Below are 144,179 nucleotides of genomic sequence, written 5' to 3' on the forward strand. Positions count from 1 at the left end.
ACATTTGAGATTCAACAGATAAACACACACACACACACAAAGCCCTCTGGGAGCTTCCCTTATTTGACTAAAAGCAGTAACTTCTGGGAAATAAGGCTGCCATAAATTCCTCTGCAGGGTGGATCTACCCCCAGAAGAAAGAACACAAATAAAACCTAACCCAATTCCCTTCTCCAGGGGATTGTTATGACCCTGAAGAAGATGGAAAGACTACCCATACCTGTATAGACAAACGTTATCACGAACTTTCTCCTCTCCCATCTATTTTCCTAAAACCCATTTGCCTTTCTTAAAGAAACCTATTTGTTCTTCCCATAAGGAGACTTTTCTCTCCCCTCCCCCTCTTCTACTAAATTAGGTATATAATTCTTTAACGCCAACCAGTTAAGGAGGCATCTACTTCCTTTGATGGTTCCCGTGTGCATATGAAATAAACATTTTCTCCGGCTCATCTGTTGCTTACCAGTGTAATTCACAGGACCCAGGTACTGAACATAAGAGGGTAGAGGAAAAGGTTTTTTTTTCCCTCCCCTACAGCAAAAAAGCAAATTTGTTGGCTCAGCCAACTGCAGTGAAGGAAAGGTGAAAAGTGAGCTGGGCCTCGGGGGCAACCACAGCCAGGGACGGAACACTACTTTCTCCACCTCTCATTTCTGCTTCTCTCAGGGTACCGGTCACTTTCTCCCCCTATGGGAAAAGTCCACACAGCCGGTGGGGACATGACCACCAGCCAGCTCAGGCTCATACCTCACAGGTTTGCCCCCTGAGATAGCCTGAGACCCTCTTCATCAAGGTGAAGGTCAGAAATCCCCAGGACTGGCCAAGCTTGGGCAACGCGCCTACCTCCAGCCAATCACTGGGTTGAGGAAGCAGACTGGTAAGAAACTGGGGGCTCCCAATGAACCACGCATTGAAAAGCAATACTTCTGAGAAAAGAGTGCCACTCTAGGCAGACAGAACAGTCCTTCCAAACAGCATTGTGAAGACCTCAGAAACACAGGCCACCTACATGGCTCCCTCGGCATCCTGAACCCCCGTCTCTTGGGTACCCTGAATCCCTGGATTTCTCCCCTAACACTGGTTTGGCAGGAGTGGGTGGGGAGGAGCAGAATCCTGCCCTGGATCCCAGCCAGTCATCTGGAGCCTTTCTTAGCTTGTCTGTGCTCAGCTCCCAGAGGGCTAGACCCTTCTCCATTCTACGTTGCTTTATTCAGACAACTTGTGGAACAATGTTGGCCAGCGTCTGAGACACCCATGTCTCTACCACATCGCTCCTAAGTTTCACCCCAACTCTGCACTCCCTCGGCTCCGTGTTGTTTGTCTTAAAAACCCAGACCCCAAATGAAACTGTGCCGTGCCCCTCTTTGGAATGGATCTCAGATTAGGAAATTATCGATCAATGGTAATAGGAAGGGGCAAAGACCAGCCCTTGTTTCCCCAGCCCCTGCCCACCGCCAGCCCTGTCTTCATCTCCCCCTTCTGCTGAGCCCCACTCTGCGCTGTTACCCGTAAAGGTGTCTCTGCACTTGTACAGACTGTGTGCCACGCCCTGCAAAGCTTTAGGGAGATAAATTTAGACATAAAACAGGAAGTAATTCTCTGTGTCGCTGGAGAAGTTATTGTCTCAAGATATTTTAAAGCTAGAGTTGGGGGGAGCAGTTCTCAAACTGCTGTGGATCGGAATCAGCTGGAGGGCTGGTTCAGCCACATCATCTTGGGCTCACGCCCCGAGTTTTTTTCAGTAGGTTTGGTGGGGGGCCTGAGAATCTGCATTTCTGAAAAGCTGATGCAGTTGGGCCAGGGCCCTCACTTTGAGAACTACTATGGTAGAGGCTTAAGAAGAGACAGAAAACCTCTCTACACCACAGAGCTCTCATCTGAAATTGAAGGTGTTGGCCTAAGTCAACTGAGGTGCTCTTTAGGGCTGACTTTCCATGAATATCGTGTTAAACAGGTGACCACATACATACTTGTTCAAGCTATTCTCATTATCATGAAATAATTATTGCTTATCTTTATTATGATACCACAAAAATTTCCAGTAGCTTCAGTGCTCTGATCTATATACAGCAAAACCTCAGTAAATTAAATTCATTAGAGTCACTCAATGAAAAGCTTAAATTAGAGAACATGTTAAATAAATGCCCTTTTACTCATAATTTCAACTAGCCTCCTACAAAAAATGCTTCAAAGAAAAGTTTTCATTGACGTAGCTTTACAGAACAAATGAATGATTAGCATGTAAGGATTAGCAAATAACTAATGCTTAAAGGCCTTAAGTATGATTTAAACTGTTGGTTGACTAAACATGCACCTTCTTCTCCCCTTTCCCTCAACCAATAAATATTATTTGCATTTTAATTTAATACGGTGTCCATTCTCCTGAAACAGCATTGTTTGTTCTCGATATCTAATTTGAGCATAACTAATATGTTACAATTTAAACCTTCAGTCATTTAAATATTCCCCCTCTGCCCCCCACAAATAATCTTATTTATATGTTAATTTGCTTAACTGGAAGTAGTCCACGATACTGGAAGAGCTGTGATCACCATCCAGAGCTAGTCTTTTGTTTTTTTTTAAAAACATGTCCAGGGGCTTCCCTGGTGGCGCAGTGGTTGAGAATCTGCCTGCCAATGCAGGGGACACGGGTTCGAGCCCTGGTCTGGGAAGATCCCACAGGCCACGGAGCAACTGGGCCCGTGAGCCACAACTGCTGAGCCTGCGCGTCTGGAGCCTGTGCTCCGCAACAAGAGAGGCCGCGATAGTGAGAGGCCCGCACACTGCGATGAAGAGTGGCCCCCGCTTGCCGCAACTAGAGGAAGCCCTCGCACGAAATGAAGACCCAACACAGCTAAAAAAAATAAATAAATAGAGTAGCTATTAATTTAAAAAAAAAAAAAAACATGTCCAGTTAGTCTTATAGTTTCTTTTTTTTTAAAAATTAATTAAATTTTTTTTTTAATATTTATTTTTGGCTGTGTTGGGTCTTCGTTTCTGTGCGAGGGCTTTCTCTAGTTGCAGCAAGTGGGGGCCACTCTTCATCGCAGTGCGCGAGCCTCTCACTATCGCGGCCTCTCTTGTTGCGGAGCACAGGCTCCAGACGCGCAGGCTCAGTAGTTGTGGCTCACGGGCCCAGTTGCTCCGCGGCATGTGGGATCTTCCCAGACCAGGGCTCGAACCCGTGTCCCCTGCATCAGCAGGCAGATTCTCAACCACTGCGCCACCAGGGAAGCCCCAGGGCTAGTCTTTGATCACATGCTCTCCTCTGAGACCTCATGCCCTTCCACTCAGAACCTTAATGTTGAAGGGGGCTTAAAAAGCATCTAGTCCATACCCTCAATCGGAGCCACCAAATATGTCCTCAGGGTACCACACCTAGGAAGTCCCAGGCTCTGATGGAGAGCCCGAGCTGTCAGGAGTTTTGAATCAATTCTTGGCACATAACACCATGTTCACAGTCAGATCCCTCCATCAGTGACCCCCAAGAAACTGAGAACATGTCACCCTTGGAAGCACGGAGCAGAGCCAGCACTAGTGTATTTTCACCTTTCCACCTGAATGTGCTCACCTACAAAGGCTAATATTGTCATTCAACTGGGAATAGTCATAGGTGTCACATTTTTTAAAAAGTAAAATTATATCAGTATTATCCAGGAAATAATCATGCCTTCACTGGTCAGACTCCTTTCACTCTCTGAGTCTACCATCCTTAATCCTAGTTTACTTCTCTTCGTTCCTGGCCCATCTCTAGGGCTTTTGATAAAAGTCTCTGGAAAACTTCTAAACTGCATACACCAGTATAGAAATCCTAAGGTCCAAAATCTTGCTTTGCCACTTTTTCATGTTTATAAAATTTCTCTCCTCAGCTAGATCATAGGCTTCTAGAAAACATGGGTTCTATTTTATATTTTGTGTCCCTTGTCTGCTATGTCTGAACGGACAGCCAGGATCTGGAACCCCAAGTCTCCTTGCCAATGTCTGCTCATTTCCCAAGGGACATATATATGGAAGAAGGACGTGTTATACAGGGGGCATTGCCTGCAATGTGTTCTCATTATAATTGGGTAAGTCATCAGCCAAAACCCTTATGGTGGGACTCCACCCTGATGGAATGGCACAGACTAATGGGGAAACACTACTTTACCTCAAGGCTTAGAGTAGAGCTGGCCTCATCTGCTCTCTCCATGCTGTCTTCCAGGGGCCACCCTGATCTCACGTTGCTTTTCAGCTGCGTGTCTAAATCCACCCCACCCGGTCCAGTTGGCCTTGCTTCCAAGGACTGAGAGCTGGAGTAGGGCGATCACAAACAAGATGGCAGGATGCAACAGGACCTAATAAGCAGACTGAGCCAGTATTTATACAGAAGAACAGAAATACAAATACCAAGGAAGATAAAAGCGACGAAAGATTGGCTGAAGGTAAGTCAGGATCAATCAAGGCATGATGTATGTCCACCATCTAGATGACCCTTTAAAGGTAAACTAGCTAATTTTTCATGCATCAGCACTATGGTTCCCCCCACCCGCCTTTTTTTTTGGCTGCATCATGCAACATGTGGGATCTTAGTTCCCCCAACCAGGGATCGAACCCGCGTCCCTTGCGTTGGAAGCACAGAGTCTTAACCACTGGACCGCCAGGGAAGTCCCAGAGCTATGGTCCCTTGATCGAGATACTCTTAACAGCCCTGGCTCTTTGGAATCCTGGCTGGACAGGTCAGCTCTGAGCCCCTCTTGGGGAAGGAAAGGAATAAGTGGGGACTAGGGATGGTGAGGGAGCAGTGCCCATGTTAGAAGCTGGGAGGAGCTGGATGCCAGAAGAATAAAGAGCCTTTCTCCCTTAGGAATGAGCCTAATAGGTAGATCTTCACTCCTTTCTCCTGGACCCTCTACTGGTCTGCTTTGCTTCTCCCACTTTTAACATTCTGACTGTGAAGGGAAAGAGAAAGAATCAAGTGGCCTTGGAGAAGTTGAGCCTCTGACTCTCATCAGAAGTTCCTTTCCCACTATGCCCTTGGTTTCATCCTTGACAGACACGGAAGTGCTTGCTCTCCAAAGGTGGAATGAAAGGCAGAGATCCTGGGCTCTCCCTGGAGCAGTGGTTCTCACCTTGCTTACATATTAGAATCAGATGGGAAACTAAGAAAAAATTCTCAGTAACCAGGCAGCATCCCCAAGCCAATTAAATAAGAATCTTGGGTGTGAGACTCAGACACCAATGTATTTTAAAACTCCCCAAATGAGTCTAATGTATAGTCAAGGCTGAGCACCACCACGCTGGAGATTAAGCGTCCCTTCTGAAACCTGGCTGTACGTTAGAATCACTTCAGGGACTTTTTTTTTTTTTTTTTTTAATTAATTAATTTATCTATTTTTGGCTGTGTTGGGTCTTCGTTTCTGTGTGAGGGCTTTCTCCAGTTGCGGCAAGCGGGGGCCACTCTCTTCATCGCAGTGCGCGGGCCTCTCATTATTGCGGCCTCTCTTGTTGCGGAGCACAGGCTACAGACGCGCAGGCTCAGCAGTTGTGGCTCACGGGCCCAGTTGCTCCGCGGCATGTGGGATCTTCCCAGACCCGGGCTCGAACCCGTGTCCCCTGCATTGGCAGGCAGATTCTCAACCACTGCGCCACCAGGGAAGCCCGGGACTTTTAAAACTACTATTAAAAAAAAAAAGAAAAAAGAAAAACTAAAGACACCCCAGACCGATTAAGATCAGATCTCTGGGGATTCTAAGCCAGGTATCAGTATGTTTTTAAGGTTTCTCGGGTTTTAAGGTTCCTTTGTGTGTATGTGGTAAACCATATACAACATAAAGTTTACCGTTTTAACCATTTTTAAGTATATAATTCAGTGGCATAAATACATTCACAATGTTGTGCAACCATCACCACTAGCCATTTCCAGAACTTTTTCATCATCCCGAACAGAAACTTTGTATCCATTAAACAATAACTCCTTATTTCCCCCAGTCCCCCAGCCCCACTCTATTCTACTTTCTGTCTCTATGAATTTGCCCATTCTAGGTACCCTATATAAACGGAATCATACAATATCTGTCCTTCTGTTTCTGGAGTATTTCACTAAGCATATGCTTTCCAGGTTGTAGCGTGCGTCAGAATTTCCTTCCTTTTTAAGGCTGCATGATATTCCATTGTATGTATGTAGCACATTTTGCCTTTCCATTCATCTGTTACTGGACATTTGGGCTGTTTCCACCTTTTGGTTACCGTGAATAATGCCGCTACAAATATTGATGTACAGGCACCTGTTTGAGTTGCTGCTTGCAACTCTTTTGGGTATATTCCAGAAGTGGGATTGCTGGATCATATGATAATTCTATGTTTAACTTTTTGAGGAACTGGGCTACCCTCATGTGATTCTTACGTGCAACCAAGGATGAGGAACACCGGCGAGGCCAGCATCCCTCTTACATCCTAAGAGAGTACAGATTGGTAGTTGGTAAATATTATTGGATTAATTTCTTCATAAATTGCATCGTAGCCCAATGCAGTTGTTAGTGTCACAAAGTCAAAAGACTGTTGGGTGGATTAACGTAGTTAGCACCCTTTTGAAAACCCCAACAAAGTGGCTCACGGCCATGAGAAATATCACGTCAACTGCGGTTCCTGCCTTCAGTTGAAATGTGTCCCCAGTGATTTGCTAGTGCTGATCATTTAAGTATCAGAGTTTCTGATTTGCTTTGTAGATAATAAATGATTGGCATTGTAGATAGTAAATTAGATCTGATTCAAGACTTTTCCTATCGTAATGTTGTATCTATCATGATACCTGGTATTATTCCTCAGATACGTTTCCTTGAATAGGAAGGAGAAAGTGGCAATGTATACAGGAGTGTGCTGTACACGGGAATGTCTTCCATCTCATAAAGCGCTGCTGAACTAGCCACTGACAGCCTCATGGGAATTCCCTTGTATGTGAGGAGTTTTTTTGTTTTTGTTTTTTCTCTTGCTGCCCCACATGGTACTTTCTCCTCCGTGTTTTCAGCCTTCCTTCTTGCTGCCAACAGAGTACTCACCACTCCCTTTCTTTGCCACAAGCAGAGATTGGATTTAGTCAACCCTGTATTCTAAGCACTGTAAGAAAGAATTAACAAAGATGTGGAACGTAATGGGTGTCCTAACTAGCTCATCTATCTGGGTTATCTATGCCTTTCTTTGCCTTTGACTAAGGCATCTTGCAACTCCGAGAGATAGAAGTTGTAGGAAACTGATAGTAATGCAAATAATTCTTGATTATAAATAGATAAATTCTGTTGGAGGAGGTTCAATGGATTTCCCTCCTCCACTGTGGAAGAAGTTGGTTTGCATCTATTAAGCTAATTCATCTCAGCTCCCTGCTGGGCTTACATATTTATCTCGCCTTTGGATTCTCCTTTGAAGTGGTCACAACACCTTTTTCGGTTCCCTCCTTCACTAACGTGTTAAATAAAATCTTTGACTTGTATTCACTGTACATTCGTTGAGAGTCATGATTTTAACTTTCTTTTTGAAAAACCAACTTATCCAAAATCTGAAACACCAAAAACACCAAGTGTTGACCAGGTTGTGGGCAACAGGAACTCTCATTCATTGCTGGTGGGAATGCAGAAGGACACAGACACTGTGGGAAACAGTTTGGGGTTCTTACAAAACTAAACATACTCTTACCCTATGATCTAGCAATCACCCTCCTTGGTATTTACTCAGAGGAGCTGAAAACGTATGTCCACACAAAACCTACACACAGATCTTTACAGCAGCTTTATTCACAGTTGCCAAAACTTAGACACAACCGAGATGTCCTTCAGTAGGTGAATGGATAAACAAACTGTGGTACATCCAGACAATAGAATATTATTTAGCACTAAAAAGAAATGAGCTATCAAGCTATGAAAAGACATGGAGGAATATTAGATGCATATTATTAAGTGAAAGAAGCCAATCTGAAAAGGCTGTATGATTCCAACTATATCACTTTCTGAAAAGGGCCAAAATATGGAGACGGTAAAAAGACCAGTGATTGAAAAGGGTTGGGAGGGAGGAGAGATGAACAGGCAGAGTACAGAGGATTTTTAGGACAGTGAAAATACTCTGTATGATACCTTAACGGTGGATACATATCATTATACATTTGTCTAAACCCACAGAATGTACAACACCAGGATGAACCCTAATGTAAATTATGGACTTCAGGTGATTATCATGTATCCATGTAGATTCATCAGTTGTGACAAATGTACCACTCTGGTGGCGGATATTGATAATGGGGGAGGCTGTAAGTAGGTGAGAGCAGAGGGTACATGAGATATCTCTGTACCTTCCCCTCAATTTTGCTGTGCACCTAAAACCGCTCTAAAAAAAATACAGGCTTAATAAAAACAAAACTAAATGAAAATCATCCCTTAACAGTATTTGGCACAGAGCCTGGCACAAGGTAGGAATCCAATTAATATTTGTGAATGAATGAGTGAATGTAGACAAGTAAATGTAATCTCTGCCATGGATGATTCATCATGAAGGAAGGGTATGGAATATTAACGCAATGCTTAGCTGCTATTCCAAAGTTGAAATTGAAATGGGAAAATCCCCCCAATCCCTTGGGAGATGGTAGCAAGAAGGTGCAGCAAGGGAAGTGGAGAACCTTGTGTCAGAAAGTGGCTTGCGTGTACTCAACACAGAGGCTGAGTCAGAGGTCACAAAGGGTGCTGGGCATGGAATAAGGTGGGAGACAAGGAATGTCATTTAAGTCACGAGACTCCTGTTTCCTTTCCCTCTGTTGTATACAGATCCCAGGACCTCTGGGTGTTCTCCTGCACTGGGCCTTTGAAAATCTGTCCAGATATAAAATAATGGCATTCTGGCATTTTCGGTTAGAGTACCAACTCTAGTCAAAACGCATAAAGGAAAAAAAGCTATGGGTCAGTTTCCAGATGTGTGAGTGTTTTAAAGATGACATCAATGGATTTCTATAGAATGAAACCACAGGCTTCCTGCAAATTGTCTGGATTCACAAAGCCCTATGTCACTTTCAACTAAGGAGGAAGAACTCCCAAGTATATTATCCGTAGACATGCATGAACTTTCAAGGGGCATTTAAAAGTCAGAGCTCCACTCTGTTTTTCTCCTATCTTTATAGAAATGTAATGGTTGATATAGAAAAGGTACCTGACTTACTGTTTATTTATTTTTTTAATATTTTAATTTTACTGGAGCATAGTTGAATTACTGTTTATTGTGTTTTTCCAAAATTAACCTGGCAACTTTGAGAGTACTAATAAACTCTGCATCTACTTCTCCCAGACACTTTCTATGTGTACATAGAGAAATTATCTCTCATTTAATTCTCATAACAATCATTTGAAACAGGTACTATCATCTTCTACTCTTTACAGATGTGGAAATTGAAGGTGAGAGGTTAACTTGCCTAAAGTCATACCATTAATGACTGGCAGCATCAAAATTCAAATTCAGGGCTAACTCTAAAGGTCATATTCTTTCTACTGTATCATTAGGCCCCATAAGAGAACCACAGGAGTGAAATTACATTGGAAAATATTAACATTTGATTGAGAGGAGAAAAAGACCAGTCATAAAATGTAATGTTAGTCCAAGGTAGAGGCTGGAGGGTGACGGGTGAGGTGAATGCATAGGATATAAAATTGCTAAGTGAAAAACAGGGCCCTGACTCAAGTGAAATGAGGGAGGCACTTGTCTTGAGGCAGAGAGGAGAAGCAGGGGAGGGGATGGGAGGGTTCTGACATCATCAGTACTCAGCTGAGCTGTACTGGATAAGATGCACCTGGTCAAATTGGGAAGGATACTCACAGGGTAATGAATGAGCAGGTGCACAAGCAAAAACTTGCATATAGTATACTTAGAAAAAAGTCCCTTGAATCTCAATTTTAAAAGACTAGAAGACTAGACTAATGAGGACCAGACCAATAAAGACCAGAAGACTTGATTTCCATACTTGGTACCTGGAGGTAATAGACTAATATTTGTTCACTGACTGAGGACAAAAGCGGAAGGCACTAGAAGTAATTGGAAAAGGTTTACCAAGGTCAAACCGAGTATGAAACAAGCATTTGCACTTCTAAGGATAATGCTGATAAGTTAGCATTTATTATCTACTACTTGCTAAGCAGAGCTAAGTGATTTACATACATCAACTCCTTTAATTCTGGTAACAACTCTATATATACTATATTTTCAGTCCCATTTTAATAGATGAGGCAGAGAATTAAGTAACTTATTCAAAGTCATAAAACTAGAACCCAGCAGATCTTCCTGGATCCAAAGTTTGTGCACTTGGCCATTATACCGCATTCTGAACTCTGAACTTACACTGGATTAAAAAAATCACTGGATAGTGATTAACTGTGCTAGAATGTGGTGGAAGCTGTGTGGAGCTACCACCCTGAAAAAAGGTAGTGAGAATTTGGGTGTCCAAATTATTGCTACAGAAAATCCTGCTGTCCCGTGTGATGAAAAAGTTAATGCCACCAGAAACTGGACCAGGAAACCTTCTGTCTGGGGGCTACCTGGCTAGTCACACTTTATAAGTTACTTGCTCGCTTTTGTCCCAAACTACCCTCTAGTTTTCAATGGGGCAATGGCCTCGAATATCGCTAAGAGTGGGAGAGTGAGCTCAGGTGCGTCTGCATTTGTTATTTCATCTATTCTGCATCCTTCCAGGGAAGGGCATCCTCTATAAAGCTGTCTGCTGTGATTTATGAAGATTCTGGATGGCAGTCTGACTCGGAGGAAACCAGGTGATTCCTGCTAAAAACAATCATTTCCAAGATCTAATTAGGTTTAAATATACTACAGCCAGTTTTGTTGTTGTTGTTGAAGTCTAGGCACAGATTTCAGGCAATTTCCATTGAGTATCTGGATCTCTAGCACCACTTCCCTTAGCAATGCCATACACATCTAATCCTAAAACGAGGAATCCTCCGCTGAGGCTGCCCAACGCGGGTGCTGGTGGCGTCGCCGGGCACACGCAAGTCACTGAGTCAGCAGAGCGCGCCTCTGGAGGAGCGGACCCGCCGGCGATGGAAAACCACGTGCTCCCCTCCTTGGCGTGAGGCAATCTTCCTCCCACAGCCTCGGGAAGCCCCGACGCCACAGGCTTCCTCGCCATAGTGGTGCCACCCGAGCGTAGTTCCTCCACCGCTTCCTCCTCCAGCTGCCACCACTCGACCCTTCCTGCTCAGCAACGACTCCACCTCCCAACCGTGTTTGAAGCGCGCGCCTCGCCGCGGCCCAGAAGAGGCGGCGCGGAGGGCGGGGGAGGTGCGCGCACGCGCGCCGTGGGCGGCCCCGCCCCCGCCCGAGGCCCCGCCCCCGGAGCCGCTAGCGCGGCCAGCCGGCCCGGCTCACCCAAGCAAACCTGGCTCTGCGGGGCGGGAAGCGGCGCTTCCTCCTCCGAGCGCGGTGCAGCGCCGTCCAATTAGTCCTTCCGCCCCTGCCTCCGCGGCGCCGCGGCGAGCGAGGGGGCGAGCGGAAAGTGCGCGATGCGGCCGGCGGGAGCAGCGGCTGTCGCGGGGTCGTCGGCGCGGGACATGTCGCTGTGCGGGGAGCTGCTGCAGGCCCCGCCGCCCCTGGCCTCGCAGCCGCCGGCGGCCGCGCCCTCGGGGCCGCCGCTCGCCGCAGCAGCCGGCGCGACCCTCAACCGCCTTCCGGAGCCGCTGCTGCGGAGGCTCAGCAGGAGCTTGGACCGAGCGCCCGAGGGCCGGGGATGGAGGAGGCTGGCCGAGGTGGCGGGGAGTCGGGGGCGCCTCCGGCTCAGGTGCGGCACCGGGGCCCGCGGTGGGGTGGGGTGGGGTGTAAGGGCGGGGCGGGGTCACGTGGGGGCGAACTTGGGCGGGGGGCGCGCGGGGAGAGTGAAGTGGGCACGGGAGAGGGAGGGCGGACGCGGCGATGGGTGAGGTTGGAAAACCTCGGGGCCACTTGAGATGGTGCAGGGGCCGCTGGGGGTAAGGAGCGCGGAGGGAAGGAGGTGGGAGAACTTCAGTAACCTTCCAGACAGAGAGCCTGAACCCAGGAAAGTCCTGGGAATGCAGAGATTCGAGGTTGGACTCCGGCGGTCCACACCCTTTTCCTACCCTCTTTCCCTTTAGCTGAAAGAGAGAAATAGAGGTTGACCAAGGAGAATATAAAGAAAGCTATCTGGAGACCATTGCGTTAGGGCGGTAATTCCAAAGGATTAAAATACACAGACCTAGAAGACTTAAGGGAGGTTAGGAAGGGGACGTGCAGGTAGAGAGATAATGAAGGTGAAGGGTTTGAGGTGCAGGAATTCATGAAGGTTTTAATGTAGATGTAGAGAGAGAAGGATAGTGGGAAAGAAAGAAACTAAACTCACCGTCTTCCTCCATCAAACCAACTTTCCAGGTTTTCTTCCTGAATCACCATGAACTTTAAACCATTTTCCTATTACCAGGCTTGGAACTGGGCTTAAGACTCTCAGGACTCCTTTACACTCTTAAGAATTATTGAGGACCCCAGAGGGTTTTGGGATTTTATTTATTTATTTATTTATTTATTTATTTATTTATTTATTTATTTATTTTTGGCTGTGTTGGGTCTTCGTTGCTGTGCACGGGCTTTCTCAAGTTGCGGCGAGCGGGGGCTACTCTTCGTTGTGGTGCGTGGGCTTCTCATTGCAGTGGCTTCTCATTGTGGAGCACGGGCTCTAGGCACGCAGGCTTCAGTAGTTGTGGCGTGAGGGCTTCAGTAGTTGTGGCGCACGGGCTTAGTTGTTCCGCAGCATCTTCCTGGACCAGGGCTCGAACCCGTGTCCCCTGCATAGGCATGCGGATTCTTAACCACTGCACCACCAGGGAACCCCCCCCCCCACCGCCCGAGAGTTTTTAATGTGGGTTCTATATGTTACATACATACAACATATACTGATATTTACCATATTAGAAATTAAAATTAAGAATTTTTTAATATTTAAAGAGAATAATTCATTACATGTTAACAGAAATGATGTGTTTTTGTGGAAAAACAAACTTTTCCAAAACAAAAAATTTAGTTAGAAAAGTGGCATTGTTTTGCATTTTGAAAATCTCCTTAATGTCTTGGCTGAATCCCAGAGAACCAGCATCTTTTGTCTCCTTCTGCACTCAGTCTGTTGCACTGTCACAGGTCAGGTAACACTGGATATTCCAATGTCCATTCTTGAGAGAATGAATGAAAAAAATAAATAACATCTTAGCATTATTATGAAAAGTCATTTTGACCTTGGGGATCCTGTGAAAAGGGCCTCAGGAACTGCAGTAGGGCTTCCCAGACCACACTTAGAACCACTGCTCTAGATCATTGTTATGATTTGGGTCTGTCTTTGAACCCCTTGGCAGTTTTTTTAACTTCTCATATAACCAACCTTTGTCTTGTTCTATAATTATTTGTACATGTCTTTATAAACTCCTCGAGAACAGGAAGATTTAAGATCCTATATGTTATGCATAGAACCTATCTTAGACACTCTATAAATAATTTTGAATTGAGAGGGGAACCATTCATTCAAAATTACATTTTTTGAGTGCCCGATTTTTGCAAATGTTTCAGAGGATAAAAAGATGTCAAATATTTAGCTCCTACTTATAAGGGCTTATGCAGTAATAGACTGTTATTCTGAGACAAATCACAAATAATATGTTAGATGCTATGTTGGGTGTGAATAATAATAACAGTGGGTTTTTATCATTTATTAAACAATATATACACCAGGCAATGTACTAAGTGTTTAACTCTCACCACAACCTTGAGTTTCAAAGAGTTTGAGGTTAAACCAGAATAATGATGATTTGGGATTATTTGGCTGTTCGGTGGAGTAATGATGTAAGGATGGAATCAAGAAGTGGTAAATTTGCAAAGTTGAGCAAATGGCATACTTTTTTCTTTCTTTCTTTCTTTCTTTTTTTTTAAAATTTTTTGCCACTCTGCACAGCACGTGGGATCTTAGTTCCCCAAGCAGGGCTCAAACCCGTGTCCCCTGCATTGGAAGCACAGAGTCTTAATCACTGGACTGCCAGGGAAGTCCCCCCCCTTTTTTTTTTTTTTTTTTTCTGTTCTAGGAAGAATACATTGTGCTTTTGGCTGTGCAAAGAAAATCCAAGATACGTATTATTATTCTAGGTCCAGAGATTTCTGAATTTCTAGACTTACAATAACATAAACAGTTGTCTTCTTCATGGGCAGGGGGCGGGGTCAGATTACCAGACCTGTGATTGGTTGATTTGTGAAATTAACTACTACTCTAGTTAGGGAAGGCTCTGGCCTTTCCAGAAGAAGGTTCTCCTGAAGTGAGCACTCCTATTTGGCCATGAAGGAGGGAGAAGAACATCAGTAAGGCCCTGCCACTGAAGAGGCATGGCTGATGGAATCTAAAAGTAGTGGATACCTGACATCAGGCGTTCAGTTTTCCTCCCTAAGCCTTCAGTTAAGTTTTGTTAAAGGCTATAGAATGGTATTAGCTTTGTTTGAGGAACTAATGGAAAAGTTTGAGACCACCTCTCTGGTGAAGGTAGTATGGAGAGAGGGCAGTTGCCCAGCAAGAGGAGACAAACAACAAAGGGCACGAAGTTGTGGAAGCTGGGGATTTCAGGGTGGGAAGTTTACTGGAGACAGATGAGTTTGGCCAGCCTTCCAGGATGGTGAAGGTTAGCTCAGAGTAGGTTAGTTGTGCTGGGGAAAGTGGCCACCCTGAAGGTTGGAGAACTGGAGAACATTAAGCCCACATACCTGTTGAGATCAGAAGAATTAAACTGACCTAACAGAAGGTTAGCCCTGGGAACTTGGAGGCTGGGGAGTGACAACTGAGGGGGCAGAGTAAGCTGGCGGTGCTTTTTCTATTTAAGACTAAAACAGTGATTTTAAAACGATTTCATACCGATGGCAAAAGAGCATCTACAATAGTAAAAAGTCCGAAAAGCATTTTTCTCTAGTGTCAAACGCAGGAATTATAGTGAATCTAGTGCAAGTGGATGACAGTTCCCACGAGGATGAGCAGTGGTTTCTGCAGAGTCACTGGGTTCACAGCCCTAAAATCCCAGAAGGTTGCCTATTCTGTTTCTTTTCACTTTTTTCCCTCCCTCTATACAACTTTCCTCAGACTAGGTAAGAATTTAATAAATAAGCCACAGGAGTTCCTTCTGAACTGTCCCGTCAGGGATAAGGAGTGTTTCCAGATGGTTATTGGTGATTCAGGATAAATCCTTGCATATAGTTTAGTTTCCCAAAGCATGAACATGTGGGAGTGCCCTAAACAAACTCAGCCCTAGTTGCATTCCAAACTGCCTCAATATTGAACGCCCTTTGCTGTCAGTGTAGGTAAGCACGGGTTCTGAGTGTCTTGCCCAAGCAATGTGAATTCTGCGGAGGCATGGAACATTCGAGCCCCAAAGATGGCAGAGCTTTCAGGAGGCTCTAATAGTGTGTAAATTCCATGAAGGAGGGAGCTTAGAGATGGGACTTTGGGACATGGACCAGGGAAGACAGTCAGCCAGTGCATACTTGCTGTGTAGAAGAGGCTCTTTTAGCTACGGAATCCTGCCCTCGAGCACTTTATGATAGGAAGGTTTCCTCCTGTCCCTCTCTCTTCAGTCTCTACCTCTTCATCTTTGGATTTTGGAATGCCTTAGGGCTTAGGTGTATCTCTTTGTCTAGACTTCTACACCTAATCCCCACCTTGGTGTTACCCTTAAGTCTTCGTGACTTTACACATATTTAGGTTGATTAGGCTCAGTTCACATCTTCAGCCCATGTCTTTGCTTTGAACTCCTGGATTCATTTGTGTAGATCTCCTCTTGAATGACTAATAGACATCTTAAATGCAACACGTCCAAAACTTAACACGTCTTCCGCCATAACCTCTTTCTCTTGCAGTCGTCTGCATCTCAGTGAAGGGCAACTACATCCGTCCAGGTGCTGAGGCCAGAAACTTCAGTCATTCCTGACTCCGCTTTTATATACCACATCCACTGCATCAGCAGATCCCTTCTGCCATACCTCCAGTATGTGTCTAGAATCCTACGTCCACTGAGACCACCCTGGTCCAGGCCACTGTTATCTCTCACCTGCATTGTTCCAATGGCCGCCTAACTTCTCCGCCTCCTGCTTTGCTCCCCATCCCAGTCTGTTCTCACTATAGCAGCAAGAATCGTTCTTTTAAAACATTAAATCAGGTCTTATCCTCCCTCTGTTCAAAACCCTCCCATTGCTTCTCCATCTCAGAGTGAAAACACCAGTTAGCTACCAGTGAGCTCTTGGACTTGATCTCCTGTTAGTGTCTCCCTCCCTCTCTCAGCTCTAGTCACACATGCTTTCTTGCCCTTCCTTGAAGACAGTAGGGCCTTTGGACTTGCTGTTTGCTCAGCCTGAGATGTTTTCCACGGATGAACCACAAGACTGGCTCCTTTACCTCTTCAGGTGTTTGCTTAAAAGTCACCTTCTCACAGAGAATGACAAATATCATATGATATTGCTTATATGTAGAATCTAAAAGAATGATACAAATGAAGTTATTTACAAAACAGAAATAGACTCACAGATGTAGAAAACAGATTTATGGTTACCAAAGGGGAAAGGAGGGAGAGATAAATTAGGAGTTTGGGATTAAAATATACACACCACTATATATAAAATAGGTAACCAACAAGGACCTACTATATAGCAGAGGGAACTATACTCAATATCTTGTAATAACCTATAATGGAGGAGAATGTAAAAAAGGAATATATTTGTATATTTATGTATAACTGAATCACTTTGCTGTACATTTGAAACTAGCACAGCATTGTAAATCAACTATATTTCAATAAAAATTTTAAAAATAAACAACATTGATTACATTTTTTTTAAAAAGGTCACCTTCTCAGTGAGGTCTTCTCTGATCACACTATTTAAAATCACCCCCTACATCTGCTCCAGCCTTACCTATCCCCCTGCTTTGCTTTGTTTTTCTCCAAAGCACTTAGGACAGTTGGATCGATGGATGCACAGATCTCTGTGTGTGTACACATATCTGTCCCTCTCCTGTGGAAAAATCTAGAAGGATGGGGGATTTTGTTTGCAGCTAGAAAAATACCTAGAAAAAATGGTTGTCCTATTTTAGGTGATTAATAAGTAGTTGTTGAATTAATGAATAATGATTCTGAAGTGTAAATGTACCAAGAGAAACAAAAGAATCTAAAAGCAGTGCCATGGTTTGTACCCTAAAAGGTGTATAATATCAATATGTTCTATTTGATTATACATTTTTAAAAGTAAAGATAAATATAGGTTTTTTTAAGCAAAGTCTGTTTGTTTCAGTAAGAAAGCAGTCTTTTTAATTAAATCAGAAATTTCAAATTAGAGCTGGTAGAAACCACTTCAAAGCACAGCCTTACAGGAATGTAACTAAAAAGGAAAGAAAGAAAAGTTGGGTATGTATAAACATCATCTTAGCTGAAAGCCGGTGCCCATGTGGAAAATCAGTAAAAGGAAAGAAGAGAGAGCACCTTGTTTTTCTCCAGTGCCTCTTGTATTGGAAGAGAAGTCGTTGTCTATTGCAATTTGATCTTTCTTCGTTTGGTGGGGGGAAAGTAAAATTGTTTTTAGTTTTCTCCATATTAATATAAAGATTAAAGCACCATTTGGTTGCATTTGACAAGATGGCATCTTAATTTCATGTATCAGATCTTGATAACCTTTCTGAATCATAAAAAAATTAGCATACAGCATCCTTGTTTTTATAAATTTCATATTATAATTATTTGAAAAATGGGTAATCCTTATATTGTGTCTAATATTGGTTCCTTGGGCATTCCAGGGACTAGTAAAAGAAAATTTTACAAAATATTGTAGCAGCACCTTCAGCTTTTGTTTTTGCTACCATTGCAATCACCATTATTTCATAAAAGAAAGGACACTTTAACACTTTTAAAAATAAGAACGATAATCTTAGAGTAAAAGACAGTCTTATTGTCCTTACCTTTATCAATTTGCCATGGACTTCAGATTGTGCTGCCAGAGTGTACAGCCCAGAATTGGGAATGGTTGATCTGTAATATGATTATTGACATTTAACAAGGATAGAGTATTGAATATACAAATTTAGCTAGAATACCTAGAAAAGAATACCTAGTGACTGGAGGCTTTGGAGGACACTATCTGGTTACCAAAACAGTAATTACTCAAAAAAAATTATTTTTTTAAAAAAATTTATTTTATTTATTTATTTTTGGCCGCATTGGGTCTTCGTTGCTGCACACGTGCTTTCTCTAGTTGCGGTGAGCGGGAGCTACTCTTCGTTGCGGTGCACGGGCTTCTCATTGCGGTGGCTTCTCTTGTTGCGGAGCATGGGCTCTAGGTGCATGGGCTTCAGTAGTTGTGGCACGCGGGCTCTAGAGCACAGGCTCAGTAGTTGTGGCGCGCGGGCTTAGTTGCTCCGTGGCATGTGGGCTCTTCCCGGACCAGGGCTCGAACCCGTGTCCCCTGCATTGGCAGGCAGAGTCTTAACCACTGCGCCACCAGGGAAGTCCCCTTAGTCTTCTTTTAATATTCCCATACTTTTATTGCATAATAAGAGCTAGCTTTTACTGAGTGCTTATTTGCCACACACTGTGCTAAGTACTTTTTACATGGATTGTCTAATTTAATTCTAACAATCCTGTGAGATAGAATATTAGTATTGAAGTTATTTTGGTTGGATCCATTTTCTTCTTCATGAAATAACCAACTTTATCACAGAATTATAAATCTTGGGTGACCATTATACAAATGCTGTGGCAGCCTTTTACTAAAACTGATCAAAATGAATGTGAACTAAGAATATCTTAAGTCATATGAAAGCTTGCTAACTAACCTTGGCTCTGCCACAGCGGTGGAACCATTATGTTTGACCCCTTCCCTCCAGGCTTCCAGGCATTTCAGTATGAATAATTCATATGGGCAAGACGAAATTTTAGGTATTGAGGGATTTTAAAAAGATATATATATATATGATAGGGTGTCTGCTTGCAGCGAGTACTGGTATCTAGTTGGGTAAAGAAGACATGCTTGTGAAAGAAAAGCTCATGATTTTAAGACAAAATTGTGTTGAAACATATAGAACAGGAGTCTGCAAACAGCAGCCTATGGCCCATATTGAGACCACTGCCTGTTTTTGTATAGCTAAGAATGCTTTTTATTTTTTTTATTTTTTATTTATTTAAATTTTTATTTATTTATTTATTTATTTATGGCTGTGTTGGGTCTTTGTTTCTGTGCGAGGGCTTTCTTCTAGTTGTGGCAAGCGGGGGCCACTGTTCATCGCGGTGCGCGGGCCTCTCACCATCGCGGCCTCTCTTGTCGCGGAGCACAGGCTCCAGACGCGCAGGCTCAGCAGTTGTGGCTCACGGGCCCAGTTGCTCCGCGGCCTGTGGGATCTTCCCAGACCGGGGCTCGAACCCGTGTCCCCTGCCCTGGCAGGCAGATTCTCAACCACTGCACCACCAGGGAAGCCCTGTTTTTCATATTTTAAAAATTGTAAAACAAAACAAAAGTCAAGAAAAGAATATGCAGGAGAGACTCTGTGGCCTGTATAAAGCCTAAAACATTTACTCTCTGGCACTTTACAGGAAAAGTTTGCCAACGTCTGCTATTCAAGATGAGCACCATTAGGAGACTGCGTCTAAAGGGACAGTAGCATTCGTAATGTAAACCGTTTTCCCCACCACTCAACAACTTGCCGTTTATTCTCTACAACACCCATGACGGGGCCAAACATATAGCAGGCAGATCATGTTGAAGAAGATCTGTTGACCTGAATTAAATTTGTTGTTTGCAGTTGTCTAGACTTGGAGCAGTGTTCTCTTAAGGTCCTGGAGCCTGAAGGCAGCCCAAGCCTGTGTTTACTGAAGCTGCTGGGTGAGAAAGGCTGTACGGTCGTGGAGCTGAGCGACTTCCTGCAGACTATGGAGCACACTGAGGTCCTTCAGCTCCTCAGCCCCCCAGGTACGTGTTTCCCGTGGGCACGTTCTCCAGGAGCTCATGGAGACAGACTCAGAGGAAAATATCTCATTTGACCAAATGAATTGTGTTAAGCATTTTTGAAACATGTAAATATATGGAGCCTCATTTCCCCCCCCCAGGTTGAGACTAAAGAACACATAAAAAGCAAATACACTGCATAAACATTTGTTGGATTGCTTTTCCAAAAAAACAGCTATAGAAGACATTTTGGGGACAGTTGGAATCACTTGAGTATAACCTGCATATTAGACATTAGGGAATTATCATGTGACGATGGTGCTGTACTTCTTTTTTTTTTTTTTTTAAAGTATAAGCTTCTTTTACTTATTTATTTATTTATTTATGACTGTGTTGGGTCTTCGTTTCTGTGCGAGGGCTTTCTCCAGTTGCGGCAAGCGGGGGCCACTCTTCATCGCGGTGCGCGGGCCTCTCACCATCGCGGCCTCTCTTGTTGCGGAGCACAGGCTCCAGACGCACAGGCTCAGTAATTGTGGCTCACGGGCCCAGTTGCTTCGCGGCATGTGGGATCTTCCCAGACCAGGGCTCGAACCCGTGTCCCCTGCATTGGCAGGCAGATTCTCAACCACCGCACCACCAGGGAAGCCCGGTGCTGTACTTCTATAGAAGAATGTCTTTATTCCAAGGAGGTGCATGTGAAAGTGTTGAGGGGAAAGGTTTCTATAACTTGTGTTGAAATAGTGCAGCCAAGAAAGTAAATACACACATTTATTTATATGTATGTATATGAATGAGAGAAAGTGTAACAAATGTTTATTGTTGAAGTTTTTTGCCAACATGGTGCTTTTGAAATGTTGAGTAACTCAACCACATGATTTTTTTTTTCTCCTGAATATACCTATATTGAGTGAGGTTGCTCACTTCCAAGGTCATATTTGAGGAATAGGAAACAGTCCCTCCTTTCCACAACTGTGGATGGAGTTGGTCAGTTACCGTGATGTCAGCAGGAGGGACCATGTCATCCAAGTCACGTGATGGCAGCGGCGCTGCAGACCTTCTTTCTCGGGGGCTTGGGGAATTAGAGACGTGTTGTGGTGTACTGACAAGTACACGTAGCAGAAACCCCAACTCAAGTTGGTGTAATAAAGGGAGCATGCTGGTTCCAACAGAAAAGTCTTGAAGCAGGTTGGGCTTCGAGAAAGGCAGGGGCCAGCTCTGTTTCCAAGGAGTTGGATTTTGTCTTTGCTCTTCCTTTCTTGTCATTGGCTTCCTCCCAGGGCTGACTTTCTACCTAGTCATAGGATGTCTACTGGCTGTTCCTTGCATTAACCTTTGTCCCAGCAAAAATCGTAGGATTCCCTAATAAGCTAACTAATTTTGGCCACGTGCCTGTCCCTGTACCTGTCACCAGCCAGGGAGTTGGAATGTGCCAGTTCCCCTGGCTTAGAGCCGGGAGCGGAGTGGGTTCAGTTAGCTTTCCAGAAACCTCATGGATCGCCAAACAAAATTGGATGCTGGGGACGTGAGGGGGAGCAACTGAAAAGTCTGCTACAAATGGAAGGGACCCTGGATTGTGAGCCAGGAAACTTGGACTCTCAGGTTATCCCTGGCTTTACCAGGCCTAGTGCAGATGATGAAATAGGTCCTCTATAAACGCCTCTCTTGTGTTACCCACTGTATCTGATGCTTGACAGATGCGTGCCTCTTCATACAAGAGGCCTGGGGTAATGCAGATCCCATCTAGATGCAATTGCTTTCTGTCACCAAACAGTACATTATTTCTTCAGGTGACATTTATTAATTTTTGTATCCCCAGTGTCTCAGAAGTACCCAGGAGTTGTGGCCATTGAAATCTGCCAGTCTAGGGCACTCAGCCGCTAAGTTCTCAGACTTTGTACACTCACCGGGGCCTCTGAAAACTTAAGAAACCTCTTTGGGAATTAACTATAACTTTAATGTCTCATGATGTTTTTCAATAATTGCACTTAATTACTCCACCGTTGTTGCCAAGTCTATAAAATGTGAGTCAGCGTTCTCTACCTCTCAGACTTGGAGGAGCTGCTGGGATGACGCTGTGTTGAGTTGCATGTAGGTGACCACGGAGGCTGCGCACACATCTCATGATCTGTGGTGTGATCACTGGCCTGCGATCAAAGGTCTCCAAGCTTTCAAAGTTTCCCATGCATGAAACTGGGCTTGACTGAAATTGAGTCACATGTTCATTTGTGTGTAATGATGTGCCTGAAATTTTTAGCAGTATTTTCTATTTTGATGTGATAGGCCAGCAGCGAATACAGAGCCATCCTAATAAACATCAGTCATCTTCTTTGGAAAAATCTGTTTCTGCTCTTGGTGTTTCTCTCCAAATAGTAGGATCAGCGCTTTACCATCAGTGTTCCCCTGTGCAGATCGTTCTGATACTGGGCCAACAGGCTTTTTCAGTTATCCCCTGGGACTCTTTCATATTTGAGGGGAGAATAGAAAAAAGACAGCAGTTTCTACATGACCACTTATGCACTATTTCTGTGAAGTTTTATGTCATATTAGCCATATAGTATTCATTAGCTATATAGTATTCATTAGAAATCAGTTGTTACTTGAATGTTAATTATTGATTTAAGAGGAAATATTCGGGGATCTAAAAAAACGCAGTAATTTACAGTTAGCTTTCTACCTGAATCTTACTTGGATAATCTAAAACTTACTGTATTTACATACATTAGAATATAGAAATGTAAGAATTTGAGAATAATTTTTATATTTCAATAAAGACATTGAGAATAAAAACTATTGTAATTATATTAAGAATGCAAGCTCTGATAGAATCAACTTAATCTGGGATTTTGCTCATTCAATCAACATTACTGTATTCTAATACTTCTGCTATTCCAGGCATTGTGCTTGGTACTATGAATTAAAACAATAGTTCCTGCATGTTCAAAATTCATCGTCTAGTAGGGGAGACAAACATGTAACTCATCACATCCAGTACAATCATAAAAACAAGTATATATTAAATCTCCAGTTTTTCCTTTTCAGTGTATTCCTGAATCTTGGTGAAAATACAAAGTAGGAATAATCTAACGTTTTATCTCTTTTTTTTTTTGGTAGTGCAGTTTCATAAGAAGACATTAGTTCTTATTCCACATAGAGCCTGATGACTTTTATCTGATTGTCGTTATAGAGAGCCCTGGTTTTGGGTGACTAAGATGCTGTGAACCTCTGAACAAGTCTTTCAGGCCTAAATACAAGGAGAAGGGGAAACTTCAGATTTATTTTAGTCTGATTTTGTCATATTCCATCCCAGCTGTTTGTGGAATGACAGCCAGAGATGGCCATAGAAGATGGCTGTGGTACCGAGTTTCTTTGCATGTCTTTGTTTTGGTGGCTCAGAAGTAGCTGGGGAGGGTTCCCCCATCTCTAACTGGAACACCTGCCTTGATTAGGAGCCAACTTCAGTGGTCCCTCACTTAGCATGAGGTCTAAGCCAAAGGTAACTCACCCCCAAATTCTTGTGCTCCATGGGCTCTGACACCTAATATATTTTTCAAAAGGTTGTGGTTTACTCTCTTCTGCTTTCCCTCCGATTGGGCTTTTCCATAGCACATGGGTTGGCCAGCTTGCCTCTCAGACTGGTCTTGCCTGCACTTTGTTGGAGAAGTGGCTTATAATTTTTATGTATGGCTGGTGTCCATCTGCATTTTCCAGCTCTGACTCATTGTTTCCCGATTTTTATTCCTTTGGTCATTTCAGTGGGAATTGAAGAGGGGCGGGGTGTTAAATGAATTTGCTGAAATTGTTTTGAACCAGAAGTCTGTAATGATTTTTTTAGACCTTTATTTATTTTTTTATTTAAGGGTCAAAGACTCTGATCTCGAAGCAGCCAAAATTGGCATCTGTAACCTTGGCAAATACAGATAAACTTAGATGTGCCATTTGAGATGTTTTTGTTTTGAGTGACACTATTTGAGTGCAGATGTATAAGCGCCATCAATTAGAGTTTTGTTTAAGAGAAACCATTTGAGTGCTGACTAGTAGCCTCTATCAACTAGAGTCCTGCACATCACGAGATTGGTTGCCAAGGAAGCCGTGCTCTGACCTGGAATCGGCTAAGCAGAGGCTAGACAGTGGGGGATGTTTAGAGAGAATTAACACGTTACACATGGGTTTCATTAGATGGATCCCAAGGTTCTTTCTGCTCCAGTGTTGTGATGCTGCCATTTTATTTCATTCTCGTATAAAAGGAGCTTTGCTGTGCAGACATTTCAGAAGTGCCGGCAGAGTCATGTGATTTCACTGACATCTTTTCCATTTTTCCCCACCCCTTTCTCATATCAATTCATTTTTCTTCTTTAATTCCTCGTACTATACTCATTGTTATGTTTCTGATACCAATTTTTTATTACTTTCATTGTCTCTAAGACAAGAGCAAAGATAGTTGAATATTATTCTTTCATTTCCAGGATACCTTTACTTCACATTTTATCTTCGCAATTCTGTGAAAGCCCAGAACAGTACTATTATGAACATTTAAATTTTATTTTATTTTATTTTTATCTTTTTAACATCTTTATTGGAGTATAATTGCTTTACAATGGTGTGTTAGTTTCTGCTTTATAACAAAGTGAATCAGCTATACATATACATATATCCCCATATCTCCCCCCTCTTGCGTCTCCCTCCTACCCTCCCTATCCCACCCCTCTAGGTGGTCACAAAGCACCGAGCTGACCTCCCTGTGCGATGCGGCTGCTTCCCACTAGCTATCTGTTTTACATTTGGTAGCGTATATATGTCCATGCCACTCTCTCACTTCGTCCCAGCTTACCCTTCCCCCTCCCTGTGTCCTCAAGTCCATTCTCTACGTCTGAGTCTTTATTCCTGTCCTGCCCCTAGGTTCTTCAGAAGCATTTTTTTGGGGTTTGTTTTTTTTTTAGCTTCCATATATATGTGTTAACATAACGGTGTTTGTTTTTCTCTTTCTGACTTACTTCGCTGTGTATGACAGACTCTAGGTCCATCCACCTCACTACAAATAACTCAATTTCGTTTCTCTTTATGGCTGAGTAATATTCCATTATATATATGTGCCACATCTTCTTTATCCATTCATCTGTCAATGGACACTTAGGTTGCTTCCATGTCCTGTACATTTAAATTTTAAATATGAGCACACATTTATGTGGAAAAAGAGATTACCAGAAGTTATCATTTGGCCAGAATCACAGTTGGTTATTTACAAAAGTGGGACTAGAACCCAGGTCTACTGACCCTGACCTGAACTCAATGTCACTTCCATAATACTAGGAAGTTTCTGGATTGTTTGGGAGGCTTAGTTATGGATTATTACGTCAATTCTCTCTTTGACCCACAGACTTCAATTTTTTTCTTCTTGCCAAAGTAAAAAGTACTAAACTACTAGATCATACTTATAAGGGACTCATCTTGTTCCATGAACAACAGAAATTCCTGAAAGCAAGATATTAAGAAGTGAAAAGAGGCAAAGATGGTATAAATGGGAATAAGATTAAAGAAGAAGAAAAGAGCTAGAAAGGGAGTGGTGGTGAGGGCTGGAAGGATGGGTTTCCACCCCAAGGTGTTAAAGGAAGTTGTCGATGATGTAGAAGGATGAGGGGTGTGATGTAGGAGACCAGGTTTAGCCACAGTAGATGCAAATGTAAATTGACCTGTAAGAGGAAAGTACACAACCAGTACAACTTCCCCCCATTACACTGGTTGTGTAATGGGGGGAAGTTGTTAGAGGAAGAGGAATGGTATTTATTCTGGGCCTCTCTGGGGTGCTTTTCAGTAGTAGTTTTGAAATGTTCAAAATAACGTTGAGGGAGAGTTTTAGCTGGAAGATGATAGAAAAAGTTTTTTGGTTCATGGCCTCTGAAAATAGATGCGCTGTAACGTACACAATAGATCTGTTCCTGGAAAAGCTGTGAATTACTTCGATAGTAACTGCATTGTAAGAGAGAACAACTCAAAGGGAACCTATGATGAATCCTTTTGTCAGGTCAAGAATCACCCTCGGGCTTCCCTGGTGGCGCAGTGGTTGAGAGTCCGCCTGCCAATGCAGGGGACACGGGTTCGAGCCCTGGTCTGGGAAGATCCCACATGCCGCAGAGCAACTGGGCCCATGAGCCACAATTACTGAGCCTGCACGTCTGGAGCCTGTGCTCCGCAACAAGAGAGGCCGCGATAGTGAGAGGCCCGCGCACCGCGATGAAGAGTGGCCCCCGCTTGCCGCAACTAGAGAAAGCCCTTGCACAGAAACGAAGACCCAACACAGCCACAAATAAATAAATAAATAAACAACCCCCTCTAAAAAAAAAAAAAAAAAAAAAAGAATCACCCTCATTTATCTGTTTAGTGATTCCAGCAGGGGTTTTAGTTTTATTGTGCAATATCTTGAGCCGGTTGCTCACACAGGTGTGCACGTGTTGAAAGCACAATCCTGATGTTCCATCAGACCCAGTCAGATTCTCTCCGGCTTACAGGAAATCAAGTAACCTCTTTGACTTCTTTGCAGATGTTATCTGAAAATAGGCTTGTTTGCCAGGAAGCTGTGCATTCACCCTTTAAAATAGAACTTTCGTCTGCCTTGGTACACCGTCCAGAGCTCTGTGCCATCTTCCTTCCTTACTTTGTTCAGCACGTTCTGACTAGTGGGCGCTGCGCGAGGGTGGTTAGAGGTGACCGTGGTTCCCTGTCGCACACGAGACAGGGTGGAAAGAAATATGTGTGGTTAAAACATGGGAGGTGTTGTGACTTCTCTCTGTGCTACTCACCAGGGCAGGTTCCAAATCACAATGTGCCTTTCAATTCTCAGTCTTTGAAGCAGTAAATAATAAAGACATGTCTTTGCTTGCTTCTTGAAGACTTAGACTACTAAAATTGTTGGTACAGGACAGATATATCAACTGTGAGTTTGAATGTCTGTTAAAAATCATTTAGTCTTGTCTCCCACAAAGGAAGCTTTTAGAACATCCTGGTCACATGGGCGCCTTCCTCTGAAGTCATTCATTTCTTTGTAAGACCCTCTAGAGAGAAAGCCTTTCACTTTCCTTCATTCTCATCTTTTGTCTCTTTGTGTAATAGCAGAGAATCTTTGCCACAGTAAATTTTTAAGGACTGCCATGGCACAAGACACTGCACTCTGCCTGACACCCTCCTTCCAGTGAGAGAGGCTCACTGTGGCAGAAGATGGGATTAGCATGGGCGATGCATTAAGAACCATCAGAAAATGATAACTATGTGACGTGATGGATGTGTTAATTAACTTGATTGTGACAAACATTTCACAAACGTATACCTATATTGAATCATCATGTTGTGCACCCGTAAATATATGCAGTTTTTATTTGTCACTTACACCTCAATAAAGGTGGAAGGAAAAAAAAAAATCACTGGGGGGCTTCCCTGGTGGCGCAGTGGTTAAGAATCTGCCTGCCAATGCAGGGGACACGGGTTCGAGCCCTGGTCTGGGAAGATCCCACATGCCGCGGAGCAACTAGGCCCGTGAGCCACAACTACTGAGCCTGAGCGTCTGGAGCCTCTGCTCCGCAACAAGAGAGGCCGCGATAGTGAGAGGCCCGCGCACCGCGATGAAGAGTGGTCCCCGCTTGCCGCAGCTAGAGGAAGCCCTCGCACAGAAACGAAGACCCAACACAGCCAAAAATAAATAAATTAATTAATTAAATTTTTAAAAAAATCACTGGGATAACCCAAGGCTTAAAAGGGTTTATTTATTTATTTATTTGTTTATTTATTTATTTATTTATTGGCTGTGTTGGGTCTTCGTTTCTGTGCAAGGGCTTTCTCCAGTTGTGGCAAGCGGGGGCCACTCTTCATCGCGGTGCGCGGGCCTCTCACTATCGTGGCCTCTCGTTGCGGAGCACAGGCTCCAGACGCGCAGGCTCAGTAGTTGTGGCTCATGGGCCTAGTTGCTCCGCGGCATGTGGGATCTTCCCAGACCAGGGCTCGAACCCGTGTCCCCTGCATTGGCAGGCACATTCTCAACCACTGTGCCACCAGGGAAGCCCCCAAAAGGGTTTTAAAGCCCAAGAAAACTTAGCTTTGCATCCTGGTTCTGCCATTTTACAATGAGAAAAAAAGGAATCTCAGAGAAGTTAATAATTTACACAGGGTAATTTGAATGACTTTCTGCAAATGACGTAAGTTCACTTTCCTCATTGTAACATAGATCTAGTTAATATCTAACTCACATGATTATTTTGAAAGTTAGAGATCAAAGTGCCGGGCATATGTAAAGCAGCCAGTAAATTGCCGTTATAGTAATTTTTGTTATTATTATACACATTCGTTCAACAAATATGTGTTGAACACCCACTGTCTCATATATGCCAGGCACTATTCTAGGCGTCTGGCAAACTGGTGGCTAAGACAAGAGCTTCTGTTTTAGTAGGGTGAGACAGATAATAAGAAACAGGACTTCGGGTGATCAGTGCAGTGAAACCCACAAAGTGGGACGAGTATAATGCTGGGGGGGAGAGGGGGAGGTAGCTCATGTTTCCTGGACCAGCTGGAGACCTGGATGATGAGAGAGTCTGTCATGAAACAGTGGGGGTTAGGGGGGAATCCAGCAGAGGACCAGGAGGTGGAAAGGCAGGAAAGAGTTTGTGTTCCGAAGGAAAGAGGCCCTCCGCGGCTGGAGCCTGGTGGGCAAGGATACGGTGGGCACGAGGGCCTCGTTGGCCATGTAAGGAGCTTGGGTTTTATTCTAAATCCAATGGGAGGTCAGTAAAGGGTTTTATCAGAGGAGTGATATGGATTAATTTATGTTTTAAAAAGACATTGGGCTGCTGGTTGGAAGTAAGGAAAGAAAGTTCACAGGCTGTGACAATAGTTCAGTTCAGGAGGGGATGGCGGCTTGGATTAAGCTCATGGCATTGAAGATGGTGAGATGTGGAAAAGCTTAAGCGACAGGCCTCGCAGCTAAATTACACGTGGGGAAGGAGGACGTGAGCAGGAGGGGTTTGGCGTGGCTGCTAAGTTTCCGTCCTGAGTGACTGGATGCTTGGGGCTAGGCCGGGACCTGGTTTATCTTCCCTGAGATGGAGAAGACTGGGGGGGTCTCGCGGAGGAGATTTTGTGTCAGGAGGGACTGGGGATGTTACATTTGAGATGGCTTTAAGACATCCACATTTTAAAGCCAATATACCACAACGCCTGTATTTTTCAGATTTATACTTGTTCCCTTCTGTTATTGTTGCAAATTTTTTTCCTCTCTTATCACAATTAAACTTTGAAAATCAGAATCTTTGTATCTTAAAGTTGTGATGTAAGTCTCTCCTGGCAGATGAATGGTATATGAGGGCATTAAAATACAGTGCTGTGAATTTTCTGGCTTCAGTAAGAGTGTCATCCCATTTTCTGACTTCAACACGTACTTTCTGACCAACGTGGATTACAGAATTCAGAAAAACTGTTACTTCAGCCATCCTTTGGTCACTTGGCATCCACATAAAGGATGAATGGATATGAAAGCTTTTCCTTGGCAAGAATTTTAAATTCTTTTTTGAGAGGCCCTACTATATTTACTAAAGATTTTCCAGGGTTTCTCTAGACCTTCAAATGTAATAAGTATGCAATGAATATTTACTCATTTTGGATTTTGGTTTTATTTGGTATCTTTCCTGCATGGATTTCACATGCCTATTTTACCTTACGTACTATTTTTTCCCTAGAAAGTTTAGTACCTTTCAGGTATTAAGGTGGTTGTTATTTAGACTATCTCCTCTTCAATGGTAATCTTGTGTTCCTTTGGATTGATGGGTTGTCGAAGAAAAAGATAGGAGATCATGTTCAGGATACATGAGGAACAAAATAAAAATAGGCATGGGAAATTAAGTTTTATAAGTTTTAATGATTCTTTCTCCTTTCTGAAAGCCAACTAACCCAGGTTTATGTATTAAAACCTTGGCAAATGTAAAATTTCCTAGCTTTGTTTCCTTTTGTGTCAGTTATCTGTTGCTGCATAACAAATTATCCCAAAACCAAAAATTTAAAAAACAGCATCTGTTCATTATCTCAGAGTTTCCTAGGCTAGGCATCCAGGAGGGGTGGAGCTGGGTGGTTTTATCTCAGGATCTCTCATGAGGTGATAGTCCAGCTGTCGGCCAGGGCTGTTGCCATCTGAAGGTCTGAGGGGGGCTGGGAAATCCTCTTCTCAGATGGTTCATGCACGCGGCTGTTGGCAGGAGGCCCAGGTTGCTTTCCTTACCGCTTGGGCCTCTCTGCAGAGCTGCCCAAGCGTCCCCATGACATGGCAGCAGGCTTCCCCAGAGGGAGTGATTGAGAGAGAGGGAGGAGGGAGGGGGCAGGGATTCTGTTATTGACTCCAGGATCTTTGACAGGAAGCTCCTGTCAAAAGTTTTCCAAGTTTTGATGCTGGTAGTCATTTCTCAGATGAGAACTGTTTGCATCACATGTATCAAATTTATATCCTGCTGTTCTGTTTCTGTACCTTTCTGCTTACAGAATAGTTTTATTTTAATGCTAAATCACAGCATTGACATTCATATGCCCTTTCTTTTTTAATATTTATTTATTTAGGCTGCGCCGGGTCTTTTTTTTTTTTAATTTGTTTATTTGTTTTGTTTTTATTTTTGGCTGTGTTGGGTCTTCACTGCTGCGCACGGGCTTTCTCTAGTTGCGGCGAGCGGGGGCTACTCTTTGTTGCGGTGCGCAGGCTTCTCATTGTCATGGCTTTTCTTGTTGTGGAGCATGGGCTCTAGGCACACAGGCTTCAGCAGTTGTGGCACGTGGGCTCAGTAGTTGTGGCTCGCGGGCTCTAGAGCGCAGGCTCAGTAGTTGTGGCACACGGGCTTAGTTGCTCCGCGGCATGTGGGATCTTCCCCGACCAGGGCTCGAACCCGTGTCCCCTGCATTGGCAGGCAGATTCTTAACCACTGCGCCACCAGGGAAGCCCCATGCACCAGGTCTTAATTACCACACGCAGGCTCTTATTTGTGGCAGGCAGGATCTAGTTCCCTGACCAGGGATCGAACCCGGGCCCCCTGCATTGGGAGCACAGAGTCTCACCCACTGGGTGAGAAGTCCCTCATATGTCTTTTGAGGACATTTAAGTGGTATTTAAACTCACACTTGTCTTACTAACAGCGCACCTAACTCAGTTGAAGTGCTGGCCGGATAAGCCTTTATGACTAAGTATTCCTAGAGCTGGCACAGAGAAAGCATCGTGACTGCTGTATGCAGACAGCTATGATAAGGCTCATCCTGATTTCAGAGGTGTTAGAATGTGGAAAAAGTGTTTCTCAGAATTGAAGAAATATGGCAAACAATTGTTTCCCCCAATCATGGGGAAGTACAGTAGATCAAAGTCTTCTGCAGGTGAGTTCCTTTCCTCCTGGTTTTACAGAGCCTGGAACTCACAAACTCATCATCTGATGGAGAAGGAGATGTGAATGGGTGATTTATAACCAGGATGAATATGCAGGTTATTTCCAAAATATTTCTTCTTTTGGTTTCGGAAACATAAACAAGGAAAACTCCTCTTCTCTGACTTTATATAACTTTTTTTTTTTTAAGGAATAAAGATCACTGTAAACCCAGAATCCAAGGCAGTCTTGGCTGGACAGTTTGTGAAGCTGTGTTGCCGGGCAACTGGGCATCCTTTTGTACAATATCAATGGTTCAAAATGAATAAAGAGGTAATTTTTTAATGTCTTTTAATTCCTCTGTCATGAGAAGAGAGAAAGATAGAAAATTAATTAGCCTGTTGTCTTCAGTGTGTTTTCAGGAATTTTGTTAAAGGGTATGATAGGTCCTTGTTAAAGGATCTGTGTTATTACTGAAGTGTTTATTCAGTAATCATTACTTTGGTAAGCAGTAATAAAATCAGTTCTCTATTCTGAAAATTGTGGAAAATCAGGAGTACTTGGGGCAACAATGTTAACAAACATGAAACATCACCAGTACATTCTAAAATATCTATACAAAATTCTTTACAACAGATTATGTTCCAGTCTAAATCTTTAAAAGATTTTCAAAGCAACATGGAAGGCAATATTATTTTAAGCATTCCCCATAACTGTATTATATCAAAAGATTTAGGTTTTTATGGTAGATTCTGAAGTAAAATTCAGGTAGGTAGAAAGGGGCGTTTATTCCTTTTGTGGAAGGATGGTATCCCCGTGCCACCCAAGAAATAATTTAAAATTGCATATTGGAATCCTCTTGTCTTAAACATTCTTTGATCCCTCTGCTGCTGGGGATGTCTCAGCGGTCTGGCCACGTCGTGTCCCACTCTGGTGGGCTTCTCTCTTCCCCCTCATTCATCTCCCCTCGCTCCCTTCCCTCCTAGATGGTACCTTGAAACTCCATTATTCTTTTTAGCCTGTTAGTCACATAACTAAACTTTCTTCCCAACTCAACATTAAGACTCCATTTGCAAATCTGAAACTAAGTTCAAGAGCTGTTCCGAGACGACAGTCTTCCCTTTGGTGGGATCGCCCTGTGCCTTAGAAGAAACATGTGGATTTGTACAATTTTTAATTTCTGTCCCTCACACACAGGTGAGGTAAGGCAGATGTGAACTGCAGTAACAGGACTGCATTGGCACCAGACAGGCCTGTGTTGGCTCCTTGACTGTTAGTAGCGACTCGAATTCCTGTCGTCAGGGGTTGAGAGAACTTAATTGATGGCATAGTTTATGTGCCAAGGCTCTCGAGAGATGGTAACTAAAGTTATTTTCACCATATTTTCTCAATTGCCGAGTGGCTTTCATTTTAATAAACACCTTTAGAGGAAGAAATCATGGACAAAACTTACTCTGTTAAGTACATCATTTGTGAACTATGTCCTGACTTGAGAAGGGGAGGAATGTAGAGGGTGAGCGGTGCATCGTGGATTTGAAGAGTTGCGGTGGATTTTAAAGCCCTTACCAGTCGACAATCTGTGACAATCTGTGTTTGTCAAACCACACTTAGGTTCGTAGTCTATTTCAGGAGATATTCATTTAACGGCTACTTGTTGGACACCTGTTTTGTGCCAGGCCGGGTTCTAAGTCCAGGATGGTGAAGCACCGACACACAGGGGCCCTGCCAGCTCCACTGGGGAAAGACTGAGCAAATAAGATAACTCTGTGAGTTAAGAGCTGTGAGAAAATAAACAGGGTGATACAAAGGGAGAAGCCACTAAAGGTCTTAAGTAGGAGAAGCAACGTGATAGAATTTTTGTTTTTAAAACACCAACTTGCTGCTTGAAGGGAAGCAAGAGCAAAGCAAGAAGACCAGTTATCTAATGCCTGCACTGGACTAGAGATAACGGTAGTGTGGATTAGGACATGGCAGTGGAGACGGATCAAAGTGGGTAAGCCACTTTATTTTAGAGATAGAGTTCATCAAACCCGACAGATTAAATGTGGAGCCTGAGGGAAAAGGAAGAGAGCTCAAGGATGACCCTAGATTTTCTACTTAAGCATCTGGGGACCTGTTATTTACTGAGGTGTTAAGAGACTGGGAGAGGAAGAGATTAAGGGCAAAAAAATCAAGAGTTTGGTTTTAGACATGTTAAGTTTGAAGTGCCTATTGGATGTCTAAATGCATCTAAGTCAGCTTGGATACCTCAGGAGACAACATTGAAAGTTTGTTGGGACTTCCCTGGCGGTCTAGTGGTTAGGACTCCACGCTTCCACTGCAGGGGGCACAGGTTTGATCCCTGGTCAGGGAACTAAGATCCCTCATGCCATGCGGCATGGCCAAAATAAATAAATACATAGATAAACGTGTTTAAAAAAAAAAAGAAGAAAGTTTGTGTAGTGGAGGAGGAACCAGTAGAGAGACTAAGAAGAATTTGCAAGAGAGATAAGAGGAAAACCAGGAGAGAATGGTATGAAGCCCTTGGGAAAGTATTTCAAGAAGAAAGGGGTGGTCAGCATTTTCAGTGCTGCTGAGAGGTATGTGGGTCAAGGGGGGGTATACTTGGGATTTTTTTGTTTAAGATATAAAGGTACTAGAGTATGTTTTCGGGAGTGATACAATAAAAGAGAGAAATAGATGCTAAAGCAGAGAGAAAATTGCAGGAGCAAAGTCAGAGAGGATGAGGGGATTGTTGGAGAGGAAAAAACCTTTCTCCCACCCTCTCATGCTCAGTCCCTGGGGGCCTGTGAATTAACTGGCAAAATACAGATTAACAAGAGAAGTTTATTCATATGGGAAATTACAAAAGAAGTAGCCCTGTGATTGGTTACAATTAGAGGAAAAGGGAGGAAGGAGAAAAAGCCTCTCTGGGAAGAACAAATGGGTTTCTTTAGGAAATATATACAAAGGGGTTTCTAGGAGAATAAACAGGAGATGAGAAAGTTTGTGGTAATATTTATTCATGCAAGTGCAAGTGGTCTTTCCATCTTCTTCATGGCTATATAAAACTTCCCTGGAGAGGGGATTTATGGTAGGTTTCCTCTTGGTCTCCTTCCTAGGAATAAAAGCCACCCTGAAGAGGGAATTTATGGCAGCCTCATTTCCCAGAAGTTTCTGCTTTTAGTCAGATGAGGAAAGCTCTGATAAGGCTTCTTTCTGCATCTGTTGAATCCTAAACATCTTCAGCTTGAACTAATTTGCATACCAGCTTTGCGGTTCTGAGTGGTTAGGATCGCCATGCAACCCAAGCCCAAGTAACCTTTGTTAGGAAAACACGCTTTCCATTTTAACAGGAGGGAAGAGAGTTACAAATAAGCACAGACTAAAGTCAATGGATTGCAGGAGGTTTGAGGAGAGAGAAAGTATACACGAATAGCCTAGTAGGAAAGCAAACTTAGTAGGTTCACGTGGTAGGATGGTCAGGCAGTGCTAAGGCAGCCTCCATCCCAGTTGTCAGATCTTCAGCAAAATGCTCTCGCTCTGGTGCAGGTTCCGAGAGGAGAGAGAGCCGAATTCACTTGGTTGGTGTTTGGAGAGGGAGAGCTTGTTAAAGTACTTTGCAAGGGAGCCAATATATAACAAGGCACTTGACAAAGCCCTTTGACAATATGCCGGAGTTGGGTGGTGCTGATAAATTGATGGGAGCAGCTAAGGTGAAAGAAAACTTAACGTGGTGACCAGAGCCCAGGAGTAAAAGCTTGGGAAACCCTTGCATGGACCTTCCTTCCCATCACTGATAGGCTTCCCATAGCCCTTCTCCACCCAGACCTTGAAAGAAGCGTATTGGTCACGGCATCTATCCTCTGATAGAATTTTGCAGATGAGAAAACGGGGTCTTGAGGTAAAATAACTTGCTCATATACTGACAGCTAATTTGATCAGAACAGAAATTAACAGCCAGGCCTAACTTTCTGTGATCCCTTCACTCCATCATGGGTTGGTCATGTTGTATGACTTCTTAGCTCATAAATGTTACAATTCTAGATTCTTTAGATACTAATGATCAAACAATTTTAAATGACAGATTAGATACTTTTCTATTAGTGAGTTTTGGGACGATATAAGGGAGAGAGCTTAACTCTCTTGTTCACAGATTTGTAGAAGACTGATTTTCTAAGACTTCAGGCCTAAGTTACTCAAAATGTTGTTGTTTTTTAAGTAACAGATATTTTAGAACTTGGGGGGAAAAAAGATATACTTTTCAAAGTTCCAAGAACATCATACATTTTGCACAGCACATTTTTATAAGGTGTGTTTTGATGAGTCCTTCATTTTTATCCTCTCATTGATTCTTGCACAGATTCCGAACGGAAATGCATCAGAACTTATTTTTAACACAGTGCATATAAAAGATGCAGGCTTTTATGTCTGTCGAGTTAATAATAATTTCACCTTCGAATTTAGCCAGTGGTCACAGCTGGATGTTTGTGATGTCACAGAAGTAACAGAAAGCTTCCAGAGTAAGTGATAAAGTAACTTGAATGCTGGGATGGGAATTGCCTTTTTTAAATTTTATTTTAAATGTTTACTTTTAAATAAATAATTTCAAAGTATCAAAGATAGTACTCACATATGTACTTCACCCAATATAATGTCACCAGTCGATAATATTTTATCCCATGTGCTTTGATTCTTTTTCTGGATGGATGGATAGATAGACAAGACAGACATGCAGATGTCTTGGGCTGACATGACCTTTCTCAGTCTGGCCCTGCTGCTGACCTCTTCAAACTTGCCACCTTTCATGGGTCTGAATGTTGTGGTCTCTGGTTTTGGAGGAGAAGAGAAATCTAATGCCGTCTTGCTCACTTTTCAGTTCCTTTCTATACTTTTTCTCCCAAACTATTGTATTACTTCTAAAAAATTGTGTCATGGAATAAAGACTATCTATAGAGTTGATGTAGGCATGACAGGGCATATAATGCATCATTTGCTGCAGTGAAACATTTCATCCAACTGGTTTTCTACTCTTTTGCCATCCATCTTTTTAGTCCAATAACTAGTATTGATCAAGGAAGAAACCCAGTGTACTCTAAAGAGTAGCCATCAGGTATTATTTTTTCACACACACAGTCAAGAACCATATTTGTCATTTTTGCCAGACAAAAAGAATGAGGGAAACAGACTTTTTATTGCCAATTTGTCTGTCTTCCATTCTTCTCTCAATTTAGCTTTTCCTACACCCAAATAAAGTCTCTAGAAATAGTCATGATTAATTGAGTGATTTATGTTTTCCTAGAATATTTCTGTGCATGTAATTAACTTTAATATGTTTATAAGTGGAATCTTATTCATTCAACAAATATTATTGATCACCTGCAATGTGCTAGACACTGAGTTTCATTGTTACTGGATCCCATTGACAAGCCTTCTGTCCTCAAGGCCCTTAGAGAGTAACAGATGAGCGTTCAATAGATAACGCTTAACCCATCCATATTTATTCAGTGCTAATAACAAAAACTCCTAATTTTAAGAAGGCAAGTTAAATGAAACAGCAGGACGTAAAGCTTTCCGTCTTGAACAGAAACATCACTCAAGATGTTTATGTCCTTTGCTCCCACCGAAAAGACTCTGTGGCCAAACACATTTAGAAACCACTTAAACTATTTTCCCCTCTTAAATACACAATGCATACTAACACTTTGAAAACTGAGAAGTCCTGCCATAAAGACATCTGTTTAACTTTGTTTAACCCAGAATGTTCTAAACTTATTTTGTCTATAGCATCCTTTTATCCACAGAACATCTCTTAATATTTCTAGATGTGCTACAGTTTTATGAAACATCATTTGGGAGATGCTATTGAAGATTGTAAAAAAAAAAAAAAGATGGATGAACTTGAAAACATTTTTTTAATTAAAAAAATTTTTTTGAACCTAGAGATTTTATTTATGTTCAGTGATATTTTTCTTTTAATTTAAGGAAGTTTGGATGGCGTCTCTGACTCTAAGTTGCAAATCTGTATTGAACCAAAGTCCCAAAAGCTGATGCCTGGCAGCACGTTGATCCTACAGTGTGTTGCTGTTGGAAGCCCCATTCCTCACTACCAGTGGTTCAGAAATGAATCACCATTAACACATGAGACAAAAAAGCTGTACATGGTAGGAAGTTGGCCTTGGGGATATCTGGGGGGGTTAATATGTAAAATAAATAGGATAATTGAAAATTACAGTGAATATTAAAATTCATATTCTTTGGGGTGTTTTAATGTTTTCAGTATTTTTTCAAGTTCTTTATTATCTAATATTAATTGATTCTTATATTTGCAAGAGGGCTAGAACACCAGCCCACATGTAAGTGCTTGTACGAAAAATGTCAAACAGTGTTGCATCAGACTCACCACTGTTAGATTCATTGTATTATTTGCTTGCTAATATATTGACCTAATGAATGGAGATAATCTAGGAATGTCTGAAATGTTAGGATTTGTAGGTTTTAAAAAACAAACGCAAAATAACTTTCTCCAAGCCGCTTAAATTAAAATTGAGGAAATGTGTGCATGTTCTGATATTGACACAGGTGCCTTATGTGGATTTGGAGCATCAAGGAACCTATTGGTGTCGTGTGTATAATGATCGAGACTGTCAAAACAGCAAGAAAGTAGAAGTCATCGTAGGTAAGCAGTATCGCTCAGTATTCTGACAAATGGAGCCATATAAAATGAAGTGTTTGAACAGCGGAAATTCTGTTCAGTCATTGAATTTAATGGTATGTTAAACAAAATAACTGCTGATGCTTAAGTAGAAATTTGAGAGCATACATACTAAACTAATCAGGATTCACATACAAAGGGCAGAAAGAACTGTAAAAAAGCCTATTTTATTGAGATCTTTTTCATAATTTTTTTAGTTTTATAGTTTATGTTAAACATTTATGGCAAAAATGTATTCCTTAAAGCTTTAGCTAAAAAAAAAAAAAAAACCTTGATTTAGGGGAAAAAGATTTTTAATAAACCATTTTTTCAAAAAAAATCACAGGCATATAAAGAAATGAATGATTATTAATCAACAATCCCTCTATGAAGTGCATAATTTGGGGGTGTGTTCTAGTTAAGCTTAGTGCATTTAGTTATGTTGTCAGTAGGAGAAGATATTGATGCATATGTTGGTTTGTCAACATATTTCTATGCTATTTATCTCTGTTTGCTTGATGGCTGCCCTTCCTAAGATCATGAATTACAATATATTCACATTTGTTTTCTCTGAAACAAGGAAGAACAGATGAGGCAGTGGAGTGCACTGAAGGTAGTGTAATCCTTTGGTTTGAAACCAAATATCCTGCATGCTGGTTCCTCTTGGGATTGGTGGAGTGCCCTGGTTTACTGAGTGCAGTGATGGAAAAAATACTAGCTATAAGAAAAATATTTGATAGAAGGATACTGTATCTTAGTCTTTGAGGGTTAATAAATTGCCAGAGACACTATTAAACTGACATTAATTAAAACAACTAATTTTTAATTGATTTTCTGTTGCATATAAAAATAAAGTTCCTGGGACTTCCCTGACGGTCCAGTGGTTAAGACTCTGTGCTTCCACTGCAGGGGGTGTAGGTTCGATCCCTGGTGGGGGAACTAAGATGCCATATGCCGCATGGTGCGGCCAAAAAATAAAGCTCCTGTACAACACCTTATGAATAGTGAACAGTTGCAATTAATTCTTAATGTTAATTATCTTCATAAAATTTGTAAAAATACATGGCTATACTGTCATGGATAGTTGTTTAGATTATTTTATCTATCCTTTAGCCATGGTAAGATGCTTCTCAAGTGCAAATGTAATTTCTATAACAGTTTCAGGACAGGAGATTTATTGTTTAATGCATGCTTTAGCAAATATTAAATATCCTGTTTTAATATAAAATTTATAAGATCCATATTTTGAAGCTACAAGGCTGAAGATTATATATTATGGTAAAAGTGACATGGTAGATTAAAGAGAACTGAAAGTTATTTTAACATAGACTTTTATCTTGTTTTAATTAACCAAAGCCTTGCACCTAAGTTGTAATGAGTAAATTTTAAAACTTAAGTTACCTTCCCCTAGTGTGATGTCACATTGTTTTGCAAAATTAGGTTTGTGGATAGCAAAGTATTTTTTCAATTTCTGCCTCTTTATTATAAACCCTTAGGCTCTACTTGAGCAAAGTAAAAAAATAATGTTAAATCTTATGTTTCCTGGTTTTCCTGTCCTTCATACTGCTCTGGTGTCACTTTGAAATACTATAATTACTGTTTTCATCCCAATCATAGTTGCGGACAGGAATTCTCTAGCATAAAGCAGTTCTAATCCTGTGGTCTATGGGCCCTACATGAGGGAATCTATGTAAAGAAATCCTAACCAAACTCTTCTTCCTTCTCCTTTTTCACCTAATTGCATGATTTTTAAAACCTCCTAACATTGGAGACCTCTAAGAATAAACATAAACTAGCATTGCTGTTCAGCTTCTGGGTAATGCATGTATATTACCACCTTGCTGCTTCTTTACCTGCAAGATTCTTCCTATAATTTTTGCAGTGGCAAACACACTATTAAATAATAACTTTCAGATAAACCTGTTCCAAACACAGATGAAAACCCAACTATGAAACTGCTCCGAAAGTTTCAGATGGAAAAATTAGATCCAACTCTTCTTTCTAAAAAAGTCTCCAAAGTTGAGGCATTTTATAGTTGGTGGAGTGGCACATGTTAACAATGCCCCAACATACCATATCTTTTTTTACCTGTAGAACATGATGTGATCTATTTTATGTGCTTTGTTAAAGATACTTGATCGGGAGGAAGGGGTAGGGGGTTGAATAGGTGGAGCTCAGGGGAATTTTTTAGGGCAGTGAAAATATTCTATATGGCAGCTGTAGTGGTAAATACATATATGCAGGTTTTAAATCGTTTAGGAGGTCAGAGGAGGGGGATCCCAGGATGGAACACAGAATATGACAAAAGAATCTAAACCTATTGCAAGTGTATGAAGCAACCTCGCTGATTATGGGATGGAAGAACAGGTGCTAACCTAAGTACCTGGGAATGAGTGAACACAGAAGGCAAAAGAAATTGTACATAACCCTGTACTCTAGCTGATACCACTCTGTAGTTGATTTTATATCATAGAAGTTACTGCATAATGTTTTATGAATAGTATAGCATTTATAATTTATTGTGAATGTTAATTTTTATCTTCACACAATTTGTAAAGGAAAAATAGATGGCTATAATGTCATAGGTATTTGCTTAGATGATTTTCCTTCTGTTAACCAGGCTCCACAGGCTAACAATTCTGAAACCACTATACCCGCAAAAACACATTCCACCAGTGTAACCAGGAGAAAAACATCAGACATATCCCAATTCACAGACATTCTACAAAATACCTCACCGGTAATCCTCAAAACTGTCAGGGTTATCAAAAACAAGGAAAGTCTGAGAAACTGTCACAACAAAGAGGAACCCAAGGAGACACAAGTAAATGTGATGTGGTGTCCCGAATGGGGTCCTGGAACAAAAAAGAACATTAATGGTTCATTAATTGTGACAAATACGCCTTACTAACAACAGATGTTAAAAATAGGGAAACTAGGTATGGGTGTGTGTAGAAACTCTGTAGTATCTTCACGATAGTTCTGTAAATCTTGAACTGTTCTAAAATTAAAAGTTTATTCTCAAAAATATCATTGGAGGTTTTTAATTAGTTTCATGAAGTGTATAGTCGAGGCCATAGACAAACCTGTCTCTTGATTGTTTTTGTCCAATAATTGGGCAGAATATCTAAAACTTTGATCAAATTAAGAATGAGTCTATTTAGCTTTTTGTCATTTAATGAAAGTAGCAATAGCTCAGGAGTCCTAACTGATGTCCACAACAACATTCTCTCCTCTTCACAATTTGCATGACTTCTCCTTTATGGCATTTTAAAAGTTCTAACCTGATAAGACATTATAACACGATTCAACAGTGCAAAAATCAGCTTCTTTTGTCAGTCTTACTATCTGTGCTAAATTGGCAGATTATTTAAAGGTTATTTAAATCTATTTAAATTATTTAAAGATTATTTAATCTATTTTCTCTTATTTTATTTTAGATGAATTAAATAATCTCGGGCATCCCGGTGAGTAATACAAACATTAAAACGTTAGCTTTAGATATTTAGTTATTGAATACAGTAACTTAAAGATACTATAGATATTCTCTATCATTGTGAATAACTCTGTATCATAAAAAGGCAGTCAAATGGGGAAATGCACGCTCTTTCATTTGAAAGACAAGAAGCAGCCTTTGAAAGAGTGACAGGCGTAACATCTCTGAACTCACCAGACCCCCGGGTCCTTGTTCAAAGCTGCTCAGTCATTGAACACATCTGAACTAGTTGGGTGGGTGTCTGTAACTGAAGTAAAATGATTGTTGGTGCTATACAGACGAGTAGTTAGTCATTGACCATTAAGAGACTGACAGTGGGCAGGAGTATTTATCATTCTTTGGCCAGTTTTAATCAGAACAGATTTATGAACAAGTTAAGCTAAAGGGAAACCTTACCTGAGATGAAAGGCGTAGTAATAGTGAGGACTCCATAAAGACCGAGGACATGAGTCCAGGCTGTGGGCATTCTGAAAGGCACTGATGGAACCTGTGACTATATCTGAAAATAAAACCTCACAGGAGTACGATAAGAAGGTAGTTATATGTATCAGTTAATACATGTAGAGATCCCTCTTATTTCTTGACATGTTATTTCTCATAGTTTTAGCACCATGACTAGTTTGCTTAGTTTTGTGCCCATATTTTGTTAATAAACATCTGTTCTTGTGAGTGATGATTGGGCTGTGCTGGTTACACACAAGCCAGTGAGACAAACCACAATGCCACTGTTACCCGCATGTCATTCCTGCTGTGCCAGCCTTGAGCTCCGGGAAGCCCCTGTGAGACTTGCTTCAAGCACCCGAAACTAAGTGCTGTTGGAGAGCCACCCTCGTCATGTAGCTAGTCGCTTCTCTTGATCTGGTTAGAAACCCCTTTTCCTAAATTGGTCTGTTATTTCACGCCCTTCAATGAACATTATGAAAAGCTATTTCAGGAACACTTTTGCAAACCAGCACCACTAAGCTTCTAAAATTTTCCTGACCTCCTTTTTCATTATATCGTTACTCCTCAAGAATTAGAAACACCAAAAAATTTAGTTAAAAAGAATTTAATATATTTTTAGTGGACTCTCATAGCATATCTATTATTAAAAATGCAAACACCCTGTCTATAGTAAGAGACACATGACTGACTAGACTCCATCTTTCCCTGCATCTCCTTCCTGCATGGTCCTTGAGAGTGGGAGGTATTTCATTTTATGTAGAGTTGATGGCAAAGAGTGTGACCATGGAATGAGATTTCCTAGCTTGAAAACATTGGGCAAGTGACTCAGTCTTTCTCTGCCTCAGATTCCTTATTTGTATAATGGAGGTAATAATAGTACATGCCTCATAAGGTGAGGTTATTTAAATCAGTTACATTTACAGCACATACAGCAGTCCCACGCCATCGTTCAGTAGATGTTAACTGTTCCTGCTGCTGCTCATTGCCACCACCAACCATTTTCAGATTGTAACTTCTACCTAACATGTTACAGAGTATCACCCCCAGCCGTGGTAACCAGTTACCAGAGACATTCTCCCGCCCGATTCCAACTCTTGTCCGTCTAGGTACATGTTTTTAATCAAGAACCTGAAAACCTTAAAAATCATAAATTAGCTGTTAGAAACCACATTCTGCCCTTCAGTGCTGCTGATGTGATTGTTCATTGTTTCCGTATCTCTCTAACCCCAAAGATGTATCATGGATAACAGCTCCTTATCTTTTTGCATTTTTATCTTTCTATAGATAATAAAGAGCAAACAGTTGACCAACCTTTGGGTGAGTAGAGCTTTAAAATGCTTAGTCAAAATATAATTGTAGCATGTAACTCTTTTATGGGGATCATGAAGGGATTTGAGACTTTTTAAATTGACAACTTTTATAAATATTTGAATAACGTCAAAACCAAATGTGTTATTTTGGATATTTATAAAAGAAATTATAGAATAGGAGACTTTAAAAGATTGTGAATTCAGTTTCAGGGACCAGATCAGCTTCTGTGGAGTGATTTCTGTGTTTGGCAATGTGCAAACAAATATACATACAAACAATAAGAAACATGTATAGGTCACATAAAAGTGAGTAATACTATATCTTGGTGGAGTTAGAGGTTAGGAAAGCGCCAGAGAGGCTGCAATAGCAGCTCTACATGTTGAAGGATGAATAGGAGAGGGGCCTTCCAGACAGAGGGAATGTGAAATCCTAAGTAAACTTTGTAGAGAAAGAAAACAGGGTGCCTGTCGTATTTGGGGAGTTGCAGGTAACAAACGATTCTCTAGAACATGAAGAGAAAGAGCCTAGAGAAGCAGGATGAGGCCAGGTCTTTTTGTAGTTGCCCCATTTCTCAGACAAGCCATTGGAAGGAAACTTGATAGAGGGGTGAGATTTGTCCCTCTGAAAGGCCAGTCTAGTATCGGTGTGGAAAATAAACTGGAGGGAGACATTGTTTAGGTTAGGAGAACAATTGAGACTGTTGCAATGGTCTAGATAAGAAATAATGAGAATCTAAACCAGGGTAGTACCAAGACAATGCAGAAGAAGACAGAACAAATTCAGAAGACCTTGAGGTGATGGAATCAGTAAGCTGTTTTCATCACCTCACTATAAGGTATAAAAAGTACAGAGGAATCACCATGCCTGCTCAGATTCTTGCTGGACCACTAGGCAGGTGGTAATACAGCCCACTGAGTTAGAGAATACAGAATCAAAAGCAAGATTCAAAGGATAGATGACCCTCATTTTGGGACCTAACCGGTTTGAGGTATCTGTGTCACGTCTAGGCGGAGATAACACAGCAGGCAATTGTGCACGTGGATCTGGAACTCTAAGGAGAGGCCAGGCTCGGAGATACAGTCATGAGCGTCGTCAGCATAGAGGTGGAGGCTGACACCGTGAAGGGCAGCATAACATGGGATCGCTCAGCCCGTGGAGAAAAGGGCACTGACTGGAGAAGGGGGGTGGCCCACACAGTGTTTAACAATTAGAATCAGTTGTCACTGATCAGATAGCATATATAAATTCAGGTTTCTAGATTCTCCTGAAAATGGTAGATTTTGAGTGAGAGCTGTCAGTTGTGGTTAAATAGTGGCTGTCCCTGTAAAAGGGCGTGTGCCCCTGTTTTCCTGTCATGTAATATTCTCAGTCTACTTCACTCTCTCCCTCTCTCTCCTCCCCTCCTTCCCCACATGGTCTCACCAGGTAGTTAAGTTTCTTTACATGGTGGCTGAATCCCCAAACCGGAAACTCTCCGGACTTAAGGTTGAGACCCAGAACTGGCAGAGGGTCACACTACATTATGCTCAGAGAGAACCACAGGGCAGCCCAGATTTGGAGCCGGGGGCAGGGGCCAGGGTGAGGGTGACCACACTGCTTAAAGACAAGGAAGCCATGGTTCCGCAGGGGCTGTCTCTTACCACAGCTGGAAAGGCAGCCTGGATTAGAATATGACTGGTTTTGTCTAAGGAACTTGGACTTTATTTTGTAGGACATAGAAATTAAGAGACCTGATGCATGAAACCAACAAGGACTGTGTATCACCCAGTCAAAGTTGATGTTAATACTCAATCGCTGATAGATGGCCAGAGGCTTTTTTATTTAAACACTTAGGTAGCACTTAATATGTACCAGGTCCCTTTCCAGTTGCTTATGAATATTAACTCATTTTGGATGAGATGAGTAACACTATTAGAATAATTAGACATGAAATTAATGATGTAACTTGTACCAGTTTTTAAAGAATACATTTCATTAAACTTTGGAAGACGTCTCGGATCATGTAGTTAAAATCTCTTTCTGAAGTTGTTTTATTCTGTCGCTTAATCAACTGGTGTTTGTGTTTCCTTTTTCCAGTGAATGGTTTGTGTTCAAGAAGTTGTGGGTGGCTCTTACAGTAAATGTTTTTCTACAGAAAATTTCTTCCATTTATTTTATCACTTGAAAACCATCATAAGTCGCTTATATAGTTGCTATTTTGAAGTTTTCTTTGATTCCTCACTCTTATCTCCTCAACTTCAAATTTTACTGTTTCTTTCTCTGTCATAGCTCTAAAGTCTGACTTTTCCTTTCCCTTTCTACAACCAATTCCTGGAATGAGACTTGTCATCTCTCATTTCGACCACTGCAGTCTGCTTCTCTATTCTAAATCCACCCCAGTTCACCTGTCGTTCAGGAACTGTTTTGCAAGTAGAGTGGGCAAGGTAAGTTCCCTACCCATCATCTTTATTACCATCAAACTCAAAATGCTCCCAGACAGTTTAGGAACTAGCTGTTAAGAATTATCCTTGGGGAAAAGTTTTTGAAGAGTTATGGTCAATTATTGATACACACATTTTAAGCCCCATAGTTCTCAAATTGCTGAACCCTTGCATTCTTTTTTTTTTCCTTTTAATTAATTAGTTTATTTATTTATTTATTTTTGGCTGTGTTGGGTCTTTGTTGCTGTACGCGGGCTTTTCTCTAGTTGCGGTGAGCAGGGGCTACTCTTCGTCGCGGTGTGCGGGCTTCTTATTGTCATGGCTTCTCTTGTTGCGGAGCACAGGCTCTAGGTGCGCAGGCTTCAGTAGTTGTGGCACGTGGGCTCAGCAGTTGTGTGGCTTGTGGGCTCTTGAGCTCAGGCTCAGTAGTTGTGGCACACGGGCTTAGTTGCTCCGCGGCATGTGGGATCTTCCCGGGCCAGGGCTCGAACCCGTGTCCCTTGTATTGGCAGGCGGATTCTTAACCACTGCGCCACCAGAGAAGCCCTGAACCCTTGAAATTCTATAAATGATACCAAGTGTTCCTTCCAAACAGATAACAAAACTAGTGAATAAAGAATCGATCTTAGCAGAAACAGCCTGTATGGTTAGTTTGACAACTGTTCCCCCCACCAAAAACCCCGGTGATGTTTTTCTATTACATACCTTATAATTGTTTTCTGCCAACAGAAAATTTAAATCTAACATATATCCTAAACTATCATAATATCCCCCCACGAAACCCACGATGCTTTGCATACACTTTACTGCTTGAATCACATTGGGAACCCCATGATTTGGACTGTAATGATGTCAGCCAACGACCACACATTCTCCACCTCCTCTCACTTAGGAGCAGATTGAACTGAGTCCATCAGTGTATTGAGATTGGCTCTGAACTCTGATAGGGTTGATGAGCTCAGAAAAAAATGCTCTGAAATTTTTCTGTGGATTAGCCAGCTAAAGTGTTCCTATATAGTGGGTAAATTGGTGTAAGAGTACATTTCTAGTTTATTTAAGAAGAAACTTTAAAAAAAAAAAAGGAAATACAAGTGATCATGTTTTATACTGCCTCCTAATTGAAATCCATCCTGAGTATTCTCAACTTTTTTTTATTGAGTTTTAAAACTAAAGGCAGTTTAGTAGAGGCTTTATGTCTCAATTTACTTATTTATTAAGTAGTCTTGAAAATTGGCCTTTTCTTTGGAATAGAAGAAGAGATTATCATTTGTACAGGACTTGAAGTGACTTTTATTGAGTTAGAAATGTGGCTTAAGTATCATTTCATTTTTTTCAAAAATGTGTATACTCATAAGAATAGGCAATTAGCAAGAAATCTCTGAAAATGTGAATGTAGAACAAAGATACCATGACAAGGGGAATTCCCTGGCCGTCCAGCGGTTAGGACTCGACGCTTTCACTGCCGAGGGCCCGGGTTCAATCCCTGGTTGCACAAGCCATGCAGTGAGGCCAAAGAAAAAAAAAAAAGATACCATGACAGAAGTATTGAGGATTTTCACAAAGTGGGGTATTCTGCCACTTTGAGAGAGTCACATTCTTTTAGTTGGTGCTAGTTTTTCTCCAGACCTTGTTTAACCCTAGACTTACATGCTCTGTGGAAAGAAGAAATTCCACCAAAGAGATTTTTGGTGACATTTAATCATCTTAACGATTTGAAGCATCTGAAATTAGATTACATATTGTAGCCATCAAGTCAGCAATGTGATTATCTGTGCCTGTTTCAATTGCATAGGAGTGGTATCCGTATTAATTTATAAATAAGCTACTTAGCAGCACTTTGTGACAAAGGCTGGTCGCCAAGTCCTGGCCAGCGTCAGGCTGGGACTGCCACGTGCTCCTGTTACACCTTCTCTGCTGCTCTCTGGTGTCTCCATCATGGCTTTAGACTGTAACGTGTTGCACACACCCCACTGCCAACCCTCGAGAAAAACATCATGACAGGTTCCTGTGGTCATGGCACAGTCTCAAGTCTTTAACCTTTAACCCCACCCGCGACTAGCAGAAGTACAATTCTGAAGACCTCTTATGCACTAAGCTATGCTCAGCCTTCCACAACTCTTCTGGACAAGCTATATACCAGATAAAGCCAGCTGGTACTTTTAAAGGCACAGGTGTGGATCTTTTTGCCCCTTACAAACAGAACAACTTTTCGTATGAGACCACGTCTTTGAGCAAAGCCTCAGTTCACTAAGGTCACAGATTAAACTGCTAAGATATTCATACAAAAAATCTTCATGCAGCCCTGAGGTAGCCGCATCTCACCCAAACAGGAAATTTTTTTTCAAGAAGCTAATGGGAGACAGTATATCAACTGCAAATTTAAAAATACAGTGTTTGTTAAACTCCTGCTTTTCCCTCCTCTTTGGTATTTCCCCTTACCTGCTCTGATGGGAAATCTTCCTGTCCCTCTTTTTGGTATTTCTTTTGTTTCTAGCCTGTTCCATTGTCAGCAAAACAGAACCTAATTTGATGGGAACCCAATTCCAAACATTCTTTGTTTAAATTTTCTCTAAAAATCTATATTGAATATTCTTTCCTTCTGTTGTCAATCAGTAAAAGTATTACTTTAATATTAGTTACTATTATGCTTCATATACAGCTAATATCCTTTGCCTGGTTCTCAAAAGCATCAATTAATTTCAGGTGTTTGATTCATCAGCCTCTGTATTCCTCAGTAGAGTTTATTGGTCTGCTATGTAAAGTGATCACTCTAAAATGAAGTTAAATAATGAAATCTTATTTGTAAAGCATTTTATTAGGTTTTATTTTAACTTTTATATCCTCCTTTAAATTTCTCCCCCTCGCCCCCTTTTTTTTTTTTTAAATAGCAAAGGACAAGGTTGCTCTTTTGATAGGAAATATGAATTACTGGGAGCACCCCAAGCTTAAAGCTCCTTTGGTGGATGTGTATGAATTGACCAACTTGTTAAGACAGCTAGATTTCAAAGTCGTTTCACTGCTGGATCTTACTGAATATGAGATGCGTAACGCCGTGGACGAATTTTTACTGCTTTTAGACAAAGGAGTCTATGGTAAGATATTTATCATCTTTGCTTTTATAATTATCCACTATTTTTCTTGTATAAGTTAGGTTAAGAGTTAAAAAACAGAGAAAGGCATGGTAAATGGATTGTTGAAAAGCTTTATTCTTGTAATAAAAGATGGATTTTGATCTTCATTCCATAGTTCCATATGACTAATTAGCTTGATGTCTTTACTTTCATGTGTCAAAACAATGTTGTTCTTATTAGAATTCTTACCTATCTTACGTGATTTTGTTTTATTGACTACGAGAGCTACAGTATAGTAAAGTTCAATGACCAAATAGCAAATTGTATATTCATATATGTAAAATATTACTCTGTGTGTGTGTGTGTGTGCGTGTGTGTTTAGAGTACAAAATGCTGTAACCGAATGAACATTTCACGTTTGTTTCCTTTTTCTAACTATTGCATAGTATTTTCAGGTCTTTTAGTGGGAACTACAATAGAATTTAACAAGAAAATGTTGGTGAGTGAGACATATGAAAACAATCAGTAAACTAAAGTTTTATGCAGATACAGTTAAAGATGGACCTCCACAAAAATTCTAACAGTAAATTTTTAATGGTTTTTCTCATTCTTTTAAATATGTTAAGAACACTACATATATGTCAGTGATTCTTTAAAGAGAGAATATGCTGTCAGTAGTAAGCAATTTCTTTGGTAATTTCATTCTTTTAGTGGGCATAACCACAAGCGTGGAACGGCCAGATGTTGTGCTGTGAGCCATGTTTCTCAGAGTTATTCTCACCACGATGTTGTGTAATAACATTCAACTGCCAGGAAAGTGACATTTCCAGGCCTGTTGTCAGGATGCCAACGATAAACAAAGCGTCGATTTGGCTTCTGTATCTTTCCAATTATTTTACTTCAGTAATTTCTAAATTTAGCCTTTTTACTTCTAATTAGATTCATATGATGAGGCAAGCTTGGTACAATTGCTAAAGGTTCTCAAAGTAGAATTTTTAATGGAAGAAAAAATTTTTTTCAAGATTTAACACATTACTGTATATGGGATGAGGGAAAGTCTTAAAATCGTACTAAATAAGTTTTAAATGAGTGTCTTCTTAAGTAATAAGGATTACAGTTGTTAGGCAAGTGAATCAACAAATTAAATCTCTCAGATTTGGGAATTCAACTATTATGCTGACGTTTTAATAACATAATCCTGTTTATGAGCATATAAAGTGATGAATCTGGGTGAATCCCTTCATTTTTCTTATGAAAATATGGTAGAACATACAATACTAATGTGCCTTTGTGGTAGTTGGTTTATATTTTTAGTCTCTAATAAGGTGGTTGGTTGATTATTTTTATATTACATAATTTATCTCCATTTTTAAGTGCATAGATAGATGGCTTAAACAGGAAAAGGCTTCTAAAACTTCCCCAAAAGTAAGGAGGTAGAAGGAAAAAATATTTACCGATTTAGGTTTTGGGATTGGTGAAGTATTTTAAGAGTGAGGGAATTATATGAAGAATTATGTACTTGATTATTTATTCTCATTTCTTATTGACATTATCACCTTGGCTTTAAGTCCTTTGTTTGGCTTTTTAAATCAAAACTTGTAATTGCCCCTGCAAGCTTGAGAACCAGAAATATTTAAAGTTGTGGCAAGAAGAGTTCAGCTTATGCTGAAGCTTTGCCCCAGTATGAAAACCTCAACTTGGAATATGGAATAAATAGGTATATTAAAGCAAAATGGCAGCTTAAGAAAGCCAGAAAAGATGTTTAAATACTACTGATTCATGTCTTAACAGGGTGGCTGCATTATATTTTGAAGTATTGTGAATATCCCAAACATCAGACACATCTACTTTCAATGTAAGTGTGGTAGAGGCCTGAGGGCGTAGGCATTCCCCTGGACTGTGCCCTGTGTCCAGCTGACAGCCCCGGGGGCCCAGGAGTACTTTGGGGGTAGGGGAGGCCGAGGCAGAGTCATAGGAATTTCACATTAGATGTGGGAAACACAGGCATTCAAGTTTATGCCCTTTTGTATTATAGTGCCCTTGGGTTCATGAGAGAAATAAAAATTAACAGAAAATAAGTAACTCAATTTTTAAACATACATAAACATTAAAAACACAATCTAAGAACAGGAATAACTGACTTAAATACTACATGTCCTTCATGTCCTTGAAGATAAATAAGGATAAAGATTTCAGTTGTATAGATAAACTAGGATGGAGAGTAACTACATATTTGGCTTGATATCCACCCTACCTAACACCTTTTTACATTCATCACTTGCTGAGGCTGAGATGTGCTTTGACAGAAAACAAGATTAAAGGAGTCCCCTAGAGTCTGTCATACAGAGTGAAGTAAGTCAGAAAGAGAAAAACAAATACCTTATGCTAACACGTATATCGGGAATCTAAAAAAAAAAAAAAAAAGAGAGAATGGTTCTGACAAACCTAGGGGCAGGACAGGAATAAAGACGCAGACGTAGAGAATGGACTTGAGGATACGGGGAGGGGGAAGGGTAAGCTGGGACGAAGTGAGAGAGTGGCATGGACATATATACACTACCAAATGTAAAATAGATAGCTAGTGGGAAGCAGCCGCATAGCACAGGGAGATCAGCTCGGTGCTTTGTGACCACCTAGAGGGGTGGGATAGGGAAGGTGGGAGGGAGGGAGACGCAAGAGGGAGGGGATATGGGGATATATGTATATGTATAGCTGATTCACTTTGTTATACAGCAGAAACTAACACACCATTGTAAAGCAATTATACTCCAATAAAGATGTTTTAAAAAATAAATAAATAAAATACAATGCTAATGTCAAACCTGAAAAAAAAAAAAAAGATTAAAGGAGTCTGGTCAGAATAAGGCCAAAGCCTCTTCACTCCAGAGGAATCATTCACGTCAGTGTAGCTCAGTGGTTAAGCAACGGACCTGAGAGTAACCAACCCCAGGCTCAGCGCCCTGGCTTTTCTGCTTCCTAGCTGTGTGACTATGAGCAAGTTATTACACTTTTCTAAGCCAAAAAGGACTTATAAAATGGATAGACTAAATTAATGAAGTTGTTACAGAATAAGTAAGATAAAATAATCATCCCTGTGTCTGGCACACTAAAAGCGCTCAAAATACTGTAGCTATTGTTGTCACAATTTCCTGAATTCAGATTTTCCTTCCCCGATAGATGGGGGATTTGGACAACATTCCACTTCAGGCCTCAATAGAGAAACCCAGCTTTCATCTGTTATTATGTATTACAGTTCAGTCTAAGGTTTCATTTGAAAAAAAAGGGGTTTTTAAAGTGATAGTGTGGTAAAGTGATGAAAACCAGCACACCAACATTTTATATTTTCTGAGAGTAAAGTTAACTAGAAAGCCAGCAGTAGATTATAAAGAGACAGTATAACAGCGCAGCAGTTACACTGGCTGGCATCCCACTTCCGAGTCTATCACTTATTAGTCAATGTGAATGTGGGTGAGCTATTAAACCTCCCGGTGTCTCAGCTTTTACATCTGTAAGAGGGGGATGATAACATTGGCTACCTTATTATGGGATATGTGTTGTGAGGATTATGAGATAATAAAAGTAAAGGGCTTTCTTCCAGCAGTGCCTGGCGTGTAGAAAGAGCTATGTAGGTCGATGGCGGCAGCGGTGGTGGTCATGGTGGTGCACGTTCTAATCAGAGCCCTGTGCCAGGTGCACTGCAGGCTCAACTCAAGTGGGAAAATCTTCCATTTAAACAATTATTTTCTCTCTAGACAAAAATAAATATCTGTGACAGACTATATTCTTAGAAATCATATTCCCAAGAAATAAAATTCCCAAAAGATCTAATTTATAAGATTGTATTTTTAACCACATTGAATTCTTTGACATTTTAAAAGAGATCTGTTTTGTCCTTCTATCCTTGAGTAACGAGGGTGGTTAATTAAATGTACAAGTAGTACTAGAGATGGAATTTTTAAAATACAGTGATTTGGCCTAGTTATTTAACATAAAAATGCTTAATCTCCTGCAGTATAATTTGTATGTAGACTTTGATACAAAATTCTTATTACACTTTTCATGAATTATTCTGCAGTGGAGAAAAGGTATTTTGTTGTCAGTGCCTTAATATCCATGATTGCAGAGCTGGGCATACAGCTCTGAAACACTGGACCACACACTTAGCTTTTCCTGGATGATGGAGGCTAAACCTTCCCTTGAAGTTGCTTCTTCTCCCAAGTCAAGTCTTGCTTGAGCCAGAATGTGTTAAGTGATACAATGGGAGCAATACCCATGCTTTCTGGTTGGCTGTCTCTTAATGATATCAGTTGTAGAAATGGTACCATTTCTACTGAAAGTCAGACTCTTTCTAGAAAGGTCTCCAGACCTACCTCTGCCCTGACCAGTTTGCATTGTTAATTTAATGCAGTCAAGAAGTAATTACTGAGTTCCTGTTATGTCCCTAGCCCAGATAAGGAGTATGCTGGGTGTTGAGGGAGATACAGAAAATACAGAACAAGACCTATACTCCAAGAAAATTACGGGACTTCCCTGGTGGTCCAGTGGTTAAGACTCCGAGCTTCCACTGCGGGGGGGCGTGGGTTTGATCCCTGGTGGGAGAACTGAGATCCCACATGCCACGTGGCCCGGCCAAAAAAAGGAAAGAAAATTATAAGTCCCTTAATATAGTGGGAGAGGGAGAAGACTGTAAATGGAATCCAAACACCTATCAGCTACATGATTTTAAACAAATAGTTTAATCTTTTAAAATTTGATTTCCTCACCTATTAAATAGGCCATTTAAAGATTGCTATATGGGTTTAAATCAGATCATGTATATGAAGGTGCTTTGAAAACCATGAAAATGCTACACAAATATAAAATTCCTGTTTTTATTATGATTACTTTTATCGGAGAAACTATATCTACGTAGAACCGTAAAATATCAATAAAGCAAATACTGTATATGACTTTAAGTGTCAAGAGTGCTGCTGTAGGATTTCCCAGCAGGGTGAGGCTGAAGTGTGTTAGAAAACTAGAGACCAGGTGATAAGTTGCCGAGGGTTCTGAACCTGAGATAAGGCTGGAGCCTTGGTGAAGATTTGGGTAGATGGAAAGGAGATCGTGACCTGAGCAGGGTCATGGAGGTTACAAATAAGCATGTCTTGCTCTGGAAGCAGGAAAGAGAGAGCAGAGTCAGATTTCGAATACCTGACAGAGTATAAATTTTACTCTTTTAAAGTATACAATTCAGTGGTTTTTAGTATATGCACAAAGTTGTGCAGTCACCTAATTCCAGAACATTTTCATCACCCCCCAAAAAAACCCCACATCCGTTAGCGGTCACACCTCAATCCTCCATACCCCAAACTCCTGGCAACAACAAATCAACTTTCTGTCTCTGGATTTGTTTATTGAGGACATTTCATATAAATGGAATCGCTCCATGTGCGTCCTTTTGTGTCTGGCTTCTTTCACTTAGCACAGTGTAGTTAAGGTTCTTCTGTGGTAGTGTTACTTTTATGGCTAATGAGTCATCCATTGTGTGGATATAGAACATTTTATTTGTCCATTCATCAGCAGATTGGCATTTAGGTGTTTTCCAGTTTTTGGATATTATGAATAGCGCTGCTATGAACATTCGTGTGCATATTCTTGTGTGGACACTTGTTTTCAGTTCTCCTGGATATTTCCCTTGGTGTGGAATTGCTGGGTCATATAATTCTGAGTTTTGTTTTTTTGACGAACTGCCTGACTCCAAAGTGCCTGCACTATTGTATATTCCTGCCGGAAATAAACGAGGTTTCCCATTTCTCTACATCCTTGTCAGCATTTGTTACTGCCTTTTTGATTATAGCCATGCTACTAAGTGTGAGATGGTATCTCATTGTTTTGTTTTGCATGGTTAATGATGTTGGGCATCTTTTCATGTGCTCATTTGCCATTTGTATATTGTCTTTGGAGAAATGTTTATTCAAATCCTTTGCCCGTTTTAAAATTGGATTGTCTTTTTATTGTTGAATTGAAGAGGTCTTTATATATTCTGGATACAAAGTGTCCTTATAGATGTAGGATTCGTCCTTACAAATATATATGTCCTTAGAGAAAGATAAGTATTTTCTCCCATTCTGTGGGTTGTCTTTTCACTTACTTGATCTTCACGGCTTAGTGAATTAAACCCACTCCCTTTGTCGTGATTTTCAAAATGCTATCTGTGCACTCTTACTTTCATTTCCAGCGATCATTTAATTCCTTGCCAGGCTAGTCTCCTTTCCATTAGCTGTCATTCCAGGCCCAAGCTTTGTTTCTGTGCATCCTGCCTGTAACGCACCTTGCTTTCTCTCTGCCTTTCCAGATCGTACCCTTTCTCTCAAGACCGTCCGTTATTGCTTCACCTTACACTGATATTCCTCTCTGCACTTTATTCATTTCATACAGGGTTGCCCTCCTCACATGATATATGGTATTTAATTAGATGCCGACTTTTCTTTAACTAATAACATGAGCATGCCTGAATGAATTGCAAGCCCCTCAGGGCCAGGGACTGTCTTCATTTCTTTTTCATTGTCCTCACTGCCTACATGATAATAATCAGGGCTCACTTGAGGTAGAATAAACCCACACTGAATATATGGGTGTGCCCATTTTGTCCTTTTTTACCCAAAGTGATACATATGAAGGACCCATTTTTCTCATTTAAATAGGAGTTCAAGAAAAGTAGGCAACCTGGATCCTGCCCTCTAGGGCCAAAGGAAGCGAGTTTTCATGGCCGTTTAAAGCCACATTCTTGCTAGGGGTTAGGGCTGCAACTACAAAGAGTTAGGGAACAAAAAAAAAAGCTATCTAAATGCCTTTTACTGTTCACTAAGGAAGCACATACTGATATTTTTGTTGTTGCTGTTTTTGGTTTGGTTTTGTTTTTACAACCAAAACAAACTTCTCTTCAAGAAGATGTTTAGAGTTGTTTGGTACAGTTTTTATCGTATCATTTCTCAGTAAAAAGAAAATGACTCATCTTTTTTTTTGGGGGGGTGGTGGTTGGGGGGTGCCTCACCGCACAGCTTGCGGGATCTTATTTCCCCGATCTGAAGCCGCGCCCCCTGCAGTGGAAGCGCAGTCTTAACCACTGGACCACCAGGGAAGTCCCATGACTCATCTATTGAACACTAAAACTAACCCAAATTTTAGATCATTTAATTCAACAGACCATAGGTGGAACATTAATGATATTTATATCTCATAATGAAAATAAATAACAATCCATAAAATGAGCTTTCTCTGCTTAGAAAAAGCTACATTTATATTTTTATAACTCTTACTAATATTGTAAGGAAATGCTATGGAATTGCATATACTTGACACTGTAGTGGCTGTTCATCTGAGTTGTGTTTATTCCTTCATCCATTAAATACTATACTCCTGCTGTGTGCCAGGAATGCACAGATAAATGTAAGACTGCCCTGCCCTGAAGAAGTTTCTGGTTTCACAGAGGAGACAGATGAGTCAGCAAAGAAGTCCTTAGCCTTTTTGTGTATTTTAACATCATGAGATAAAACTGCATTCCATATGATACCATTGGTTACAAATGTATTACCTTTATGAATTAAAATACACTTCTGGATAGCATCTTGATGTTGGTTGAAAATTCAGTACTTAAATGAAGACTGTTGTCAAAATAATTTAATACAAATTCAGTTAACACTGAGTTGTGTTTATAGTTGCACATCTCTTAAATAAGCATGCATTAACGTCTTTTTTTTCTTAAAGAGCGCTACATGTTCAGAGTGCAATTTCTCTTTTTTCTTGCTTTTCAGGACTATTATATTATGCAGGACACGGTTATGAAAACTTCGGGAACAGCTTTATGGTCCCTGTTGATGCACCAAATCCATATAGGTCTGAAAATTGCCTGTGTGTACAAAATATACTGAAATTGATGCAAGAAAAAGAAACCGGACTCAATGTGTTCCTGTTGGACATGTGCAGGAAAAGGTAAACTGTCCATTCTTTATATACTGAAGCTTGTTGGTCAGTTAAATGTCAACCTTGACAAGTTAAATCTAAAGGCAAACCTGTGCATGGTAGGAATCACTTAAGTTTGTGACTTTTAGGTTATAGACTGAAACTGATAAAGAAGAAAACTAGAGGAAAATATATTTTCTGTGTGTGTTTTACTTTTTCCTGTCTGCTCTAGAACAAAAGTGAAGAACAAAAGGGCCATGGGTATTTTCTCATAATAGAAAAGATACAGGGACTTCCCTGGTGGCGCAGTGGTTAAGAATCCGCCTGCCAGTGCAGGGGACACGGGTTCCAGCCCAGGTCCGGGAAGATCCCACATGCCACGGAGCAACTAAGCCCGTGCACCACAACTACTGAGCCTGCGCTCTAGAGCCCGTGAGCCACAACTACTGAGCCTGTGTGCCATAACTACTGAAGCTCGCGGGCCTAGAGCCCATGCTGCGCAACAAGAGAAGCCACCGCAATGAGAAGTCCGCGCACCACAATGAAGAGTAGCTCCCGCTCGCCACCAACTAGAGAAAGCCCGAGTGCAGCAACGAAGACCCAACGCAGCCAAAAATAAATAATATAAATAAAAATTAAAATTAAAAAAAAAAAGAAAGAAAACATACAGCTCTTCAGCCTCCCTTTAGAACGTTTCTAACAATCCCTGCAGCTGTTCCTCCAGGAATTAGCAGAGACACCATGCATGGAGTGAGGGCCTCTAGTTAGTCGTGGTATTGCAGACAGAGAAAGTCTAACTGAAGCAGATGTTTGAAGATTTGGATCCCATTTGTCTGCCATTGTGTTACTAAGGAGTGGAGCCAATGATGATTCTACTCAGATTTAGTGTTTTGCTTGCTCAGCTTTTACCAATCAAAATCCAATGCCCGAATTCAAACGTAACTCCAGTTTTAAAGCTAACAAGAAAAAAGGTGTGAGGCTCTGCCGTCTCAATAGTTTAGGAGCCCTGGATTACTTTTGGTAAATATGTAGCTAATAAGATAAAGGAATTTGAACCTATAATTTTAAGTTATGGGTAATAGGATAGTATCATGTTTATTATTTATGTTCTTTTAAGAATGCTGTTTTAACTTTTCATATTTGTATCTGTCCTTCTCCTCTCCTACCTTTTAAATAGAAATGACTACGATGATACCATCCCAATCTTGGATGCACTAAAAGTCACTGCCAATATTGTGTTTGGATATGCCACGTAAGAAACTTTTATGTTTATGTTGAGGATTCCTTCATTCTTTGATGACTTCTTTTTGATTGTAGACTAGAAGCCTAGAAATATCCATAGCCATCTAGGCATAAATTTGCCTCGATATTCTTGATAGAAATTTTTAAATAATTGACTTTAGCACTTCATGGCTTGGCATCTTCTTTTTACTAAGCACCAAAGCATTTAGTTCTTGCTTAAAGATGAACTCTTTAACTGGGATGCCGTGTGAGAGGCAGGGGAGTGCTTGAGGCTCATCAGTTTTTGCAGAAGCCTCATGCGGCAAGTGTTTGCTTTTTTAAAAATGTCTTTTTTCAGGTGTCAAGGAGCAGAAGCCTTTGAAATACAGCATTCTGGGTTGGCAAATGGAATCTTCATGAAATTTTTAAAAGATAGATTATTAGAAGAAAAGAAAATAACTGTGTTACTGGATGAAGTTGCAGAAGGTAAAATAAAAACTAAAGAGAAAGCTACTCAGGGTTCTCTGTTGGGTCATTATTTTATTCCTGTTGTTACTGTGCGGATCTGGAATTTGTATTTATCTTATAAGACAATTTTTTTTATACAGTGTTCACAATATAATGTTTTTTATAGAATGTTCACAGCTACATGCATCTGTGCAGTATGACTTGAACTACAAGTCTGACCCCAGACATGGTTGTGAAATAAATGAAGTTTAATCCTCAGAGCTCTTTACCTTGTTTCTATGCTTAGTGCCTGATGCTGCCCAGGCTGCTTATTTGCAAAAAAAAAAAAAAAAAAAAAAAAAAAAATTGTCTAATGAGCATCCTCTTTCAGGATCAGACAGATAAACTTTACAGAAATGCTGAGACCCTATGGGGAAAAGCTGGGTTCTTTTTTTTTTTTTTTTTTTTTTTCTTGATGAACTTAGTAGTTTTAAAATTCTGCTTTAAGGACAGGATCCTAGAGGTCTAACACCATGTCTTCCATTCCCTTCTGTTGCTTCCTTCCCTGCCTGGCATAATGCTGTGCTCGTGTCAGGTGCTGAATAAGCACATGTGACAGCCGTAGATTGACATGTGTTTTTTGAAATGCCATTTTACAAGTCATATCAGAAAGAAGGCAGTTCTTTTGCAAACTGGCTCACTAGCAAATGGAGTTTCATGGATGTTCCAAAGATGGCAGCTTGAGTGTATGGTATCTGAGTGTTTCACGACCTGCTGTTAATCACATTCGTTTATTTTCATGTTTTTGTCGGTGTAGATCCCTTAGCTGGATCACTTAACTACTTTCCCCTTTAATGTAGACAGTCAGAGCTTTGGCCCTCCTTCTTCAACCAAAGAAGTTCTGCTTTTATCTGTTTTACATATTATGTGGGCTTCTATTTAAGTTCTCATTTGAAGACAAAGTTCTGGTGCTTAAAAAAAAAAAAGCCTTTGGAGTATGTCAGTTATTTTCAAAGTGAGATCTGTGAAGGTGCTTCAGAGACTCTAAAATGTTTTATTCTAATTTTAGTCTTTAAGATATATTAACTATCTTAAAACTTGGTAAAAAGCACCAGTTCACCCACATATGATATATACTTTGTTGTTATGGCAATGAATGGCATCCCAGTATGTGCTATGAGTTTATATTTGAACTTCTGGATTATATTTTTATTTTATTATATATTTGAACTTTGGATCTTCTGGATAACTTAAAAATATTCAGAAAAAAAGTAAGTATTCAAAGATCATAGACCAAATAGCTAAGGCAGAAAAACTACCTTTCCAGTTTCAATTGTGTACCAGTGCAACAAAATATGAAATAAGCTGATTGCTGTTACAAGGCTCTAGTTGTCAATCTGTGACGCCAGATTTTGATTTTTGTACTCCAGACATAATTATTGTTAAGTTGCTTGAAATTGCAAAATAAATTCTTTCCTATCTAGTTTTGGCAGTATGGCATTTAAGGGACCCAAAAACCATCTTACTATATAAAACTCCAAGACCTGCTAGAAAAAATTATTTAATTAGTATTTAATTTTTAATGATGTAAGTCCCTTAGAACATACTTCTGACAGTTTTTATTGTGAAATTAGTTGTTCAACATGAATCTCAGACCTTGTGACAGTAATCTACATCCAACTATATGTTCCCTCTCTCTCTTTCCTTGCCCCCCCTTACATGGTAACCATCATTCTAAATCTTGTTTATCATTCCCTTGATTTGCTTCTTACATAGTTTTAACTGAGTTTATATTATGTCTGCAAGAAGTATGTATATTTTAATTTTAGTTGTTTTTAACTTTATCAAAAGATATTATGCTGTGTATTTGGGACTTGAAGTTTTTCAATTAATGTTATATTGCTAAGAGTAATCCATATTGTTGCATGATTGTGGTTCATTCATTTTGACTGTATTATAATAGTCTACTGTGCAAACATACTAGTCTTTTCAGCTGCTCTCCTGTTGAGCATTTGAGTTACATCCCAGTTTTTGCTATCATGAACAGTACCGTTGTAACAATCTCTTATATGTCTCCTGGAGTACGTATGCAAGAGTTTCTTTGGGGTATAAATCTAGTATTTGGAATTACTGGATCGTGGGGTATGTCAGTATTCAATTTTAAGAAATAATGCCAAACCGTTTTGCAAAGTGGTTGCACCAATATACACTTACCCTGTTCCCCATAATGTACAAGAGGTAGCGTAAATCCGCACTCTCTTCATCACTTCATATGTCAGACTTTTATTTTTGCCAATCAGATGTGTTAAATACTATCTCATTGTGGTTTTGATTTGGGTTTCCCTGATTGTTAGGGATATTGAACATGTTTTCAATGGCAATATGTATGTCCTCTTATGTGAAAATCTCCTCGTGTCCTTGGTCCATTTTTCTATTGTGGTGTTTTTGCTTTTCTTAACTGATTTAGAGGAATTCTGATATGTTCTTGATGTCGCACTAGCTAGGACCTCTGAGACATTCTTGAATAAAAGTAGTAGTGGTAGACATTCTTGCCTCATTTCTGATTTTAAAGGGAATGCTTCTAATATTTTCTCATTTAGAATCAATGAATTTAAATCCAACGTGATAATCTTTTTCCTGCAACTAGAAAATTTAGTTCAACTACATTTACCGTAGGCTTTTCGTATCTGTTTTAACCATTTAATTTTTTATTTGGCTCATTCTTCCTTTTTCATCTTTTAAAAAATTGATTTCTATATCTTCTCTCCTACAATATAATTTTATATATGCTCACGACCCTTAGGCTCCCCCCCAACCCCCAATATGTTGATATAACTTAGTTCTCAATTGTTTGATATATTCCTCCCTCCCATTCTCTGTGTGTGTGTGTGTGTTTATATAATAATCATATATATAAAATCACACTCTGTCTTTCTCTCTCTGACCTTACTATTGGTGAAAGACAAACATTTGGAATCTCTTTGTGAGCAAAAGGGATAAAGTCTTAGAGTTTTATGTCTGTTTTTCCCAGATAAGTAACTACTTTTCCAAGACAGATATTAATTTATTTTTATTAATATATACAGAAATGGGATAAATTTATTGTAATGTATTCATACAAAAGAATATCTGGTTTTATAAATTTAAATTGAGATTTGTTAATATTCATAAGTCTCTAAATCATATTGAATGAAAATAGTATTATAAAAATATGTGTATAACATTTTTGTTAAGTACAAAATCTAAAACGTGGGCACATACTATTTACCAATATCTACATGAGTGAAAATTAAAATATGCATAAGAATATATACAGAGTACTTTGGTTACTTTGAGTTGAGGGAGGACCGTGATGGTGCTTTAACATATTGGTAGTTTTAACACATTATTTCCTTTTTTGCTTACTCATAACTGTGTCATCATTTGTTTATTATGAGAATGTATTTGTTTATCATGTTGAGAATGTATTTCTCAACAGAGTATAGACATAAAATTATGACTGCCCATACAGTAAAGAAATATACTTTTAGCTCTTTGTAAATTTCAAGGCTTAAAATATTGGGGATTCATTAATAGAATTATAGAAGATAAAAGCTAGAAAGGGGCCTTTAGAAGTGAGCTGGTCCAGTATTTTATTTTTTTAATTTATTTATTTTATTAATTTTTATTTTTGGCTGTGTTGGGTCTTCATTGCTGCACGCAGGCTTTCTCTGGTTGCGCAAGCGGGGGCTACTCTTTGTTGCGGTGTGGGCTTCTCATCGCGGTGGCTTCTCTTGTTGCGGAGCACGAGCTCTAGGCGCACGGGCTTCAGTAGTTGCAGCATGCGGGCTCAGTAGTTGTGGCTCACGGGCTCTAGAGCACAGGCTCAGTAGTTGTGGCGCACGGGCTTAGTTGCTCCGTGGCATGTGGGATCTTCCCGGACCAGGGCTCGAACCTGTGTCCCCTGCATTGGCAGGCGGATTCCTAACCACTGTGCCACCAGGGAAGCCCCCTGGTCCAGTATTTTTACCTGTTTGCTCACTGCTATATCCCTAGCACCTGGAACCATGCCTGGCACGTAGTAGGTGCTTGGTAAATATCTGTTGAGTGAATAAGTGATACTGACGATATAGCGTGATTTGTAGGAGAGTTCTTGGTCTAAATGAAAGGATGTGGTCTTAAAACTAATATTCACTTCTTATCTTTTAGATATGGGTAAATGTCACCTTACCAAAGGCAAACAGGCGCTAGAGATTCGAAGTAGCTTATCTGAAAAGAGAGCACTTACTGACCCAATACAGGGAACAGCACATTCTGCAGAATCTCTGGTGCGGAATCTCCAATGGGCCAAGGCACATGGTACAGTAAAGTCTATTTTCTATGAGCTATTTCTATAATATGTTTATATAAAATCATAAAGTGTTTTACCTTCTGAATATACAGCTTTCCTCCGAATTTTGTAGGGAAAATATTTTAGCCTAGTGAGTAAACCCAAGACTAAGCAAAGGTTTCAGTTATAGATATTACATTGATTTGATGTTGGAAATATTAAATTAACCCATTATTTCACCTTTGGTAAAATTAAAATGATCATTCGTAAATTCTATCTTTAAAACTATTTTCAATTTGTCTAATATACAATCCCTTAGATTCTCCTATATTGTGAGATGTTGAAGTGTGCCACTTCAAAAATCAGACAGGCCCCTACTTGATAAACGTGTTATCTGTAAAATGGGGACAAGAAGTAGTGCTTACTTGATAGGGTTGTTGATATTGAATGAAATCACATGTAAAGACACAAACATGACGGTCAGCAAATACTGAATACTTATAAATATTACTGAGCATTAACTGAGCTTGTCTCCTTGACATTTGAATCCATGGGTTGGTGAGCAAGAGAAAGAAGGTGAGGCAGAAATCATCTGCAACTTAATCACCTCTGGTAATTCTATGTGATTTAGTGAAAAAATAAGTTTAAATTATTGGCTGAAATAATGGTTGGTTGAATCTTCTGTGAATCCCAAATATCTATGCTGTGGATACATTATTAAGTGATAACTGAAAATTAATTGTATTTGTTGAACTCCTATATAATGTCTTTCTTTTCGTAACAGTTTGTTCTCTAAGATATATTTTTGGTAAATTAACACATTGAAGCACATTAAAATGCAAAATGCCATAAATATATTGTCTTGGCATTCCAGATAATTGGATAAGTAGTTAAAATTCTTTTTCTTTAAAAAAGCTCTAAAACAACAACAAAAATCACGGTTAAGAACAACCGTAAACAAAACCTTCCATAAAATGAAATTAAAAGGTCAGATAGGGACTTCCTTGGTGGCGCAGTGGTTAAGAATCCGCCTGCCAATGCAGGGGACACGGGTTCGAGCCCTGGTCTGGGAAGATCCCACATGCCGCGGAGCAACTAAGCCCGTGCGCCACAACTACTGAGGCCCGCATGCCTAGAGCCCGTGCTCTGCAACAAGAGAAGCCACCGCAATGAGAAGCCCGCGCACCGCAATGAAGAGTAGCCCCACTCACCGCAACTAGAGAAAGCCCGTGCGCAGCAAGGAAGACCCATCGCAGCCAAAAATAAATAAGTAAATTCATTAAAAAAAAGTAGCAGAATTGTTAAAGATAAAGCATAATGTCACTGCGTAGTTTATTTAAAACTATTTTCATGAAGAATAAGGAAACAGTGAAAATATATCTACAATTGTATGTATACTTTTGATTACCACTATAAAAATTATGTATGCAGAGGGACAAGAGCTGTAAGAAAATAGAAAACAAAAGATACTTGCTTGACCAGTAGAATATTGCACTCTTTTTTTTTAAATGTGTGTGTGTGTGTGTGTGTGTGTGTGTGTCTTTAAACCATGTTAGTTAATATAACATTTTTAAGCAGCAGAAATAGCTCTAATTGTATTTTGCCTCAAAGAATGTTTGTTTGCCACTTAACATCAGAAAACTTACGAAGCATTCTTTAAATATTTATAAATTGTTTTTTCAGAACTTCCAGAAAGTATGTGTCTTAAATTTCAATGTGGTGTTCAGATTCAATTAGGATTTGCAGCTGAGTTTTCCAACGTCATGATAATCTATACAAGTATAGTCCACAAACCACCTGATATATTAATGTGCGATGCCTATGTTACCGATTTTCCACTTGTAAGTCTTTTTCTTCTATTTAAAATATAATGATATATCCTCACTTACTAACAACTAAGTTTTTGAAAACTTAAAAGTTGATAAATGTAAAGGAAATGTAGACATATTTATTACACTTATAAAAATATTTGTGTTTCAGTAATGATAGTCATAATATTTAAAAACTGATTGCCAAAATACCTTAAATATGTTGTTTGGAAATGTCTGAAGTTCACCCAGGAAAGAAGGCTTTAATTTCCCTTACCCTAAATAGGATATCAAATATGAAGGAATAAAACGTGCTATACATATGTCCAGAATAACTTCCTTTTAAAAACGTTTCCAAAAACGTTTCCAAAAAAGTTACTACAACAGTGTAAGTCGTATTTGTAAAGCTATAGTAGTATATTGGAAGAATGGAAACCTAGTTCTTTCCAAAACATTTATTTCATATTGGCCTAAGGAAGCCACTAAACAATATCCCTCTTTCCTACATAGTTGTAGTAAATTGAGACGTAAGCACGGAGTAAGGCAAACAATCCAAAACATCTCCTTTGCTTCTGATAAAGCCTTGATGGAGGACATTTGCTCAGTGTGACCCCCGGAATTAGACAGGTCTGTGCACCAGTCCCGGCAGCTCTGGACCAGGATTGGCCCCCAGGCACTGGGCAGGCGGAGCCTGAGGGCTGCTCTCTATAGAGTCACAGAGTAGGTCTCCTGCTCTCGACAGCCGTTGCCTCTAAAAGAAAAAAGGGAAAAGCTGCCTTTGGCATGTTTACTTATTCCTGTTAAACATACAAATCACATAAATCCCCCTGCACCTTCCCAAAAGTGATGAATAAGGAAGGAGAGAATCCAGGAATCAAACACTAATGGGGCTCGAACTTAAAAGGAAACTTGAGGACACTTAGAAGTGTTTGTAGGAATAGTTTGAAAGTAACTGTCCTTTCAGAGCTAACTTCTTAAGTGTATGGGTGAGGAATTTAGAATTTACTCTAGAATGTTATTTTCATTGTATCTCTAGCCCTGGGTAAGGGATTACCTACTCTGACGACAGTTCATCGGAGAGCAGTACCTGTTAAGATGTTTTATGGTCAGATGATGTTGTGACTTCCATTGATTTCATTAATAACGTTTGCTGATTTTCACAGGACCTAGATATTGATCCAAAAGATGCAAATAAAGGGACGCCCGAAGAAACTGGCAGCTATTTAGTATCAAAGGATCTTCCCAAGCATTGCCTCTATACTAGACTCAGCTCACTGCAAAAATTAAAGGTTATTACTTTTCCTGTCTATAACTACTAAGGGAAAACTTTATGAAAGTGAAAATGCATTTTTGCCTGTGAACCTTGAATTGGTCCATAGATGTGCTGCTGCTTTGCGTATTAAGTTGAAGTAGAGCGAACGGCTGGCTGTGCAGCACGTCTCAGTGACCTTTTGCATGTTGTATTCTGTCCCTGATAATGGCCTGAGGATTTGTGTGTGAGAATGCAAGTAATTACCCTCCATGGTGTTAAAAAGTTAGAGACAAAAAGCATAGTCTACTTATAAATATCTTAGCATTTTCAGTTAAGCATTTCCTATTTCTGACTTTCTACAAAACGTAACAAATTAGAATTGGAATTTATTTTGATCTTTTTTCATTTCTCATTGACCTTAAATCAGAAACAACATGGTACATGGTCTATAGGGTTGAGCTTTCTAATAGAACCAAATTCTTGCCAAAGTGAGTTTTTATTTATAGCCAAAACTTGGGGAATGAAGTGAGCACTATTGACAGTCATGCGAGGACAGTCATAAACCTGCTGTCGCCCCGTTCATGGCTAATCTACTTACACTCTCCTTGTATCTTTGAACTTCTGTCCGTTATCTGATTCAATTATACTTCTCCACCTATGATTGTGATTATTCCGCTAAACAAAACAGCTAAACAAAATTTTGACCTAGATGTAAAGCCAGTTATTGTTTCATTAAAAGATCATTCCCCATCTCCAGTAATAGGGAAAGATAGTTTCCCAAGCCCCACTGCTTGGAAAATACCTTTTCCCTGTTCATCAAGAATACAATACCAGATCTCTACGATTTTGACTATACTAATTCAAAATATTGAATGAGGGAAAAGGAAGCTAATTCTAGCCGGCCTTTCTTAGTATAGGGAAGGTGTAAAGGATACCTTGAGGGTCTGGAACCTGGGAAACAGGAGTGAGACTGGGTTTTTGTTGTTGTTTGGTTTTGTCTGTGTGTTTGTGTGTGAATGATAGTCTAAGATTGATATACTTTCAGGGTTGATGAAGATGACAAACATTTTCTTTTCCTTTTCAGGAACATCTAGTCTTCACAGTGTGTTTATCATATCAGTACTCAGGATTGGAAGATACCGTAGAGGAAAAGCAGGAAGTGAATGTCGGAAAACCTCTCATTGCTAAACTAGACATTCACCGAGGCTCCGGACGGAAGACTTGCTTCCAAACTTGTGTTATGTGTAACAGCCCTTACCAGAGCTCAACAGCCGTGTCCGTGGGAGCTGGCCATTATCGTTCATCTCAAGACTCATTCTGTGGTGTTTACCATTCACATCTTAGTAACTCAAGTAATGTGATGCCGTCGGATAGTTGTCGTTGCAGCCGGACTGCAGATGCATTTATTTCAAGTCATCATACCCACCATTGTTCATGTCAGTTTGGCAGAAGCAATGTGCCAGTAGAGACAACTGATGAAATACCATTCAATTTCTCTGATGGGCTCAGAATTTCTGAAAAGTGACCTTTTTGTTTTTGAAAGTTATCATAATTAATAGATGTCTCATCCAACAGTACTTAACATAAAGTGAGGTATTGGGGAGAAGCAAATATATATACATGTGGAAAGAAAAAATTAGTAACAGCTGTTTCATGGCAAACTCAGGACTTTGAGATGTTGGAATTATATTATTTAACTACGGACTTCCTCTTTTAAGATTCTGTGAATTGGTTGATTTGTTCTGTAAGTATGAAGTACGGATGTGTATATGTTTATGTGTATATAACAAAAATGTTTTCATTTTGACCACTCTGAAGTAAGAACAGTGGGAATGGCATTACTGTAGAATAAGTCATTGTATTTTTAGAGCCAGAAAATGTACCTTGGTGATCATCAGGCTTAACCTAATTTTATCAGTGGGAGAAACAGATTGAGGCATCTTGTTTAAGTTAGAGCTGAGACCTCCAGGCTTCTAGTCCAGTGTTTATTCCACTACACACTGCCTTCCTGACAGGTTCTGAGACAGGTAGTATTTTTGTAGATAGATTTAAAGATATATAAGTATGGATATCTGTATATAATCTAGAAATGTATGAACTTTAGTTTGTGATTATAGGACTTTGCTGCAAATGCCAGTTAAGAGGTTTGTATATAAATCTTATGTATAACAGGCTGAAATTTCTTAAGGTCATGAAAGCACGTGAGAAGTGACAAGATGTTTGTCTATGTTAAAGCCCTAGACAGCAGGATAATTTTGCTACTGGATGACCTTGGTAGCTCTTTACCTGAATCTTACAAATATTGGACATGTCCTTCCTTAATAAGGTGTATTTTCTCATTTTACTGGCCTTAGGAGACAGTCACCTTTGGTTCTACCTAAAAGCAAGTTTAAAAAGCAGCTGGCAATAAAAAGGTTGAATTAGTAGTTTTAAAACATCCCACAAAGAAAATCCCAGGCCCAGATGTCTTCACTGCTGTATTCTACCAGACACTTTTTAAAGAAGTAGCACCAATCCTTTGCAAACTTTTTCCAAAAATAGGAGAACACTTCCCAAGTCAATCTTTTGAGGCCAGTATTACCCTAATACAAAACCAAGGACATTGCAAGAAAACTACAGAGCAATATCTATTATGACTATAGACACAAAAAATCATCAACAAAATACTAGCAAAATATGAGAAGTGTCATACACCACGACCAAGTGAAATTTATCCCAGGAATGCAAGGTTGGTTTAACATCCAAAATTAAACATAACGTGTAAATTATCTTGTTATCCACAATAGTTATATTCTATAATGTCACTATGAATACTGAATTAGCGAATACAGAGCCATTGCTCCTAGGGGAAATGTGTGTGTTTTACACATATACATGTCTCAAATAGACTGTAACCTTAAATCCTAAAAACAGTTTATCCTGGTAGAGTCTGTTTATTTTATAAGAGACAAAATGAGGTTCAGAAGTATTAAGTGACTTGCCTGAGGCCACCCAATTAATGGGCCAGACTTGGGATTCAGACCCATCCAACTGGCCCCAGAGCCAGAGCTTCTTGCACTATACTGCCTTTCCGCATGCCTTCTCCATCCTTTGGCCATCTCTGCAAGAGAGCTGAAACAAGAAGGCAAAGCATTGCCTTGTTTGACCTCAGCTGAGAACATGCACCTCAAGGAACTCAGTTTTTTTCACCAGTCTGCACATGTCCATGAATGGTCATAAAAGTGCTGCAAGTATTGACTTTAGGGTTATAAATAAATTTTAAATAAGTAAATAGGCAAATTTACAAACACAGAATCATGAATGAGGATCATGTTCCTAAAGATCAAAATTACCACATTGTCTTGTCTTAATGTATACAGAAAAAGCATTTGATAAAATTCAGCACCCTTTCATGATAAAAATACTCAAGAAACTAGAAATAAAAGGGGAACGTCCTCAGGATGATAAAGGGCATCTACCAAAAAACCACACCTACTTAAACATCATACTTAATGGCGACAGACTGAATACTGACTGCTTTCCCCCTAAGATCAGAAATAAGACAAGGATTTTCACTCTCACCACTTCTATTCAACACTGTACTTGAGGCACTAGCCAGGGCAATTAGGCAAGAAAAAGAAAGGGCAACCATATTGGAAAAGAAGTAAGACTATATGTATTCAGAGATGACATGATCTTGTTGTATATAGAAAATTGTAAGGAATTCATTTCAAAACTAATGAGTTCAACAGGTTGCAGGATAGATACAAAGATCACCATACAAAAATCAGTTTTATTTCTATACTAGCAATGGACTTTCTAAAATTGAGGGTTTTTTTTTTTTTACTCCTGTTTATAATAGCATTAGATGAATAAAACAAAACTACAGAACATTGTTGAAAGAAATTAAAGAAGATGTAAATAAATGGAAAGACATCTTTGTTGATGGATTGGAAGGCTTAACACTGTTTAGATGGCAATGCTCCCCAAATTGGTCTACAGATTCAATGCAATTCCCATCAAAATTCCAGCTGGCTTTTTTGCAGAAATTGATAAGCTGATAAAATTCACATAGAAAGGCAAAAAAACCCACAATACCCAAAACAATCTTGGAAGAGAACAAAGTGGGAAGATTCACACTTAACCAATTTTAAAATTATTACAAAGCTATAGTAATCAAAACAGGATAGACATTACAAAGGAATATAAAATGTAACAGTCCAGAAATAAACCCATACATTTTATGATCAATTGATATTTGGTAAGGGTGCCAATACCATTCAATGAGGAAGAGTAGTCTTTTCAACAAATGATCCAAGGACAACTGGATAGCCACGTGCTATCCAGTGGCTATCCCTAGATAGCCACTTACGGTATAAGAAAGGCTATCCCTTCCTTATGCCATACACAAACTTTAACTCAAAATGGATCATACACCTAAATAAGAGCTAAAACTATAAAACTCTTACAGGAAAACAGAGAAGTAAATCTTTGTGACCTTGGGCTAACCAACAGCTTCTTAGATACAGCACCAAAAGTACAAACAAGGGAAAAAAAAATAAATTGGACTTAATCAAAATGAACTTTTGTGCTTTAAAGGACACCATCAAGAAAGTAAAAAGCCCACAGAACGAGAGAAAAATTTTGAAAATCACATCTGATAAGGGGTTTGTATCAAATATATAAAGAACTCATAACTCATAATAATGAGCCTTTTATATGCTAGTGCTTAATTATGGTTTCTGTAGAGCAGTAACCAATGGATTTTCTGTGATGATGGAAATCTTGTATATCTTCACTCTCCAATATGAGAGAATGGGGCTAGAAGGTAGGTAGGGTAAAGGGACTTTCTGCCTTTCACTTTATATTTTCTGTATATTTGAATTTTTAAACCAAGCATGTATTTATAATTTTAAAACATTGAAAAAATAAGAATGGTGCATTTTTTTCGTCTTTTCCATCAGCCATGCTTTTATTTTACTTGAATCTCTCACACCAATTGCTTTGTAATATTAGCATAGGATTTTGTTATGTACATCAGTGGAATTTAGGAAAGGTAACCTATCCATACCAATGACAATGTGAGGAAGAGATTAGGATAGTAAAGGCTCACTAAATCCAAAGCTAATACTTGATTCTGGAGAAGGTATTTTCTGGAAAGTAACTTTAAAAATTATAAGTTACATGTTTTCTAATAAAAGAAAAATCAAACCTAAATACATGGGATCATTTGAATGTAAAACATTAAAGTGTTGTTCATCCAGAGGTGAACAGGTAAATAGAGGTATAGCCTTAGGAAAGAAAGTCTTTAAAGAATACTGAAAAGGGGCATTTAGACCTTTTGTTTTTCCTTAATCTCCAAATCTAACTTGCACATGAAGCAACAATGAGGTGGTCTCAGTAATCACAATTTTTTTCAACTCGTGTCAAACTCAAGAAATTCAATTATGTATCCATAGCTCAGATAACTGCTATATTGACACATAGATCTGCACAAGTTCAGTGTCAGGATGAGATCCGATTTTTTTTATTTTTTAAGGGCCAATAAATTTTAAGTTGTTTTCTGTTGTTTAAATGTTCCCCTGGTATTTGTATGCTGTTGCTTTCAACTACCAACTGTTGCCAAAAACTCAGGATTTACACATTACTTTCATGTATTTCAACCTGTTTTTCTAGCTTAACATTGTGAATTTTATCCAGGCCCAACCAAAATAAGTTTTCAATACTTGCCCTTGAATTACATATTTCTCATATTGATAAACTGTTAGTAAAGAAAAATATACCCAGAAATAATGTTTGTATAAACGTAATTTTTTTTTTTTTCTGTTTGACAGCATTAATACTTTAGCAGACACAAAGTTTGGCTTTACTAAAGTCTGAGTCCACTCCAAGTGGTGTGACTTAAAGTGTGTTATTTATCTCGTGTATGCTTTTTCTATTTCTTTATCTGTAAAACAGGGATGATGATATCATAGGGCTTATAATACTTTACAGGGTTGGCAATACTCAAATTCCTGTAAAGTGCCAGCTTTTTGAAAAGGATCATCATTCTCCAAATCTGGCATTCTCAAAATCATACCAGTCCCTACACAGGGCGCAGTATTTGTTATTAAGGTACTTCCTACAATGCACTTTTCATAGTATTGGCAATGCATATTGGCTTCTAAAGTAAGTTGCGATTGAATTTTGTTCACTCCAGATTCACTTTTCAAAAAGTATGGAAATTGAACGTCCCCAGCCGTTAATGTTACATAAAGTACTTTACACACAAAAACAATTTGATTAGCAATGTTTCTAATTGGTGGGATTGTCTTTGCTTACCTGTATTTTCCAGTTTTTATACAGAGAACAACTATAGTTTTAAAGTATATAGTTTAAAATTCTGAGCATCAATAAGTTTGTTTTTGGGGCTTCCCTGGTGGCGCAGTGGTTGAAAGTCTGCCTGCCAATGCAGGGGACACGGGTTCGAGCCCTGGTCTGGGAAGATCCCACATGCCGCAGAGCAACTGGGCCCGTGAGCCACAATTACTGAGCCTGCGCATCTGGAGCCTGTGCTCCGCAACAAGAGAGGCCGTGATACTGAGAGGCCAGCGCACCGCGATGAAGAGTGGCCCCCGCTTGCCACAACTAGAGAAAGCCCTCGCACAGAAATGAAGACCCAACACAGCCATAAATAAATTTTAAAAAAAAATGCAAACCTTTAAATAAATAAATAAATGTTTTTGAACACAATTTTTCATAAATGCAATCAAGTTTAAAAATGCAAAGTGTCTCATGTAGGTTTTTTTTTTGTATATTTATTTATTTAGTTTTGGCTGCATTGGGTCTGTCGTTGCTGCACACGGGCTTTCTCTAGCTGCGGCGAGCAGGGGCTACTCTTTGTTGTGGTGCGTGCACGGGCTTCTCATTGCGGTGGCTTCTCCTGTTGCAGAGCACGGGCTCTAAGTGCTCGGGCTTCAGTAGTTGTGGCATACAGGCTCAGTAGTTGTGGCTCGCGGGCTCTAGAGTGCAGGCTCAGTAGTTGTGGCACATGGGCTTAGTTGCTGTGCAGCATGTGGAATCTTCCCGGACCAGGGCTTGAACCTGTGTCCCTTGCATTGGCAGGCAGATTCTTAACCACTGTGCCACCAGGGAAGTTCTCTCATGTGGTTTTTGATGTCATGAGTAATTCATACATAGGTGCTTTTTTAAATTTTAAAATTGAAATGTTTCCAAACTCAAGAGAAAAGTTGCAAAACTAATACAAAGAATTCCCATATTCCCGTCACCCTGATTCTCTAAATACTAACATTTTCCCATATTGTATCATTTTGTCTCAAATGTATATATGTTTGTATGTATATCTATATACGTATATGTATGACATTTTTTCCTGAGCTGTTCGGAAGTAACCCTTTAGCCCCTAAGTAAATACTTAGGTGTGTATTGCCTAAAAACAAGAACATTCTTGGTAACCACACTGTCAAGATGACACTTAGGATTCCAGAACCTCCCTCTGCTGTGGCCTGACCGCCAGGAACCGAGGGCTTATCTTGTTTGTCTCCCTTCCCTCAGGGATCACCGTCCTGTGCTCCTTGTCCAATATCTAAAAACTATTGTTTCTTGTATTTTGTCTGGTATTCTGGTTGTTTAAGATGGGACAGTACCTCCAGGCCTTATCATTCCATCATGGCTAAGTGAACATTTGCAAGTAATTTTTAAAACTAATCACATATTCAAAAATACTTTTGGATGAGTTTGCATATATTACAAGAAACTATTACCAAACCAGGGTTCCTTGCTCAAAGCACAGCAAGTCAACCCTGAAACACCAAGGTCCGCAGCAGAGAAAGGGTTTATTCGCAAGGCAGCCAAGCAAGGAGACGGGAGAACTAGTCTCAAATCTGCCTCCTGGAAGGCAAGGGGCTTTTATGGGATAAAACTGAGGGAGAGTGGGGAAAGGTGATCTGAGTCGAGAAAAAGGTGAGGTAGTCGTCATTCTGTGCAGGTGCAACTAGGCTTCTTCACAGGAAGAGTGTTGAGAAAATGGTAGCACCAGCACGATCAGAGGGTAGAGTTCTCGGCTCTCTGATGTCAAAAGGTCACCAAGAGGACATTCACACACGCCCAGCTGGAGGGTCAGTGGCCCTAAGCAGTCTTAAGCGGCTCGAGAGAGTACAGTTCCAGGAGGGCAGTTACCCGGCCGGCAGTAACAGTTACCCGATTAGATTCAGAGACAGCTTCTTCAGCAGGAGAAGCAAAGTTCCCTGGACAGTGAGATCCATGAGGGGAGGACAGGGTTAGTCCTACTCATCGTGGTGCAAGGCACATAGTAGGTGCTCAAAAATAGGTCAAAGGAGTGGACATCCAACCAGTCTGTTCTTGGTTCCGTGTCCCTTTGCCGACAGAGGCAGGGAGGGTTTGTCCATCCCTTCAGAGTCTGGTTCTCGTCTAATTCTATCGAGACATCGATCTTCTACCCGCTAACCTGCCCGAGGGTCCTGTGCTTTGGTTAATACGTACTTACCACTAAACTAACTCTTCTTCACAGCTCATGACTTGGAGCTGTGTTGGCCTCAATCTTTAGATTGAAATGGAAGCCACCTGTTCTCTTTTGAGAAGAAGTGTCTCTTGTTTTATCTACGAGCAAATGAGGTTCCCAATACAAACCCCAAAGAAGACATCAGCATGTTTGTACCATGGGCACCAGGCACTGGAGGTGGGGGAAACGGTTGTGAATTTACAACATGCAACCAAAGGGTTAAGTTTACATGCCTGTACTTTAAAGATGAAGGCAGTCAGAGGCAAGGTGGGCATGGGGAGGGCCAGGTGCAGATTAGAAATTCAGGAACCTCCTTTGATGGAGCCTCAGAAATCAACTTTCCCCTTGTAGATAGAAAAAGAATGATTCACAAACAAGCTTCTGGAAAGCTGAAATTATTGGGGGAAAGACTTTAAAAACAAGAAAGAAAATATCTAGGACTCAATAGTGATTTGGAGCTAGAAGGCAAAATTATACTGAGCTGGTATTTGTACTTATGGTGAAGATTCACACAGAGGGCTTCTTGTATGCGTGAGCAAATGCATTCCCTTTATGCTTTTTCTCTGGCACTGATCATCTCTTCCTCATAAGCTCCCAGTCATGTAGGGGTTTGGGGGATGAGTGGAGAACAGTTCTCTCTCACTAAGCAGCCTCTGGTAGGTGGGTGGGCACTGGCTAGGCCCCGAGTCCCAGAAGGGAAGCAGGAAAACAGCTCCCGTCCTCACGGTTTCCCTCCGTTTGTTCTAACCCAGCCCGGAGGTTAGAACTCGAGTTGGGATTACGTGCCCCCATGAGCCCTGACTCCATCAGCCCTCTTGTCCCAGCATCTGAGGGCCGGGTGGGTCCCCTCATCCACACCCTCACACACTCCCGATATCTGATTGTGCAGATAAGACTCTGATCTAAGAAGAAAGGAACTTAGAAAACTCAATAAAGCCTGACTTTAAAGATTATTTTCATTTAAGCAGGGCAATAAAACCCCACACCTGTTTTTTATCTGTTTGCTTTCCTCCATACAACCCTAATCACCATCCCCATCTCATCCCCAAGGCACCTCCTCCCCCCAGTCCCAAGATACTTTGGAAGAAAATTGAGGCAGAAATAGACAAGAATTTTTTCTGGTAATTCCCTGTACACACTGTTGGCAACTAGGGCTTTTTCCTACGACTTCGGAAATAAGTTACTAGAAACTGGTTAACAGAACACACACTCCCTTAGTTCTGGAGGCCAGAGTCTGGAATCAGGGTGTCCCCAGAGAAGAATCTTTGTCTTTGGACCTCAACTAATGACACCTGCAAGGAACCTAGTTCCTCTCACGTTCTGAGGTTCCAGGTGGATATGAACTTGGGGGACGCTTTTCAATCCACTACAACAACCCCCTTTTCCCCAGGCTTCCCCACCGGCCCTCCTCCCCCGCAGCCTGCTATCAACACCTAACAGCAAAGCTCCGTCACCTGACTGGGCGGTGTGGTTGAGAGCGAGGTTTACAGCGAGAAACAGAGAGGCTTAGAGGGAGGTTCTAGCCACAGGACAGTTACAGAGAGGCTGGCTTTCTTCTGGAGGCTACGCTTGTTTCTGGGGTGAAAGTAAAGTCTGTCGGGAGGATAAAACTCAGTACAACGGGGAGTCTATCCCTTGTCACTGCTCTGCTTTTGCTATTGAACCAAATTCCCCTGCCCAAAACCCAAGCAGCCAAAATGCCCAGACCCTGAAGTTTGTGGAAGAGGATTTCTCCGTGAGGCAGCCTAGCGAGGAGACCGCAGAACAAGCATCAGAACTGCCTCACCGGAGGCCGGGGACTCAGGGTATTTATGAGGTTGAAGCAGGGCGGTCTGAGGCATGGGGAGGGTGGGGAAAGGTGATTGGAAATAAGAAAAAGGTGAGGCAGTTGTTCTCTCCACCTTCAAAAATGGAGGCTCTTATCACGATCTGAGGGTGGAGTTTTTGGCCCTCTGATGTCAAAAGGTCACTGAGCGGACACTCGCGCATGCCCAGTTGGAGGGTCGGTGGTCCTAACCAGTCTCAACCAGCTCGGCTCCAACTAGACACAGCTGACTCCAAGTTCCTGGAAAACATTGTTTATGCTACGTGCTGTTTGGAGGACATACAAGTTTTTGTAGCAAGCACTAAAGCAAGCTTGATTAGTGAAGGCAGGTTACAAGTGTAATGGATCTAACTAATGATTACCCTCAGTTTCAAAATTCACATTTTTCTGAGCAAACTATTTCCCTTCCTATTCACTATCCCACCCCAAAACTGACTTTTTAAAAGGCAATTTGCATCTACTATTTTAGTAGAATAAGTGGTTCATCAATATTATTGAATGAAGACATGGGAGCATAAATATTTATGTAAAGGAAGGAAAGCAAATAAGTCTTTGGGGTGGGACATGCCACTTTCTGTGTGCTGGTTACAAATGTTTTACACACAGCATCGCATTTAACTCTCAACAGCTCTGCAATTTATAGATGAGGAAACAAATTGTTAGGCTGACCCAAGATCTCTCAATTCGCCTGGAGAGCCCAACTGGCGAGTGGCAAGGGCAGGATGACTCAGACCCAGAACACAGCCCATTATTTTCTCCACTATGCCGCTGCTTATTACCCAATAATGGAGATACACAATCCTTGTTGAATAATAAATGCGGAATCAATGCAAAAGTGGGCTAACGTTAAATGACATTAAATGTTCATATTTGATGGAGTATTAAATATCGTGTCTAAAAGATACAAATCTTTGTTTTGAATGAAGCTTGCAAGAAACCATCCTACTTGGAAAACAGAAGGAATGGCATCTTGAATCTTATAACTTGATCTTGGTGTTTTTCTAACACAGCAGAGAAAGAGCCAAGTATGATTTTTTTTTTTTTTAACTTTTCTTTTTTTTTTTAGATTTATTTATTTATTGATTGATTGATTGGGTCTTCGTTTCTGTGCGAGGGCTTTCTCTAGATGCGGCAAGCGGGGGCCCCTCTTCATTGCGGTGCGCGGGCCTCTCACTACCGTGGCCTCTCTTGTTGCGGAGCACAGGCTCCAGACGCGCAGGCTCAGTAGTTGTGGCTCATGGGCCTAGTCGCTCCGCGGCATGTGGGATCTTCCCAGACCAGGGCTCGAACCCGTGTCCCCTGCATTAGCAGGCAGATTCTCAACCACTGTGCCACCAGGGAAGCCCCCAAGTATGATTTTTGATGACATGTGTGTTAACAGAGTGGCTTAATATTTCACTCTTCTAAGAACATGAAAAGTAATTTTTAAATATTGACACATTATTCTTAAAAGAGAAAGTCATTTACCATCTCTCAGTGTGAAAGTCACAGGTCACATTTCAAAACTTTCCTAAGGAGTTGACCTAAATTCAGAAATGTTGCTGTATTATGCTCAACAAAGTCTGACAGGGAAAGGTGTTAAAAAGAATATTTGTTTAAAGTATTTTCATTAGCTTTAGTTTTACCACATTCGACTTTGTGTAGAATGGACATTTTTCTATTATGAAGACTTAGTGTCTTCCCCAAAGACCAATCATTTTTATAATATACATCTTCTACGTACATCTATCCCCTTTTGCTGCCACACTTGGGTTCCAACATCACTCTCTGACCTCGGGATCCTCTGTCCTATGCTCAGCTTGGGTAAATGGCTTTGTCTCCCTTCCCAATGACCTGCCTTAATAGTGGACGTCACATCTGAGCCCATTGCCTTTCAAACTATTCAGAGTAGCTTCTCTCTGGAAGGGTGGGATTGGGGCTCCCCACCTCTGTTTCATCTGGAGCAGCTCTGCTTTTATGTTTTACATGCTGTCTTTCCAAAGCTTTGGTTTGCATAAAAAGTTTCTCTGCCAAAAACAATGGATCTAGTCTCTGCTCACTAGATCCCACCATTGCTGGGGGATCCTCCCCTCACACACAGCTAGGTGACCCCCCCCATAAGCTAGGTGACCTGAGGCAGACTACCAAGCTGAGAAAGAAGGGGAAGAAAAAAATCCCACTGAGCTGCGAGGGCTTCCAGCCTCCCCGTTAAGGGGAGGAGCTCAGTGGGCAGTCAGTTTGAGCTGCTGATTACAAGTAAAGGCCAGAGGAGCAGGTATTGACTGGCAGTTTTGGCAAACAGCACACAACTTGGCCCTGAAATCAACTTTGTCATTCAAGATGTGGCTTCCTGGTGGGTGTTATTAACAAGGCAAGACACCATCTGATAACCTTCCCACTGGAATCAGTTATTGCTAACTAGGTATTAAGTTTCTTAATACCGGATTTTATACTTTGGAGTCACCTGACCTTGTTGTGATCCCAGGAACTATACAGTTTCGGAGCATGCAGTGGCATTCCCACCAGCAGGGCAAAGCGTGCTTGTTGGGGGAGGCCAGGTGGGCGACACGCCAGTGTCAGCACGCCCATATGTGCCCTTCCTGGAAGCACACCTGTGTAGAAAGGGCAAAGCATTTTGGAAGCATGATAGGAACCAGGGGAGGCACTGTGAAGAATCCAGCGGTTAAGGACGCCAGGCTGAGCTGACCCGAACACCCATCTCATCAACCAACCTTGCCAATGAGCCTGGATGCTTCAAGAGTCCCTCTCCCAGCAGTACCTGCGTCTGCTACCAGCGCCCCTGTCTGACAGAGGATCTTCTTTAGCAGCAGGAATGCCCAGTCAGCTTGAGACTCGCCTTGCTGGTCTGGGAGCCATTCTAGCCACACCCACAGACTTCACACATCTCAGGTCTGACCCATGAAGTGTCGATGTCTTGGTGCGACTCTCAGGACTACCTTTTCCCTCATTTTCATGCCCTGGACCCTTGTTGGCAGATGTGACCAACATGGGTGACCAAGGCCCATGTCGGGGCTGGCCAGCAGAGAGGGCCGGTGGCTGCAGAAACTGTGGTAAGATGGCACTGATTTGTCCATAGACTGAAAAGAATGTCACCAAATAATGCAGCGAGGAAGGGGAAGGAGGCTGACCAGTCCCCACTGGTGAGCAATGGGGGAAGGGAGGTCTGTTTCCGGCAGGGCTGCAGGGGCAGCTGGCTTCCAAAATGCTTCTTTAAAGGGACACGATTAGGGTCGGCCCACACTGCATGGGAGCTCTCTGACCAGATGCCTTAGGCCTGGGGTCACCAGCCAGCCCAGAGCCCCACTCCCTAGATCTATCCCCAGAAATGCAATCTGAGTGAGGACAGCAGGGCTGTGAGGGGACTGAAGGGACGTTGCAGAACCTACTCCTCCAGGTTTCACATCTGGTCCAAAGAGTATGCAAACGTGCCCGAGGTCAATGATGCTGCCTGAATCTGCGGAAGCTATGATGCCCGGGGCACTTAAGTGGGGAGACTGGGGGTCTCCAGAATCCCCTTTAGGAATTGGTTACACAGCCCCCAAAGGGAGGACATCAGAGAGACCCTATGCTTGAAGCACAGCCACCAGCAGGCTCGGCTTACTCCCCTGATGGGTCCTCCACATCCTCAGCATTGCGTCCAGGGCCACCTCAGGCTACTCCCTGCCCTCGTGGATGACCAGCCGGAGTAGAAGCGGGAGGACCCCTGCCGCTCCAACACCGCCTGAGCTCGGCCAGCTTCCTAAGCAAAGGGCCCCCGGGTGCACAGCACAGGTGCCGCCTGCTGTGGAAGAACCAGAAAGGCACCTCCTTGTAGCTCTGCACCCACAGCTTCTGCCTGTGGTACTTGTTCATAAACATGAGCTGCCCATGGCCCGCCGGGTACACCTGCACACCACCCTGATGCAAGCCAATGAGCGCAGGTGTGCTTTGCTGGCAACCGCGGATCTGGTTGGCTGCCTTCTGCCCTGAAGTATCATCTCCACGCTGGCACAGCCGCATCTTGAAACCCAGGATACCAGGCACCTCGTAGGGGGAAGGCAGTTCCGCAGGAGGATAAATGAGTACTGGTTCCCACGTTTTGCATTCTCTGTCACTCTCTGTAACTGATGCTGGTGACATGTCATGCTCCAGGGTTACAGTGTTTAAGCTGGGAAGCTACAGTCCCACCTTTCTCTACGCTGTAGTACAAAACTTCAGATTTCCTTAGCCACTCAGATTCTTCTAACTGCAGGAATCTTCCTGGTAGAAACGTGATCCTACCAAGAAGAGGCAGCATAAGATTAAGAGGCCTGGGATTAAAAAGGGCAGCTCCCCTGGGTCTGAAGCCCAGCTCTGCAGCCTACTCACCTCTTTTTTTTTTTTTTTTTAAGATTTTTTTGATGTGGACCATTTTTAAAGTCTTTATTGAATTTGTTACAATATTGCTTCTGTTTTATGTTTTGGGTTTTTGGCCACAAGGCATGTGGGGTCTTAGTTCCCTGACCAGGGATCGAACCCACACCCCCTGCACTGGAAGGAGAAGTCTTAACCACTGGACCACCAGGGAAGTCCCAGCCTACTCACCTCTTTTTTTTTTTTAATAATTGAAAACAGGGCACACTTTTTTTTTTTAATTAATTTTTTTTTTTTGGATGCTTTGGGTCTTCATTGCTGTGCACGGGCTTTCTCTAGTTGCGGTGAGCAGGGGCTACTCTTCGTTGCGGTGCTCAGGCTTCTCATTGCGGTGGCTTCTCGTGTTGCAGAGCACGGGCTCTAGGCGCATGGGCTTCAGTAGTTGTGGCACGTGGGCTCAGTAGTTGTGGCTTGCAGGCTTAGTTGCTCTGTGGCATGTGGGATCTTCCCAGACCAAGGATCGAACCCGTGTCCCCCTGAATTGGCAGGCAGATTCTTAACCACTATGCCACCAGGGAAGTCCCCTCTTAAGCCTCAATTTTCTCATATGTAAACAGTACTATCTGCCAAGGTGTACTTGTAAGCATTAAATAAGGTCACCCACCCTTTAGTGTGGGCAGGCATACAGTAAAAAACTCAGTAACTCTTACTAGCAGTTTCACCGAAATAAAATATGGGTCACCCACTGGGTTATTAAACTGTAGAGAAAAGAAAGGTGTAGTGGGTTGAACAGTGGCCCCCCCCAAAAAAAGATATCTCTACCTCCTAACCCCTGAGAACCTGTGACTGTGACCTTATTTGGAAATAGGGTCTTAGCAGATGTAATTAAGGATCTAGACACGAGAGCCACCTGGATGAGGGTGGTCCCTACTCCAATGGCAGATGTCTATAAGAGACAGAAGAGAAGACAGGGGCGCAGAGAAGACCATGTGAGGATGGAGGTGGGGACAGCCCTGACACAGCTACAAGCCGAGGGTGAATACCTGGAGCCTCCACGAGCTGAAGAGACAAAGAAGGAGTCTCCCCTAGAATCTTCCAAGGGAGAATGGCCCTGCCAAGACCTTAATTTCTGCCCAGTAATACTAATTTTGGATTTCTGGCCTCCAGAACTGTGAGACAATACATTTCTGTTGTTTTAAGTTGCCAAGCCAGTGAAAATTGGTTATGATGGCCCTAGGAAACTACTACAGAATGGCAGCTCATAGCTGAACCAACCCTCAGACAGACTCAGGCCCCAGCCTGCCTTGGGAAGGACACTGATGGGAGAGGGGGCAGAGCCTGTCCTGAGCGCAATCACTTCTCTGTTTGCCCTTAGACTCGACACTTCTACTGCAGCCTCTTGTGCCCCCTCCTGGCCCAAAGACAGAAGTGTGCCCCCTCCAGTCCCAACTATTCACATCTCAGATGAAAGGGGAGGACAGAGGGAATCCCAAAATGTAAAACAGAAATATGTTTCTAGGGAGTTCCCTGGTGGTCTAGTGGTTAGGATTCAGTGTTTTCACTGCCATGGCCCGGGTTCAATCCCTGGTCAGGAACTGAGATCCCACAAGCTGTGTGGTACAGCCAAAAAAAAAAAAAGAGAGAAAAGAAACATGTTTCTAAAAAAGAATTTTTTATAATACATTCTTGGGGACTTCCCTGGCAGTCCAGTGGTTAGGACTCCATGCTTCCAATGCAGGGGGCGTGGGTTCGATCCCTGGTTGGGGAACTGAGATCCCACATGCCGCGCGGCGTGGCCAAAAAAAAAAAAAGTTAAAAAAATGCATTATTTCCCCCCCGTCCCAAAAAACATAGTGAAGTCTTTATCACCTGTGCTGAAGTCGCATGCTCTACCTTTCTTGATAAATTCAACTCTGTGGTGATGACCCACCAAACATCTTTCCTCTCATTTCCTTGACCTTCTCATCACCAGGAACCATTCCTTGTAACCCAACCACGCACCTCCCTGGGGTTCCCCTGGACCTTGTCACCACAGAAATGAATTCAAACCTTCCCCTGCTGATCACAAATTTCTATCAGCTCACTTCAACCTAATCAGAACTGCTAACCCACCCAAAATATACAAACAGCTCATGCAGCTCTATGTCAAAAAAAAAAAAAAAAACCCATCAAAAAATGGGCAGAAGATCTAAATAGACATTTCTCCAAGAAAGACATACAGATGGCCAAAAAGCATCAACATTACTAATTATCAGAGAAATGCAAATCAAAACTACAATGAGGTACCACATCACACTGGTCAGAATGGCCATCATCAAAAAGTCTACAAATAATAAATGCTGGAGAGGGTGTGGAGAAAAGGGAACCCTCCTGCGCTGTTGGTGGGACTGTAAGTTGGTGCAGCCACTATGGCGAACATTATGGAGGTTCCTTAAAAAACTAAAAATAGAGTTACCATATAATCCTGTAATCACACTCCTGGGCATATATCTGGAGAAAACCATAATCCAAAAGGATACATGCACCCCAATGTTCACTGCAGCATTACTTACAATAGCCAGGACATGGAAGCAACGTAAATGTCCATCATCAGAGGAATGGATAAAGAAAATGTGGTACATATATACAATGGAATACTACTCAGCCAGAGAAAAGAATGAAATAATGCCATTTGCAGCAATATGGAGTGACCTAGAGATTATCATACTAAGTGAAACCAGACAGAGAAAGACAAATATCATATGTATCACTCATATGTGGAATCTAATTTTTTTAAAAAAGATACAAATGAACTTACTTACAAAACAGAAACAGACTTACAGATATCAAGAACAAACTTATGGTTACCAGAGGGGAAACGTGGGAGGAGGGATAAATCAGAAGCTTGGGATGAACACATGCACCCTACTACATATAAGATAGATAACCATCAAGGACCTACTGTATAGCACAGGGAGCTCTACTCAATATTCTGTGATAACCTATATGAGAAAAGAATCTAAAAAAGAATGGATATACGTATATGTATAACTGACTCCCTTTGCTGTACACCTGAAACTAACACAACATTGTAAATCAGCTATACTCCAATAAAATTAAAAAACAAAAACAAAAAACTGTGAACCCAGCTTCCTTCACAGCCCCTCTTGATGAATTTGTTTTCTTGCCTAACCTGGATTCTATGGCTCGTTTCACTATCACTCTCACAAACACCAGCAACTCCCTAGATCCACTCTCCCTCCATCGTGTTTTAACTGGCAAAACCCCAATCCCAACCATCTTCCACACACGTTTTCTTTCCACTCAAACCCCTCATCCCTCCTCCTCACACCGTCTCGCTCTTGACCGGTAGCCCTGCCGCCACCATCACTGAGAAGAGGGAGCCTTATCCCTAGCCCACCTGCATCTACACCTGCGTTTTACTTTCTTCCTGTTACGATGGAGGACATAACCTCCTCCCATCTAATCCCTCCACATATACTCTGAGTCCTATCTCCTTCTTTTCTTCCCCAAATTTCATTTCTTTGGTTATCTCCCTCTTTCCTTACATTATCAATCTCGCTCTTTTTAACCAATCATTCTCACTGGCATGCAGACCTGCTGTCAGAGCCAGCCTCATGGGCACGTGACATCTCGTTGCACAGATCCAGTACTTGGTTTAATGCTTTGCTGTCACCATCTTGAAATTCTTTTTTTTTTTTAACTTTTTATTTTATACTGGAGTATAGCTAATTAACAATGTTATGATAGGGGACTTCCCTGGTGGTGCAGTGGTTAAGAATCCGCCTGCCAATGCAGGGGACACAGGTTCGAGCCCTGCTCTGGGAAGATCCCACATGCCGTGGAGCAACTAAGCCCGTGCACCACAACTACTGAGCCTGCGCTTTAGAGCCCGCGAGCCACAACTACTGAGCCCATGTGCCACAATTACTGAAGCCTGTGAGCCTAGAGCCCATGCTCTGCAACAAGAGAAGCCACCGCAATGAGAAGCCCACACACTGCAACGAAGAGTAGCCCCTGCTCGCCACAACTAGAGATAGCCCGTGCGCAGCAATGAAGACCCAAAGCAGCCAAAAAAATAAATTAAAAAAAAAAAAAATGTTGTGATAGTTTCAGGTGCACAGCAAAGCAACTCAGCCATACATATACGTGTATCGTTCTCCCCCAAACTCCCCTCCCATCCAGGCTGCCACATAACATTGAGCAGAGTTCCCTGTGTTGTACAGTAGGTCCTTCTTGATTATCCATTTTAAATATAGCAGTATGTACATTTCGATCTGGTACTCCCTAACTATCGCTTCCCCACATCCTTCCCACTGCACCCCGCCCCCCGTAACCATAAGTTCATTCTCTAAGTGTGTGAGTCTGTTTCTGTTTTGTAAATAAGTTCATTTGTATCATTTCTTTTTGGACTCCGCATATAAAGGATACCATACGAGATTGGCTGCACCGCAAGGCATGTGGGATCTTAGTTCCCCGACCAGGGATCAAACCCGTGCCCCCTGCAGTGGAAGCATGGAGTCTTAACCACTGGACCGCCAGGGAAGTCCCTGAAATTCTTAATAATTTTTGAAGGCAGTGCCAATCCTGCCCGCTATGGTAGCTCAGATTTTTCTCTGCTTCTCCTCTCTAAATTGCCAAAAGACTAGCCTGTGTGAACCATCTCTACATCTTCGCTTTCCTTAACTCTTAAGTGCTCAAATCCCAACTCTTTATACCTGAAACTGTCCTTGTCAAAGTTACCAGTGGTTTCTATTTGGTCAAATTCAATGAATACTTTCCTGTTGTCAGCCCTGAAGACGCCCTCTAAGTAGGTCCTCTTCATTCTCCATCCTACCACCCCCTTGATTATGTTCCTAGCACTTTCTTCAGTTTGTAAATGTAGAATTGTCAACCTACTTTTTGTCTTTTTCTTTTAGACCCTAAGCTTTGAGGGCAGGGACTGTGTGTGCCCGATGCCTGACACAGTGTCTGGCACATAGACGCCGCTTAGTGGATGTGTACTGAGTGAATACGTGAATGAGTATGCAAGAGAATGCAAAATCTTTATTTTTAAATAAAGCTGGTGAAATCAGAGTTCCTGAACCAGAGAAACACTCTACTTCAAATGCTTCTTCCAAATGGCACAATTTCAAAATACCAAGTGGCAGGTGGAATCTCTGATGTCCACTATCTCTGTTAAGATACCTGTTGCCAGGACTTCCCTAGTGGTCCAGTGGCTAAGACTCCGCGCTCCCAATGCAGGGGGCCCGGGTTCAATCCCTGGTCAGGGAACTAGATCCCACATACTGCAACTAAGACTTCGCATGCCGCAACTAAAGATCCCGCATGCCGCAACGAAGATCCCGCATGCCACAACCAAGACCCAACGCAGCCAAATAAATAAATAAATAATTTTTAAAATATATATATATATATATATTTTTAGAAAAGAAAGAAATATGTTGCCACGTTTTAGCATTCTATTGGGGGCAGGATAGGAGGATGGGAAAGTGTTCCAAACTTCTAAACAGGAGCGAAGGATGGATACAATTCTAGTCTCAGTACTTTGTTTTAGCTCCAGACAATGTTAAAATGGTCTGGAAATGATCATATGGATCCAACCACCTTTCACACAATTTGTGCCAATGTCAAGGGTGTTAAGAGTTGCCTAGGTCATAGGGACAGAATTCTTAGGCAGGGTTCTTCCATATCAGAGCTGAAATGCGATGATTTCATGACAGGAGGATTCAAGATCTTGATACGAGTTCAAATGATCAGTAATGTATAAATTCAATAGAGAAATGTTAAAAAAAAAAAAAAAAAGCTAGAAAGAGCTGATGGACTGAGAGAAAAAGAAGGACCAAAGAACTGGGTGACCTGGAGATAAGCAAATGTAAGAGCAGAGCAGAGTGAGAGCGCTGGAAGGACAGCTGGATGCTGTCAGAAAGTGAAATGCTAAAGCTGAAGATTTCAGAGGCAGCTCCGAATAGTTCTAGGTGCTGACAACTTCCGGGGGTAGTCATGAGCGTGGGTGGCTTAGGTAAGTTGGAAGTGATGGTCACTGGAGTTGGGGAATCAAGGAACTGGTCTAAGGTTGCTGGATAATTTGCTCAGATGAATATTCAGGCAATCAGATAGATAATAGGAGATGGAGTCAAAGGGACAACTTTGCCAAGTTTTTCAACGAAAAATAATAACCAACACTAGAACTTCCCTGGCAGTCCAATGGTTAAGAAAGACTTCGCCTTCCAATACAGGAGGTGCGGGTTCAATCCCTGGTCAGGGAGCTGAGATCCCACATGCCTCGCAGCCAAAAAATAAAAATAAAAATAAAAACCAAACTGGGGGCTTCCCTGGTGGTGCAGTGGTTAAGAATCTGCGTGCCAATGCAGTGGTCATCGGTTCGAGCCCTGGGCCGGGAAGATCCCACATGCCACGGAGCAACTAAGCCCGTGTGCCACAGCTACTGAGCCTGTGCTCTAGAGCCCGTAAGTAACAACTAGTGAGCCCACGAGCCACAACTACTGAAGCCCATGCGCCTAGAGCCCTGTGCTCTGCAACAAGAGAAGCCACCGCAATGAGAAGACCGTGCACCGCAATGAAGAGTAGCCCCCACTCGCCGCAACTAGAGAAAGCCCACGCACAGCAACAGAGACCCAACGCAGCCAAAAATAAATAAATAAAATAAATAAATTTATAATTAAAAAACCCAAAACATAAAACAGAAGCAATATTGTAACAAATTCAATAAAGACTTTAAAAATGGTCCACATCACCTCAGAATGGGAGAAAATATTTGCAAATGAAGCAACTGACAAAGGATTAATCTCCAAGATTTACAAGCAGCTCATGCAGCTCAATAACAAAAAAACAAACAACCCAATCCAAAAATGGGCAGAAGACCTAAATAGACATTTCTCCAAAGAAGATATACAGATGGCCAACAGACACATGAAAGAATGCTCAACATCATTAATCATTAGAGAAATGCAAATCAAAACTACAATGAGGTATCATCTCACACCGGTCAGAATGGCCATCATCAAAAAATCTAGAAACAATAAATGCTGGAGAGGGTGTGGAGAAAAGGGAACACTCTTGCACTGTTGGTGGGAATGTAAATTGATACAGCCACTATGGAGAACAGTATGGAGGTTCCTTAAAAAACTAAAAATAGAACTACCATATGACCCAGCAATCCCACTACTGGGCATATACCCTGAGAAAACCATAATTCAAAAAGAGTCATGTACCAAAATGTTCATTGCAGCTCTATTTACAATAGCCAGGACATGGAAGCAACCTAAGTGTCCATCAACAGATGAATGGATAAAGAAGATGTGGCACATATATACAATGGAATATTACTCAGCCATAAAAAGAAATGAAATGGAGGTATTTGTAATGAGGTGGATGGAGTTAGAGTCTGTCATACAGAGTGAAGTAAGTCAGAAAGAGAAAAACAAATACAGTATGCTAACACATATATATGGAATCTAAGGAAAAAAAAAAAAAAAGGTCATGGAGAACCTAGTGGCAAGATGGGAATGAAGACACAGACCTACTAGAGAATGGACTTGAGGATATGGGGAGGGGGAGGGGTGAGATGTGACAGGGTGAGAGAGTGTCATGGACATATATACACTACCAAATGTAAAATAGATAGCTAGTGGGAAGCAGCCGCATAGCACAGCACAGGGAGATCAGCTCGGTGCTTTGTGACCACCTAGAGGGGTGGGATAGGGAGGGTGGGAGGGAGGGAGATGCAAGAGGGAAGAGATATGGGAACATATGTATATGTATAACTGATTCACTTTGTTATAAAGCAGAAACTAACACACCATTGTAAAGCAATTATACTCCAATAAAGATGTTTAAAAATAAATAAATTAATTAATTAATTAATTTAAAAAAAAAATGGTCCACATCAAAAAAAATATTTAAAAAAATAATAATAAGCAACACTTATAAGGTGCCTACTATGTGCTTTACATGGATTCTATCATTCACATTAACAACAACCCTACGGAGCACATACTATTACTATAATCATCCCCATTTTATAGAGGAGGAAGTTGAGGCAGAGAGGTAACGCATCCAAGGTCAGCTAGCAAATAGTGCAGCTGGTCTAGGAATCCAGGCTGTTTGGCAGCAGAGACTATGTTGCCTCTTGTTTGAATGAAAAGAAGATGCCAGCTACCAGAGGAGGTAATGTTGGTGTGAAACCTGGAAAGGAAGGGCAGGAACCAGATCATGATGGGTGTTGTATTTCATGCTGTTTTGTAATCACCCTCTTGGCACTTAGCAGACTTTGAAAGAGGTCAGACAAGGGCATGACAGCATCACCTTAACAACATTCTGGAAATTCAGTCTGGCTGCAGGGTCAGGCGGGAATGGCCTAGGGCAGGCAAGCTTTTCAGAGACTCCTGCAACAAGGGGGACCTGAGGCTGGGCAGTGCATCTAGAACTCTGTTTTGGAAAGGAAATGGGGGCACAGCAATGACGAAGACTAGAGGAGGACAGGGCACACCCTAGAGGAGCAAGCAGGGCGAGGCCCACCCCTCAGGGGGTTAGGAGCCAGATCCCGCCCCCGGGGGGCCTGGGGGCAGAGCTGAAGCTCACCTGGCCCGGAGGGGAGAGCGCCCAGACCTGCTCACCTGGAGCTGGCTTGCTGGTGGTGATGCACCCTCACAGCGGGCTCGGTGAGAAACTGGGGCCCTGGGAAAATTCGAGGCCCCCATTTCAGGACTGCAGGGTCCGCACAGGCCTCCTGGGCCTGCCCGGCTCTCTGGGCCAGGCCTTGCCTTGTGTTTCCTTTTCTCGAGTGCTGGTGGCCATGAGCTGGGATTCCCAGCAGAGGGCAGTGGAGGCTCACTTGTCCTTGGCTCTGGGTCTGGGCTTTTTTTTTACAGCCCGGGAGCTTGCACACCCTCCGGGCCTCCCCCTCCAGCCCGGGGCACAGAGAAGGCCGGGAGCCTCAGGAAAGGCTGCCTGAGCAGCGGTGGTCAGCAGCCACTCAGCCAAGCCACGATGAGGCCTTGTAAGTAGTCACTGCCCCCTCCTGACCTCTCACCCCATGACCCTGGTGCCCAAAAGCCCAGAGAAACGTAAGAAGCACCGCTCCTGGGTAGGGCCTCGGACGCTGGGCCTCCTCTGAGGGAGGCACCTGCTTTGAGGAACAGTCAACAAGGGCCCCTCTGGGGACGGGTCAGGGCACAGGAGCCACAGGACTTAAGAGTCCCAGCTGCCCTCTGAGTCCTACCCACACATAAAGGGAAAACGACAGGATTGCAGAAGACGCCCCAGAAGCCGCCACCCTGGACTTGAGCCTCACCGAACTGGGTGTCAGATCATGAACGAAGCCCCTCAGATCCCTCCCAGTCCAGTTTGTTCTTCTTTTTAAATCATTTGTAACTGTGGCCAAATATACCTAAGCCTAAAATTTACCATCTTAACCATTTTAAGTGTACAGTTCAGTACTGTTAAGGGCATGCATATTGTTCCCACTCTAGATTTCAATTGTGATTTTTCATATATAGAACCCGAGGCACAAATACAGTGAACCTCAAAGAAAAGGCAGAGACCTGGAGAATGATTTTGCTGAGAAAAGTACAGAAGGAATTCCAAGGTGGGCCTGAGAGGTTTCTCAGGCTATTGTGCACCCACAAAGTTTCCAGACCCCTCTGCCCCGAGGGGCTGGGTGCAGGTATCCTGTCCATCTCAATCATATCTGCCCCCAGGCCTTCCCCAGACATTGGCCGCACAGAATCTGCAGCCCATCTGGAAGTGGTAGAGAGCACCCCCAAAGGGATCCCTGCCCACATTCAGAAACAGGACGGAAGGTTATTCAAAACCCTCTCAAACATCTCTTTGAAAATAATCTGTACAGCATGTAAATGGAATGTCAATGGGAAGGGATGAGTAATTGTGACCCAAAACATTTTAAGCAATAAAATGCATTCAGATATTTGGCTTTTGATAAGCTACAAAGCTGAGCAAAACAGAACTTGAACCCCTAATAATAAAAGCGGCTAGTATTTAAACAGCTCCGAGCCTGGCACGATGCCAAATACTTCTCTCATTCAGGCTTTTGCAATGGAGGTGCTGTTTGTTGTGCCCATTTTACAGAGGAGGAAACTGAAGCCCCCAGGGCTAGCTGACTTGCTCAATGTCACAGAGGAAGGAAATGGTGGAGCCTTGGATTTGGACCCTGCAGACTAGCTCCAGGTCGTGGCCTAATGACCATGTCTTTGCCTGACATGCTGCCGCAGGGGTGCAGTGACAGACTGTGGGAGTTCCCAGCCCCAGGGAACCCAGGAGTGGGTGGAAGGGTAAGTTCCCCATCTTTGAACAATGTCAGAGTCACCAGTCCTGATGAGCTAGAATTGCCCTAAATCTTTCCATTTTAATTGGTGAATTTTCACATAAAAACTTTAACGGGGGCATTCACACACATGCTTCCCAGCCACACCCCCTCTTTCCACCACATGCCCTCTGTTTTGGTCTTAGTGCCAAAAGAAAAAACAAATGTCGCCAAAGGACCTGAGAACATCCAGAATGTTTTAACACTTCAACAGGAAAACCTTCCTCGGCCTGTCCCTTCTTCCCCTTCATCCTTGGCTTTGCTGCCGGCTCTTTAAGAGATTTGAACCTGAGAGCACCTGGCCAGGAAGTTGTTATCCCTTGATCTGAAAGAGCGAAAGAAAAAGTAGAACAAGAAATATAGAATGGTTTTCTATTTGCCTGTACTTGGATTTTTTTGAATGTATTTTGGCTCTTATATTGCAAGCTAGCGGTAGGTGGGGAAAAAAAGGTTTGAAAATAATATTCACGTGCTCCAGGCAGCTGAGCACACCGTGAGTTTAATTAACCTCTCCTTCCTTTGGCTCCGCCTCTGACCTTCCCCCTCAACCTGTACCCACTTCATTGTCTTGGGGAGCGGGTGTGGGGAGGGACCCAGCGGCTACTCTAATTGGTGACAACCTATGTCTATTTATTATCACCTAGCTACACTCACAGAACAAAAAAAATACAGCCTTCAGTGCCCAGGGGTGGATTGATTTGTAGCCAAGGCATTTATGAACACACTCTTTCCATTTCCCCTTTGTTATCTGTTCATTATCTTTTGTAACGGAGGCCTGCTTTCATGTGTAGGTACAAGTAGGTGATATTTGAATGCACTTTGAGATGTAAGTATTTCAACAGATATTGGGTACTAAAAAAAAATAATCCTAAACGATAAGAGCCCTGCCTGCTGTCTTCTGTGGGCTGTCTGCAACTGATCCTTTCAGTATTTGTCGTTTCGTTCTTCCACGTGTCGTCAGTGCTCCTACTGCCGAATACAGCCGCGTCCGGTGGCTTTTAGAATTTTTGCAGTCCCTTTTCCCAATCAGTGGTGCATGCGTCTGTTAACCCTCTCCCACGCTTCTTCAGCCATCCTTAAAATGAAATGAGGACCCTCTCTCCTGCTCCAGGCCCCCCACCCCGAGTCTCTTGCCAGGAAGTGCCTCCAGTGAGGTATTTCATCCAAGGAATTATCAGCTAAAACGAACTATTTCTGGCTTTATCAGCAGAGAGAATAGGATAAGAATCCTACTGGGGGAGGGGAGATTTCTCTTGGGATTTTCTCTCCCCATTCTGTTGGACCAACTTAAACATCCATTTCTGTTTCTTTAAACCGGGGTTTCTCAGTCATGGCACTACTGAAACTCGGGGCTAGATAATTCTTTGTGGTCGGGAGCTGTGAACTGTGGAATATTTAGTAGCATCCCTGACCGCAACCCCCTAGATGCCAGTAGACCACCCTCCAGTTACCTCCACAGTGGTGACAACCAAAAATGTCTCCAGACATTGCCAAACGTCCTCTGGGGGCGAAATTGCCCCCTCCCCCATTGAGAATCGCTGATCTAGTGGTTAGAAGCTAAAGATACCGTAAAACACCCTACAACACACAGGACAGCCCTCCAACAAAGAATTATCTGGCTCCAAATGTCAATAGCACTGAGGCTGAGAAACCCTCAAACTGCCCTGATCGTCTGATCCAGCATTAGCCAAGTCTGCCATGTTTTGCAACTTAACCAATTCCTATCTGATACATCCCTCATTAAGATTGTTCTCCCTGGGCTTCCCTGGTGGCGCAGTGGTTGAGAGTCTGCCTGCCAATGCAGGGGACATGGGTTCGAGCCCTGGTCTGGGAAGATCCCACATGCCGCGGAGCAACTGGGCCCGTGAGCCACAATTACTGAGCCTGCGCTTCTGGAGCCTGTGCTCCGCAACAAGAGAGGCCGCGAGAGTGAGAGGCCCGCGCACCGCGATGAAGAGTGGCCCCCGCTTGCCACAACTAGAGAAAGCCCTCGCACAGAAACGAAGACCCAACACAGCCATAAATAAATAAATAAATAAATAATTCCCATTTTAAAAAAAAAAAGATCGTTCTCCCTGATACAAAGGATTGAAAGAGCTCTGTAAACAGTAAGAGCTTGGAAGAGGGAAAGTGTGCTTATCCTAAACTTGGGGCTATCCAAAACTTCGCAGATGGGGCTCACCCCTTGGAAGGGAAAGGATAGCAGGAATCGAGGCTCAGGAGGACTGGCCCCAGGGCTGGGGGAGTGATGGTCACCGTAACCTCAGCAGTGACGCAAGAGACTGTGGTTTGTGGAGCGCCTCCCACTGGGGACTCCAAAGCCTCAATACTGAGAGAGAAAGGCAGCAGTCAGTCCGCTGTGCTCAGCGCTGTGTGTTCAGCTGTGGTGCAGGGAGGGTCAGAGGCGCCTGCGTGCTCCGGGGCCAGATCAAGTCCTAGAAGCTACCACAAGATCTGGCAACAGAAGACTTGTGCCCATCTGGGAGGTTCTGGGCCTCATGGATGCCAACTCATCGTTTTACTCTCTGGGCAAGGTGTGGCGCCACTCCTTTTGAATGGCGCTGACTGGGGGACTTCTTGAAGGCGTTCTGAAACCAGCTTTCTCCACTGAGAAGTCTTACCTTGAACCTGGTTCCCTTGCAAAGCAGAAGGAAATTTGATATGTGGCTCCCATCAGGACTCCTCCTACTAACCCAATGCCAGGAACAGTCTCGCCAGAGACAGTCCAGAAGGACTCAGTGTGCTTCGGTTATAAAATCTCTTTTCCATTCTCCACGACTGCTGTGGCCGAGGGCATCTCCCTATCAACCTGTGGGGCCTGCCTGGTGGGTGGCTAGGCTTTAAAGGACTTTCTCTGCTTTCCGGAGGAAGAAATTTGTACAGCTCTAGGGTCTCACCACCCCTAGCTCAGGACAGTCCCAGGTATGACCTCCCTTGCCCCCAAGGTGGGGAACATGTGGAGAAGCACACTTCGCATCTGCACATTTCAGAACCCCAATGGGCAACTCGTGGGTGAAATAGTCCACAGTCCTTGGAAATTGATGTTATGGGAAGATTTCCATATTATAGAAGTTCCTCTTCAAAATAGCATTCAGTCTCTCTGCCCTGATTTCCCAGCATGGGAGGCAGAATAACGGCCCCCAAAGATACCCACATCCTAATTCCCAGGACTTGGGAATGCTACCTTACATGGCAAGAGGGATTTTGCAGATGTGATTAACAATCTTGAGATGGAGAGATTATCCTGCGTTACGTGGGTGAGCCAATGTCATCACAAGGATTCTTATAACAGGAATGTAGGGAGAGCTAGAGACAAAAGGAAAAGGCCATGTGATGACGGAGCAGACATTGGACAGATGCTCTTTGAAGGTGGAGGAAGAGGCAACAAGCCAAGGAACCCAGGCGGCCAGTAGAAGCTGAAAAAGGCAAGGAAACGGATTCTCCCCCAAAGCCTTCTGCAAGCCCACCTGATGCCCCTTTCAGCACTCCTCTCTGCGTCCTCCTCTTGGAGGCTCTCTTGATACTCATTTTCACCTGATTTCACCCGTATTCAAATGTTGGGGAGGAGGAGAAGGGACAACGTGAGCCCTCCACTCTCCTCCCTGTTATCCTGCTCCCGGCTCACCCAGAACTATTTTTCAGAGTTTTATTCCTTCCCCACCTTGGGGTAAAGAAGGAGTCTCCCTTACCTAGAACTTACAGTGCAAAACCAGGTTTTTTACAGGGGAGTTTTACTGCTCCAGACTCGCGGGCAGGGGACGCACATCGAAGAACTGCTTGTTCCCTGTCCTGACTCTACTGCCATATTACTCAGATTAATGGTTCGTCCGTGTTCCCTTTTCTGGCCAGCCATTTCCAGGGGATTGTGCGAAGATTCATGAGTTAGCATTTGGAAAGAACTCTTTGAACTCCTACATAAACAAAAAATCTCACAGCTGGAAATCCTGATGCCTTTTAATGAGTCCTTATAAAATCCCAAAGCACTTAAAAATTCATGTTGCTCCCTAGAAATAGCTTTTAGTTCTATACATACATGTAGTTCCATACATATCAGGTACATTCAGAGCCGCTGTTACAGAACACTTACGAGGTACCAGGCAGTGAGTTAAGCTCACTGTACACACGATCTCGTTGATTTAGGGAGATCAAGATCACCTGTGACCTGGGCTGTCTGAGTTCCTGGGAGGAAAACAAAGCCCCACAGGTATGTTTGCATCCACCCTGATGTCACCAGCTCCCGTGCACAGTGCCTGGTACAGGGTAGGAACTCGGTGAGGCAAATGGATGGCATTTTTTTAAATTATAGCAAAGTGAAATGAGCCATTACCGGAGAGACCAAGCTTAGGTCAGAGAAGCAGAAATTGATGATATTGATAATACAGGGTTCTCTGCTCTTCTGGTAGTTTACAGATTAAAAAAAATGCACAGTGGCTGGAATCAATTCCTGAAATCAAGACTTTCTTCACTGATCCCTGCTCCTCAAGCCTGCTGCTTCTTTTCCAAATAAGCACAAGGCCAGGGTCTTAAGACACTAAGGACATGGCCTTCTGTTTGGGAGCTGTTTTCTGGGTACTGTCTCTCTCATGCCGAGTACCACCGGGAATGCTGCAAAGCACTTCTCAGAAGTACCTTTATGTCTTGGCTCATTTTCCAAGAAAAGGACAAGAGGGACAAGGGGGACTTTCGACTGTGGGAAACCAGAGTAAATAAGTACGGAGTAACGCAACTTGTGTCATTCTTCAGTGAAAGTTTAGAGGAGTCTTGCATGTAAATGGCCACCAGGGGGCACTGTTATTCTCTAAAAATGCTGCTGGGGGGGTTTTGTGTGTGTGTGTGGCATATATGCACACACGTGTGTTGGGGTGAGAGACAACTTCCCTCTCATCCACTCACCTCCACTCAGCCAGGTAGCCAACCCCTCCCTTGACTTCCACCATCTACCCACACCCTCTCCTCCATCATCCCTCTTTCCCATTCTTGGTCAGAAAGGAGCAGAGAGGAGCAAGAAAACCCAGCAAGATCATGAAACCAATATCGAATCAAAAGATATTCCCCAGGACGCCTCGGGAAGAACACCGAGGTGCCGTGCCTCTCGCCTTTGTTACCCCATCCCCTTTCCGTGCCCCCGCCCCCATGCCTCCCCAGCTCCTGATGGCGATGCTTCACTGCTTTGCAAGAAGATGGTCCCATCATCCTGGTGACTTCCTGCTTGTAGGCATCTTCCTTTGAAAAGAGAACTCTGAACAGAGTAAAGACCTCAGGAGAATAATTCTTAATGATGGCTCTTCGGATACATTTCACGTCAGACCATCTGGATCTAGAGGATACGCTGCAGGGAATCTTCCTTTTCCCCTAAAATTACACGAGCACAGGAAGAGCCATCTCCTCCGTCTTTGTTTCAAGTAGTTCTCCTTGGAGGCTTTAAAACTCCAGCCTTGCCAGAGAACCTGGGCAGTATAGTCAGGACGGTGAGCCCTAGTGGAGCTGCAAATACACCCCTGTTCATTGATCTTCTTTCTCCACCCGCTTAATAGGCATTAAAAGCCGTGCACTGAAGGACTGCCTCCAGTTGATTTCAAATGCATTGACATAATGGACTTGTCTCCATAGAACAAACCTCTGGGGACTCAGGCTAGGCAAACCATTTATAATACTGTCATGATGCAGGAGAGACCGCGGATGCTTTGGAGAGAGCCTGTATGTTGCTGAGCGTTTTGAGTTCTAATCCAGACGGCACCGTCTAACTGGCTGGGTGACCCTGGGCACATTACTGAACCGCCCGAGGTTCCATCTCTGTCTGTGCATCGAGGTTAGTAATCCTGGTGCACTAGTGTATGGTGAGCCATGGAGATAACAGAGGCGCATTCCCAAGGCCAGAAGGTCAGAGACAGTATTACTAATTCTTACTGAGCACCGGGCCCTATGCGCCATGTTCAACACACATGAATTATCTTAATCCTCATAACAACCCTACCTGCAGGAATTGGAAGTGAAGGGTTTTGTGGGCTACTGAACTGTCTGAGGTCCGTGATGCTTGCAGGTGTAAGAAAGATGCCGGTCTAAGGGTCCCATTCCTCCCTGTGGAAAATGAACCGGGATCTTTTCATTCGTGGGCAGGTTGGGGGAGTAGGTTCAATGTGGGCTCACATGCTCTGTGCTCCTGGGCCCTGGGTATTGTTCGTGATGCTCCAACAGTAAAAAGGCACCTCATGAATGGGTGACAAGTGTCCTCAACGTGACACTTAATACCATGACATTTTCCAGGCTGAAACAACAGTCCGTAAGGAAACGGCATTGTGGGAATTATTAAAAACAGCAGGTTGTGTCTCCAGAAGACATTTATTTTATTTCTAAGGGACGTAAATCGCGTTTGTAAAATACACGAGCTGCTTCTTCCTCGGGTGTGGTCAGGAAAAGTGATCACTTTCGTAGCATTTATGTTTCTAGATCTGGAAGCTCACATCCTTAAGTACCACGAGTCCAAACATTACTAGTGACGGAAGCGCTCTAAAGCGGAGGGCATATCTGGTTCACAAAGTGTGCTAATGTCTTTAGCCCTGGATGGTTTTATGGATTCCCCTCAAGGCCATCTGAACTTTTACTATCCTGAGAGAAAACTGAGACTAGAAAGAGGATGGGAGGTTTTCCTTTGTTTTAGCAATGGGTGTGTGTGTGTATGCGTGCGTGCGTGCGTGAAGGAAATAAAAGATAAATGGGAAGAAGGAATGCGGGGAGACATGAATGAGGCGCAGGGGGGAGGGGGAGAGAGGACCACAGTAAAACGCGATGGAAGATGGCGCAGTCGGAGGGCGGAGGACTGCGAATCCCGGCGGTAGAAGGGGCCGTAGTGGGAGAAGCCATTAAGAAGCTCCGAAAATAGAAACGCTAAGAAGAATACTCGGTCGTTCTGACAGGCTGGGCAGAAAATGCCAAGTGTGGGCTCTCGGGGCTGAAGGCCAGGACCGGCCGCCAAGCAGGGCCGTCGGGGAGCGGCCGCCTCCTCCGCATCCGAGGGAAAGCTCGCCCGCCCGCGAACGCTCTCGAACGCCTCCTCCCGCTGCGCGCTGCCAAGTCGGCCTGCAGCCTCGTGTCGGCGCGTAAGCAGTGACCCCGCTCTGCCCGCAGGCCCCTCCGCGGCCGTCCCCGCCCAGGGCGGGTCCGAGGACCCCGAGGGCGTCCCACCGCCTTGTGGCGGCACGCGCCCGGGGGTCCACGGCTCCACCGCGGCTGCGAAGGGAAGGCGCGGGCAGGGCCCCCCCCCCCCGCTTCCTCCCCCACGGCCCTTCCCAGCGGGGGCCCTCCGCACAATGGAAGCGGGCCAGGCCCCGTTGCTGAGGGAACCGGCAGCCGGCCCAGCCCCCTTCCCCGCCGACGGAGCCCGAGGAGGAGAGCGACGGATTACAGCGCCCTAATCGGCCGGCTTCAGAGGAGGCCGCGGGCCCGGCCCGCGTGAGGTGGCGGCTCCCCATTGGCGCGGAGGCAGCGGGAGGCCGCACGCAGCTTCGTCCCGCGCTCCCTCCCGCCCCACCTCCGCGGCCCCTCCTGAACCGCAGACCCCCCGCAGGCGAGAGCGCCGGTTCTGCCCCTCGCGCGGGGTGGGTCGGGGGCTGCCCGGCCTCACCCCTCTGACCTCTTGGGCGCCTGGCGTGAAGGAGGAACGCGCTGCCTCAGTGAGGGACGCGCTTTTGTTTGGTCCTGACTCACTGTCTGTAAACGTGGTTGCATGTGAGTCAGGGCACCTTCTACCCGCAGCTGAGGCGCGGCAAATACACACACACGGTGGGCCTCCGTCAGGGCAACCGCCGCTTCCCCTCTGCGGCCCTGCTCCCCAGCTGCGGGCGCAGCTCTGCGGGCAGCAATGGCGGACCGGCCTGCGAGGCCTTCCTTAGAGCCTTTGCCGGGGGCTGCTCGCCCCTCAGCTGCTCATGGGGGGACGTGAGTCACTTTTTTAAAATATCCATGCCCGCCCCCGCTCTCCACCCCCACCCTGCAAATGCAGATTCAGTGAGTCTGGGGTGGGACACAGGGAAAGTTTCTTTGGGGTTTTTTTTTGGCTGCCTTGTGAGGCATGCGGAATCTTGGTTCCCCGACCAGGACCAGGAATGGGACCCGTGCCCCCTGCGGTTGGAAGCGCGGAGCCTTAACCACTGGACCGCCAGGGAAGGTATTTTTTAAGTGCCCAGGTGATTTTAATGATTCTCTGGGCTGAGGACCACCGGCGGCTGTTTGCGATGAGCCAGCGGAAACTCAGCAGGGCCGCCTGGCTTGTCCGAGCGGACACTGCCAGCTGGAGACCTTGGACAACACAGGTCCTTTGACTTGAGCAGTGTTCTGTCATATTCCTTTTTCTGCTTAAAAAAAAAATGTTTTTTGAAAGTAATACACATACTATTTAGGAAATTTATATAGAAAGGGATAAAGAAGAACATTAGATCACCCATAAACCCTCATTATCCAGAGTTACACACTGTTAACATTTGGGGTTATCTTTTCATCTATTTTCACATATTTAATTTACAAAAAGGTCAGACAGAGTATACAGTTTTATGCCTTCTTTTTTATGCCTTCCTAACCTGAAAGGTGGCATGGGCTTCTTAGACACGGCTGGACAAAGTGCAAGTGGGCAATTTTTTTAGCTGGCTGCTTGGCAATGAGTATCAAGAATATTTTTAAATGTTCACCTTTCAGCCCACTATTCCATTTCTGGGAATCGCTCTTCAAAGGATGATCAGAGGCATGCAAAAATTTTTTTACAGAGACTTTCACGTTAGTGTTACTTAAAATCACCAAAACTGGGAACTTCCCTGGTGGCGCAGTGGTTAAGAATCCGCCTGCCAATGCAGGGGACACGGGTTCGAACCCTGGTCCGGGAAGATCCCACATGCCGCGGAGCAACTAAGCCTGTGCCACAACTACTGAGCCTGCGCTCTAGAGCCCGTGAGCCACAACTACTGAGCCCACGTGCCACAACTACTGAAGCCCGCGCACCTAGAGCCCGTGCTCCGCAACAGGGGAAGCCACCGCAGTGAGAAGCCCATGCACTGCAACAAAGAGTAGCCTCCAGTCGCCGCAGCTAGAGAAAGCCCGCACGCAGCAACGAAGACCCAACGCTGCCAAAAATTAATTTTTTTTAATGTTTTTTTTAAAAATCGCCAAGATTATCAACCTCATCAATGTACAGTATTACAGCGATAGTTTAATAAATTGTGGTTACTCATGAGATGGAATACTTTGTGGTCATTAAAAATCACGTTTTCAAAGAATGTGTACTGGCTGTGATAATCTTTCTTTCCCATAGTCCCTCTACACCCTGGGATGTTGGTCTTTGAGTGAGTCTCACAGGAAGATCCCACCTCTGGTTCTACTGGTAACCCCTTTGGATGCTGCAGGGCCATCGATCTCCCCTTTCCTGATCACTCATAGCATTTATTCTCAGTACCCAACGTTTTGGCAGTTCATTCTTTTTATTATTATTTATTATGCACTACTTCTACTTGCCATCTGGTATATGTGTATGAATGTGTATCATGTATGAATGTGTGGTTGTGTATATATATGTAAGAGAGAGAGAGAACTCAGGATTATAAATTGTTTGAGGGCAGAGGCCATGATTTCCACATCTTCATTCTTTGCCAGCTGTTCGGTTTCAGCAAAGCTAAAACTCAATTCGTCATCCTCAATTCTGATCCAGTTCTACTAACAACTTTCTGAGTGCATAAGACATACTTCTCTCCTTCTGCATTACCAATTCTTTAGTGGTACCACCTAAACCATTCTCCTTTGGGACACTCAGATACAAATTTTTGGAACCATTGGTCATTGGATCCTAACACTGGTTTTCTTTTCAAGTCTTGGCATGTGTCTTTCCATTCCCACTGCTGCCACCCTAGGCGGCATCCCCACCACTTCCCTCCTGAACAACTCTATCCCTCTGCTGACCCATCTGCTTATGGCCCCTTGTCCCTTCAAACTACCCAATGTCAATCACTTGTGTAAGTTCTTTTTATCCTGTCACTTCTACTCAAAAGCCTTCAATGACCACTTTTAAAGGGCCATTATTAAATGAAGTGCTAACTTTTTATCTTGGCATGTGGGTTCCTCATTTACTCAGTCCCAACCCATCCATCTTCCTGTTTTATATCACACAACTTCCTAATTAATATACCTGACTCCTGCCAAATTGGTATATGCACCAACCCCAGGACACAGTCTGTGTTCTCATGCCTTCTCCACTTACTAGCTGTGTAATCTTGGATAATTTGCCTACCTCTTTCATCTCTCCCCCTCATCCACAAGGTGGGGGTAATACTAATAATATCTGCTTTATAGGATTTTTTTTTTTTTTAATGCTGACTGTCAGGCACTACTGACTTTTATTTTTTTTTATTTATTTATTTAAAAATTAATTAATTAAATTTTGGCTGTGTTGGGTCTTCGTTTCTGTGCGAGGGCTTTCTTCTAGTTGCGGCAAGCGGGGGCCACTCTTCATCGCAGTGCGCGGGCCTCTCACTGTCCTGGCCTCTCTTGCTGCGGAGCACAGGCTCCAGACGCGCAGGCTCAGTAGCCGTGGCTCACGGGCCTAGTTGCTCCGCGGCATGTGGGATCTTCCCAGACCAGGGCTCAAACCCGTGTCCCCTTCATTGGCAGGCAGATTCTCAACCACTGCGCCACCAGGGAAGCCTTATAGGATTGTTTTGAGAGCAAAGCTGAGGCATGAATGCCACGACTGTCATTGATCTGCTCACAGCATTGCACCTGGACACAACTCTGCAAAGCAGCGCCTATCGGCTCCAAGTACTGTCAGCTGAGGTGGACCAATCGGGCTGAAGGGTCTACTGCCAAGATGGCTCACCACATACCTAGCAAGTGGGTGCCGCTGGCAGAAACTCAGCTGGGACGATGGTCCTGGAGCCTGAATTGTCCTCCATTTGCACTTTCCATGTGGCTTCTTGGACTTCCTCACAGCATGTCTGCTGGGTTCTAAGAGAAAAGAAGCAGAAATTCTCAGTCTTCTTAAAGGTCAGGCCTGGAATTAACTAGCACAGCATAACTTCCATGATCTTCTTCTTGTCAAAGCAGTGATAGGCCAGCCCGGATTCAAGGAAGTGAAGAAATAGACTCCACCTCTCCAAGAGGGAGTGGCCTGTGCACAGAAGGAAAAAATGGATGGGAACCACCTTTTGAGACAAGTTACCACTGAAGGGTCTTTGAGACCCCTTATCTTATCCAGTAGAGGAGATGCTCAATAAATATTTCACATTTCCTGAACGCTTAAGGCCTGGAACATTCATCTATCAAAGGATCGCTTGGATTGCTGTCTTGAATTGTGAGTTGACTTTCCCCCTGTACTCTGATTAGTTTTGATATTCCAACTAAACGGTAAGCTCTTTGAGGGCAAGGCTCCTAGCTACAAGATACGTTTTTGTATTCCCCCCCGCAGAGATTTATACATAGTAAACCTCATAAATGTGCAGCACTTGATTTCCTTTCCTCTGACAGCCCTACCACTGGGAAGGGAACATAAGAGCTGCTTTCACTGAATTTTTGTACCACGGGAGGCTCGCTGGGCTCCAAGGAAAACTCAGAAACAGTCCCTTTGTTTCCCAGAGTGGGGCTCAGAGCCATCCAGAGGGGGAAGCGCAGTGAAGAGGCTGCGGCCTGGAGGGCGTGTGGAGGAAATTCCATTCTAGACCCTCATTTCCGAAACTGCTCTGGGATTAGCCCGGATTTGTGCCGGCCCCAGTCCAGAGGGGAGAGAGGCCAGGCCCTAGGTCATAAAAGCACCAGGAAAGTACAAATGCAGGCCCCTTTACAGCCCTGAACAGCAGGTTAAAGGATTTGCTGTGTTGTTTGTTTATCTCGCAGACTGAAGCCAATTATACCAATTACCTTTTTTAAAAAAAGCTTACTAGTGATTGTATTCTAAGTTCATTTCTTCTCAAAAACGGGACTCTACAGCACATTTTTTTCTTTGGTTCCAAGGACTCAAGCCCAGTCTCTGAGGCAGGGAGGGCGGCCCTGAGGTCACATGTCAGAGGTCAGGGGCCCCCTGATTGTTCCCAAATGCGCTTCCATGTAGCCATAGATTTGAACTTTGCATTGTTGCTGGGGCCCCCGGTAGGGGGCTGCACGGGGAGGGGAGAGCCTGGGGGAGGCCATCTCTGCAGTTCAAAGGCAGCCGCTCAGGCAACGCTTCGCTCGGTTTATGGTTTCAATCCTTGAGTCGGTCTTGAACTCCATCCCTGAGGGGCTCCCGTGGGTGGGAGGTAAGGGGTGGGGTTGGGACGGACACTCCTTTAGCCCAAAGCTGCCAGCCTTGTGGACCGACCATGGCTTCAGAGCCGGAAAACCCTCAGAGGCTGAAAAATCCCCGGATTGCTTGCAGGAACCCAGGAGCGTTTGCCCACAATGCCAGTAAAGGATGCCCCTTGCCCAGAACCAACCAAGAGCTCCTCCCCGCCCAGCCCAGGCAGGACTCTATAACGTGTAGATGAATGAAGGGCAGTGGGGTTCAGAGATGAACCCCAAGCTCTGGCCTTACCCAAGGGTAGTGTTTGCTCGATAGTGCAAGTTGAAGAGGAGGTGAAAGTTCCCAGACCAGCCCCCCAAAACAAGCATCTCCACTGATACCTGAAAATCTACCATAAATATGATGTACATGTATATTTATTGACTTGAAGGGTGTGTTAACATATATGGTTAAAGGCAAGAAACCAAGCTACAGAGTAATATATAGTGTATGGCCCCATCTATCTATGCACACACACAGGGAAAATGTGGGAGAATACACATCAAAATGTTGGTAGTAGTATCTTTTACTGGTAGAATTTCAAATGATTTTTCTCCTTTCATTTTTCTGTATTTTATAATTTACTTACACTATTCATGTTCCTTAGTTTTTTTCAAAGCGGAAAATCTAATGTTTGTGAATCATTTCTTTAGTTCAGTGTTTTTCAAAATGTGATCTAAAAACACCAACATCAGACTCAGAAATCCTGCTGAAAAGGAAGATCCCTGGGTGTAATTCAGACCTATCAGGTCAGAATGGGGCCGGGGGAGGGGTGTAGCCTGAAAACCAGCATTTTAAACACCCTCTCCAGGCAATTCTAAGGGAATGGAATCCACCTGTGTGGATGTCTGCTCTATTTAAAGGTTCTGGCTCCACTGTGAGCCATCTCAGGTGGGACCACTCAACCCCTCGGCCCTGGCAGACGCTTCTCCCCTCCCTCCCTCCTTTCTCTAGGTCCTCAGGAACCAGAAACAGCCCATCAACCCTGACCGAGTAGCCCTGGCCCTGCCCCTTCCCTTGCCAAACAGTCCACAGGCAGAGCTTCCCAGCACCGTTATCCCCCTCTTCCCCTTGCTCTAGTCTTCTCTTTTGTTTCACTACACTCTTCTATGGCTAGAAGAACTGACAGCACAGAGTGATTTGCATAATTATATATGTCAAGTAAGACTAAAGCTGGAAACCAAATTAAGTTATGCCAGTGGACAGCAGGCATAGTAGAAGAATCACAGGGTAAGTCTGACCCTGCTCCTTGACAGACATGTGATCTTAGGTTGGTTATTTAACCTCTCCAAGCCTCAGTTTCCTCAGCTGTAAAATGGGGATAATCATACCTACCTCTTAGAGTTGTTGCAAGATTTAAAACTAAGATCACGCATATATGCAAAGCATCTGGTGCATGGTTGGTACCCAGTGAAAGCAGTTATTACCAATATGAACCAAAGAACTCATGAAGTCTGAGACAGCAGTTCTCAAACTCCCCAGGGAGGTTAGTAATACTGCATGTTATTAAGTTTTCCCCCCAGATATTCCAAATTAGTCCCTCCAAGGAGAGGCCCCAGGAAACTGATACTTACAAGTATCCCAGGTGTTCTGATCACACTTTGCAGGTGGTCCCTGATCACACTTTCAGGAACACTAGTCTAAGATTTTCATCAGCAAAACAGAAATAACTACAACTACCAAATTCCCCAACTTGTTCACACTTAAATAGTCAGTCATCCACACTGCCCATCACAGGTTGGCTGAGGTTTGGCTAATCTAAGCTGGCATGGTTCCAAGCTGGGATCTGGGTCCAGGTCTGCTCCACATGTCTTTCATCTCTCTTAGACCAGCAGGTACTCAAGGTATGTTCTCCTCAGGCCACATTTTGCTAACATTCCATTGGCCAGGCCAGCACGTGGCCACACCCACACCCCTCCCCGTGGGGGGGGGGGAGGGACAGATATATTCTGCCTCAGAGACATGAGTGAAAAATAAACACTTGTTTCTCAAAAGCAAATCCAGCCTGCAGCTTCTTTTTGTACTGTCTGCAAGCTAAGAACGGCTTTTACATTTTTTAGGAGTTGTAAAGAAAAACAAAGTGAATAGGAACAGAAAACTACATGTGGTCCACAAAGCTTAAAATATTTACTACCTGACCCTTTAAGGAAAAAGTTTGTTGATCTCTGCTGTAAGCCATCAAAATGTCAAGGGTCTTTTTGTTGTTGTTGTTTTTACATAGCATAACTGCACAAACAGAGGGGCAGTTGTTTTGTTTTGTGTTTGTTTTTAAGTTAAGAGGGATTTAAAGCTGTTTCTAAGCCACGGAGCAGGAACCAAGAAGGAGGAGGAGGGGAACCACTGAAAAAACAAGAGAGGGTAGTTAATTAAGGGAGAATGGTCTTGGAGGAGAGGAGCCAGCCTTTTCTCTAAAGATCTGGTCCAGTGGAGAAGAGGGTGGGGTGAGAGGCGTGGGATCAGGTGTGATGTTGTCAAGGAGAAAGAAAGGACTAGACAGGATTGTCCAGGGGCAGGAATACCCAGCTACTGGGTGTCAGGAAAAATTGCTAGACTTAGGAATGGGCAAAAGAGAATCCTGATGTCCTTGCAGTAGAGTGCTGGGGGGTTTCTAGCAGACTTTCCAGGGATTATCTGACTCCATTTAGTGTACACCTTGGTTTTTGATGGACTAAGCTACTTAACAACTCTATAGGGATAGACGTTAAGTTGCAGAAAACTGACAACACAATTTTTTTTTCTGTTCACGGCAGTGCAAAGGAATTATGTCCTGAGGAGAATAAAAATCTCTGTAAGTCAAATTCTCATTTGAGCCAGTTTGAACATCTTACTAGTGTACACATTAACCAATGAGTTAAATAAAATCTTTGACCCTTGTCTATTTCATAGTTGTATGAAAGTCATAATTTTACCACTTAAAAAAAAGGATCTTTTAGCAAAGTCTAAGGCACCTCATTTGACAGTCACTATAGCCCTGTAGGCCCATTACTACTGTCATTGTTATACCCCATTTTGAGGATGACATCATTGAGGAGCTAAGAGCTTAAGATTGGGAGTTCCCTGGTGGTCTAGTGGTTAGGATTTTCCACTTTCACTGCAGAGGCCTGGTCTGGGCACGGCCAAAAAATTAAATAAAAAGAGCTTAAGATCACACAAGCTCACACAAGCAAAGAGTGACAGAGTCAAGGCTGGGACTTTGGGAGTCTTCTGGCTCCAAATCTCCCATTCTTTCTGTTAAGTTAAAAAAAAAAAAAAAGACACCCTATCACACTATTTATTTGCTCATCACTGATGAGGATAGGACCCGTGATTTAGTAAGCAAACGGACCTAACGTTCTTGGGTGCATGAAGGCTCACGTGCAGATGCTGGGAAAGGAGCTACAGATGTAACTGCTTGGCAGCATTTGAAATCAGTAAGACTGCAGCTGAGTACCAGAGCCAACAGGAAACTGGCATCTGATTTTTTCTTCCCTAGTGGATCATCAACTGAAAATTCTCAAAAGTTGAATATCTCACAAGTACTTTCCAAAGTCTTATTGTTTTCCTTCCACCTCAAATAAACCCTCCCCCCCACCCCCAGGTATGTTGGCATTTCAGGAGGTTTTACTCTAAAGCATTCTGCATTTTTCCCAGTATGACCACTCCTTTCCCACAAGATGCCCGACACTGAAAGAACACCTGTGGTGGACGAGCTCGCTATTCCACAGGGCGCTTTACAAATGTCACCTACACAACACTCCGTAAGCTCTATAGTCATTCAGTCAGCGAATATTTATTACGCAAGTAAGATAATGTTAGTGATACCAATATGAAAATATGCAAAACAAAACAGAATCTCTACCTCAAGTAGTTGAGTCCAGTGGAGAGCCTTTCAGGCAAACAGACAATTACAGTATCACATGCCAGTCAAGGCTTGGTGGGAGCATGGAGAAACCAGTTCCTGAGTGTTTGAGAGCATCACGGAAAGTGTAATAGAGCTGGAGTTTGCACTGAGACTTGAAGAATAAGGAGGTTGCCTAGAAGAGAGAGGAGGAGGTGTCCAGAAGCTTCTAGATGGAGAGAATGCTCTAACAAAGGAGGAGAGAGAGCCCAGGGTATCTAGGAAGCAGAAAACAGCCCAGAGTGGCTGCAGCTATCAGTATGGAGGGAAGAATTCCAAATATGAAACCAGACATGTGGTCAGGAGCAAGTCATGGCAGGCCACGATGTAGAAACTTCCCTGCAGGTAGCAAATGAGCAAGCCATTGCAGCAAGGCTGAGCACACATCCTGCACAAAAGTACTCACAGGATGCCTTCAAGGGAAGGCAAGGGCGCCTTCAAGGAGCTAATCATACCGCAGTGATTGAATCAGCACCAGGTCCATCCTCAATTTCCCACCCATGTCCAAACCCCAAGATAGGTTCCATGGTACTTGTCTTAGTGTGTTCAGGCTGCTATAGCAAAATACCACAGGCTAGGTGGCTTATAAACAACACACATTTATTTTTCACAGTTCTGGAGGCTGGAAAGTCAAAGAACAAGGCCCCAGAAGATTCAGTGTCACAGATAGTCATCTTTTCGCTGTGTCCTCGCATGGCAGAAGGGACAAGGAAGCTATTTCAGGTCTCCTCTAGAAGGGTACCAATCCTACTTGCGAGGGCTCCACCTTCATGACCTAATCATCCCAAAGCCCCACCTCCTGACACCATCATCTTGGGGGGTTAGGATTTCAACACATGAATTTGGGGTGGGGGACACAAACATTCAGCCCATAGCAATACTCAAGTGAATGAAAGCCAAGAAATGGATTTGTGCAGTTGTAAATATTTTCTGTCACTGGATTATTTCTCTGTGGTCTGAGTCTCCAATCCTTCACCTCTTAGGCTGGGAAGGAAGAGGGCAAAGGTTCAGTGAATCTGAAGGAGACACATAGTCATGGCAAAGGAAACTGTTAAGTGGTTAGGACGCCGTGCACTCACCACCGAGGGGTAGGGTTCAATCCGTGGTCAGGGGACTAAGATCCCATAAGCCGCGTGGCATGGCCAAAAAAAAAAAAAAGGCAGGCTGTCGATGTGGCAACATTACATGGCAAAAGCCAATGGATGTTTTTCCATTCATTTATCAAGGTCTTTGGAGACACCAATTGGAAAGATGCAAATGACCCCCTCGGAGAGTGTTGTTTCTGGGGGCCTCTCAGGCCACGCGTTAATAAGCATTGTTTCCCTTCCCCCTCCCATCTGCCACTGCCCACACCACCCCCTACCTCCCACCCTTCAGAGAGGGAGAAATCTGCAGGAGGTGCATTTTCCTCACTGACATCCTCATCCAGTGGGGTCCTGGGGAAGAGTCTGCAGAGATTAAAAGAGGAGGAATTAATCTCTCCCCAAGAGAGGACCTGCCTCAGCTGGCTGACAGCTTAATCGCCCCTGGGTTCCTGAACATTCCTTTTATTTTAATGTACTACCTTTTTATAAAGTACTGTTGAAAAGAAACAGAATTTTGGATAATTGGACAGTGGCATCATCTTTTACAGCAAAACAGAGACAGTCTATTAATAGTATCTGTGATAAACACCGTAGGGGATAACCCCTTCATTTTTAGCAACAAGTGGCATTTTCGTCCCCATATCCTTTCCTTAGCTAAATTCTCACTTCTTGATTGTTATCCCATTGATTTTGACAGCAAAAAGAGAGGGGGAAATTGCTCCCATATGCATAGCCATCCCTTCCCAGAGTACCTTTGGGGCCCCAGGACCACCTAAATGTTGGGGTTTACGTTATAGCTGGAGCCACCCACCTCATCCCTGATCCCATGCCTCCTCGTCATCACAGCCCATAGCCCCCTCTCTTCTCAGAACATCTCAGTAGTGATTTTTCAGTGATTTTTTCCATGCCCCAGTATAATCCTGCGTTTCTCTGCACCGGCCTGCATTTGTTGTCCCCACAAGATGAAAGATTTTGAAGGCAGTGACTGTGTCTCTATATTATGCAGCCCTACGTCCACCACTGACAAGGTTGTACTAGTTTCCATTGCTGTGTAACAAATGCCACACACTTAGCCACTTAGAACAGCGCCTATATATGAACTCACAGTTCTGTAGGATAGGCTCAACTGAGTTCTCTGCTCTGGGTATCACAAGGCTGATAACAAGATGTCAGCTCTCCTGGACTCTGGGGCAGAAGTCACTTCCAAGTTCATTCAGATTGTTGGCAAAACTCAGCTCCTTGCAGCTGTAAGACTAAAGTGCCTGTTACCTTGTTGGCTGTCAGTTAGGGGTCACTAATTGCTCCTAGAGGCTGCTCTTTGGTCCTTGCATGGGACCCCCTCCATCTTCAAGCTAGCAAAGTGCATCAACTCCTTCTTACACTGTCAGTCTCTCTGACTTCCCCTCTTGCTCTCAGCCAGACAAAACTCTCTGCTTTCAGTGGGCTAATGTGACTCAATTAGGCCCACCCAGATAATCTCCCTGTTAACTCTAAGCCAACTGATTAGTAACCTTAATGACATTTGCAAACTCCCTTTTTGCCATGTAATGTAACACAATTAGGGCATGGTGTTGCATCATATTCCCAGACCCTGGGATTAGGACAGGAAATCTTGGTGGGGGGTAGGGGGAAGGGGGCATTTTATGATTCCTCCTACCACAAGGGTCTCAGAATACACAAAAGAGCAAGAACTGTTGGAGGTACGATCTCCACCCATGCAGTTTCTGCCCCCATCCTAAGCATGACAAATGCTGACCTGGCCTCCTGACCTGCTGACAACTATGTAGACCTAACTGGGCAGCATGATCCCAATTTGGGCACCTCACATACACGGCAGAGGGACCTGAATGTCCCCAACACCCACAGCTGATCACTTCTGGCAAGTCCAGGGCTTATATAACTGACAAGCTCATCAGCCACACTCAGAGACTTTGCTCTCCTAAACTGAGACCAAGACGGTTCATGATCTTTCAGCTTTAAAAGATGCTCATTTCTCCTCCCCCAACCTCATCCCCTAGAGCTTAGACCTGGGCTGGATTGGGGTCCTTGCTTGACAGTAAAACTTTTCCATTCACTTCTCAACCCTTTGTTTGTTTGTTTTACTTTGGCCATGCTGCACGGCTTACAGGATTTTAGTTCCCCGACTAGGGATTGAACCCAGGCCCTCGGCAGTGAAAGCGCAGAGTCCTAACCACTGGACCACCAGGGAATTCCCCTCAACCCTTAGTTTCTCAGTCTTTTCTTTTCTTTTTGTGACCAGAGATCTCACTGCCCCCTGATCTGATATCCTTTGACCCATTGTGTTCTTTAATCTGTGCCCATGGCTCCATCCCTCCCTTCTCGTCTCTTCTGCAGCTCCTGAAAGTCTTTTTTCTCCTCCACCTGCAGGTTTGAGAGTCTCCCACTCTCCACCCCAGATGCCACTATTTCTATTGCTCACCATAGGTCTAATTCTGTACCTCAGGCGCCTGGCACACGGTAGTATTCAGCATATACCTGTTACTTGAATGCAAGAGTGAGTGAATGAATACACTGGTGAATTTGAGTCACCTATGCTTTTCTAATCTCCTATTATTCCTTAGTATCAGTACCACAAGGCTGCCTTCTGGATATAGGATCCTTCATTTGTTCACGTATCCTTAGAAATACAAAGACAAATATGAACAGGATAAACATTTTCCCCTAGGTCGTTGAAGAACCTGTGCTCAGTAGAGGATCTAGGGCATTTCCCCCTTGGGGTAAGTTTTGCCAGGCCAAAGGCGGCTTTAAAATTCAACATCTAGGAATACAAGCTACTGTCAAATTTAATTGTTAGGAGTCCAGATCTGCCAATCCAAGAGTGATAGGATTCCTTTCTTTTGTGAAATACAGCATTCTCATTGTTTTTCACTAAAAGAGACACTTAAATTTGCTTCCCACCAGGTTTGAAGCTGGTGCCTAATGTGGCTGAAAATGTTATGGAGCCCAGGGAGGAAATCCAATGCCCTGGGGCTGCCGGGCTGAATGGCGGCCTTGTTTCCAAGGCCATTCTCCTTTGTCTGCCTGGGCTCTCAAATGACATGTTTGGACACAAAGCCTCTTAGGTAGAAATTACTACATTTGCAGGCGTTCCTAATTTGGAGCGAGGTTTATTATTTCAAAGTCTTTTTTCAAGATTAGACTTCAGTGAAGTCTTACAGCTGAGTCGCAACCCTCATTTGAAAATAGTATGATGTTTATGAGTATTCTTGTTAATTTTTTTTTCGGGTTTCCTCTTTGGAAAAGAGCCACCCAGCTCCCGCCGTGAAATTTTCCAGGGAGGATTTCACTTCTTCCCATTGAGGTCATTTTCTTAACCGCTCAGAGATATTTATCTTTAAGACTTTAAAACCTTTCTGTGTAAAGGGAGCTTAGAGAAGACAGCTGATAGGGCCTAGGAAAGTCAGAATCCTTGGGGATTTGGGGGAAAGAAAGGCTATTTTTCTAATGACTATTATTCTCAGGCCAGTAGATTGAGTGGTTCCTTAGCCATAGGGGCAGGTTTGGGCCAAGGGTCCTGGGAGCATAGGAATCATGACCTCTGTATTTGAGAGCCAGTCTGCATTCCTCACACACCAAATGTAGTATATTTTCTAATTTTCTGTATTCTTTTTTTTTTTTAAATTTTTGGCTGCATTGGGTCTTCGTTGCTGTGCGCGGGCTTTCTCTAGTTGCAGAGAGCAGGGGCTACTCTTCATTGTGGTGTGCAGGCTTCTCATTGCAGTGGCTTCTCTTGTTGCGGAGCTCGGACTCTAGGCGCGTGGGATTCAGTAGTTGCAGCACGTGGGCTCAGTAGTTGTGGTGCACAAGCTCTAGAGCACAGGCTCAGTAGTTGTGGCACACGGGCTTAGTTGCTCTGCGGCATGTGGGATCTTCCCGGACCAGGGCTCGAACTCGTGTCCCCTACATTGGCAGGAGGATTGTTAACCACTGCGCCACCAGGGAAGCCCTAATTTTCTGTATTCTTGATGCTCTGGCATCTGAGGCTTTGCTGACTGGGCAAAGACGGCCCCTCCCAGGGCTAGCCACTACTTAGAGATAGCAAACTACTCATCTGGGAGGGGTCCTTTCGTATGCAAACTAACCAACCCAAAGCCTATACATCAAAGCACCTCCTCCAAGTGGCTCTTACCCTCCAGGAGGCGATATTTCTCTGCCCTAATCATCCCAGGGTCAGGTACCAAACGACCAGAGACAGCCCCTATATTACAGAGCCCATGGAAATTGTTCAGATTAGCTAGGCCAAAAGCTGTCTGTCCTGCTTACCCTGCATCCACCATTCCTTCCCAGGAAAATAACAGTAAAGGCTCTCCTCCATGCTTTCCCCTCACTCTTTCTCCCTCCTGACCAACCCTGGTGCTTCCCTGTGTGGTCTTGCATGGCATCATGTGCCTCCTGTTTTGAGGGAATTGGAGAAATGAACTATCACTTCAATGGCAGTCGTCTCCCCATCTTTTGGTCTCATCATCCCTGAATAATAACAAAGTCTACACTTTTTAAAACACCAACACTGCTCTCAGACACACTCCCAGGAAGCAAGCAAGAAAGAGAAGAAACACTAAAACCCATGACTACCACTTCTACCCAGAAGACAGAGAGAGAGAAAGGGGAATCTGTGAAGAAGGGCAGGCAACCAACATTTTCCTACTTTGGACATTCTCCAGACCAGCTTCATCAAGGTTTATAAAGTAATACTATGTCAACCTCATTTTGCTGATGGGCAACTAAGACTCAGAGAAGTTAATAATTTGTCCAAGGCCACAAAGCCACACTACTAGGCAATAAGCTTTGTTTCATTAATACTCAATGCCAATGTCAACCCAACCCCAATCTGTTTGTCTCAGCCCCTGCCATTTACACCTCCCAGTTCTTGTGGGAGCTTCTCCTGGGTTCTCTTCCAAAACAGCTTTGCTGTCCAGCAAATCCCCTAAAATATGAGAGATGAAGATTTATGGTATTGTGCTTCCTTCTAAAGGTACTTCAAACAATCAATCAGTGGTTTTTCCTGAGTACTTACCATATCTTCTTCTCTGGGCTACATGCAATGGGGAAGGAGGACAGTCCTGAACACGACATTATTGAAAATGGGGACTTTACTATCTAAACTGGGATATACAACTAACACAGGGGGAGCAAGACCAGATAACACAGGGGAGTATTTAGTCAGATGCCAAATTATGTGGCACAAAATATACAAGTAGGAGGAGTGGAGGAGACCATTGAGGACCTCCTGGAATAGACAGAACTCAATGAGGACCTTGAAGGATGGGGATCAGTTCAGTACAGAAAAAGATCAAAGGAATTATTTTAGACAGTATGGCAATTCTGCAAAAAATTAAAAATAGAATTATCCTATATCCAGCGATCTCACTTCTGGTTACATATCCAAAAGAACTGAAAGCAGAGACTCAGATATTTGTACACCAATGTTCATAGCAGCATTATTCACAATAGCCAAAAAAGTGGAAGCAACCCAAGTGTCCATCGATGGATGAATGTGATATATATATTTATATAGGATTATTATGTATATTATATATCCTATATATATATATAGAGAGAGAGAGAGAGAGTTATTATTCAGGAAGGAAATTCTGACACATTCTATGACATGGATGAAGCTTGAGGACATTATGCTAAGTGAATAAGCCAATCACAAAAAAGACAAATATTGTATGATTCCATGTATATGAGCTATCTAGAGGAGTCTAGTTCATAGAGACAGAAAATGAAATGGGGATTGGGAGAGAGGAAATGGAAAGTAATTGTTTAATAGGTACAAAGTTTTTCTTTGGGATGATGAAAAAGTTCTGGAAACAGTGGTGATGGTTATTCAACACTGTGAATGTACCTAATGCCACTGAATTGTACACTTAAAACGGTAAAAATGGTAAATGTTATGTTTTACTTACTGCAATAGAATAATTAATTTAAAAATTTTTTGCTCTATCCCTTTAAGTGCCAAACCTTGAACATATTTGTTTTTAATGGAAACTTCCTCCAACATATTGACACACACCCCTGTTTTCTTAAACAGAGCATACCAGTCATAACCTAAACACCTCCTAAGGGTCAACATCATCAGCTAGAATGAAATGCAGCCAGACCTCTAAAGTTACCAGCCCCAAATTGGTTCAATAAGTTACTAAATGTAGTCAGCTACTTGGCTGTCTATTGCTTTTGTCTGTTTTTCCAGTTTTCCTCTGTCTCCTCCCTAGTTTCCTGCTTCCATCAGATCAGCATTTCCTTTCAAATTTGTTGTTTTATTTTTGAAATCTACTGTGAGAGGAGAAAGCAGAGAAGCAAGTGCGTTCCAATTAGGTGCAATGTAAGACTTAACAGGCTTCTTAGAAAGAGGGGGTCTTCCATGCCGCTCTGTACACTCATATACTTAACAGCCCTCTCCTGGGTGTTTCACAAACATTTCAGACTCAACACGATCAAAACCAAAATAATGACTTTCCCCCTCAAGCTTACTTCTTCAGTGCTCCCCAGCTCCGTCGTCTTTGTGGTCGGTCATCACAACACCACAAAAGTAAACACTGGTCCCTCACAGTTCTCCTAGGTCCCGTTGATTACCTTGATCTCTTCCCATTTATGAAACTTCAGGCCAGGCCCTCAAAACTACTACAATAGCTCATCTGGTTGTCCAGCCTTTAATCTTGCCTCCTTGTACCTCATAGCTACAAACTACATTCCTTCCTTCTTACTGAGACTAGACTTTTCTTTCAAAAACATACAGTTGGCACTCGGTAGCCGTGGGTTCGATGTCCACAGATTCAACCAACCTGGGACCGTAAACCTAGTAGCACAGGATCTGCGGTTGGTTGAATCTGCGGATTGGAACCGCGAATACGGAACTGAGGATACGTAAGGAAGGCCGACGGCAGGACTTTTTGAGCATCAGCGGATTTGAGTATCTGCCACCGGTCTTGGTACCTCCCCACCCCCATACCGAGGGAAGAGTGTATCTATAATGTCGTCTGAAGCCTATGAAGCATTGATGACTCCTCACTGCAATAGAATACGTCCAAATTTACCTCACAATCTGGTCCCAACCTATTTTTCCAGCTTACCTCATCCCCAACTCTCTGTCCCCCAAACCCTTACGTGATATTCAATAGTCATTTATCATGACTCCAATACTCCCTGTACAGGCATACTTTCGAGTTCTCACAAATATTTTTCACTCTTTGTAGCATGTCTTTATGAAATTGCACACTCCTCAATCCAAATTCAAATACCACCTTGGTTGATCCCACACTAACCTCTACCCCAAACTCTCTCGCTACCCTAAAGTAATCACTCCCTTCTCAGGACATCTGACATGTTTGTTGGTACCTTGGATGACCTCTGCATTAAGAACTGCCTATTTGCTCAGAAGGAGGATGTGGGCAGAATGAACAATTAGAGTGTCGTATTCAGCACATTGAATTGTGCTTAACTGCCCGTCTCTCCTGCTACAAGACAATGTCCTATTTAGTTTCCTTTCCCAGTGTCCAGCACAGTGCCTCAAATAAAAAGACACTCAGTAACTGGTAGCTAAATAGAAATGAATTGTTGAGAATGCATTACAGAGTAATCATCTGAATTTGGAATTACCAGAAAAACGGAGAGAAGAGGAAATTGTGTTGGAGTCAGTGATAAACTTAATCTAATTCATACTTATGAACATGCAGATCCTGTCAGCATTGAGAGGACGGTTGATGAATTGGGGAGATATACTGAGGCAGAAATAACACCCATGCTCCTTGCCTATTATGGGCATGCCCCCTCCCATACACACCAACCCCCTTGGTACTTGTCCCGAGTAGGAAAACACGTGGTGTCAGTAAACTTGAAAATCCCCATCCATGAGTTTTCCTACTTTTTTTTTTTTAGGTTTTGTTTTTGGAGTCTTCAGTAATTTTTTTTTTTTAATTTACTTATTTTTATTATATATTTATTTATTTAATTTTGGCTGTGTTGGGTCTTCGTTTCTGTGCGAGGGCTTTCTCCAGCTGCGGCAAGCGGGGGCCACTCTTCATCGCGGTGCGCGGGCCTCCCATTATCGCGGCCTCTTCTGCTGCGGAGCACAGGCTCCAGACGCGCAGGCTCAGCAGCTGTGGCTCACGGGCCCAGCCGCTCCGCGGCACGTGGGATCTTCCCAGACCAGGGCTCGAACCCGTGTCCCCTGCATTGGCAGGCAGACTCCCAACCACTGCGCCACCAGGGAAGCCCGAGTTTTCCTACTTTTACGTCTTCATCAGGTGCAGGAGAATTGCAAATATTTAACAAAGCAAAATATGCTGTGCATATCTCTGTTGGAGCCCTCATCACTTTGAATTATGGTTATGATTGGTTAAAATTTCTTTCTCCCCAGCCTGACTCAGCTCCTTAGGAGGAGCACTGTGGGCTTCCCTGGTGGCGCAGTGGTTAAGGATCCGCCTGCCAATGCAGGGGACACGGGTTCGAGCCCTGGTCGGGGAAGATCCCACATGCCGCCGAGCAACCAAGCCCGCGAGCCACAACTACTGAGCCTGCGCTCTAGAGCCCGAGAGCCACAACTACTGAGCCCGCGTGTACAACTACTGAAGCCCTCGCGCCTAGAGCCCGTGCTCCGCAACAAGAGAAGCCACTGCAATGAGAAGCCCGTGCACCGCAACGAAGAGTAGCCCCCGCTTGCTGCAACAAGAGAAAGCCCGTGCGCAGCAACGAAGACCCAACGCAGCAAAAAATAAATAAATAAATAAAGTTATTAAAAAAAAAAAATCCAAATTGTTGAAAAGTACACAAATGAAAAGCTATACCCAGTTCCCACCCTTGGTGTAGCCATGAACACTACTTTCTTGGGTATCCTTCTAGAGATAGTTTTAGCTTATAAAAGCAAATCCATATTTTTTTTCTTTTTCTTTAAGCAAATGGAAGCATATTATAGATCAGCTTCTCTTCACCTTGGCTATACAGTGGAATTATTCGGGGGAACCTTCCAGAACACGTAAATCAGACTCTCTGGGGGGGGGGAGACCCAGCCATCAGCATTTAAAACATTCCTCAGGTGATTCCATTGTGCATCCAGAGTCAAGAACCATTGCATATGCTTTGCTCTGCAGCCTGCTGTTTTTTTTCCTAACAATATGTCTTCAAAGGTCCTTCCATACCAATGTATGAGAATGCCCTTTTTAAAAAACAGCTGCATAGTTTTCCACCGGATAGATGGAACATGAAGGCCATATTTGAGCCTCAGGTAGGTTCCAATATTTTGTTCTTAAAACAGTGCTACCCAAGAAATGCTGTCATGTTAAATACAAAAAAAAAAAATAGTGCTGCAACAAGTGACCTTTTATATCTGTCATTTTGCACATATGCATACACATAAACTATATATTATATATAGACATATGTAGTATAAAGTCCTACAAGTGACATTTCTGAATCAAAGAACAAGAATGTTTGTGATTTTGCTAAATATTTCATGCTGAATACTTGATAGGTGTTACTAAACTGCCCTGTGAGGATTAATTATTAATTCAGGTTCACAAAGAGTGTTTAAAGTGGAAAAGTGTGATTGCATTTTAAAGACATATATGCCAGGACATTATTACTGTACTTGGGCTTACATTTCAAAAAGTGACTAGGGATTGGAGAAGAGGATCCTTTGTCACAGTTAGGGTAACCGGTATCTTTTCTGATAGGGATGGTTGGCCGCTCCGTCTCTTGTTCTTTCTTGCCATTAAAGAGTTCTGTTCTCAGAAAGGAAACAATATGTGCTCTTTGATGTGGTTCAGAAAAAAAGAGACCAACACCACATTTTAAAATGCTTTGTAGAAGAGCATCCAGAGGCGGTTCTTTAGAAGAAAGAGCCCGCAGACAGAGCTACAGCTCAAATGAGTGAAGTCTTTCGAGCACTTGGAGAATTTCTAACTCAGGAGGAGTTCTCTCATATAAGAAAACACAAAAGCAAATAATGGAAAATGCAGACACAACTGTTCTCACCCTGATGGGAATAACTTTCCAACCGAAGGGAATCTTTACTTTGAGGATATACCAGAAGCTGGAGACAGTAAATCAAGCACTGAATTAGAAACAGTCTCTTCTCATACAAAGGTGTGCGTTCCAGGAGCAAGAAACAGACACCATTCTGGAAGTTTCCACATTTTTATACAATTGAAGTTTCTTCTCTGTAATGTTCATCTCTTCTGCTTCCTTCTTTACTCCTCCTTTCTCCCCCTCCTCCTCTGAGAGAGAAAGACAGACAGACAAACACAGAGAGAGTCAGAGACAAAGACAGAGATATGGAGATACAGAGGGAAACAGAGACAGATTTTCTTCTTTTTTTTAATAAGTTTTTTTTAAAAAATAAATTTATTTATTTATTTTTGGCTGTGCTGGGTCTTCGTTGCTGCGTGCGGGCTTTCTCTAGTTGCGCGGGCAGGGGCTACTCTTCCTTGTGGTGCGTGGGCTTTTCATTGCGGTGGCTTCTCTTTTCACCGAGCAGGGGCTCTAGGCGCACGGGTTTCAGTAGTTGTGGCACGTGGGCCAGTAGTTGTGGCTCGCGGGCTCTAGAACACAGGCTCAGCAGTTCTGGTGCACGGTCTTCTCATTGCGGTGGCTTCTCTTTTCACAGAGCAGGGGCTCTAGGCACACGGGTTTCAGTAGTTGTGGCACGTGGGCCAGTAGTTGTGGCTCGTGGGCTCTGGAGCACAGGCTCAGTAGTTGTGGCGCACGGGCTTGGTTGCTCGGCGGCATGTGGGATCTTCCCGGACCAGGGCTCGAACCCGTGTCCCCTGCATTGGCAGGCGGATTCTTAACTACTGTGCCACCAGGGAAGTCCTGGAGACAGATTTTCTTTCTGTTATGATATGTTTTAAAAGTAGCTCTCAGGACCTGCTGAGAGAAATGGACCATAATAAAAGAGGTCATTTTCCTGTCAAATGAGTTTTATGGTATTCCTGTATTTCTCGAAGAAATTCAAGCATCAGTCTTGGAATAGTTTATCAGTTGAGGTTCTCTGATAGAAAGCAATAGAAATTGGCCCAGGAACTCATAAGGCAAAAAGGAGGGGGTTATTTGAAAGATGCTGGGCAGCTCACAGCAATGAAAGCAGGAACCAGGACAGATCTGGAAGCATAGTGGCAGAGGCTCATAATGAGCTTCTGTTGGAGATCTTATCGTCAGATAGTTTTTTCAAATTCCCAGGAAAAATAACCTGACTGGTTTGGCTTCATCACCTGCCCCCCTCCTGTGGTCAGGCACAGCTGGGTCTGATCCCAGAAAAGGGTGTGGGTAGTTAGGAAATATGCCAGAAGGACTTCAGTAGCTCCCCCCAAAAACCCAGTAATTGATGCCCATGAATATTTGATCTGGGGTAAACAGAAAGGCTACATTGAGATGCTATCACAGTTTATGGCTTTGCTCTTCATGAAAATAGGTAGAAGGCTGGTTACAATTAGGACCGGACAAAAGGTTTTCAGAAAAGCCCCTCATGAGACTGAGGGGGTATTGGACATGTTTCAGTCTCCTGGACAATGCCTATCATTTTTTAAAAAGTGGGCGTTTAAAAAGCTGTGTGCCATATCGGTGCACCAATATTCACAGCAGCAGTATTCACAATCGCTAAAGAGCTGGAAGCAACTCAAGGCATCCATCGATGGATGAATGGATAAACACAGTGTGCTATATGCATACAATAGAAAAGCCTTTAAAAGGAAGGAAATTCTGACACATGCCAGAACCTGGATGAACCTTGAGGAAATTATACTAGATGAAATAAGTCAGTCACAAAAGGACAAATATTGTACAATTCCACTTACATGAAGTACCTAAAGTAGTCAGATTCATAGAGACAGAAAGTAGAATAATGGTTGCCAGGCTCTAGGAGGAGGGGGAATGGGGAGTTGTTTAATGGGTACAGAGTTTCAGTTTTGCAAGGTGAAAAGAGTTCTGGAGATAGAGGGTGGTGATAGTTATACAACGGTGTGACTGTACTTACTGTCACTGTGTACAGCTTCAAAATGGTTAAAATAGTCAATGTTATGTTATGTATAGCTTACTACAATTTGAAGAAAGAAAAAAGCAGTGTCTGAGAGTAGAGATGCCAACAGCACAAGTAACAAGGGTAAAGGAGGTGATATTAAAGACTATTTCTAAACATGCTCCCTTTTCCATGGCTTTCTGCGATGGATTAGTTTGGCTGGTTCCAACTGTTGCACTTAATCATTCTTTAATTTACAGAATAAAAAAATTCATGAGTTCTAAAGACAAATTTCAAAGCCAGCAAATAACTTCTTTTTTTACATATGTTGCAAATCTAGCTGGTAAGCCGAACCCCCTGCATTGACAAGGGCTTTAGTTACTGGATTGCTCTGCAGAGCCCAGGGAAAAAAATTAAAACTTTATGACCAAGAGCACTATTTCATTTCCTTTCTAAACTAACCCCATGAAAGGCCACCCAGGCAGGCTTGTGCAGATAGAGCAAGACAACGTACACTGAAGCAACCATATTTCTACGTCCTCCACACTGAAAAAGCAAAACAAAAAGAAAAGCCAAACAAAAACGAATACAATTTAAACCCATAACAACGGCTGGTTTCCATCTTCATAATTTACAATGGGTGAAGTACTGAGTTATCAATAGCCTTTCATGTGGTTAGCTTCAAATTTTTATTTTATTACCCTCTCCAGACCGTGGCTTTCTGGTTTGTTCAGTTGACTTCCCCACTTATTTGGCCCTTCTTCTGCGCAGAGGCCCTCCCTCTGTTCTATAACTATCCACATCTATCAAGATCTTTTCTTGAAAGTCTTCCTATAAAAAGCATTTTCTAGAAAGTCTTCCTGAACCTCTTCAGATCTCTTTCTCTAGTGACCTGCGATGACACTATTACTTTTTTTTCCATGGTGCCTAGAACTTTGGGCTATCAAAGAATAATTTTCAAAGAGTTAAAAACCTGACTTTCAGACAAATATAGAATGAGTACTTGTCAATTATTTATGTAACAAATGAGGGTGCCAGGAGGATGGTAAAGCTGATTCAAAAGAATTAAATGAACGGAGGTCTGTGTAGTGATAGGAAAGGTATCCTAAAATAAGTTTAATAAGTTTTATAAGTTGCAGACAAAACTGGTTAATGTCCTATAAGGCCAAAAAACTATAACCTTTGGAGTTATCTTCACTAGTCTTGGAAATCTACAAGGTAACATGTAAATTCAGGGAATCTGGGTCTTAGTCATGAGTAAATAGAAAGAAAAACAAAAGTACATCTCCTAGGGAATTAAACAAACTTTGGGTGGGCCTTGGGCTAGTCAATGCTCCCATATGATTTTGAAAGGACATGCGGTCATCCTTTTACTTTATTTCAAAGTTTTTGGATAATTTTTCTTGACCGGGTCAATCACCCCATTTTATGAAGAAACATGAGTTTGGTGAGATTAGCTAACTTGTCCAAGATCACACAAGTAGTGAGAAATCGAGCTGGGGCTTAAAACTAAGCCTACTTGCCCAAGCACAGTATCCAGGGGATACAAATGCTTATTATGTGTCAAAAAAGTCCCATGACCTATCTAGATTACCTCTGGATACCACTGGTGATATACAAACAACAGCTAAGAATCGTATAACCAGCTGATCTTAGGTGCAATTTAGCAAAAGTGTTCTATGATTCTGTTTTATTTCATCAGATTGCAACTTCTTTGAGAGAAGGTATTTACTCAATAAGTATTTTTGTTTGTTTGTTTGTTTTGGCTGTGCCATGAGGCTTACAGGATCTTAGTTCCCCGACCAGGAATTGAACCCAGGCCATGGCAGTGAAAGTGCCGAGTCCTAACCACTGGACCGCCAGGGAATTCCCAATTAGCATTTGTCGAGTTCCATCTGTGGCAGATTATATTTTCCAAAGACCTACATATTTATCCCATGTCACATGCTCTTTCTACAATGGACGGACACTCCTTCCACTGAGAGGAAACAGGTTCCCCCACCCGTTGTATCTGGTGGTAACTGTCCTATCAGTGGATCACAGCAGAAGTGTTGCTATGTGACTTTGGAGCCCAGGTAGTAGAAAGTTACAGCATCCACCATGGCGCTCTCTCCCTCCCTCCCTCTCTCACACACACACACACACACACACACACAAAATGCTTGCCCTTAGAACCCAACCACCATTTTGTGAGGAAGCCCAGGCTACATGGAGAGACCATGTGTGGATGTTCTGACCAACAACCCTCGGCCCCCCAGCCAACAGCCAGCATCATGGTGAACTCCCAGACATGGGAGCAAACAAGCCAAAAGATGATTTAAGCCCACAGACTTTCAAGTCTTCCAGCTGAGACGCAGACATTGTGGAACAGAGATTATCCCTGCTGTGCCCTGTGTGAGCTCCTAACCCACAGAAACCAAGAGAGATAATAAATGACTTTGGTTTTGTTTTAAGCTACTACATTTTGAGTCATTTCTTAACGCAGCAAAAGATGATTAACTTATTGTGTCCTCAGCACTGTGGCATTAATAGTGTCAACTTTTCATTGGTGGCTCAAATGTAAATGTCATGTACTTCTCCCTAACTTTGCTGAGTCACAGATTTGAACCTTGCTGAGTGAGGGTGGGTGTGTGCATCTGTGGCTGGTAAAGGAGCCTGCCAGCATCCAGGGCTCAGTCAGTCTTGGTAGCTCCCACTTGTAATTGGATGTGCCATCTCTCATGTACAGAGATTAAATGCTCCTAGCCCTGAAAAAAAAAAAAAAAAGCCAAGTGCTTGTCCTGGAAGTGAAGAGAAATTGGGGATGTTGAAGAAAGTAATGATTCTTAGTGAAAAATAAAAGGTAGGGGGGAATTTGGGTTAAGCAATAAAGTAAAATTCAGTGAAGGATCAGATTACACGTGGCATGGCCTCGTCCACCATGTTGTTAAATGGCACACCATCCAATGCATAATTACATTTTATGGGGAAATGTTTTGCTGGAGTGGAGGTATGCACATTTGTGGCATTATGAGAGTCTCTGGATGTATTTTCCTGAACTCTCAGTGGTTAGTTATTCTTTATATTTGCCAGCTCCTAGCTTAGAAGTTCCCATCCCGTGAGGTATGAGATTTCCCAAGTCCTCTGCCAAAGAACCTCAGCTCAGGAGAAATATGAACTAAACAGACCTCTGATTAAACCAGTCATTAGCGTAGGCTGACCCGGCGCTTTTCACTTCATGGACACAGAAGCTGATGAAGTAGTTTTCCCAGAATAGGCTTAATTTAGATACAGTGTACTTTCAGGAATATTCTTTGTTTAAGAGAGTGAGCACACTAAATTACTACAAAGAGCTGCGTTTTAAAGATTCCTTGATTTATACGATTTTACTCCTATCAGCTGGAGGCTGTATTTTAAAATGACAGCAAAAACGAACAAACAAACAGAAAAACCCACAAAAACAAACAAAAAACAAAAAAACACAACAAAAAAAAAAGCAGGCAGGGACTTCCCTGGTGGCACAGTGGTTAAGTCTCTGCATGCCCAATGCAGGGGGCCTGGATTCAACCCCTGGTCAAGGAACTAGATCCCACACACGTGCCGCAGCTAAGAGTTCACATGCCACAACTAAGGAGCCCGTGTGCCACTACTAAGACCCAGCTCAACCAAATAAATATCTTTTTTAAAAAAAGGCAGGCAGCACAACATACCCACAAAGAAGTTAGAGTCTTGTTTCTGCCTTTACTGGCACCATAATTTCTCTGAGTGTTTCCTCATCTATAAAATGGGGATATAATAACATGCCTCATAGAATTGTTCTGGGGGTTAAACAGTATAATGAATGGAAAGACTTTAGCACAGTGCCTGTCACACAGTGAGAAAATAAGAGCTTTTCCCATGACCATCCTCCTATATCCTGCTTGCATTTTACTCATCCATGTGTTTATTGTCTGTCCCCCACTAGAATGTGAACTCCAGGCCAGCAGGAACCTGCTTGGTCACTTAGATATTTCAGGGGCCTAGAATAATGGCTACCACAGAGTACGTGCTGAATAAATAAACAACTTATTTTTTCATGTACTTCTAGATTATTGTGTAAACAAACTGTTGCTAATAATAATGTCAACAAAAACAACTGTTTACTTTAACAAAAAGCCCATTAGACTGAGGTGGCTCTAAGGCCACGGCAACCTATGTCAGCAAACCAAAACCTAAGCCTGTAAATGCCTCAAGGTTACGAAACTGAAATCTAAGGACGACAAGTTACAAACAGCCAACTTGGCTTTAAGCTGTAGCCAATCAATCATTTCCTTGCTTTGCTTCCACCTTTTCTCTATAAAAGTCTCCCCAAGCTCCTGTCAGTAGAGTCCTCCTAACCACTTCCAATTTGGCATTGCCCTATTTGAAGCAATTTTTGCTCACATAAACTCTTAAAATTTTTAATATGCCTCAGTTTCTCTTTTAACACAGCTAAGGAACATTGGCCACTTATTATCAACCAGATACTGAGCTAAGACTTCATACACATGATCTCACTTAATTCTAACTACAGCTCTGTATAGATATTATTCTACTCATTCTGTACATAAAGTGATTGAGCTTTAGAGACCGTATTTCAAATTCTCCAAGTCACATGGCTACAGGCAGAACTAAACTTGGGCCTGATTCCAACACCTGCTCCCTTAAAGTCATATGACGCTGTCTCCTGACTGGAAGAAATCTTGCAAATCACTGTTGCAGACAGAGCAGCCCCTAATCTTTGTTGCTTGATGGCGAAGCACTGTTCCTGGTGATGGAAATTCTATCTGTTCTAGCTCTGTGTTAATCATGTTTTTAATTTTTTTGTGTCTTATGGTGTTTTGACATCTTGGAGGGGCATTAAAGATTCAGGGAGAGACTGCCCTTACCAGGGCAAGCTAAGTCCTAAAGATAGTAACAACCTACTTAGGAGAGCACTTTTCATGTGCAAACCAAACAATCTCAAGTCCATAACCCCAGTGACCTCTTTATCTGACTCTCACACATCAAGTCAATATATCCCCTAAAGCATCCAGGGCCAGGTACCAGGCAACTAAAAACCTCCTTTATAGCCCAAAGCCCATTGGAATTATTCAGAATAGCCATTCCTAAGCTGTATACTCTGCCCTGCCATGCCTTTTCCACAGAAAACACCATGAAGACACTGGCCTCAGCTTTCCCCTTCTTCTGACCAAAATCTGGTGCTTCCCCTGTGGCCTTACATGGCATGGCATGTCCTCTTCTCTTAGGAAATGTAAGTAATAAAAATCTTCTTTCAATGGCATTGGCCTCTCCCTGTGATCACTCAGTTACCTCCATAAATTAAAGTTCTGCAGGCACAAATTTTAGTTTTTATTTATTTAAAAAAAAAATTTTAACATCTTTATTGGAGTATAATTGCTTTACAATGGTGTGTTAGTTTCTGCTTTATAACAAAGTGAATCAGCTATACATATACATATATCCCCATATCCCCTCCCTCTTGTGTCTCCCTCCCACCATCCCTATCCCACCCCTCTAGGTGGTCACAAAGCACTGAGCTGATCTCCCTGTGCTATGCAACTGCTTCCCATTAGCTATCTATTTTACATTTGGTAGTGTATATATGTCAATGCTACTCTCTCACTTTGTCCCAGCTTACCCTTCCCCCTCCCCGTGTCCTCAAGTCCATGATCTACATCTGCGTCTTTATTCCTGTCCTGCCCCTAGGTTCTTCAGAACTTTTTTTTTGTTTTTTTAATTCCATATATATGTGTTAGCATACGGTATTTGTTTTTCTCTTTCTGACTTACTTCACTCTGTATGACAGACTCTAGGTCCATCCACCTCACTACAAATAACTCAATTTCGTTTCTTTTTTATGGAGAGTAATATTCCATTGTATATATGTGCCACATCTTCTTTATCCATTCATCTGTCGATGGACACTTAGGTTGCTACCATGTCCTGTCCATTGTAAATAGTGCTGCAGTGAACACTGGGGTGATGTGTCTTTTTGAATTATGGTTTTCTCAGGGTATATGCCCAGTAGTGGGATTGCTGGGTCGAATGGTGGTTCTATTTTTAGTTTTTTAAGGAACCTCCATACTGTTCTCCATAGTGGCTGTATCAATTTACATTCCCACGAACAGTACAAGAGGGTTCCCTTTTCTCCACACCCTCTCCAGCATTTACTGTTTGTAGATTTTTTGATGATGGCCATTCTGACCTGTGTGAGGTGATATTGTGGTTTTGATTTGCATTTCTCTAATGATTAGTGACGTTGAGCATCTTTTCATGTGTTTGTTGGCAATCTGTATATCTTTTTTGGAGAAACAGGCACAAATTTTAAATCACTGGCACCCTGACTTGATTCAGGGAGGAAATGATTTAGGAGGCTTCCTGCAGAACTGAATCAATGCCTTCCAAAACTCCTTTTTTTTTAATGGTGTCATAGTACTATTGTCATAGTTTATCTGTTTCAGCTCAGCTCAGAGCCTGTGGACTCTGAAGCAAGGTATTAAAATCAGTGTTTTAATATGAAACCACACCCACCAAAGTATTACCTACTACATGTCTTGGCTTATTTAACAGCTTCTTTTTGATTGATTTATATAACTGCTGAAGTCCAGAGAACTGGAGGAACACATTATAAGACAGAGACTCCTAGTTTTCTGCAATATCTGCTTTTCTCATCTTTCCTAGTAATAAAAATTTTATCAGAGGACATGACCACCCACAAAAAAAAAAAAGTAAAGATTACATTTGCTGACCTCCCTCGCTGCCCAGTGTGGCCATGTGACGAAGTTCTGGCCAATGGGATGGACGGATGCAGAGGTTGTGTGACTCACAATCCTTTTCTTCTTTCTTCTTTATCATCCCTTCTTGCATCCTGGTGTTTGGAATGCTAGTGCCACCGTGTTGGACATAACGGCTGGTCCCTGAAGACTTCTTGGAGCAGATTGCTTACTTCTTCAATTGGTGTATCTTGTTAAGCAACTGTTATTGGGGTTTTCTGTCACTCACAGCTAGGCCAAATCATTACTAATTCAGTGGCAAATGCTCTAAGTGAAGCGCTCAAGGAGGTGGCGTTTAGTGATAAAATTGATAACTACATAGCTTAGCTGAGATAACATCCTATGAACAAGAAAGAGAGTAATAATAATGGCTTGCTTCTTCTAGTGCTTTATAATTGAAACCATTTTCAAATGTATTTTCTTATTTGTTTATTTATTTATTTTTATTTATTTATTTTGGCTGTGCCAAAATAAATTTTTTTTCTTTTTTTTTTTTAGTTTCAGCATGCAGACTCTTATTTGTGGCATGCATATGGGATCTAGTTTCCCAACCAGGAATCAAACCTTGCCCCCCTGCATTGGGAGCGCTGAGTCTTACCCACTGGACCACCAGGGAAGTCCCCTGTATTTTCTTTTTTGATCCTCATAATAAACTCCGGGACCAGTGAAATAAAAGGACTTTGGTGGTAAACTCTAAGCAGAAAGCCATCCTCTCCTGGCCCTGAGGGCACAGCTTGTTTGTCATATCTCACCATCTGGTCTTACTCACGGATCCAATTAATGGCATGGTAGAGGGCTGAGATGTTACTTTTTAATTTCCTATAGACTTCTCAAGTTGATTTCAATTCTCTTTGCAATAATGATAAGATCAAAGTTCAGAGGGTCTGAATTGTGTCCCCCATAAATTCATATGTTGAAGCCCTCACTCTCAATGTGACTGTATTTAGAGACAGGAACTTCAAAGAGATAATTAAGGCTAAATAAGGTCATATGGGTGGGACACAACCATTATGACTGGTGTCCTTACAAGAAGAGTAGGAGGTACCAGGAATGCATACACACAGAGGACAGGCCATCATGTGAAGGCACAGAGAGAAGGTGACCACCTGCAAGCTAAGGAGAGAGGCCTCAGGAGAAATCAAACCTGCCAACACCTTGATCTTAGACTTCCAGCCTCCAGAGCTGAGAGAAAATTCATTTCTGTTGTTTAAGCCACCCAGTCAGTGGTATTTTGGCAACCTTAGCAAACAGGGACTAAATAATTCTCTCAGTGTCAGAGAGAAGATGGAGGCCCAAGCATGTCCACTTCCAGTCCAGGATTTTTCCAGCAGTCCAGTCCACATCCTCAAAGTGTCCGCAATTCCCAGCTCCTAGTTTACCCCCGAGAAGACAGACCTTCCATCAGCCCAAGTTCCTATCCTATCATTTAGATGTTTGGGGGCTGATAGCACTGCTCTGAGTAGACATGGACCCAAGTAAATGCTTTGTTATTATTTTTTTTAATTAATTTTTTTAAAATTTATTTTTGGCTGCATTGGGTCTTTGTTGCTGCGTGCGGGCTTTCTCTAGTTGCGGAGAGCAGGGGCTACCCTTCGTTGCGGTGTGCGGGCTTCTCATTGCAGTGGCTTCTCTTGTTGCATAGCACGGGCTCTAGAGCACAGGCTCAGTAGTTGTGGTGCACGGGCTTAGTTGCTCCATGGCATGTGGGATCTTCCCGGACCAAGGCTCGAACCCGTGTCCCCTGCGTTGGCAGGAGGATTCTTAACCACTGTGCCACCAGGGAAGCCCAAATTCTTTGTTATTGACTATTATTCATCAGGAAAAAAAAAGGTTTTTACATAAATGGTCGTATTCAAGATGTTATTGAAAGTCAGAAAAATGTCAAACTGAATGGAAAGCAAAAAAAAGCATGAGGGAAACCACAGTGAGACATCACTTTATACCTACTAGGATAATTATAATTTTTTTTTAATGGAAAATAAATGTGTTGGTGAGGATATGAAGAAATTGTAGCCCTCACACTTTTCTGGTGGGAATATAAAATAGTGTAGCCATTGTGGAAAACACTGTGGCAGTTCCTTAAAAAAGTTAAACATAGAATTATCATATGACTCAGCAATGCCACTCCTCATAAATACCCAGAAGAATCGAAAAAAGGGACTCAAACAAATACTGGCGCATGAATGTTCATAGAGGCATTATTCACAGTAGCCAAAAGGAAGGTCCAAATGCCCCAAATGTCCATCCACTGTTGACTGGATAAACAAATTGTGGTATATCCATACAACGGAATATAATTTGCCCATAAAAAGGAATGAAGTACTGACACATGTTACAGTATGGATGAAACTTGAAAAGGTATACTAAGTGAAAGAAGCCAGGCATGAAAGGTTATGTATTATGTGATTCCATTTATGTTTAGTGTCCAGAATATGTTAATCCACAGAGACAGAAAGCAGAATGGTGGTTGCCAGGGACCAGAGGGAGTGAGAGACGGGGAGCAACTGCTTAATGGGTACAGGGTTTTCCTCTGGCGTGATAAAAATAGCTTGGAACTTGATAAACCTGGTGGTTGCACAACATCGCAAATGCACTAAATGCCACTGAATTGTATGCTTTAAAATGGTTAATTTTATGTCATGTAAATTTGACCTCAATTTTTTTAAATACTAAAAAAAAAAAAAAAAGCATGGGAAAGAAGAGAGGATTTACTATGAAGGTGTTGAAGCTCAAGCTTCAGTGCCTTTGATTGTCTGGATCCTTCCAGAACCTCAGAGGGACCCTAGTGACGTGTTCCCATGGCTCTATCTATTCTTTTCTTAGAGAAGGTCTGCAAACTGTTTAAGCTCCAGGCCCCACAAAACCTGGCTCTGCCCCAGGGAAGGACCTCATGGCTGTGAACCCTGGAAACAGCTGGAGGAGACAAGTCAGTTTCACCTACTGCCCCCTCAGATCTCTTTGGAGCCTCAGGGAGGAGGGGAACTCAGTTCTGAGCAAAGACTTACTTACCCTTGTGGCCATAAGGCTCTAAAAATAAACTCAAGTACCGAAGAAACATTTTTCCTTGGGAAGCATCCATTGAGCTCGGCAGGAAGCCTCCTAGTTCCATTTTGTCCCTGGATCTCTGAATCGAGCTGTCATTGGCGTAGGCAGCTCTCTAGGGGAGGGTGCCCAGCTGTCCCCGTTTGCCTGGGACTGAGGGGTTACCCAGGATGTGGAATTTTCAGTGCTAAATCAGGGAACATCCCAGGTAAACCATCACCAAACCATGTTATGTTCATCTTTATTAAGGTGAGAGAAGTCTGAACGCCTTGAGAGTAGAGAGGATTGTAGGCACTGTTCATTCCCTCCAGTGGATTTGAATCCCTGCAGGATTTTCAATTAGTTTTGAAGGACCAGTGCTTAGTAGAGCACCTGGCCCCTTAAAAAACCCTCAATAAATCTCCACTGGCACTGTGCTCAGGGGCTGGCTTTGATGTCTCTGTAGCGCCCCTCTCTCTGGCCCAGCGTGGGTGAGGACCCTGTAAAGAGAGCCCTTCCTGGCATGAACCAGTCAACAGTGTTGGATGGCTCCCCAGGAAAAAGACGTCCCCAATAGCAATTCCCGCCAGCAAGAGACAGAGAGAGAAGGGAGTTCAGGGACAGTACGTTAAATAAAGATATTCACTTTGCACTTAAACAGTGTGCTGATGAAGCCTGCAGGCTGGACTCCAGTTTCTTCAGTCTAGAGGACCCTTGTTCTGAGCACTTAAGTGGGGGTGTCTATGGGCTATTCATGTAAACTGGTTCAGAGCTGAATGTCTACATATTGGGAGAAGCAGAGGCCTCAGCTGTGGGCACCAGAGCTCTGGGTCTCCCATTTCGCAGCTAATCACTGCCCCACCCCGACTAACCACCCCCCCCCCCCACCACAGACTGAAAGGGACTCTCTCCTCTTAGCAGTTATTGGAGAAATCCAGGCAGACCAGGCATCCAAGGTACCTTGAGAAGCAGTCCCTATTAGAACCACAAGGGGAGGGGGAGAGAGTCCCCAACAAAATGAGGCGCTACAATCATCCTCCAGGCTCATTCCCCACCCCCCTGATCCTTATAGAGACCCTACACACCAGCCTCACTAACCGTAGTAAGCCTTCTTTTATCCAAGAGTCTAAACACAGAAGCATCCAAACAATAGACTTGTTCTTCAAAGTCAATTAAAATGATCATTGTCTTAACCTGGGTTGCTGTAACAAACACAGTAGAACAGGTGGCTTAAACAGCAAACATTTACTTCTCACAGATCTGGAGTCTAGAAACCCAAGATCAAGGTGCCAGCAGACTCGGTGCTTGGTGAGAGCCCTCTACCTGGCTTGAAGACAGCTGCCTTCTCCTTGCGTCCTCACATGGCAGAGAGGATGATAATCTCTCTGGGGTCTCTTCTTCTAAAGTCACTAATCCCATTCTGGAGGGCACCACTCGCATGACTTAATCAGCTCCCAAAGGCCCCACCTCCAAACACTATCACACTGGGAGTTAGGCTTCAACATATGAATTTTGGAGGGACACAAACGTTCAGTCTGTAGTAATCATTGAGGAAAAAAGCAAACCAGACATTGTGAAAATTTGCTACCATGCATCCATCATGGGTCTTTTTGGAATGACCTTCTGGGCTGCAGTGGCAGGTCAGCGACATCAGGACAGCCCCATCTGAGCCGGGGTGACTTCCCCACAGTCTCACCGGTCAGGTGTGGAGTACGGGAGGCCTCTCAGTAATTTTAGGCCTGGGCAGGCAACTAGTGTTTTATAACATCAATGTCGTTATCCAAACATGTAGACTAAACACAGCTACAAGACCTCTGCAGGCCACCCTATCAAGAGATGGAGCCTTATAACTTGCTTTAACCAATAGAATGCACCGGAAGTAACACTGTGTGACTTCTGAGCCTGGCAGCTCTGGCTCTTGCCCTCTTAGAACCCTGAGTCTCCCCCCACCGCCCCCAGTGCTGTGAAGAAACCTGAGATGAAAGATCACATGGAGAGAGGGGCCTGGTCCCCCCTCAGCCATTCCAGCCGGGCCAGCCCAGGGGCCATCACAGATGGTCCAGCCCCTGCTGGTCCAACAGCTGTGTGAGGGAGCCAGGCACAACCGGCAGAGCTCTCCAGGTGACCCACAGAATCAGAAGGCGTCATAAATTGTTATTTTAAGCCACTGAGTTTGGGGGTTGTTTCACACCAGAGAGAACAGAAATGAAATGTCTCTTTTAGAAATTCATTCTAGATCTCACTCATCTGTGGGGAAAAAAAGCTGAAGTCATAGAAACAGAGTGGCCTGTGGTTTTACGAGGGATGGTATGAGGGCGGTATGTGGGGAGAGGTTGGTCAAAGGGGACCAACCTCCAATGATTAGATGAATGAGTTCTGAGGACCTAATGTACAGCATTGTGACTATGGTTAACAATATCGTGCTGTATACTCAAAAGCTGCTCAGAAAGTTCAATCTTTTTTTTTTTTAATATTTTATTTATTTATTTATTTTGGCTGCACTGGGTCTCAGTTGTGGCAAGCAGGATCTTTTAGTTGCGGCGTGCGGGCTCTTAGTTGCGGCAGGCATGTGGGATCCAGTTCCCCGACCAGGGATCGAACCTGGGCCCCCTGCATTGGGAGCGTGGAGTCCTATCCACTGGACCACCAGGGAAGTCCCAGAAAGTTAAATCTTAAATGTTCTCACCACCACCCCACCACAGCAAAACGGTAGTAACTATGTGAGGTGACGGAGGTATTATCTAAACATTTTGTGGTAATCACTGCAAAGTATACAGGTATCAAATCATCACACTGTACAACCTTCAGCTTATGCAATAGTATATGTTAATTATATCCCAAAAGAGCTGGAGAAAAAGCTCGTTCTGCTCTTTCTTGAGACTGTACATATAAACATACAAGTTCCAAATTGGAATATATAAATTCCAAAAATACTTTTGATCTGGAACAAGGCTGAACCGGATATGGTATGTAAATAATCTCCAAATTCCAGCTTCTATAACAGCATTTTTCATATGGTATTGTTACTACTTGTTTTTTCTTAAAAAATGTTTTTAATTATAGAAAATATTAGACATGTACCAAACTACAAAGAATATTATATTGAACCCCAAGTAGCCATCATCAGCCTCAACAATTATTAACTCATAGCAATTGTGCTTTGAATATACCCTCCACCCACTTCCCCCTTCCTCCAGGATCATTTTAAAGCAAAGCCCAGATATCACATCATTCCCTCTACAAATATTTGAGCATGGAGCTCTTAAAGATAAGGATAATTTTGATAACCACCCGTTTACATCTCTCTGACCACCACAGCTTATAAGCTTTGTGAGAACCAGACTTTATCCCCTTCCTTGTTGTCTGCCCAGAGCCCTAGCTCCACTAGTGTGTGACCTGGGCAGTTAATTGCATAGGGTCCCAGCACTCAGAGGGGCCCATGCTTGGTTTAATGCTCTACAGTTGCTGTCTTGAAATTCTTAATCCCTTCTGAACAAGGTCCTGCATTTTCATCTTGCTCTGGGCCCCCCAAATCATATAGCCAGTCCTGGCTATAGCTTAACCAAGCAGCAAACATTCGGTGATGGAAGAAGGGCACGGTGTTAAGCTCTGCAAGCACTATAGCACACTCATGATCTTGACCCTGGACTGAGCCTTCCATGCTCAGTGGAAGACACCACTATCCTCCCAACTTGCAAATCCAAAACCTAGATATCATCTTTGCCTCCTCCTTCCCCCTCAACCTCCCATCGCCTCACTTTGCAAGCTTTTACCAGATCCTAACATTGGCAACTCCAGAATCTCTGTATAGGATGAGAGGGTAAGGGAAAGCTCATTTGAGCTCTATTTGCATGGCAAGTATTAAAGTTGTTCAGGTTTATATTTATTTGGGTGGCTTATTGGGAAGTGTCTTAGTTACAGGTTCTCCCAGGTGCTAGTGGTCTCTTTGGAAGGTGATTCCAAGAAGTCCTGTGAGCCAACAGGGAAGCGAGACAGGGAAAGCAATGAAGCACACAGCGCGTGTTAATGAATGGGTTATCCATCTAGGCAACTGGAGTGTGATTCTGTTGGGTACCCTCTGCGAGACGGTAGCGGACACTCAGAATTGTCCCACTGAAAGGAAAGGAAGCCGGGGTATTTATCCACCAGCTCCAGCAGGTGTTGACTCAAGGTTGCTCCTGGGGGCTTTAACTCCCCAGCATTTCCAACTGTGTGCATGCTGGCCGAGCACACGTCTACTGCCCAGGAAGGCCCTCGGGCAGGAAGACACAGGTGCTTGAGGTAAGAAGCCCTCTGTGTGTAGAGGGAACTCTCTCTCAAACCTGCAGGTGACCTCTGAGGTGCTGAGGCTTATGGGTGAGACATCAACAGCACCTCCTCTAGGAAGATGGATGGAAACGTGGGACAGCTGAATTTTTTCCCTTCCCAAGACCTGTTTGAAGTTATTACTGGAATCAGTCCATTTCTTTTTGCTGCTCCCATCCTGGACCAAACCTCCATCTCTCTTCTCCTTTGGTTAGGCCCCCATCATCCACATTTCCTTCTTGCCAATCTCTTCTTTGTCCCGCAAACAAAGAGATCATTAATACTCATTGGGGGCTTCCCTGGTGGCGCAGTGGTTGAGAATCTGCCTGCCAATGCAGGGGACACGGGTTCGAGCCCTGGTCTGGGAAGATCCCACATGCCGTGGAGCAACTGGGCCCGTGAGCCACAACTACTGAGCCTGAGCGTCTGGAGCCTCTGCTCCGCAACAAGAGAGGCCGCGATAGTTGAGAGGCCCGCGCACCGCGATGAAGAGTGGCCCCCACTCGCCGCAACTGGAGAAAGCCCTCGCACAGAAACGAAGACCCAACACAGCCAAAAATAAAAATAATAAATAATAAATTAAAAAATTAAAAAAAAAAAAATACTCATTGGGTGTTCTCATTGCTCCTAGGATAGAGACCAAAATCCTTAAGGTTACCTGGAAGACCCTACAAGGTTTGGCCCTGACCTACCCTCCAGGCTTTATCAAGCACAAGGAAAATGGCTTCCTATACTCAGCCATGTTGCTTTCTGTTCCTTTAATAGCTTGTATTTCCTCCTGCCACAGGGCCTTTGCACAAACAGTTCCCTCTTCCTGGAAAGCTTTTCCTAACCCCCCAGCTTTCTCGCTGATTTAACTCACAGCATGTCTCAGCTCAGTCAGAACTTCTTCAGAGAAGTTTTCCCTCAACTCTCTGGCTTGGTCAGCTCTGTTAACACTTATCACAATCATAACATCACATTTATTTTGCAATTAATTATTTGTTTCGCCCATGACGGCATAGTGCCCTTTTATTTCCATTTTCTTACTGTTGTTCCCCAACACCGAGCTCAGGGCCTACCTAGAATGCAGTAGGTACTCAGCAATACTTGTGGAATGAATTTGAAGACATACCCAGTCTAAAGGATGTTTAAAAGGAATGTACTGGGAGACAAAGTTTAACAAAATATTTATGATAACCACAGACATGTATTAGCACAAGTAAACAGACATATCTTTAAGGGTACGTATTGTCTGTAGTTGAAAAAGCTAAAGATAACCTAAAATTCTAGAAACATGTGAATGGCTGAATAAACTATGCTATATTTGTGTTATGGATACTCCACACTCTTGGTAGAATAACACAGAAAGATGTTATGATAGAGTTAAAATCGAAAAGCAAATTGTAGAACACTATGTGTACTATGGTTCCGTGAGAGTGTGTGCGTGTGTGTGTTCCTGTGCAGGCACTTGATCTGCATAGAAGCTATCTGAAAGGTGACCCAAGAAACAGTGGTTATCTCTGGGGAATTGAGTTGGTGTGGTAGGAAGGATATCTGTACCCTTCTATAATATTTGCACACTTTACTTTTATAATGCTTTGCTTAATGTTAGTGAGGGGAATTTTAGACATCCACAGTGGAGATTTTCTTCTTCTTTTTTGGGGGGGCGGGGAGGCGAGCCCCGAGGTACGTGGGATCTTATTTCCCCGACCAGGGATCGAACCTGTGTCCCCTGCAGTGAAAGCATGGAGTCTTAACCACAGGACTACCAGGGATGTCCTGATTTTCTTTTTGAATGGAGACTATTTCTCTGCCTAGGAAAAAGGCCTCTTGTGTTTAACCCAAGGAAACATCTTCATTTGTCAAAAACTTCCACAGGATCCAGTTATGAGGCTATTAGCTGTGTATCCAATAATATGGAGGAAACACCAATGTTTCAAAATCCTTTGCCTTGTTGAAGACTTCTGGGACGTTCCAATATTCCATTTACTTTCATTAAAAAGCAAATTGGCAGTAAATTTGCCTAGATTTATTCACTCTCAAAGTAAGCACAGCCTTTGGCTCAAATACTCTACATTTAGCAGAAGCAAGAATGACACAGTGAACCTGCTTTGGGTTATAAAATATTCTAATGGATTGAGTTAAGGCATTACTTTTCTGAACCCCAGTCAAATTGCTATATTCAATATTTAATTTAATTCATGTTTATTGAAAGTCAAAGTACTATTACTTTACAAAGCACATAAGGAATCAGAATAGTAGCGCTGGAATTAGACCAACCCAACTTGAATTAAACCAGATATCCCCCACTTAAGGGTAGTGAGACCCCTGTAAATCTATATTTCTTTGTCTGTAAAATGGGAATAGCAGCTCATAGAATTATTTTAAGGAGTAATCTATATATTTCTACATCAGGGAAATGCAAATCAAAACCACAGTGAGATACCACTTCACACCTATAAGGACGAATATTATCAAAAAAACAGAAAACAGGGCTTCTCTGGTGGCGCAGTGGTTGAGAATCTGCCTGCCAATGCAGGGGACACAGGTTCGAGCCCTGGTCTGGGAAGATCCCACGTGCCGCGGAGCAACTGGGCCCGTGAGCCACAGCTACTGAGCCTGCACGTCTGGAGCCTGTGCTCCGCAGCAAGAGAGGCCGCGATAATGAGAGGCCTGCTCACCGCGATGAAGAGTGGCCCCCACTTGCCACAACTAGAGAAAGCCCTCGCACAGAAATGAAGACCCAGCACAGCCACAAATAAAAATTTTTTTAAAAAACAAAAAAACAGAAAACAACAAGTGTTGATGAGGATGTGGAGAAATGGAATCCTTGTGCACTGCTGGTGGAAATATAAAAAGGAAACTGTGGAAAACGGTATGGCAGTTCCTTAAAGAGTTATACATAAAACTACCATATGACCCAGCAATTTCACTGCTAGGTATATACCCACAATAATTGAAATCAGGAACTCAAACTGATATGGTATACCCATATTCATAGCAGCATTATTCACATTAGCCAAAATGTGGAAACAACGAAACTGTCCATTAATAGGTGAACGGATACATATTGGATTGGCCAAAAAGTTCGTTCAGGTTTCCCGTAAGAGCGTAGGGATAATCCCGAACGAACTTTTTGGCCAGCCCAATAAAATGTGGTATAAACGTACTCTGGAATATTATTTAGCCTTTAAAAGAAATGACATTCTGACCAAAGCTACAGTATGGGGGGACCTAGAAAGCATTATTCTAAGTGAAATAAGCCAGAAACAAAAGGACAAATATTGTATGATTCCATTTATAGAAGGTACCTAGAATAGGCAAATTCACAGAGGCAGAAAGTAGAATAGAGGCTCTTAGGGGCTGGGGTTGGGGGAACAGCAGGGATGGGCAGTTATGATGTAATAGGTACAGACTTTTTGTTTGGGTTGATGAAGAAGTTTTGGAAATGGATAGTGGTACAGGTTGAACAACATTGTGAAGGTACTTAACGCCATTGTACTGTACACGTAAAAATCATTAAAATGGTCAATTTTATGCTATGTATATTTTAAACATAATAACTAAACTATATATATTTCAAGCACCTAGCATGGTACCCAGTGGGCACTCAAATTTACTTTGAACCATTCATGGGGTAACACCTTTGGCCTGGACAAAAACCTTTCCATAATTAAGGAAATAGGGTACAATGTCTATTGAAAAGACCAATAGCAGGGTACTAAAAAAAAGGCAAAGATACCCTTTATTTCAGCCCCTGATTAGCCCTGGTTCCTCTGGTGGAACACAAAATGCACGAGGCAAAACCTGCCTACATCTGTCCCTGGTGCCAACATCATCACATTTTATAAAAGAGATGCCACGGCAGGAAAGGGCAGGAAACCTGAACTGACAAATATGAATTCGCAGGCCACGACTTCTACCAAACCCTGCGAGCACAAGTGACTTCTGTAGTGGCTCACCCCCTCCAGTGATTCTCACCCCATAGGGTCACTTTAAATCCACATTCTGCAGGAAGGGGCCTCAGACTCAAAAGCTTCCAGGAGCCAGGCACATTAAGGAGTGAAGCAAGCTGAGGCAGTAGGGAGTGGTGAGGATTGTGGCAATTTGGAGCTTTCAGGCCCCACCTGAGCAGGCAGCAGCTCAGCTGACACTCGCTGTGGCCACACCCAGACACAGGTCCAGCTTTACAAGATCCTCCTGTTTCATACAGAGAAGCCACAAACCCAAATTCTTATGCGAAATATCTCAATTTCTAGGGGGTTCCCTGGTGGCGCAGTGGTTAAGAATCTGCCTGCCAATGCAGGGGACACGGGTTCGAGCCCTGGTCGGGGAAGATCCCACATGCTGCGGAGGAACTAAGCCCGTGCGCCACAACTACTGAGCCTGCGCTCTAGAGCCCGAGAGCCACAACTACTGAGCCCGCGTGTACAACTACTGAAGCCCTCGCGCCTAGAGCCCGTGCTCCGCAACAAGAGAAGCCACCGCAGTGAGAAGCCCGCGCACCACAAGGAAGAGTAGCCCCTGCTCGCCGCAACTAGAGAAAGCCCGCGCGCAGCAACGAAGACCCAACACAGCCAAAAATAAATAAATAAAAATAAATAAATTTATGAAAAAACAAAATCTCAATTCTAAACTCGGGTGTATTAATCACGCCTTTTATTTTCTGTACTTTGATGCTTTGACATGTGGGTGCTTGCTGACCCCAGAGGGACTGTCCGTCCTATAGGTTTAGCCAGTTTCTAGAGCAGAAACAACTCATCTGTGAGTGTACTTTTCCAATATAAACCAACCATTCCAGAGCCCACACACCAACTACCTCCTTTATCAGGCTCTCATGCTCTGGCTCACTATCTCCCTGCCCTAACCACTCCAGGGGCAGGTGCCAGACAACCAAGGACACACTCTATGCTCCAACCCTCCGACATTATTCAGACCAGCCAGTCGTAAGCCTGTTGACCCTACCTTGCTCATTCTTCCCCAGAGAAACCACTGTGAAGTCTCCAGCCCCCAGCCCCGCCCCCTCCCTCTGCCTTCTGACCTACAGCAGTCTCCCCATGTGTCCTCACAACCATGGCGTCGCATTCCTCCACCTCTGGGGAACTGTAATAAACTATCTTTTCAATGAGAGTTGTTTCCTGATCTGTTGGCCTTACTAAACCTCCCATTTTCATTTAATATACTATATTTTAAAACAATGGGAAACACTGATTTAAAAAAAAAAATTAAGTGGCAAGAACAGTGATGCCTGTTGTAATATCTATGAAGCAGGACTGAGCCTTGCTACTCTCCAAGACTTCGTTTCGTTGACTTTTTACATCCATCCTGTATGGATATCATTTGTTTCTCTCTTCTATGATGAGGAACCTGAGGCCCAGAGAAGTCAAATAGTTGCCCAAGGTCACCAATAAGTGGCTTAGATGGCAAGTGAATTTGAGTTTTGAACTTGGAGAAGGCAAGATTAGGGGAGGAGGAGAAACAGAAACTCCTACGATAGAGAAGATTAAGACTGTGATGTCACAGAGGTTAAGGAGAGAGATCGTTTAAGTGGGATGGCCAAGTAGTAATTTCCATTTCTTAGGACTTAAAGAAAAAGTTTTTGTTAGTGCCTATTGGTGATGGTTAAAAATTGAATAAAGATTTTTGTCTTGCTATAATGTATGTGTTTTACTTGGGATCTAAAAATAGAAGGATTTTGTCCAGTCACAAATCAGCTTGGTGGAGGAGGAGGAGGGTCAAGCCTCATTGTGGATATTATTCCAAGATAATAAAACACCTGCTAGTACTGAGCTAACAGACCTGTAAGTAGCTGCTGTATCTCAGGCCCAAGGTCATTCCCATCAGTTTGTACAAGGTGACACACATACTGAGTGGTACCTTTGGAATTTTCAGATTGATTATTTACATATACAAAGAATGCATATTTAGATCCGATTGTTAATGTGCTTCATAAATGTCAGCTCAAAATAGGGGAAATCCAAGGCATCTCATTTCTGGGATATTACTAAATTTCTTGACTGATTAAATTCTATTTTCAGCTATATGACTCATGACACCACTAGGATCTTCAAGTTGTATGACACACTGGGTAGAATAGCTGTGTAAGGTCCTCAGCCATGGAACCACATATGTTTTGGGGTGTCTTTTTACTGCCCAGCTAATACGGAAGTTCAGAGGAAGCAACTAATGCCAGAATCACAGAAATGGGCATACACCTGACAATACTAGCAACATCTCACACCAGGCAGTGTGACCAATAACAGGCGTGACACACACCCTTAATGTACCTCTCAGTATCCATCCCATCTCTTTGCTAACGAGCCAAATGATGGGTGGCAGGGAACTTGACAATGTACCCAGCTAATTAATCACTTTCCCAACTCTCTTGTAGGTATGGTTGGCCTTGTTAACAAAGTTCAGGACAGTGACAGGGAAGGAGAAATCTGTTGGGAGGTTTTTGGGAAAGACTTTCCTTTTCTGATGAAAGGGGACAGAGGCAGCAAATCCAAGGCTTCTCCCTCTAATGGTGATCCGATATCCATTCTCCTGGTGATAGACATTTGGGCTGTGTCTAGGTTTTGACTGTTATAAATAAAGCTGTTATAAACATTATTGTGCAAATCTTTGTAGAAATATGTTTTCCTTTCCCTTGGGTAGATAATTTGGAGCAGAATTGCTGGGTCATAGATTAGGTGTATGATTCATTTTCTCAATAATGTAAGAGCATTCCAGTTGCTCCACATCCTTACCCATATTTGATGTTGTAAGCCTTTTAAGGTTTAGCTATCTGGAAGGCAATGGTATCTTATTGTGATTTTAATTTGCATTTCCCTGATGACTCATAGTGGTGAGGACTTTTTCATGTGCTTATTCACCATTTGGGTATCTTTTTTTGTCAAGATGGCAGAACCGCAAGCTGGGAACAGCCAGAATCCCACAGTCAGTGCTTGGAGAACCATCTGACCAGCACAGACTGCAATGAGAGTGAGAAATAAACTTCTATTTTGCTAATCCACTGAAATTCTATTCCATATGTTTCAAGAGTTAAACTGTATATAAATTATACCTCAATAAACCTAATTAAAAAAATAAAAAGAATGGCAGAGGAGGGGTGGATCCTGAGAAGACAGGAACCCAAGGGGATGTTGAGCTGACCTGGACCTCCACGCATGACTCACACGTGGAGAGGGCTTCTGGGCCCTAACCTTTTGTGTTGGGATTTAATCCTATGCCGCACATTTATTAACTAAATGGTGATTCTTGCTGGAATAGTTCCACTTGCTAGAATGAATTCAGGCTTGAGATGAGAAATTGAACTAGACAAATGCAGATGGGCTGGAATGACCTAACACTGTCAAAATTCCCAGCTCCCCTCTGTTAAACTGGAAGGCCCAGTCTCAGGCTTCAGAGCCCCTCAGGTCACATTGCCCGGGAGCTGCTGATTCTGGACCTGGCTGCCCCCAGAATTAAGTTGAGACCTCCGGGAAGTCTGCTATGCAGAAGTATCTGAAACCTTCTGAACTGTCTTAAGCTGAACTTTCCTCCACTCCACAAGGCCTGCTAAGCTCTATCTGAAGAGCTTGCAATTTAAAGAAGTGAGGAGGCTGGGAGGAATAAATTAGGAGTATGGGATTAACCAGATACACACTACCACATACAAAATAGATCATCAACAAGGATTTACTGTATAGCACAGGGAACTATATTCAATATCTTGTAATAACCTATAATGGAAAAGAATGAAAAAAAAAGAGAAAAAAATATATGGAACTTTGCTGTACACCTGAAACTAACACAATATTGTAAATCAACTATACTTCAATAATAAAAAAAAATAGTGTAAAGAAGTGAAACAAACACATGGGGTTGAAAATGAAAAATATTTTCTCCAAGGTTAAGTCAGGTCCTGGGGTTAAGACTTGTTAGTGGAGCCCACCTGCTATCCTTTTAAATAGATAAAAGACTTTTCAGTCTGCCACCGTGAAAAACTACATCCATTTCTCCCCACGCCCCCTCCCATTCTCCCACACCCTGCTCCCCTCACCCCCAAAACCCTATAATTAAAAAGGCTCTTTTCATTCTGGAATACAATTCAAGCACAATCACTAGGAAAACCCTGCCCTGTTTCTGTGGTTACTGACAACTCCCTTTGTGTAAATCTCATTAAATCAAACTGGGGACTCCCAGTCTTTACGACCCTAGGAAGAGAAAGCTACGTTGAATTTAGAAATGATGTTGCAAATCTCAGGTGTGAGACCTCTTTGGATTAGAAAGTAATATTATTTATCTCCCTGAAACCACTAATAAATCAACCATGAAAAATTGATAATGGTTTTTGTCACCAAGCATCCTTTTTCTACTGTGGTAGTGTTCTTTGTGTTTCCCTTTCCAGAGACAGAAGGCTTTCTTTGACAAGCTATCTTATTTTCATGTCTTTAAGAAGACAAATGAAATTACTGAAAGTATTGCTTTGGAAACTATTTTCAATTCATTTTCATCCTGTACATTTTTTGTATTTAGGAGCAATTTGCTTCTCATTTGAAAAGAAAAATGTTTCTTATTTAAAGCGTAAGCAACAGTGGGTGTTCCCTATAGCCTTAAGAGGCTTGAAATGTAAAATGGTTCTCATGTAAAACTAGAGACAACAGAGAGATTTCCCTATAACAGAGTAGCATACACTATAGAATACTTACACATTTAACAACCTCCAGGCCTAGAGGTTGTGCTACCTGCTCTTATCCTTTATTTTTTCTCCCCTTTAATTTTGTTATTTCTATTTCCATTCTAGAATTTCCAATGTCCTTAACTATAAAGAGTCCTCTTGTCTTGTGTCTTTTTCCATCAAAGTATATAACTAACTTAGACATTTCCTTACCATCAAATGCACAAATAGACTATACTGGGCCCTATTCTGGGTACTACCCCAAAAGGGCTGTGATGGGACCCACCCTGTGGGCTTATGTACGGATATGCCTTTCTTTGTGTGAATTCTCTTCCCTGCCACTGTGCCAAGTCCTAGTGACTGGAAACAAGCTCCTTGGGGGCTTCATTTAAAGGATTAACTTCCACGACTCCTCAGTCTTAAAGGGATCTTTCACATGCTCCACCTTGCTTAATTTATGCTGATTTCCTAACTTTGCCCATGTATCTATGCCTGAGAATCTAGAGCTGTTGGGACTTGGTCAGACATACTTTATAGAAAAAGGATAACCTGGTAGAATAATCTTCAGATAGAGATAAATAAAGATAGCTTTAAATCAGAACTAGAAATATCTTTACCTTGAATGAGATAGTGAAGACCTAGGAAGACCTTAGGAGGTTTAGGAGTAGAGAAAAGACTGTCAGACAAAAGGAGGGTGGAGAAGAGGGCAAAAGGGAAGAGGATTACGGAGGCACACCCTCTTGTGAGATGACATCCTGATTAGCACAGAGAAATGAATATTTATGAAGGTGGCGCTGATTATATTACGAGGGAATCATTTGAATAATCATGAATATGTTTCCATGCATTTGGACCTAATGGGACGGTGTTCAGCCTTTAATGAGGCATTGGCGCGTGTTTGCAGAGCCCGGGAGAGGGGAGCGGGAACACAGAGAAGGGGATGAACAATACAGGTCACAAGGTTTCCGCATGTATTTTTCTCACTGTACTACTCTCTTCTCCCTGCAGTCCTGTCTATACAGATGTAGGGGAAAAACTCTAAAATCATGCACTGGGTGCCTCCGGTGCAGAGGCCAAAATGGTTTGCTGTTTTTTCTAAACCTACTTTGCGAATGAATGGGGCGGAGTGAGGCTCTAAGTGTTATGCAGATTGTGAAACTGAGTTTTTGGATGGTTAAGTGACTTTTCCAAGGTCACAAAGCTATAGAATGGCCGAGCCAAGGCTTCAGATGGGAGTGACCCCCTGGGTCACTCCCAAGTGCATATAGGGTGAATATGCCACCCCTTCGCCGGGTAGGTGCTGGGTTATTGGTATTGTCCTGCCACAATTGCTAATGGATTGTCCCTTTTTTAAAAAAAAAAAATTTATTTATTTATTTTGGCTGCATCGGGTCTTAGCTGCAGCATGCTGGATCTTTAGTCGTGGCATGCGTAATTCTCAGTTGCGGCATGCACGCGAGATCTAGTTCCCCGACCAGGGATGGAACCCGGGCC

General features: G+C 42.7%; 1 protein-coding gene across 2 annotated transcripts; it reads left to right on the top strand.

Moving 5' to 3' along the window:
- Nucleotides 1–11,357: 11,357 nt before the first annotated feature.
- Nucleotides 11,358–71,423, top strand: MALT1 (MALT1 paracaspase). Of its 2 annotated transcripts, XM_068563312.1 has the most exons (17): nt 11,358–11,788; nt 19,817–19,983; nt 31,537–31,658; nt 35,668–35,827; nt 37,290–37,468; nt 37,887–37,983; nt 38,579–38,611; nt 41,439–41,465; nt 43,223–43,255; nt 48,558–48,761; nt 56,534–56,711; nt 57,859–57,933; nt 58,261–58,388; nt 62,538–62,687; nt 64,342–64,499; nt 65,630–65,755; nt 66,803–71,423. In XM_068563312.1, the coding sequence occupies exons 1-17, from the start codon at nt 11,514–11,516 to the stop codon at nt 67,241–67,243; spliced, it is 2,553 nt and encodes an 850-aa protein (XP_068419413.1). In that variant the 5' UTR covers nt 11,358–11,513; the 3' UTR covers nt 67,244–71,423. The 2 variants fall into 2 exon arrangements, with proteins under 2 accessions (XP_068419413.1, XP_068419414.1); XM_068563313.1 differs by lacking the exon at nt 38,579–38,611.
- The last annotated feature ends 72,756 nt before the right edge of the window (nt 71,424–144,179 follow it).

This window comes from Eschrichtius robustus, chromosome 14 (genome assembly GCF_028021215.1).
Source record: "Eschrichtius robustus isolate mEscRob2 chromosome 14, mEscRob2.pri, whole genome shotgun sequence".
Lineage (NCBI taxonomy): Eukaryota > Metazoa > Chordata > Mammalia > Artiodactyla > Eschrichtiidae > Eschrichtius > Eschrichtius robustus.

Coding starts and splice junctions, on each gene's coding strand:
- MALT1 (XM_068563312.1), top strand. CDS start 11,514: ATGCGGCCGGCGGGAGCAGCGGCTGTCGCGGGGTCGTCGGCGCGGGAC. Junction 31,659..35,667: donor GGTTCAAAATGAATAAAGAG/GTAATTTTTTAA, acceptor ATTCTTGCACAG/ATTCCGAACGGAAATGCATC. Junction 65,756..66,802: donor GCTCACTGCAAAAATTAAAG/GTTATTACTTTT, acceptor TTTCCTTTTCAG/GAACATCTAGTCTTCACAGT.